The sequence below is a fragment of the Hordeum vulgare genome, chromosome 7H, assembly GCF_904849725.1.
Source record: "Hordeum vulgare subsp. vulgare chromosome 7H, MorexV3_pseudomolecules_assembly, whole genome shotgun sequence".
NCBI lineage: Eukaryota > Viridiplantae > Streptophyta > Magnoliopsida > Poales > Poaceae > Hordeum > Hordeum vulgare.
This window is the reverse complement of record NC_058524.1, coordinates 577,614,342-577,758,520: the sequence shown is the minus strand read 5'-3', so window position 1 is coordinate 577,758,520 and position 144,179 is coordinate 577,614,342. Positions and strand designations below refer to the sequence as shown.

The following is a 144,179-nucleotide window of genomic DNA, read 5'->3' as shown; positions in this document are numbered from 1 at the left end:
TTGGCGATACGATCACAACGCCAACGCCGGAGCCATTCAACATCTTGGACCCATCAAAGAACATTGTCCAATGAGCCGAGTAGATGTGGGTCGGTTGCTGTTGCTCTACCCATTCTGCTATGAAGTCAGCCAGGGCTTGAGACTTTATAGCTTTCTTGGCCTCGAACTTGATATCGCAGTACAACATCTCCATTGCCCACTTTGCCACTCGGCCTGATGCGTCCTGATTGTGGAGGATTTCCGACAATGGGGCATCGGAAACAACAGACACCGAGTGGTCTTGGAAATAATGTGGTACCTTCTTTGCAGTCATGTAAATCCCGTAGATAAGTTTTTGATAGTGGGGATACCTTTGCTTGGAAGGAGTCAGGACTTCGGAGACGTAATACACTGGCCGCTGAACTTTGTATGCTTTGCCTTCTTCTTCTCGTTCGACTGTAAGAACAGTGCTGACGACTTGATTGATAGCCACGATATACAGAAGAAGGGGCTCTTTACTGAGCGGAGCAGTAAGAACCGGCTGGGTGGAAAGTAGGACTTTGAGGTCGTCGAATGCGACTTGGGCTTCGTCTGTCCACTCGAAAGTATCTGATTTCTTCATGAGTCGGTACAGAGGAAGTGCTTTCTCGCCGAGTCGACTGATGAACCTGCTCAAAGCCGCTAGGCAACCTGTGAGCCGTTGAACATCGTGTATTCTGACCGGCCTCTCCATTCGGACGATGGTCTCGATCTTTTCGGGGTTGACATCGATCCCTCGTTCGGAAACAAAGAAACCGAGTAACTTTCCGCTGGGAACGCCGAATGAACATTTGGCGGGGTTGAGCTTGATATCGTACCTACGAAGCTTGGCGAATGTTTCTGCCAAGTCAGTCAGCAGGTCGGAACCTTTGCGTGACTTGACTATGATATCATCCATATACGCCTCCACATTCCGACCGATCTGGTCGAGGAGGCATTTTTGGATCATGCGCATAAAGATAGCTCCTGCATTCTTCAGACGAAAGGCATAGTGATTTAGCAGAAGCACCCGAATGGGGTGATGAAGGCTGTTTTTAACTCATCGGGACCATACAGACGGATCTGATGATAGCCTGAGTAGGCATCAAGAAATGATAAACGCTCGCATCCCACAGTCGAATCGACAATTTGATCTATGCGGGGGAGCGGAAAATGGTCTTTCGGGCAGACCTTATTGAGATGCTTGAAGTCGATGCACATTCGGAGCGACTTGTCCTTCTTTGGCACCATGACAACATTGGCGAGCCACTCGGAGTGGTGAACCTCGCGAATGAAGTTGGCGGCCAGCAGCTTGGCCACCTCTTCCCCGATTGCCTTCCTCTTGTGCGCGGCAGACCGGCGCAGGCGCTCTCGGACGGGCCGAGCGGCGGGATCCACATGCAGTCGGTGCTCAGCCAACTCCCTGGGTACACCTGGCATGTTAGAGGGTTTCCATGCGAAGATGTCCCAGTTCTCACGGAGGAATTGGGTGAGCTCGGCTTCTTATTTAGGATCGAGGGTGGTGGAGATATTCATCGGGGCAGCAGAGTCGTCCGTCGGGTGGATGCTGACCTTCTTCGTCTCTCCCGCCGACTGGAATGCGGACTCAGAAGCTGGTTTCTTTGAGCGCATCATGTCGGCAGGGTCAACTGTCTTCTTGGACTCGTCGAGCTCGAGAACAGCCATCTGCTGGTCGGCGATTCTTGATCCCTGCTGCAGACACTCTTCGGCTCGCTGACGATTTCCCGTGATGGTGATCACGCCTTTCGGGCCTGGCATCTTCAACTTCAAGTATACATAGCATGGACGGGCCATGAAGCTCACATATGCTGGGCGGCCCAGAATCGCGTGGTAAGCGCTCTGGAAATCCACTACCTCAAATGTGAGTTTCTCCTTGCGAAAGTTCTTGTCGGAGCCGAAAACGACGTCCAACGCGATCTGGCCGAGTGACTTGGCCTTCCGTCCAGGGACGACTCTGTGGAACTCCATACTGCTCTCGCTGAGTTTGGACATCGGAATGCCCATTCCCTTGAGAGTGTCGGCGTACATGATGTTCAACCCGCTGCCGCCGTCCATGAGGACTTTGCGCAGTCGGACTCCTTCCACCACCGGGTCGACGACCAGAGCCTGTCTTCCTGGGGTGGGGACATGCGCTGGATGATCCGACTGGTCAAAGGTGGTCGCAGCCTGAGACCATTTAAGGAACTTGGGGCTGGTCGGAACGGCCATGTTGACCTCCCTATTCACCAGCTTCAGCCGACTCTTGCTTTCGACGTCAGCAAAAATCATGAGTGTCACATGGACTTGGGGGAACGGATCCTCCTTATCCTCCTCATCCTGTTCGCTGACATTCTCACTCGGTTGTCCTTCGCCGAATCCCTGGATCAGTAGTCGGCACTGCCGAGTGGTATGCTTGGGATATATGGGGTTGCCCTCTTCGTCCATCTTCGTATGAACCGGGCAAGGTTGGTCCAGGATGGGATTATTGAACGGCTTCTTCTTGGGGGTATACTACGCCTTCCCTTTGCCTTTGAACTTGGCATTGGTCACGACTGCAGCTTCCGCCCGCGGAGTGGATGGAGCTTTTTGTTTTTTCTTCCGAGTGTTGCTTCCTTCTCCGTCGCCGACTGTCTTGTGCTTGCCGCTCCGGATACGGTCCTCTTCTTCACCATTTGCGTAGCGAGCTGCTATCTCCATCATCTTGCTCATGGAGATGTCGCCTGTTCGGCCAAACTTCAGGTACAGCTCTCTGTACCTCACACCTGCCTTGAAGGCGCAGACTGCTTGATGTTCGGTGACGTTCTCCACCCTGTGGTAGAGAGTCGTCCAGCGCTGGATGAAGTCGCGCAGGGGCTCATTCGGCTTCTGGACGCAGTGTTGGAGCTCCACGAGGCCTGTAGGGCGCTTGCATGTCCCTTCGAAGGTCCGGATGAACACTCGGGCCAGATCCGCCCAACTGTACATGCTCGAGGGGGCTAATTGATTCAGCCACGCTCGTGCCGAGCCGTCGAGCATCAGAGGGAGGTGCTTCATGGCGACGTGGTCGTCCCCTCCTCCGATCTGGACTGCCACTCGGTAGTCGTCTAGCCACGTTTCTGGCTTGGACTCTCCCGTAAATTTACCGATTCCCGCTGCCAATCGGAAGTTGGGCGGGATGTCAGCCGAGCGGATGGCTCGACTAAAACACTCGGGACCGGACACGATGGTCCTGCTCCCACTTGGACGATCCATATCGTGACCACCGTGGTGGGCTCGACCCCTGTCGACTCTTCGCTGGGCGATACCTCCCCTTGCGTCGGGTCTTGGGTCGTAAGTGTCGCCGACTGAACGCCGATCATCATGATGTCGGGACCCATAGGGCTCACCCCGCGGAGGGGTGCGTGAGCGGCGGCGATCTTCATGAATCATGGAACGGCTGCCTCCCCTGTGGCGCTGATGGGAACCAGGGCTGTGAACCGACCGATGCGTATTCGCGTGGACGGAACTATTATAGATCCGGTTGTGTGACTGGGAGACCGCCGAATTCTGCTGCTGCGCCGTGTGCAACAGGGCTCGGATCTGCTCGATCCCCCTTCCTGCCTCTGAATCAGTCGGCTGGAGGGAATCGGCAATCTTGGCACCCGCAGCCAAGTTGAGGAGAGGTGTGCGGAACAACTCCACGTTGCTCCGCCGAGTGTGCCGACTGGCAGAAAGGCGAGGTGGACGGCGCGCACCGGATGCTTCACCGACTTCGCGCTCGCTTCGGCCAGCTTGACGGGGATCTTCATGGGAATTGGCCATGTGTACTTCTACTGCAGGCCCGTGACCCGCATACTCGGAAGGAAACTCAGTCGGAACCGAGTCCGAGTGCTGGGACGGCGGGGCAACCACAACGGACTCAAGAACTGCCACTTGCGAAGACGCGTTCTGGCGCGCTTGGGCATGCTGCACCCAACGCTGGAGCCGCGGACGGCAGGACCGCTTGCTGCGGCGCATGGCGGCGGTGCAGGTCGACACCGGAGTCGACTGTTGGAGAAGAAGGATGCCGCGAGCGCCGACACGGAAGTGCGTAGCCCCGCGACTGGGAAGCGCCTCGACGTTGAGAGGGGCATCCCGAAGCCACGCCGAATCGTCGACAACGAAGGAGAGAGCTCCGAAGAAGATCTGGTGACCCATGCTCGAACCTCCATCGGACGACATGACGAAAGGAAGTAGTCGCAAACTCGCCGGAAGTCGCTTAGACGCCTGCCCCACGGTGGGCGCCAACTGTCGTGGGTATAAGCCTGACAGTAGATGTGTAGGGTACGAAAAGGACGGGCAGAGTCCTAGCTACGGCGAGGATGTATGAGTTCAGGCCCCTCTGCAGTGGAGGTAACAGCCCTACGTCTCAGTGCTCAGGGAGCTTTGTTGTCAAGTGGAATAGAGAATACAATGAATTGCTAACCCCTTTACCAGTGGGGGAGGGTGGCTTATATAGAGTACGCTGCCCTCCACAACGGTTCCGGTACAGGGGTGGAGTAGTGGCGATTGAATGCGTACGTTACAGGTAACGTACGCCCTTAATGATAATAAATGCACCTGGAAACGTACGACCGTTTCCCTCCACGGGGGTTACGATGTACCGAGTGGTATACAGTCGGTTGACTCGATGTCCTCCGAATGCTAGTCGCCGACTGGAGGACCGAAGGCATGTTACCGACTGGAAGACAGGGATTCCTTAATTCAGTCGGAGTTGACTAAGGGTCTTGTCCTCTGTGAGGGGTAGTCCCTGGGTAGGACCTATAGGGCAGGCCTATGACCCTACCCTAGGACTATAACCCCATCACCTTGCCTTGTTGTGTAGGACAGTCCCATTCTCATCTTCCTTGTTCTTGAAAATCCATTTAGTTCCAATGACATTATGTTCCTCAGTTGGTCGTTCTACCAATGACCATACTTCGTTGTGTGTAAAACTGTTTAACTCCTCTTGCATAGCAAGGAGCCCGTCATTGTCACACAATGCATCCTGAACCCTGTGTGGCACGGTACTAGAGACAAACGAAAAGTGAGCACAAAAGTTTGTTAATTGTTTACGAGTCACTCTACCTTCCGACACGCCGGTGAGGATTTGATCAATATCAACACGACCGGCCACACGTGGCATGATGGAGGTCAGGGTTTCACGAGGTTCGACTTTGTTTCCATCATCAACGTCCTCAACATATGGATCATTTATGTGCGGAGGAAGATATTCCTCTTCGTGTTGCACCTGTTGAGGTTCATCATCAAACATACCCATACTTTGGTCTAGCTCTTGAAGATCAACTTGTTCTTGAGTGTGATCAGAGTGAGAGACATGTTCTCCCACTTGATCCTCAACAACTGGCATGATATGTGTGCTAGTATCTTGTGGAGGTACGGGCAGTGAACTGTCTTGAGGATGAGAAATACTTTCATCATCTTCATCATCATCATGGGGTCTTTGTTCCATGGGAAGAAGTGCACCTACACCCATGTCTAAGATATCTTGTGAGGAGTCTTCTTCACCTGCATCATTTAGATCAACTTGCTCCCCATGGGAGCGATTAAATTCATCAAACGTCACGTCACAGGTTTCTATAACACATCCAGTGGATTTGTTGTAGACTCTGTAGGCATGAGAGTTTGATCCATAGCCAACAAAAATCCCTTCAGTTGTTTTGGATTGAAATTTTCCTAACCGTTCCCGTTTGTTGAGGATGAAACACTTGCATCCAAACACACGAAAGTACTTAACATTGGGCTTGTTCCCAGTTAGGAGCTCATATGGAGTCTTCTCCAATATTGATCGAAGGAAGAGCCGGTTTGATGCATGACATGCTGTGTTGACGGCCTCAGCCCAAAAACTATGTGGTGACTTGTATTCGTCTAACATGGACCTTGCCATTTCCACAAGTGTCCGGTTCTTCCTCTCTGCCACACCATTTTGCTGAGGGGTGTAAGGTGCGGAGTACTGATGTTCAATTCCCTCATCACTAAGAAATTCTTCTAGGGTGTAGTTCTTGAACTCAGATCCATTATCACTTCTTATTGCCTTGATGTCCTTGTCAAACTTCCGCTGGGCTTGTTTGGCAAAATCAATGAAGGTGATCTTCGTCTCGTCCTTGGACTTGAGAAAGAACACCCATGTATATCTTGAGTAATCATCAACAATGACTAGGCCATAATTTTTCCCTCCAAGACTTGCCCGTGAAGGAGGCCCAAACAGATCCACATGAAGGAGCTCTAACGGCCTCGAAGTGGATACAATGTTCTTGGGTGGATGTTTTGATTGATGTTGTTTCCCAGCTATGCATGCACCGCACACACGATCTTTCTTAAAAGACACATTTGTTAGTCCAAGGATGTGATTTCCGTTTAAGAGATTTTGAAGATTTCTCATGCCGACATGGGCGAGCCGGCGATGCCACAACCATCCCATGTCGGCCTTGGCCATTAGACAAGTTGTATGGAAGGTGCTCTCTTTCGAGAAATCAACCGTGTAAACGTTGCCATCCAACTCTCCAACAAAGGCCACTTCGAGAGTGTCTCTCTTAAAGACTTTCACATCCGTTAGTCCGAATAATGTTTCATAACCAACGGAAGCCAATTGGCGAACTGAAAGTAAATGATATTGAAGAGATTGGACAAGCATGACATTTGCAATAGACATGTCATTAGTGATTGCCACCTTGCCCAACCCAATTACCTGCCCTTTCGACCCTCCACCAAATACAATGCTCATGTATGGTCGAATGGCTTGCATGAAGTCATAGAGCAAGTTACTATCTCCGGTCATATGATTGGTGCATCCACTGTCGATCACCCATTTGGCTCCTCCGGAGAAAACAGCCTGTAACGAATTAAGACTTGGTTTGAGGTACCCATTTCGTCATGAGGCCTTTCACATTAGTTACAAGAGTCTTAGGGACCCAAATAGCATAAAATCGGAATGCATTACGGGGACCAACGAATTTAGCATAAACCTCTCCTTCCTTTGATTTGTGTAGTACATAGGATGGAGGCATGAATTCAGTTGTCTTGTTGTGAGTAGGCGAACCCCTAGTGGCCGACCCACTCACAACCTTACCTTTCTCCTTGTGTCCCCCTCGTACAAATATTTCTTTAAGCGGAGTGGTACACTTGAGAGGAGATGCACTTTTCTTGGCGGTGCTTGGGTTGAACCCAAGCCCTTCCTTGGCAAGGCCTCCATTGTGTCGACTTAAGATCTCATTGAGAGTCTTTTGTCCTTGTGCACATGTCATGAGACCTCTGTCTAGCTGTGCCTTTAGCAAACAGTTTTCCTCAAGGATCGATGTCAGTTCACTACTAGAGTTAGTAGTGCAGGTATCAACATTAATAATAGGTGAGGAGTAAGCCTTAGCTAAAGTGTCAAGATAAGTAGCCTTGAGTGCCTCAAAGCTCTTTGTAGGAACAGTGAGTTTCTCTTCCTTGTCTTTGAGAGACAAGGATAGACGCTCACAGTCCTTAGAAAGGGAAGCATGAGAGTTCACTAGTCGGTTTTTATCATCTAGTAATTCTTTGCACACATATTCAGCCTTTTTCAAGGAGGCAAGATCATTAGCATGTTTATCAAGGTTTTCACCTACTTTTGAGCATAATGCATCATTTTGTGCTTCCTCATACAGGACTTTCTGCTCAAGGATTTCATTTCTTTCCTTCTCCTCAGTGACGAGGGTTTCAAGTTCCTTGATGGTATTGGTGTGCTTACTCACCATTTCCATAAGTATGCGAAACATAGTGAGCTTCTTTCCTTTAAGAGAGCAATAAATTTGTTTATTTTAGCAAACATGGGATGATCTAAGTCATTATCCTCATAGTGATCTTCCGCATCAAGATACTCATCAGATGGGGTAGAAGCTAGACTGAAAGAGTTTAACTCTGGAGTTACCTTAACCTTATCATGGGAGCTTTGGTCTCCCTCATCTCCCATGGCAGTATTTGCCATCAAACACTTGTGAGTGTTGCCCTTGTAGTCTTTCATATAGTTGTAGTGAACAACATCACCACTTTTGTTGACTAGCCTCAAGGTGTTTTGTGTATCCTGAGCTACTCCGGCAACCCCACCAATGTCTTCTGGATCTGATTCTTCTTGTGCAACCATTGCTCTTCCATCTGTCCACTTGAGCTTGGAGTTCATAGGGTTTGGCAACTTTTTCTTTACAAAGGTCTTTGGAAACCTTGGTTTGTCTTCTCTCTTCTCATAAGGGCAGTCATTGGAGAAGTGGCTGGTTTCCTCACAGTTGTAGCATTTCCTTACCTTCTTCTTTGGGAATCTTCCCTTGAATTTTCCTGCACTGAACTTCTTTACAAAGAGAGCAATGTCCTCATAAGATGGGCTTTCATCAGAGTCAACATCATCACCATCTTCGCAGTCATCATCACCCTCTTCTTCTTCACTTTCTTCTTCGCCACATTCATGCTTGGCTTTCAAAGCAAGATTGATCTTTGATGTTGAAGTGCCATGCATGGCAAGGTGCTTTGTTGCATTTGCCTTTGACTCTTCAAATAATTGGAAAGTGGATATGATGTCATCTGGAGTCATTTCTTTGAAACCATGGTGCTGCCTCATGTTCCATACCATTTGATGGTGATACGGAGCAAGAGCATGAAGTAACTTGTCCACGAGAAATCTCTTGGTCAGATTGAAGCCATCTTGCGTCTTGTCACAGTCACATGACTCAATGTCTACGGCGAGAGTCACGAGCCGTTCTAGCAGTTGCTTGGGAGATTCACCCTTTTCCATACAAAAATTCTGTAATTGCCCCTTGGCAATTTCATATTGAGCAAGCCGAAGAGTGGAGGTACCGGTCTTGGTCCTTCTAATGCTATCCCACGGTTCCTTGGCACTTGTGATGTGAATGTAAGGTCTCCGTTGCTTGTCATTCATTCCTTTTCTTATGCACATGATCGCAGTGTCATTGAGATGCTTGTCATAAGTTTCTCCGGGAGTGGGGCACCTTGGATCTACAGGATTGTACCCATGCTCGAGGATGTCCAACATCTCATCATTGGCGTACCTAAGATGATCCTGCATACCAACTTTCCACAAAGCAAAATCGGAATTGTCATCAAGAAAGGGAGGTTTTCCTCCAGGATTGTACTTAGGTTTCTCAATTTGAGATCTAGCATAAAGCCATGGGACACTGGTTTGGTTCCTTTCCGGAGGTTGTTGGCCAAATGAAGAACCGTGCACGTGTGGCCCTGAGGCCCTCGGGGACGTGGCTGTCCCCGTGGTTAATGATGCCAGTCTTATTTGGACCAAGGCCTCAAGAGAAGCATCATGCTCCTCTTTTTGCTTGGCAAGGGCCCGTTCCAGGTCCTCAGAGGTGAAAGACTTGACTTTCGTGGAAGTCCCGTCCCTCTCCACTGGAGCTACCGTAGCTGGAATCCCGTCCATCTCGCTCTAGGGCGGTTAAGCCACAAGAATAGAGCACGAGGCTCTGATACCAATTGAAAAGGATCGAGATGGACCTAGAGGGGGGTGAATAGGTACAGTTCCAAATTTTAATAATTACTTAGCAATTTTAGGCAAAAGTGCGGAATATGAGTGTAGGCCTAATAATTGCTACGACAAGGAGTAAGCTATTTAGAGTGAAGTAAGGCAAGCGGTAAACAATAATCAAATACAAGTACGTAATAAGGATTAACACAAGTAGAGAGTTAGGGTTAGGAATAACCGAAACTCCAAGAGAGACAAGGATGTATCCCGATGTTCACTTCCTTGGAGAGAAGCTACGTCATCGTTAGAGGGGCGGATGTTACCACGAAGGCACACCAATGCCACGAAGGCTCACCCTATTCTCCCTTTGAGATAACTCCATGAAGGCGTTTCTCAACCACTAGTGGTAAGCCTTGAGGTGGCTTCCAAACCTTCACAAACTTTTCGGGGGAAATCACAATGGTTTGATTCCTCTCCGAAGACTCCTACCGCCTAGGAGTCTCCAACCTCCAAGAGTAACAAGATCACGGGGATTGCTCAAAACTTGCTCAAATCACAAATCACTTTGATGGGAAGGAGGAGAAGGAGACGATCTATCTTTTGATTGGAACAACACTCAAAGGGACTCACAAATGCTCTTGGGATCTAAGATTTGGTGTAGACAAGAGTGAGTGAGAAGAAAGGTGTTCTTGGATGTGTTCTAGCTGTGTTGGACACCCTCTCACGAAGTCGGAGGGGGTATATATAGTGGGGAGTGTAAAACAGCCGTTTGGGACACTTTAAGTCACACATGGCTCGGATGTCCGGCAGTTTACGGAAGTACGGGCGTCCGCAAGGGGTCGGACGTCCGACAGGGGTCGGTCGTCCGAGAGCTGTAGATATGTCTGGAAACACTGTGGGTTGAACAGGGACCGGACGTCCGGAGAAGGCCGGAAATCCGAGTTATTTGACTCAACTACTTCTGGTGCAAGGTTCCGGATTTCCGAAGGGGTCGGACGTCCGGCCCTCGGACGTCCGGAGGGAGCCGGAAATCCGAGTTATAGAGCTCACGTTCTTCTGGTGCAGGGCTCCGGATTTCCGAAGGGGTCGGACGTCCGGCCCTCGGACGTCCGGAGGGAGCCGGAAATCCGAGTTATAGAGCTCACGTTCTTCTGGTGCAGGGCTCCGGATTTCTGAAGCTGGTCGGTCGACCGACCCTCGGATGTCCGGAGGGAGCCGGAAATCCGAGGCATTAGACCTGTTTTGAGATAGGAGCAGAGTAGAGAATATGTGGTATTGAGCAGAATAGTGAAGATGTGGTATGAGCAAGTTCATCGCAAAACCTGTGATCCCCTCTTAATAGTGCGGGATCCCTATACTCAAGAATAGTAAATTCAAAAGGATAGTCTACATCATCTTTTCTCCATCCCGAGCCTTCTTGACATATAAATCCCGATCTTCTCAGACCACCTTTGGCACATAATTCTCAATCTACTAAAGTACTTGCCATCCTGAGATACACTCAACAAATAGGATTAGTTTCCTATGTATGTGTTGTCATTAGCACCAAAAGTTGATTAGGGGCATAGCATGCACTTTCATTAGTCACATTGGTTGCAAGCTCATTGTGATGTTGTATTACCGAGTGGGCCCTAGGATACCTCTCTATCGTACGGAGTGACAAATCCCATTCTCGATTCACGCCAACCCAATAGACTCCTTTGGAGATACTTGTAGAGCACCTTTATAGTCACCAGTTACGTTGTGACGTTTGATACACACAAGGCATTCCTCCGGTACCCGGGGGTTGCATGATCTCATGATCATAGAAATAGATACTTGACATGCAGAAAACAATAGCTATAAACAAACACGATCACATGCTACATTCATAGTTTGGGTCTTGTCCATCACATCATTCTCCTAGTGACGTGATCACGTTATCAAATGACAACTCATGTATATGGCCAAGAAACCTTAACCATCTTTGATCAACGAGCTAGTCCTTAGAGGCCCACTAGGGACAGTGTGTTGTCTATGTACCCACACATGTATTTCAGTTTTCAATCAATACAATTATAGCATGGATAATAAACGATTATCATGAACAAGGAAATATAATAATAACTTATTTATTATTGCCTCTAGGGCATATTTCCAACAACGAGAACACATATTTCTCTCTCACACATCCTCATACACCAAATATAAGATCCTAAAGGCATTTAAGAGTATTTGCGAGAAGTTCTCCATTCAAGTGATAGATCCACTTCTTACCCTTCTCTTGACCAAAGAATTTATGATTTGAGCAAGTCTTGAGTTTTTCCCCATCGTTCTTGTTACTCTTGGAGGTTGGAGACTCCTTGGCGGTAGTAGTTCTTCGGTGAGGAATCAACGAGTGTGATTATCCCCATAAAGTTTATGAGGGTTTGGTGACCACCCCAAGGACTACCACTGGTGGTTGAGAAACGCCTTTATGGTGTTGTCTTAAGGAGAGAATAGGGTGAGCCTTTGTGGTAACATCCACCTCTCAAAACGATGACGTAGCTTCCCTCCAAGGAAGTGAACATTGACATACATCCTCGTCTCTCGGAGTTGCGGTTATTCCTAACCGTAACTCCCTACTTGTGGTTACTTGTCTCTTGCACTTACTTGTATTACATTGTGCATTCCTATCTTACTACTCGTTGCTTTGGTATTCTACTATCCACCGTTATCACCTTAGTAATTGTTAGGATTACTTTCATATTCCGCAATATTGCCAAAAATTGCTAAGTAACAGTTAAAATTTGGAATTGTACCTATTCACCCCCCCCCCTCTAGGTCCATCTCGATCCTTTCACTCGGCCCGACCCCATGACTGGTAGTCTGACTTCATGAGTAGCCCCTAATCCAGGACATCGTCACCATAGGCAAGCATCATCAAATGCATATGTGTACTTTTGCTATCCAGGGACCCGTTGTTATCAAAGATATACTTCTTCAATATGAAGTAGTCATCATAGACTCATACACCAACATAGAGGTAACCGATTGAACACAGTTTGGCTGATCTGAAATGGATGATGGAAAAAGGACTCAGATAGTGCATCGGGGACAATGTAGTCATCCATCAGCATCATATGCCCGTGTGCCCTCTTCCAGTTTAACACTCGATGATCCTTGGCCGATCCTTTTAAATTGAGAACATGCTCCTCCGCATGTCGGGCATCTTCGAGAACCATATGTGCCGGGGATATACCCCACGGTGTAACCCGGCTTCAAGTTTGACCCGCCAAAGACGTGGCGACTCACCGGCGACTCAGCAATGGCCTGGTGGGCGACTCATATTTGACCCCATAAGGCGACTCAGATGAATGACGAAGGCCCAAGGCCCGACATACACCGTGACATAAGGCGACTCATAGAGAGGCCAGGAGGGCCGACTGACAAGAGAAGTCCCAAGAAGAGGAAAGACTCTCACAAGAAGGAAATAAGACCCGGATTAGGATTCAAGAGAGATTAGTCCTATTCCTACTCCTAGTAGGACTCTACATGTAAACCTACTCTTTCCACCTATACAAGGATGGGTAAGGCGTCCCAAGAGGGAGAAGATTCACAACTTAGATCTAGACAAGACAAATCATGAGATAGACAGATTAGACACCCACAAGATTAGAGGTGGCGAGTCTGCACCCTTGTAATCAAGATCATCGTCTTCATCAATGAAACACAAGCAGGATGTAGGCTTTTACCTCCATCAAAGGGCCGGACCTGGGTAAACTCGCGTCTCTCGATTCCGACCAACCCCTCTCAAGCCGCCACATGGTTGCAATGGCCTCACACCTAAGTTCTCTCACGAGAACATCTGCCGTGACAAAACTACGACAGTTGACGCCCACCTTGGGGCTGATCGTATGGTGGAATTGTGTTTTTGGAGGGAAATTTTTAAGGATCAAGTTGCTCGTGATTTATCAGATGAAGAAGAAACAGGTGAAAGGATCTACGTCACGGATAAACAGTCGGAAACTGTGAGTATGAGTTTGAGATGAGAAGATTAGGGTTGCGAGCACCGCCGCATGCGTCGCTCAGCGGCCAGTCGATTCTGACTTTCCGTTGTTTTGCTACCGCGCGCGATCGGACGATCCGTTCAAATCAATCTTTTCTGCGGTGCCCTACCAAGAAACTGAGTCGTGGTTGTCGACTGGCTTTTCCATTGCACATAAATTTGAGTCAATCGATATCAAGTTGCCAGCTCCTGTGTCGTGTACTATTCTGCTGGTTTATGTCCAAAGGCGACAACAACACACTATTTTGCGGGTGGCCTAGACCTGTCCAATGTGGCTGCACAACACCAGTATTAAACTGGTTCAAGTCCTAAACAAAGAACAACGCAACATCCCACTATGGATTTTGATAGATCATAGTTGTTACTATTTTCCCGAGTGAACCAGAAATGGTTGTTGCTACTCCAAAGCTACAATTATGTGCTGATCCACCGAGTTGGAGACGATAATTTATTTATTTATTTATTTATTGTGAGGACCGCCTTTCAGTCCAAGGTTGCACCGAGACAAATAAGTACGAAATTTCCACTGCAGCCGTTCTTTCCAATCCGATGAGTTGCAGCTATTGTTTTACGCCTCCAAGTCTGATTCGAAGTCCATAGGTGATCTGCTAAATGCTTCTTCGTCCCGATTGAAGGCCAAATCAATCAAGATCTAACGAGCTTGCTCCAAGGCAACATGCGTCTTCGAGGATAGGGCGTCGTTCCCGGCAGTACTGCGAGCCGCCGCATCATCGGCCTTCACTTGCCACGATTCAAGCCGCCGCGCCTTCACTTCGAGCTGGCCTCATCTCTGCCGCCGCACTCGGAACTGAGCGGTCCAAGCTATGCTGCACGCGTCGTTGCTGATTCAAGAAATCTATCCACTCACGTGGGGATCAAGGAAGAAACAAAAAAAATGGCATGGACAAAAATCAGTCAACACGTACCCTATCTATTTTTTGTCCAAGAATTATTCAGTGCCACCTACCCTATCTATTTTTTGTCCAAGAATTATTCAGTGCCAGCGTCCCATTCATACAACAAAAATCTCAGGTGTTATACGTCATATCTATTTTTTAATACATACTAGCACAAATGCCCGTGCGTTGCAACGGTGGAAAGAGAAAAAAAATCATATCAATGACCTACTCCGGTAATCGTGAAAAAACAGAAGATGGCATTTTTTAGGGAAGGCCTATATGACCTGGTTTATTGATAACTAACAGTGATTACATCTTCCACAAGATAAGCAGTTAGGGCGGTCATCGTCCCAAGTACAACAAACATTATTAAGATAATTATACTTACAGCTAGTTCATGAGCCACAACATTGGCCTCACGTAGACAATGCATGAATTTGACCTTCCCTTTTAAAGACACACAATCCATGATTTCTATGTATATTGCAGCAGCTGAAAACACCGTTTGTCTCGCCCGAGCACAAATTAACAACGTCGAGGCGATCAGATTCCGCCATCACATTATGAATACCCCGAGAAAAAAATAAGCGATAGTATTTGTTGCATCGGCAGCATGTGAAGTTTGTCTATGAAGACACCGTAAATACCAAGCGTCGACACAGATGACCATTTGTATGGTAACTGACGGCATACACTGGCTGTGAAGGGATACAAATAAAGTGCTCCAAAATTGCAGATCCTGAGCGATTCAAGGCAGTTGCGTCCGAAATCACATGAGCTAGTCCCAGCGGATTCCAAAGGGCAGTGGCTCGGCTGCAGGTAAACAAGAGATACTTGACATCTTCGACACCCTCATTGCATATATGACAATGACCCATTCTACCTACTTGGCGGTTAGTAAGAATTGATTTCTCCAGCAGAAGATCTGAACTTTGAGAGGTATGGATAGTTTCCAAAGACAATGCCAAACTGCGATAGTAGCTGATGGACCTGAAGATGAAACATTGGAATCCCGCCTATATCGACGAGTCCATTCAACATAGTAAGCAGTGCGAACCAAGAAAATACCAATCCTTCTATGCAACAATAACATAAGCAAGGAGGAAGGTAGCTAAGTTTATCATGACACTCAACAATATTTCTTAACTGAAGACGAGCAAACGCATAAGGAAAGAGCAGTTACCACTGTGATCTCTTCTGAAGGTTCATCCTCATCAACAAAATCTGAATTATGCGCTTTCCCATTTGCAAAGGCCAGATCATCAGATGAAGCTGAGTGTACTAGTATTCCCGGGTTCTGTGAACCTTTATTGCCGTATTCAAGTGGGGCGGCATCATGTTCATTCTTGGAGCACTTCTCCTCTAGAACTGATGGGCTGGCAACATAGGACGTGTTAATGCGGGACAAAATTTTATTCATAAGAATTGGCATAAAGATAAATAGTTGCGAAGAATAAAGCATACCGGTTGTTCAAAGTAATTTCCCCTCCAATTACTGTCTGAATAGTGCTCCTTTGGTACTTCCGTCTTGGCTCTACAAAAACTTCACTTGGATCATATGAGAACGAATAATTCCTTTTCTTACTAACTTTTGCACCACCAACTTGAGGTATTTCTCCAGCTTGCTCACCTAGCTCATCAACAAGTGATCCATTGATGTCAGCAGTTTTCCGAAGGTTTTTTGGTACACAGTTCTGAAGAAGTTTACCATTATCATGACCATAACTCTTCTCAGGAGAGCGTTTGAATATCACCTGAACGCATTTTCGAACCCAAGATACTGGTGTTGAGACTGAAGGCCATCAGACTCTCACATACTTCTATGCAATGTTGCTCCTCCTCTCATGGCTGGTGGGGAGGGGAAGAAGACGGAGAGACTGAAATCAGTGGGCTCGAGAAAACACATACATGTAATTTGTCCAACAAATTGACTGAAACATGCAGCAAAATACACCGTCAATGGTTTTTTCCTTGCTTCACCTTAACCAACACGCAACACAATACATCGTCACTGAAATGAGATTTCAACAAAGGAAGAACGCTACTTAGTAAGTTTAGGGGGTTTGAGCCCAACATTGACTAAAACTGTTTTCGAGAAACCGGACGGTTGGACCTACACCGAGATAGAACAATATACAGAGTATTCCCTCGAGTAAACGTTGGCTCTAAAAATTGTCCAAACGAAGCCGACATGTCAAAGCCGTGAGATAAACATATCCAATAAAAAAACTCCATGCATGAACAACTGTATGATCTAGCTGGGTGCGCAAATAGGTGTTAAAAAAACTCACAGGAATAATCTTGGAGAGCATAAGTACATATTTAGTCAAATTAAAAGGCAAAGTCAGAGCAGGGAATAGTTGATCCGAAAGACCTGCCATATGAATGCACAACCATTCATATGAGTGTTCAGGAAGAAGAAGAAAAGCACAAAGATGCCATCTCCTATAGCTAGCTAATGTACCATGATAAACATTATACATACTTTGGGGGAGAGAGTGGTGCCTCCGATGACGAGGAAAGCAGCAGGGCAAGACCAACTGTCCCGGCAAGTCGAGTCAGGCAACCCGTCAAACGGCTAGGACGTGGTCCTGACGGTCGTGGACTCGGATGAGGGCAGCTGAAACCTGAAATACACATCCGGCCACCGCAGGGGGTGGGGATTGGGCAGGTGGCGACCTGATCGTGCATGGAGTAGCGAACGCCGCACTCGGTCCTCCCGCAATCCCCGTCGACGGCCGTGTCGACGCACGTGCAGCCGCAACCGCAGTGGTACTGAGGCTTGCCAATCTTGCGGTTGATGAGGCGCTGCATCACCACCACGGGCACATAGAGGAGAGTAGGGCATGGCCGGCACGGCCTCCTTGCGTCGCTCCTCGCTGCCCGCCCGACCCTGGGGTTCCACGATGGTGGCGGCGCACAAGAGACGGGCGGGGGCGGCAGATCTAAGATATGGCCGGAGTGGCACAGCTTGGTGATGGGAGGGGCGCAGTCCACCACTGCGCACTCAGCCAGGATGGCCCGACCAACTGCCACGCAGGCCGCAGGCGACAGCGAGGGAAGGAGGATAGGGGGGGAGGTCGTTGCGCACGCGAGATGCGCCGTCGCCCGAGTCGCCCTAGGGGTGACGACCTGGGGGCATGTGGTTTCGACTCCCGCTGGTTCAATATTAAAAAGTGCAGGGTCCTTTTTGTAAGAACGAAACGTTTTCTCAGTTCAGCCACTTAAATTAGGACTGCGGGTTGAATACCCAAAACAACAGGGACTTTTTCGCAAAAATATCACGACGGACGACCAGAAATCCTATTTGCTTTATTATTAGGGAGAGATTATTTGTTCAAAGAACAATTACTCCGTCTTGTAATATTTTTACAGGACTATTATTCATTACAAAGGTTGCGTCATATTATGCACACGAAGCCCACACAATGTCGATAGTGCCGCAGCCGCCTCACCGGCGTACGATACCGAGGTCGACTCTTCATCCGCATCGGTTTTCAATGTTGTAACTACAAAGGTGATATAATATTGCGGATATGGAGATCATGCCAATATTATTAGTGTTGCCATCTTCCACGCCTCGTCTTCCAACGAACGCGTGCAAGCCCCCACCCCCGCAGTACGACCTTCATCAACTCGTCGCGGCTGGCTCACCGTCCAAGGCGACTTACAATGACGCGGCCAACTCTCACGTCTGCGTAACCAAGACGGCTTACAATGACGCGGCCAACTCTCACGTTCGCGCAGCTAAGACGGTTTTGTTGGAAATATGCCCTAGAGGCAATAATAATTAGTTATTATTATATTTCTTTGTCCATGATAATCGTTTATTATCCATGCTATAATTGTATTGATTGGAAACATAATACTTGTGTGGATACATAGATAAAACACTGTCCCTAGTAAGCCTCTAGTTGACTAGCTCGTTGATCAAATATGGTCAAGGTTTCCTGGCCATAGGCAAGTGTTGTTACTTGATAACGGGACCACATCATTAGGAGAATCATGTGATGGACTAGACCCAAACTAATAGACATAGCATGTTGATCGTGTCATTTTGTTGCTACTGTTTTCTGTGTGTCAAGTATTTGTTCCTATGACCATGAGATCATATAACTCACTGACACCGGAGGAATGCTTTGTGTGTATCAAACATCGCAACGTAACTGGGTGACTATAAAGATGCTCTACAGGTATCTCCGAAGGTGTTCGTTGAGTTAGTATGGATCAAGACTGGGATTTGTCACTCCGTATGACGGAGAGGTATCTCGGGGCCAACTCGGTAATACAACATCACACACAAGCCTTGCAAGCAATGTGACTTAGTGTAAGTTGCGGGATCTTGTATTACGGAACGAGTAAAGAGACTTGCCGGTAAACGAGATTGAAATAGGTATGCGGATACTGATGATCGAATCTCGGGCAAGTAACATACCGAAGGACAAAGGGAATGACATACGGTATTATATGAATCCTTGGCACTGAGGTTCAAACGATAAGATCTTCGTAGAATATGTAGGATCCAATATGGGCATCCAGGTCCCGCTATTGGATATTGACCGAGGAGTCTCTCGGGTCATGTCTACATAGTTCTCGAACCCGCAGGGTCTGCACACTTAAGGTTCGACGTTGTTTTATGCGTATTTGAGTTATATGGTTGGTTACCGAATGTTGTTCGGAGTCCCGGATGAGATCACGGACGTCACGAGGGTTTCCGGAATGGTCCGAAAACGAAGATTGATATATAGGATGACCTCATTTGGTTACCGGAAGGTTTTCGTGCATTACCGGAAAAGTTTCGGGCTCATCGGTAGTGTACTGGGAGTGCCGGGAGGGGTGCCGGGGACCATCAGGAGGGGTGTCACGCCCCAAGGGGTCTCATGGGCTATGGGAAGAGATAAACCAGCCCCTAGTGGGCTGGAATAAGTTCCCACTGAGGCCCATAAGGTTTGAGAAGGAAAAAACACAAGGTGGAAAGAGTTTCCAAGTGGGAAGGTGGAATCCTACTCCAAGTAGGATTGGAGTAGGACCCCTCCACCTCCAACTTCGGCCAAACCTTTAGGTTTTGAGGCTGCCTCCTCCCCTCCCTCCCTCCTATATATAGTGGGGTTTTAGGGCTGATTTGAGACAACTTTGCCACGGCAGCCCGACCACATACCTCCACGGTTTTTTCCTCTAGATCGCGTTTCTGCGGAGCTCGGGCGGAGCCCTGCTGAGATTAGATCACCACCAACCTCCGGAGCGCCGTCACGCTGCCGGAGAACTCATCTACCTCTCAGTCTCTCTTGCTGGATCAAGAAGGCCGAGATCATCGTCGAGCTGTACGTGTGTTGAACGCGGAGGTGCCGTCCGTTCGGCACTAGATCGGAGCGGATCGTGGGACGGATCGCGGGACGGTTCGTGGGACGGTTCGCGGGGCAGATCGAGGGACGTGAGGATGTTCCACTACATCAACCGCGGTTCTTAACGCTTCTGCTGTGCGGTCTACAAGGGTACGTAGATCGGAAATCCCCTCTCATAGATGGACATCACCATGATAGGACTTCGTGCGCGTAGGAAAATTTTGTTTCCCATGCGACGTTCCCCAACAGTGGTATCAGAGCTAGGTTCATGCGTAGATGTAATCTCGAGTAGAACACAAAAGTTTTTGTGGGCAGTGATCTGCGTTTTGCTGCCCTCCTTAGTCTTTTCTTGATTCCGCGGTATTGTTGGATCGAAGCGGCTCGGACCGACATTACTCGTACGCTTACGAGAGACTGGTTTCATCGCTACGAGTAACTCCGTTGCTCAAAGATGACCGGTGAGTGTCGGTTTCTCCAACTTTAGTTGAATCGGATTTGACCGAGAAGGTCCTTGGATGAGGTTAAATAGCAATTCATATATCTCCATTGTGGTGTTTGCGTAAGTAAGATGCGATCCTACTAGATACCCATGGTCACCACGTAAAACATGCAACAACAATTAGAGGACATCTAACTTGTTTTTGCAGGGTATACTTGTGATGTGATATGGCCAACGATGTGATGTGATATATTGGATGTATGAGATGATCATGTTGTAATAGGTAATATCGACTTGCACGTCGATGGTACGGCAACCGACAAGAGCCATAGGGTTGCCTTTAAACTAACGTTTGTGCTTGCAGATGTGTTTACTATATTGCTAGGACGTAGCTTTAGTAGTAATAGCATGAGTAGCACGACAACCCCGATGGCGACACGTTGATGGAGATCATGATGATGGAGATCATGGTGTGACGCCGGTGACAAGAAGATCGTGTCGGTGCTTTGGTGATGGAGATCAAGAAGCACATGATGATGGACATATCATGTCACTTATGAATTGCATGTGATGTTAATCCTTTATGCACCTTATCTTGCTTAGAACGACGGTAGCATTATGAGGTGATCTCTCACTAAAATTTCAAGACGAAATTGTGTTCTCCCCGACTGTGCACCGTTGCGACAGTTCTTCGTTTCGAGACACCACATGATGATCGGGTGTGATAGACTCAACGTTCACATACAACGGGTGCAAAACAGTTGCACACGCGGAACACTCGGGTTAAGCTTGACGAGCCTAGCATGTGCGGACATGGCCTCGGAACACATGAGACCGAAAGGTCGAGCATGAATCGTATAGTTGATATGATTAGCATAGAGATGCTTACCACTGAAACTATTCTCGACTCACGTGATGATCGGACTTGAGATAGTGGATTTGGATCATGTACCACTCAAATGACTAGAGAGATGTACTTTTTGAGTGGGAGTTCTTAAGTAATATGATTAATTGAACTAATTGTCATGAACATAGTCTAATGGTCTTTGCGAATTACGATGTAGCTTGCGCTATAGCTCTACTGTTTTATATGTTCCTAGAGAAAATTTAGTTGAAAGTTGATAGTAGCAAACTTTGCAGTCTGAGTCTGTAAAACCGAGGACTGTCCTCGTTGCTGCGCAGAAGGCTTATGTCCTTAATGCACCACTCGGTGTGCTGCACCTCGAGCGTCGTTTGTAGATGTTGTGAACATCGGACATACACGTTTCTGATGACTACACGATAGTTCAGTACAAAATACTTAATGACTTAGAAGCAAGGCACCGAAGACGTTTTGAAACGTCACGGAACATAAGAGATGTTCTAAAGAGATGAAATTGTGATTTCATGCTTGTGCCCTTGTTAAGAGGTATGAGACCTCCGACAAGATTCTTTGTCCACGAAGTAAAGGAGAAAAGCTCAATCGTTGAGCGTGTGCTCAGATTATCTGAGTACGACAATCGCTTGAATCAAGTGGGAGTTGATCTTCCAGATAAGATAGTGATGGTTCTCCAAAGTCACTGCCACCAAGCAGTGAGAGCTTCGTGATGAACTATAACATATCAAGGATAGATACAATGATCCTTGAACGATTCGCGATGTTTGAAACTGCGAAAGTAGAAATCAAGAAGGAGCATCAATAGTTGATGGTTAGTAAAACCACTAAGTTTCGAGAAAGACAAGGGCTAGAAGGGATACTTCGTGAAACGGCAAAACAGTTGCTGCATTAATGGAGAGACCCCAGATTAAACCCAAGCCCGGGACTAAGTGCTTCTGTTATGAGGGGAACGGTCACTGAGGCGGAGCAACTCTAGATACTTGGTAGGTAAGAAGGCTGGCAAAAGTCGAAAGAAGTATATTTGATATACATGATGTTGATGTGTACTTTACTAGTACTCCTAGTAGCACGAGGGTATTGGATACCGGTTCGGTTGCTAACTGATTAGTAACATGAAATGAAAGCTACGGAATAAACGAAGACTAGCTAAAGGCGAGGTGATGATACGTGTTGGAAGTGTTTCCAAGGTTGATATGACAAACATCGCACGCTCCCTCTATCATCGGGATTGGTGGTGAAACCCAAATAATTTTTATTTGGTGTTTGCGTTGAGCATGAACATGATTGGATCGTGTTTGTTGCAATACGATTATTCATTTAAAAGAATAATAGTTATTCTATTTGCTTGAATAATTACCCTCAATGGTTTATTGAATCTCGATCGTAGTGTTACACATGTTCATAATATTAGTGCCAAAAGATAAAAAGTAATAATGGTAGTACCACTTAGTTGTGGCTCTGCCACTTGAGTCATGTTGGTGTAAAATGCATGAAGAAGCTCCATGTTGATGGATCGTTTGGACTCACTTGATTTTGAATCACTTGAGACATGCAAAACATGCCACATGAAACAAGTAGAGTAACTTGTTGGGAGTAATGCATTTTTGATGTGTGCAGTCCAATAAGTGCTAAGGCACGCAGTGGATATCATTATGTTCTTACTTCACTGACGATTTAAGTAGATACAGGAGTATTTACTTGATGAATCACAAGTCTGAAATGTTGAAAAGTTCAAAGCTATTTTAGAGTGAAGATCGCCGTGACAAGAGGATAAACAGACTATGATATGATCATAGAGATGAATATCTGAGTTACGAATTTTGGTACGCAGTTAAGGCAATGTGGAAATTGTTTCGTAGTTCATGCCACCTGGAACATCATAGTGTGATGATGTGTCTGAACGTCATAGCCACCCACTATTTGGTATGGTGCATGCTATGATGTCTCTTATCGAATTACCACTATCATTTATGGGTTATGCATTAGAGACAACCACATTCACTTTAAATAGGGCACCGCGTATTTTCCGTTGAGATGACACGGTATAGACTGAGGTTTAGAGAAATCTAAACTGTAGTTTCTTGAAAGTGGCTTCGACACTTATGTGAAAAAGTTTCAGTCTGATAAGCTCGAACCCAAAGCGAATAAATGCATCTTCATAGGATATCCAAAACAGTTGGGTACATCTCCTATCTCAGATCCGAAAGCAAAGTGTTTGTTTCTAGAAATGGATCCTTTCTTGAGGAAAGGTTTCTCTCGAAAGAATTGAGTGGGAAGGTGGTAGAACTTGATGAGGTTATTGAACCATCACTTCAACCAGTGTGTAGCAGGGCGCAGGAAGTTGTTCCTGTGGCGCCTACACCAATTGAAGTGAAAGCTGATGATGGTGATCATCGAGCATCGGATCAAGTTACTACAAACCTCGTAGGTTGACAAGGTCGCGTACTACTGCAGAGTGGTATGGTAACCCTGTCTTGGAGGTCATGTTGTTGAGCAACAGTGAACCTACGAGTTATGAAGAAAGCAATGGTGGGCCCGGATTCTGACAAATGGCTGGAGGCCATGAAATCCGAGAGAGGATCCATGTATGAAAACAAAGTGTAGACTTTGGAAGAACTACTTGATAGTCATAGGACTATTGAGTAAAGATGGATCTTTAAAAGGAAGACAGACGACGATGGTGATAAGTCACTATTAAGAAAAGCTCGACTTGTCGCAAAGATGTTTCCGACATGATCAAACAGTTGACTATGGTGAGACTTTCTCACTCGTAGCGATGCTAAAAGTCTGTTAGAATTATGTTAGTAGTTGTTGCATTATTTTTGAAATATTGCACATAGGATGTCAAAACATTGTTTCCTCGACGGATTCCTTGAGCAAACATTGTATGTGATACAACCAGAAGGTTTTGTCGATCCTAAATATACTAACAAGTATGCAAGCTCCAGCGATCCTTCAATGGACTCGTGCAAGCATCTCGGAGTTGGAATATACACTTTGATGAGATGATCAAAGATTTTGGGTTTGTACAAGGTTTATGAGAAACTTTTATTTCCAAAGAAGTGAGTGGGAGCACTATAGAATTTCTGATAAGTATATGTGGTTGACATATTGTGGATCAGAAGTAATGTAGAATTTCTGTAAAGTATACAAGGTTGTTTGAAAGGAGTTTTTCAAAGGAATACCTGGATTGCGCTACTTGAATGTTGAGCATCAAAGATCTATGGAGATAGATCAAAAGCGCTTAATGGAAGTTTCAACAAGATGCATGCCTTGACAAGTTTTTGAAGGAGTTCAAAATAGATCATCAAAGAAGGAGTTCTTGGTTGCGTTGTAAGGTGTGAATTTGAGTAAGACTCAAAACCCGACCCCGGCAGAATAAAGAGAATAGACGAAGGTCGTCTTCTATGCCTTAGCCGTAGACTCTAAAGTATGCCATGCTGAGTACCGCACCTGATGTGTGCCTTGCAGCAAGTCTGTTAAGAGGTACACAGAGTGATCCAGGATTGAATCACTCATCAGCGGTCAAAGTTATCCTTAGTAACTAAATAGACTAAGGAATTTTTCTCGATTATGGAGGTGGTTAAAGAGTTCATCGTAAAGGGTTACGTTGATGCAAGCTTTGACACTAATCCGAATAACTATGAGTAGTGAAACGGATTCGTATAGTAGAGTAGATATTTGGAGCATTTCCGAATAGCACGTAGTAGCAGCATCTATAAGATGACATAAAGATTTGTAAAGAAAGCACGGATCTGAAAGTTTCAGAACCGTTGACTAAAACCTCTCTCACGAATAAGACGTGGTCAGACCCCAGAACTATATGGGTGTTGGATTCGTTGAAATCACATGGTGATATGAACTAGATTATTGACTCTAGTGCAAGTGGGAGACTGTTGGAAATATGCCCTAGAGGCAATAATAATTAGTTATTATTATATTTCTTTGTTCATGATAATCGTTTATTATCCATGCTATAATTGTATTGATTGGAAACACAATACTTGTGTGGATACATAGACAAAACACTGTCTCTAGTAAGCCTCTAGTTGACTAGCTCGTTGATCAAAGATGGTCAAGGTTTCCTGGCCATAGGCAAGTGTTGTTACTTGATAACGGGATCACATCATTAGGAGAATCATGTGATGGACTAGACCCAAACTAATAGACGTAGCATGTTGATCGTGTCATTTTGTTGCTATTGTTTTCTGCGTGTCAAGTATTTGTTCCTATGACCATGAGATCATATAACTCACTGACACCGGAGGAATGCTTTGTGTGCATCAAACGTCGCAACGTAACTGGGTGACTATAAAGATGCTCTACAGGTATCTCCGAGGTGTTCTTTGAGTTAGTATGGATCAAGACTGGGATTTGTCACTCCGTATGACGGAGAGGTATCTCGGGGCCCACTCGGTAATACAACATCACACACAAGCCTTGCAAGCAATGTGACTTAGTGTAAGTTGCGGGATCTTGTATTACGGAACGAGTAAAGAGACTTGCCGGTAAAGGAGATTTAAATGGGTATGCGGATACTGACGATCGAATCTCGGGCAAGTAACATACCGAAGGACAAAGGGAATGACATACGGGATTATATGAATCCTTGGCACTGAGGTTCAAACGATAAGATCTTCGTAGAATATGTAGGATCCAATATGGGCATCCAGGTCCCGCTATTGGATATTGACCGAGGAGTCTCTCGGGTCAAGTCTACATAGTTCTCGAACCCGCAGGGTCTGCACACTTAAGGTTCGACGTTGTTTTATGCGTATTTGAGTTATATGGTTGGTTACCGAATGTTGTTCGGAGTCCTGGATGAGATCACGGACGTCACGAGGGTTTCCGGAATGGTCCGGAAACGAAGATTGATATATAGGATGACCTCATTTGGTTACCGGAAGGTTTTCGTGCATTACCGGAAAAGTTTCGGGCTCATCGGTAGTGTACTGGGAGTGTCGGGAGGGGTGCCGGGGACCATCAGGAGGGGTTTCACGCCCCAAGGGGTCTCATGGGCTATGGGAAGAGATAAACCAGCCCCTAGTGGGCTGTAATAAGTTCCCACTAAGGCCCATAAGGTTTGAGAAGGAAAAAAACACAAGGTGGAAAGAGTTTCCAAGTGGGAAGGTGGAATCCTACTCCAAGTAGGATTGGAGTAGGACCCCTGCACCTCTAACTTTGGCCAAACCTTTAGGTTTTGAGGCTGCCTCCTCTTCTCCCTCCCTCCTATATATAGTGGGGTTTTAGGGCTGATTTGAGACAACTTTGCCACGGCAGCCCGACCACATACCTCCACGGTTTTTCCTCTAGATCGCGTTTCTGCGGAGCTCGGGCGGAGCCCTGCTGAGATTAGATCACCACCAACCTCCGGAGCACTGTCACGCTGCCGGAGAACTCATCTACCTCTCCGTCTCTCTTGCTGGATCAAGAAGGCCGAGATCATCGTCGAGCTGTACGTGTGCTGAACGCGGAGGTGCCGTCCGTTCGGCACTAGATCGGAGTGGATCGTGGGACGGATCGCGGGATGGTTCGTGGGACGGTTCGCGGGGCGGATCGAGGGACGTGAGGACGTTCCACTACATCAACCGCGTTTCTTAACGCTTTTGTTGTGCGATCTACAAGGGTACGTAGATCGGAAATCCCCTCTCGTAGATGGACATCACCATGATAGGACTTCGTGCGCGTAGGAAAATTTTGTTTCCCATGCGACGTTCCCCAACAGGTTTACAACGACGCGGCCAACTCTCACGTCTGCGTAACCAAGATGGCTTACAATGACGCGGCCAACTCTCACGTTCGCGCAACTAAGACGGTTTACAATGACGCGGTCAACGCTAACGTCCGCCGACTGCACCGGTTTACAAGGCTTTAATCAACTCACCGATCATACCGGTTTACAACGCCTCGACTGAGTCACCGCCCGTGTTGGCTTACAACGCTACCAACTCGCCGTCCGTGCAATTTTCAAATAATGCGGCTGACCCGCCGTCGGTGTCGGCTTACAACGCGATGGCCAACTTGCTATCCACACTGGTTTCAAACGCCACGACGACATAAACCCATTAGTGGAGTGCTCACTTATACGAGCCGCCCAATATACGGATACAGGACGCCGCCCTCACGGTCCGGACGCCATCAACATATCGGTACAAGGCTCATCTTTTATGAACCGCTCAACAGACGTGCTCAACCATCAACATTATAATGGCTTATTCCAGAGTCAAATATGGAGGCTCTCAGGCCGCCTTCCTGAGTCAACTTAAGACTTGGGGGCTACACATACATGGCTCGCCAGATCCAACCAGGCTGAATAATTCAAGAACCCCGGGTCGTTACAGAAAAATTAAGCCGGTCTCGGGGGCTGATGCTTCATTGACGAGGAGATTTAAAGATCGCCTAAGAAGACAAGTCGCCATGATGCGACCGCCCAAACATGGGTGCCCGACCTTATTGGCAGATGATTCATAAAGTCATCCAAGCATGGATGCTATCAGTATCAAAGAGCATAAGTCGCCATGCTGCACTTATTTCAAACTGGATATTGGTAAGCCAAAGAGGACCAAAGTTGCCACGTTGCACGGTTAAAACATGGGCACCTTATATGATTCTGAGAATTAAGCCGACTTACTTGGGGGCTACTAGCTCCCAAGTCGTTTTGCAGTAAGAGTGTATACGCTTCTGCAATCCTATGTCTGGTTTTTCCCCTAATCATAGGTCACTTGGGGGCTTCCTCTCACTGATGTCAGCCTGAATACCCTCTTGGCTAGCGAAAAATTAACACATTACAAATGGTTATAATGGACTGTGTGTTGGACAAATCGCCCCATGGTCCCATGTACTCTTGGCGAGTTATTCCGTTTCTGGACCCTGAACTTGCCTTGGTTAAAACATGAAAGGTACCGGCAAGAGCCAACACATGGAAAATAGACAAACCATTGGTTCACTAAACCTGCTTCACTGAAGTTTGACTCGCGCTTGATCACCCGGTCTAAATAATTCAGGCTGTTGCAAAATCCTTCTTGGGGGTAACACTAGAGTTTTGCAACCCCGTCTTGTCCTGTCGTGACTCATCGAGCCGACGAATTTTATGATTATCATTGTGGCACTGCCATAAAATTTTCATAAAAAGTTTTGCAACTCATCGCGACTCACTAAGCCGTCCGCCGTGACTCACTGAGATGGATTAACTTCTTTTGGGTACCACTAGAGCCTTGAGAGCTCGTCTTACCCGCCGAGACTCACTAAGCCGGCTATGGTGTAACCAACACTATTCAATCATATACATGCATCATCTTGCATTGCATCATGTATCATACATGCATATCATGCCGGTCTTCAAACCGGATCAAAGCATAAATTCTTGCAGGTGCAAATTGATATTTGAATAGCCAATTTAGCTGGATTTTCATCATGGTTTATCATAACCAATGTTAAATGATTGGGGGGTTTTTAAGCCAGCTCGGAAGAATTGATTAATATCAAAGAGTCGTCCTATCACATATAATGTCGAGTCATCCAATTGACCGGCCCTTGGATCTCTTCAACATTGTGCTCTGTAGTAAACTACAACACTTATGGATTTCTCAAAAATATGGATTTCTCAAGGATATATTTGCCGGGTTACATTGCAAACCACAGTCAAGGATTTCTTTTATCACAAAGGCATCATCAGCTCACAGAGTGGATATGATTTTATTCTGCAATGGAAGGAATAGTCCTGAGTCGCTGCAGCCACACCCCGGCACTTGGGGGCTACATTATTCAAATCAAGATTACATCAAGGTATGGAAGTCCCATGTCGCTGCAAGCATGCACCATGACACTTGGGGGCTAATGCAAACTGCTCTTTCAAATCATCATATCATCATCAGACCCGGCTACCTCAAGTAGGTAAGCCGGCTCGACATTATTCAAGCATGGATTCAAGGAAGAACCGACTCATCATTTTTATAATGACCCGGCCCTTGGGGGCTACACATTGCCGCTCAAGTTTACATAGTCAGATTTACAAAGTCCCTGCTCATTTTTGCATAATGACCCGACCCTTGGGGGCTACATCATATGAATTTTTATTTTCAAAGGAGAAGAACGTGGAAGTCCCGAGTCGCCGCAAGCAATCAACTCGTCACTTGGGGCTACACTATTCAGATCAAAATTTCTAAAGTCCCAGGTTGCTGCAGGCAAGACAACCCGACACTTGGGGGCTACAACACTGAGTTGTTTCACAGACCATGAGGTCCAAATTGAAGACCCGACTCATCACACGCTAATGAGCCGGCCCTTGGGGGCTACACCAGCTGAAGCTTTATAAGTATAAGATGATTACAAGTCCCAGGCTGCTGCAGGCAAGACAACCCGGTACTTGGGGGCTACATGGTCAAAGATATTATTGCAAATCTCCAAGTCATCATGAGTTGCTAAACTTGGAGCTTGGGGGCTACAGGTAATATGGATATATCAAAAAAATGAAGAGCACATTTCATTTTGTCATGGAGGTGAAGTATTGAGAGACCGGCTCAACATCACACGGATTTCTTTATCCCCAATAATTCGATATAGTCAATTGGAGTCCAGTTGTTTGACGGGTCACTACCAATAATCATGACCCGCCATTAGCAATCATGACCCGCCATTGTCAATCATGACCCGCAGAAGCAAGAGAAGCTGGTTCAACATTGTGTGGATTTCTTATTCCCCAAATTTCCATCAAGCCAAAGCATTGGAGGCCGACTCAATGGCATATGTATTTATTGCAAAGGACACGTATCAACAACATGATTGTGAACACGGATCGTTAATATGCAGAAGAAACCCGGATTTTCAAAGGAGCCACTTCAGTAAATCAAGCCGGCCAGTGGAGAAAGTTGTCCCCTTCACATATTTATTATTATTATTTCAGGAGCTTACCATGAATAAATTCAAGCTAACCTGGGGGCTAATATTGGGGATATACCCCACGGTGTAACCCGGCTTGAAGTTTGACCCGCCAAAGATGTGGCAACTCACCGGCGACTCAGCAATGACCTGGTGGGTGACTCATATTTGACCCCATAAGGCGACTCAGATGAATGACGAAGGCCCAAGGCCCGACGTACACCGTGGTATAAGGCGACTCATAGAGAGGCCGGGAGGGCCGGCTGACAAGAGTAAGGCCCAAGAAGAGGAAAGACTCCCACAAGAAGGAAACAAGACCCGGATTAGGATTCAAGAGAGACTAGTCCTATTCCTACTCCTAGTAGGACTCTACATGTAAACCTACCATTTCCACCTATATAAGGAGGGGTAAGGCGCCCCAAGAGGGAGAAGATTCACAACTTAGATCTAGACAAGACAAATCATGAGATAGAAATATTAGACACCCACGAGATTAGAGGTGGCGAGTCTGCACCCTTGTGATCGAGATCATCGTCTTCATCAATGAAACACAAGTAGGACGTAGGCTTCTACCTCCATCGGAGGGGCCGAACCTGGGTAAACTTGTTGGAAATATGCCCTAGAGGCAATAATAAAATGGTTATTATCATATTTCCTTGTTCATGATAATCATCTATTGTTCATGCTATAATTGTATTAACAGGAAACAGTAATACATGTGTGAATAAATAGATCACAATGTGTCCCTAGCAAGCCTCTAGTTGGCTAGCTCGTTAGTCAATAGATGATCATGGTTTCCAGGTCATGGGCATTAGATGTCATTGATAACGAGATCACATCATTGGGAGAATGATGTGATGGACAAGACTCAATCCTAAGCATAACACTAAATCGTATTGTTCGTATGCTAAAGCTTTTCCAATGCCAAGTATCTTTTCCTTCGACCGTGAGATTGTGCAACTCCCGGATACCGTAGGAGTGCTTTGGGTGTATCAAACGTCACAACGTAACTGGGTGACTATAAAGGTGCACTACGGGTACCTCTGAAAGTGTCTGTTGGGTTGGTACGAATCGAGATCGGGATTTGTCACTCCGCGTGACGGAGAAGTATCTATGGGCCCACTCGGTAGAACATCATCATGAGCTCAATGTGACTAAGGAGTTAGTCACACGATGATGTCCTACGGAACGAGAAAAGAGACTTACCAGTAACGAGATTGAACAAGGTATAGGTATACCGACGATCGAATCTCGGGCAAGTTCTATACCGACAGACAAAGGGAATTGTATATGGGATTGATTGAATCCTTGACATCGTGGTTCATCCGATGAGATCATCGTGGAGCAAGTGGGAGCCACCATGGGTATCCATACCCCGCTGATGGTTATTGGCCGGAGAGGTGTCTCGGTCATGTCTAACTGTCTCACGAACCCGTAGGGTCTACACACTTAAGGTTCGATGACGCTAGGGTTATAGGGAATTGTTATACGAGGTTATCAAAAGTTGTTTGGAGTCCCGGATGAGACCCCGGACGTCACGAGGAGCTCCGGAATGGTTCGGAGGTAAAGATTGATATATAGGACGGATGGTTTCGGACACCAGAAGTGTTTCGGGCGTCACCGGTAGCGTATCGGGACCACCGGAAAGGGTTCCGGAGGTCCACCGGAAGGGGCCACCAGCCCCAAAAGGTGACATGGGCCAGAAGGTGGAAGGGAACCAGCCCAGAGTGGGCCAGTGCGCCTCCCACCAGGGACCCAAGGCGCAGGGGAGAGGGAAGGGGGGGGCAAACCCTAAGCCAGGTGGGCCTAAGGCCCACGAGGGGTGCGCCACACCCCTCCTCCCCTTCTGGCCGCCACCTCCTAGCGCAGATGGGGGCTGCCGCACCCCTTGGGGTGGGAACCCTAAGGGCTGCACCCCCTCCCTCTCCCCCTATATATAGTTGAGGTTTGGGGCTGTTTTGATATACAGTTTTCCATCTCCCTCGGCGCAGCCCTGCCTCTCTTTCTCCTCCTCTCTACCGGTGCTTGGCGAAGCCCTTTCGGGAGACCTCGTCTCTCCATCGACACCACGCCGTCGTGCTGCTGGAGTTCTTCCCCAACCTCTCCCTCCTCCTTGCTAGATCAAGGTGCGGGAGACGTCACCGGGCTGCACGTGTGTTGAACGCGGAGGTGTCGTAGTTCGGCACTAGATCGGAATCACACCGCGATCTGAATTGCCGCGAGTACGACTCCATCAACCGCGTTCTAGTAACGCTTCCGCTTAGCGATCTTCAAAGGTATGAAGATGCACTCACCCCTCTCTCGTTGTTGGTCTCTCCATAGGAAGATCTGAATATGCATAGGAAAATTTTGAATTTATGCTACATTTCCCAACAGTGGTATAAGAGCCAGGTTTTCTATGCGTAGATTCTATGCACGAGTAGAACACAAAAGGTTGTGGGCGATGATTTTTCAATTGCTTGCCGCTACTAGTCTTATTCTTTTCCGGCGGTATTGTGGGATGAAGCGGCTCAGACCGACATTACACGTACGCTTACGTGAGACTGGTTCCACCGACAAACATGCACACCATGCATAAAGGTGGCTAGCGGGTGTCTGTCTCTCCTACTCTATTCGGATTGGATTTGATGAAAAAGATCCTTATGAAGGGTAAATAGCTTTGGCATATCATCGTTGTGGCTGTCACGTAGGTAAGAAAGCATTCTTGCTAGAAACTCAAATCAGCCACGTAAAACTTGCAACAACAATTAGAGGACGTCTAACTTGTTTTTGCAGGGTTTGACATGTGATGTGATATGGCCAAAGTTGTGATGTTGCATGTATGATGTATGAGATGATCATGTTATTGTAATAGGTTTCACGACTTGCATGTCGATGAGTGTGACAACCGACAGGAGCCATAGGAGTTGTCTTAATTTATTGTATGAGATGCAACGCCATGTGCTTACTACTTTTACTTCATTGCTAATGGTTAGCTATAGTAGTAGTGATAGTAGTAGTTGGCGTGACGACTTCACGGGGACACGATGATGGAGACCATGGTGTCACGCCGGTGATGATGATGATCATGCGATGCTTGAAGATGGAGATCGAAAGAGCAAAGATGATAATGGCCATATCATGTCACTATATGATTGCATTGTGATGTTTATCATGTTTTTCATATTATTGCTTAGAACGACGGTAGCATAATAAGATGATCCCTCTTAAAATTTCGAGAACGTCTTCCCCTAAGTGTGCACCGTTACGAAGGATCGTTGTCTCGAAGCACCACGTGATGATCGGGTGTGATAGATTCTAACATTCGCATACAACGGGTGTAAGCCAGATTTACACACGCGAAACACCTAGGTTGACTCGACGAGCTTAGCATGTACAGACATGACCTCGAATACAAGAGACCGAAAGGTCAAACATGAGTCGTATGGTTGAATACGATCAGCATGAAGTTGCTCACCATGGTGACTAGTCCGTCTCACGTGATGATCGGACACGGGTTAGTCAACATGGATCATGTATCACTTAGATGACTAGAGGGATGTCGGTTTAAGTGGGAGTTCATACTTAATTTGATTATATGAACTTAATTGTCATGAACTTAGTCTAAAAGTTGTCTTTATAAATATTGTAGATGGCCAACGTCAACCTCAATTTCAACGCATTCCTAGAGAAAAACAACCTGAAAGATGATGGTAGCAACTATGCGGACTGGGTTCGCAACTTGAAGCTCATCCTTGAAGCAGCTAAAAAGGCTTATGTCCTTGATGCGCCGCTAGGTGACCCTCCCGCTCTCACAGCAGCCCAGGACGTTCTGAACATCTGGCAAACGCGGAGTGATGACTACTCTCTGGTTAGGTGTGGCATGTTATACAGTTTAGAAACGGGGCTCCAAAGGCGTTTTGAGCAACACGGTGCATATGAGATGTTCCAAGAGCTGAAGCTAGTTTTTCAAGCTCATGCCCGTGTCGAGAGATATGAAGTCTCTGACAAGTTCTTTAGCGTTAAGATGGAGGAGAACAGTTCTATCATTGAGCACATACTCAAAATGTCTGGGTTACACGGTCCTCTGACTTCACTTGGAGTCGAACTTCCGGATGATGCTATAATTGACAGAATCCTCTAGTCTCTCCCACCAAGCTACAAAGGTTTTGTGCTGAACTACAACATGCAAAGGATGGAGAAGACCATTCCCGAGTTGTACTCGATGCTCAAGTCTGCAGAAGTAGAAATCAAGAAAGAGCATCAAGTGTTGATGGTCAACAAGACCACTAGTTTCAAGAAGGGCAAGGGTAAGAAGAACTTCAAGAAAGACGGCAAAGTCATTGCGGCGCCCGGTAAGCCAGATGCCGGGAAGAATAAAAAGAATGGACCCAAGCCTGAGACTGAGTGCTTCTATTGCAAGGGAAAGGGTCAGTGGAAGCGAAACTGCCCCAAATACTTAGGGACAAGAAGGCCGGCAACGTTAAAGGTATATGTGATATACACGTTATTGATGTGTACCTTACCAGCGCTCGTAGTAGCTCCTAGGTATTTGATACCGGTGTTGTTGCTCACATTTGCAACTCAAAGCAGGAACTGCGGAATAAGCGGAGACTGGCCAAGGATGAGGTGACGATGCGCGTCGGGAATGGCTCCAAGGTCGATGTGATCGCCGTCGGCACGCTACCTCTACATATACCATCGGGATTAGTTTTAAACCTTAATAATTGTTATTTAGTACCAGCTCTGAGCATGAATATTGTATCAGGGTCTTGCTTAATGCGAGACGGCTACTCATTTTGTTGGAGAACGTCGCATGGGAAACAAAAAATTTCCTACGCGCACGAAGACCTATCATGGTGATGTCCATCTACGAGAGGGGATGAGTGATCTACGTACCCTTGTAGATCGTACAGCAGAAGCGTTAGGGAACGCGGTTGATGTAGTGGAACGTCCTCACGTCCCTCGATCCGCCCCGCGAACAATCCCGCGATCAGTCCCACGATCTAGTACCGAACGGACGGCACCTCCGCGTTCAGCACACGTACAGCTCGACGATGATCTCGGCCTTCTTGATCCAGCAAGAGAGACGGAGAGGTAGAAGAGTTCTCCGGCAGCGTGACGGCGCTCCGGAGGTTGGTGATGACCTCGTCTCAGCAGGGCTCCGCCCGAGCTCCGCAGAAACGCGATCTAGAGGAAAAACGGTGGAGGTATGTGGTCGGGCTGCCGTGGGAAAGTCGTCTCAAATCAGCCCTAAAACCTCCGTATATATAGGTGGGAGGGAGGGGACCTTACCTTGGGGCTCAAGGAGCCCCAAAGGGGTCGGCCGAGCCAAGGGGAGAAGGCTCCCCCCCCCCAAACCGAGTTGGACTTGGTTTGGTGGGTGGGAGTCCTTCCCTTCCTTCCCACCTCCCTTTTTTTTCTTTCTCTTTGATTTTTATCTCTATGGCGCATAGGGCCCTTTTGGGCTGTCCCACCAGCCCACTAAGGGCTGGTGCGCCACCCTTATGGCCTATGGGCTTCCCCGGGGTGGGTTGCCCCCCCCCCCGGTGAACTCCCGGAACCCATTCGTCATTCCCGGTACATTCCCGGTAACTCCGAAAACCTTCCGGCAATCAAATGAGGTCATCCTATATATCAATCTTCGTTTCCGGACTATTCCGGAAACCCTCGTGACGTCCGTGATCTCATCCGGGACTCCGAACAACATTCGGTAACCAACCATATAACTCAAATACGCATAAAACAACGTCGAACCTTAAGTGTGCAGACCCTGCGGGTTCGAGAACTATGTAGACATGACCCGAGAGACTCCTCGGTCAATATCCAATAACGGGACCTGGATGCCCATATTGGATCCTACATATTCTACGAAGATCTTATCGTTTGAACCTCAGTGCCAAGGATTCATATAATCCCGTATGTCATTCCCTTTGTCCTTCGGTATGTTACTTGCCCGAGATTCGATCGTCAGTATCCGTATACCTATTTCAATCTCGTTTACCGGCAAGTCTCTTTACTCGTTCCGTAATACAAGATCTCGCAACTTACACTAAGTTACATTGCTTGCAAGGCTTGTGTGTGATGTTGTATTACCAAGTGGGCCCCGAGATACCTCTCCGTCACACGGAGTGACAAATTCCAGTCTTGATCCATACTAACTCAACTAACACCTTCGGAGATACCTGTAGAGCATCTTTATAGTCACCCAGTTACGTTGCGACGTTTGATACACACAAAGCATTCCTCTGGTGTCAGTGAGTTATATGATCTCATGGTCATAGGAATAAATACTTGACACGCAGAAAACAGTAGCAACAAAATGACACGATCAACATGCTACGTCTATTAGTTTGGGTCTAGTCCATCACGTGATTCTCCTAATGACGTGATCCAGTTATCAAGCAACAACACCTTGTTCATAATCAGAAGACACTGACTATCTTTGATCAACTGGCTAGCCAACTAGAGGCTTGCTAGGGACGGTGTTTTGTCTATGTATCCACACATGTAAATGAGTCTTCATTCAATACAATTATAGCATGGATAATAAACGATTATCTTGATACAGGAATTATAATAATAACTATATTTATTATTGCCTCTAGGGCATAATTCCAACAGTCTCCCACTTGCACTAGAGTCAATAATCTAGCCCTCACATCATCATGTGAATTACATTGTAATAAATCTAACACCCATACAGTTCTGGTGTTGATCATGCTTTGGCCGTGGAAGAGGTTTAGTCAGCGGGTCTGCTACATTCAGATCCGTGTGCACTTTGCATATATTTACGTCCTCTCCCTCGACGTAGTCGCGGATGAGGTTGAAGCGTCGTTTGATGTGTCTGGTCTTCTTGTGAAACCGTGGTTCCTTTGCTAAGGCAATGGCACCCGTGTTATCACAGAACAAGGTTATTGGATTCAGTGCGCCTGGCACCACTCCAAGATCCGTCATGAACTGCTTCATCCAGACACCCTCCTTAGCCGCCTCCGAGGCAGCCATGTACTCCGCTTCACATGTAGAATCTGCTACGACGCTTTGCTTGGAACTGCACCAGCTTACCGCACCCCCATTAAGAATAAATACGTATCCGGTTTGCGACTTAGAGTCGTCTGGATCTGTGTTAAAGCTTGCATCGACGTAACCTTTTACGGCGAGCTCTTCGTCACCTCCATACTCGAGAAACATCTCCTTAGTCCTTTTCAGGTACTTCAGGATATTCTTGACCGCTGTCCAGTGATCCACTCCTGGATTACTCTGGAACCTACCTGCCATACTTATGGCCAGGCTAACATCCGGTCTAGTGCACAACATCGCATACATGATAGAACCTATGGCTGAAGCATAGGGGACGGAGCGCATATGCTCTCTATCTTCATCAGTTGCTGGGCACTGAGTCTTACTCAATCTCGTACCTTGTAGAACTGGCAAGAACCCTTTCTTGGACTGTTCCATTTTGAACCTCTTCAAAACTTTATCAAGGTATGTGCTTTGTGAAAGTCCTATCAGGCGTTTTGATCTATCCCTATAGATCTTAATGCCTAGAATGTAAGCAGCTTCTCCTAGGTCCTTCATAGAGAAACTTTTATTCAAGTAACCTTTTATGCTCTCCAAAAACTCTACGTTGTTTCCAATCAGTAATATGTCATCCACATATAATATTAGAAACGCCACAGAGCTCCCACTCACTTTCTTGTAAATACAAGATTCTCCAACCACTTGTACAAACCCAAATGCTTTGATCACCTCATCAAAGCGTTTGTTCCAACTCCGAGATGCTTGCACCAGTCCATAAATGGATCGCTGGAGCTTGCACACCTTGTTAGCATTCTTAGGATCGACAAAACCTTCGGGTTGTATCATATACAATTCTTCCTTAAGGAAACTGTTAAGGAACGCCGTTTTGACATCCATCTGCCAGATTTCATAATCGAAAAATGCAGCTATTGCTAACATGATTCTAACGGACTTAAGCATCGCTACGGATGAGAAAGTCTCATCGTAGTCAACTCCTTGAACTTGTGAAAAACCCTTTGCCACAAGTCGAGCTTTATAAACGGTCACATTACCGTCAGCGTCCGTCTTCCTCTTAAAGATCCATTTGTTCTGAATGGCCTTGCGGCCCTCAGGTAGTACCTCCAAAGTCCACACTTTGTTCTCATACATGGATCCTATCTCGGACTTCATGGCTTCCAGCCATTTGTTGGAATCTGGGCCCACCATTGCTTCTTCATAATTCGCAGGTTCATTGTTGTCTAACAACATGATTGATAAGACGGGATTACCGTACCACTCTGGAGCAGCACGTGGTCTCGTCGACCTACGTGGTTCGACAGAAACTTGAACTGGAGTTTCATGATCATCATCATTAACTTCCTCCTCAACCGGTGTCGCAACGACAGAGGTTTCCCCTTGCCCTGCGCCACCATCCAGAGGGATGAGAGGTTCGACAACCTCGTCAAGTTCTATCTTCCTCCCACTCAATTCTCTCGAGAGAAACTCCTTCTCGAGAAAAGCTCTGTTTTTAGCAACAAACACTTTGCCCTCGGATTTGAGATAGAAGGTGTACCCAACTGTCTCTTTTGGGTAACCTATGAAGACACACTTTTCCGCTTTGGGTTCCAGCTTTTCAGGCTGAAGCTTTTTGACATAAGCATCACATCCCCAAACTTTAAGAAACGACAACTTTGGCCTTTTGTCATACCACAGTTCATATGGTGTCGTCTCAACGAATTTTGATGGTGCCCTATTTAAAGTGAATGCAGCTGTTTCTAATGCATAACCCCAAAATGATAACGGCAAATCAGTAAGAGACATCATAGATCGCACCATCTCTAATAGAGTATGATTACGACGTTCGGACACACCATTACGCTGTGGTGTTCCAGGCGGTGTTAACTGCGAAACAATTCCACATTGTCTTAAGTGAGTACCAAACTCGAAACTCAGATATTCACCCCACGATCAGACCATAGGAACTTGATCTTCTTGTTATGATGATTTTCCACTTCACTCTGAAATTGCTTGAACTTTTCAAATGTTTCAGACTTGTGCTTCATCAAGTAGACATAACCATATCTACTTAAATCGTCAGTGAAGGTGAGAAAATAACGATATCCGTCGCGTGCCTCCACGCTCATCAGACCACACACATCGGTATGTATGATTTCCAACAAGTCACTTGCACGCTCCATTGTTCCGGAGAACGGAGTCTTAGTCATCTTGCCCATGAGGCATGGTTCGCACGTGTCAAGTGAATCAAAGTCAAGTGACTCCAAAAGTCCATCAGCATGGAGTTTCTTCATGCGCTTTACACCAATATGACCTAAGCGGCAGTGCCACAAAAATATGGCGCTATCATTGTTAACTCTAACTCTTTTGCTCTCAATGTTATGTATATGCGTATCGCTATCAAGATTCAATATGAACAATCCTCTCACATTCGGTGCATGACCATAAAATATGTTACTCATAGAAATAGAACAACCATTATTCTCTGACTTAAAAGAGTAACCGTCTCGCAATAAACAAGATCCAGATATAATGTTCATGCTCAACGCAGGCACTAAATAACGATGATTTAAGTTCATCACTAATCCTGACGGTAACTGAAGTGACACTGTGCCGACGGCGATTGCATCAACCTTGGAACCATTTCCTACGCGCATCGTCACTTCATCTTTCGCCAGCCTTCGCCTATTCCGCAGTTCCTGTTTCGAGTTGCAAATATGAGCAACAGAACCGGTATCGAATACCCAGGCACTACTACGAGAGCCGGTTAAGTACACATCAATAACATGTATATCAAATATACCTGATTTTTCTGTTGGGGAACGTCGCATGGGAAACAAAAATTTTCCTACGCGCACGAAGACCTATCATGGTGATGTCCATCTACGAGAGGGGATGAGTGATCTACGTACCCTTGTAGATCGTACAGCAGAAGCGTTAGAGAACGCGGTTGATGTAGTGGAACGTCCTCACGTCCATCGATCCGCCCCGCGAACAATCCCGCGATCAGTCCCACGATCTAGTACCGAACGGACGGCACCTCCGCGTTCAGCACACGTACAACTCGACGATGATCTCGGCCTTCTTGATCCAGCAAGAGAGACGGAGAGGTAGAAGAGTTCTCCGGCAGCGTGACGGCGCTCCGGAGGTTGGTGATGATCTTGTCTCAGCAGGGCTCCGCCCGAGCTCCGCAGAAACGCGATCTAGAGGAAAAACTATGGAGGTATGTGGTCGGGCAGCCGTGAGAAAGTCGTCTCAAATCAGCCCTAAAACCTCCGTATATATAGGTGGGAGGGAGGGGAGGAGGCAGCCTCAAAACCTAAAGGTTTGGCCGAAATTGGAGGTGGAGGAGTCCTACTCCAATCCTACTTGGAGTAGGATTCCACCTTCCCACTTGGAAACTCTTTCCACCTTGTGTTTTTTCCTTCTCAAACCTTATGGGCCTTAGTGGGAACTTATTCCAGCCCACTAGGGGCTGGTTTATCTCTTCCCATAGCCCATGAGACCCCTTGGGGCGTGACACCCCTCCCGATGGTCCCCGGCACCCCTCCCGGCACTCCCGGTACACTACCGATGAGCCCGAAACTTTTCCGGTAATGCACGAAAACCTTCCGGTAACCAAATGAGGTCATCCTATATATCAATCTTCGTTTCCGGACCATTCCGGAAACCCTCGTGACGTCCGTGATCTCATCCGGGACTCCGAACAACATTCGGTAACCAACCATATAACTCAAATACGCATAAAACAACGTCGAACCTTAAGTGTGCAGACCCTGCGGGTTCGAGAACTATGTAGACATGACCCGAGAGACTCCTCGGTCAATATCCAATAGCGGGACCTGGATGCCCATATTGGATCCTACATATTCTACGAAGATCTTATCGTTTGAACCTCAGTGCCAAGGATTCATATAATCCCGTATGTCATTCCCTTTGTTCTTCGGTATGTTACTTGCCCGAGATTCGATCGTCAGTATCCGTATACCTATTTCAATCTCGTTTACTGGCAAGTCTCTTTACTCGTTCCGTAATACAAGATCCCGCAACTTACACTAAGTTACATTGCTTGCAAGGCTTGTGTGTGATGTTGTATTACCGAGTGGGCCCCGAGATACCTCTTCGTTCACACGGAGTGACAAATCCCAGTCTTGATCCATACTAACTCAACTAACACCTTCGGAGATACCTGTAGAGCATCTTTATAGTCACCCAGTTACGTTGCGACGTTTGATACACACAAAGCATTCCTCCGGTGTGAGTGAGTTATATGATCTCATGGTCATAGGAATAAATACTTGACACGCAGAAAACAGTAGCAACAAAATGACACGATCAACATGCTACGTCTATTAGTTTGGGTCTAGTCCATCACATGATTCTCCTAATGATGTGATCCCGTTATCAAGTGACAACACTTGCCTATGGCCAGGAAACCTTGACCATCTTTGATCAACGAGCTAGTCAACTAGAGGCTTACTAGGGACAGTGTTTTGTCTATGTATCCACACAAGTATTGTGTTTCCAATCAATACAATTATAGCATGGATAATAAACGATTATCGTGAACTAAGAAATATAATAATAACTAATTTATTATTGCCTCTAGGGCATATTTCCAACAGTCTCCCACTTGCACTAGAGTCAATAATCTAGTTCACATCACCATGTGATTCCAACGAATCCAACACCCATATAGTTATGGGGTCTGATCATGTCTTGCTTGTGAGAGAGGTTTTAGTCAACGGTTCTGAAACTTTCAGATCCGTGCGTTCTTTACAAATCTTTATGTCATCTTATAGATGCTGCTACTACGTGCTATTCGGAAATGCTCCAAATATCCACTCTACTATATGAATCCGTTTCACTACTCATAGTTATTCAGATTAGTGTCAAAGCTTGCATCGACGTTACCCTTTACGACGAACTCTTTAACCACCTCCATAATCGAGAAAAATTCCTTAGTCCATTTGTTACTAAGGATAAATTTTGACCGCTGCTAGTGATTCAAACATGGATCACTCTCTGTACCTCTCAACATACTTTGAGTCAAGGCACACTTCAGGTGCGGTACACAGCATGGCATACTTTAGATTCTACGGCTAAGGCATAGAAGACGACCTTCATCTATTCTCTTTATTCTGCCGTGGTCGGGTTTTGAGTCTTACTCAAATTCACACCTCACAATGCAACCAAGAACTCCTTCTTTGCTGGTCTATTTTGAACTCTTTCAAAAACTTGTCAAGGCATGCATCTTGTTGAAACTTCTATTAAGCGCTTTCGATCTATCTCCATAGATCTTTGATGCTCAACCTTCAAGTAGCATAATCCAGGTACTCCTTTGAAAACTTCTTTCAAACAACCTTGTATGCTTTACAGAAATTCTACATTACTTCTGATCCACAATATGTCAACCACATATACCTATCAGAAATTCTATAGTGCTCCCACTCACTTCTTTGGAAATACAAGTTTCTCATAAACCTTGTACACACCCAAAATCTTTGATCATCTCATCAAAGTGCTTATTCCAACTCCGAGATGCTTGCACCAGTCCATTGGAGGATCACTGGAGCTTGCATACTTGCTAGTATCTTTAGGATCGACAAAACCTTCTGGTTGTATCACATACAATGTTTGCTCAAGGAAACCGTCGAGGAAACAATGTTTTGACATCCTACGTGCAATATTTCATAAATAATGCAACAACTACTAACATAATTCTAACAGACCTTTAGCATCGCTACGAGTGAGAAAGACTCATCATAGTCAACTGTTTGATCTTGTCGAAAACATCTTTGCGACAAGTCGAGCTTTTCTTAATAGTGACTTATCACCATCATCGTCTGTCTTCTTTTAAAGATCCATTTTACCCAATAGTCCCATGACCATCAAGTAGTTCTACCAAAGTCTACACTTTGTTTTCACACATGGATCCTCTCTCGGATTTTATGGCTTCCAGCCATTTGTCGGAATCTGGGCCCACCATCGCTTTCTCCATAACTCGTGGGTTCACTGTTGCTCAACAACATGACCTCCAAGACTGGGTTACCGTACTACTCTGCAGTAGTACGCGACCTTGTCGACCTACGAGGTTTGTAGTAACTTGATTCGAAGCTTAATGATCACCATCATCAGCTTCCACTTCAATTGGTGTAGGCGCCACAGGAACAACTTCCTACGCCCTGCTACACACTGGTTGAAGTGATGGTTCAATAACCTCATCAAGTTCTACTACCCTCCCACTCAATTCTTTCGAGAGAAACCTTTTCTCGAGAAAGGATCCGTTTCTAGAAACAAACACTTTGCTTTCGGATCTGAGATAGGAGATGTACCCAACTGTTTTGGATATCCTGTGAAGATGCATTTATCCGCTTTGGGTTCGAGCTTATCAGACTGAAACTTTTTCACATAAGTTTCGAAGCCCCAAACTTTCAAGAAACGACAGTTTAGATTTCTCTAAACCTCAGTCTATACTGTGTCATCTCAACGGAAATACGCGGTGCCCCATTTAAAGTGAATGTGGTTGTCTCTAATGCATAACCCATAAACGATAGTGGTAATTCGATAAGAGACATCCCAGCATGCACCATACTAAATAGTGCGTGGCTATGACGTTCAGACACATCATCACACCATGATGTTCCAGGTGGCATGAACTGTGAAACAATTTCCACATTGTCTTAACTGTGTACAAAAAACTCGTAACTCAGATATTCATTTGTATGATCATATCGTAGACAGTTCATCCTCTTGTTACGACGAACTTCACTCTGAAACAGAATTGAACTTTTCAATATTTCAGACTTGTGATTCATTAAGTAAATACTCCTGTATCTACTCAAGTCGTCAGTGAAGTAAGAACATAATGATATCCACTGCGTGCCTCAACACTCACTGGACTGCATACATCAAAATGTATCACTTCCAACAAGTTACTATCTTGTTTCATCTCAATGAAAACAAGGCCTTGCTCATGTGGTATGATTTGCATGTCACTAGTGATTCGAAATCAGGTGAGTAAAGATCCATCAGCATGGAGCCTCTTCATGCAATTTATACTAACATGACTCAAGCGGCAGTGCCACAAGTAAGTGGTACTATCATCATTTAACTCGTATCTTTTGGCACCAATGTGTAACACTACAATCGAGATTCAATAAACCATTGAAGGTGATTATTCAAGCAAACAGAGTAACCATTATTCCTTTTGAATGAATAATCGTATTGCAATAAACACGATCCAATCATGTTCATGCTTAACGCAAGCACCAAATAACAATTATTTAGGTTCAACACCAATCCCGATGGTAAAGGGGGCGTGTGACGTTTGATCATATCAACCTTGGAAACACTTCCAACACGTATCGTCACCTCGCCTTTAGCTAGTCTCCGTTTATGCCGTAGCTTTCATTTCGCGTTACTAATCACTTAGCAACCGAACCAGTATCCAATACCCTCGTGCTACTAGGAGTACTAGTAAAGTACACATCAACATCATGTATATCAAATACACTTCTTTCGACTTTTGCCAGCCTTCTTATCTACCAAGTATCTTGAGTTGCTCCGCCTCAGTGATTGTTCCCCTCATTACAGAAGCACTTAGTCTCGGGTTTGGGTTTAATCTTGGGTCTCTTCATTAGTGCAGCAACTGTTTTGCCGTTTCACGAAGTATCCCTTCTAGCCCTCGCCTTTCTTGAAACTTAGTGGTTTTTCAAACCATCAACTATTGATGCTCCTTCTTGATTTCTACTTTCGCAGTGTCAAACGTCGCGAATCTCTCAAAGATCATTGTATCTATCCTTGATATGTTATAGTTCATCACGAAGCTCTCAAAGCTTGGTGGCAGTGACTTTTGGAGAACCATCACTATCTCATCTGGAAGATTAGCTCCCACTTGATTCAAGTGATTGTCGTACTCAGACAATCTGAGCACACGCTCAACGATTGAGCTTTTCTCCTTTACTTTGTGGTCAAATAATTTTGTTGGAGGTCTCATACCTCTTAACAAGGGCACAAGCATGAAATCACAATTTCATCTCTTTAGAACATCACTTATGTTCCGTGACGTTTTACAACGTTTTCGGCGCCTTGCTTCTAAGCCATCAAGTATCTTGCACTGAACTATCGTGTTAGTCATCAGTAATGTGTATGTCGGATGTTCATAGCATCCACAGACGACGCTCGAGGTGCAGCACACCGAGTGGTGCATTAAGGACATAAGCCTTCTGCGTAGCAACGAGGACAATCCTCGGTTTTACAGACTCAGTCTGCAAAGGTTGCTACTATCAATTTTCAACTAAATTTTCTCTAGGAACATATAAAAACAGTAGAGCTATAGCGCAAGTTACATCGTAATTCGCAAAGACCATTAGACTATGTTCATGACAATTAGTTCAATTAATCATATTACTTAAGAACTCCCACTCAAAAAGTACATCTCTCTAGTCATTTGAGTGGTACATGATCCAAATCCGCTATCTCAAGTCCGATCATCACGTGAGTCGAGAATAGTTTCAGTGGTAAGCATCCCTATGCTAATCGTATCAACTATACGATTCATGCTCGACCTTTCGGTCTCATGTGTTCCGAGGCCATGTCTGCACATGCTAGGCTCGTCAAGCTTAACCCGAGTGTTCCGCGTGTGCAACTGTTTTGCACCCGTTGTATGTGAACGTTGAGTCTATCACACCCGATCATCACGTGGTGTCTCGAAACGAAGAACTGTCGCAACGGTGCACAGTCGGGGAGAACACAATTTCGTCTTGAAATTTTAGTGAGAGATCACCTCATAATGCTACCGTCGTTCTAAGCAAAATAAGGTGCATAAAAGGATTAACATCACATGCAATTCATAAGTGACATGATATGGCCATCATCACGTGCTTCTTGATCTCCATCACCAAAGCACCGGCACGATCTTCTTGTCACCGGCGCCACACCATGATCATCCATCAACGTGTTGCCATCGTGGTTGTCGTGCTACTTATGCTATCACTACTAAAGCTACAGCCTAGCAAAATAGTAAACGCATCTGCAAGCACATATGTTAGTATAAAGACAACCCTATGGCTCCTGCCGGTTGCCGTACCATCGACGTGCAAGTCGATATTTCTATTACAACATGATCATCTCATACATCCAATATATCACATCACATCGTTGGCCACATCATATCACAATCATACCCTGCAAAAACAAGTTAGACGTCCTCTAATTTTGTTGTTGCATGTTTTTACGTGGTGACCAAGGGTATCTAGTAGGATCGCATCTTACTTACGCAAACACCACAACGGAGATATATGAGTTGCCATTTAACCTCATCCAAGGACCTCCTCGGTCAAATCCGATTCAACTAAAGTTGGAGAAACCGACACTTGCCAGTCATCTTTGAGCAAAGGGGGTTACTCGTAACGATGAAACCAGTCTCTCGTAAGCGTACGAGTAATGTCGGTCCAAGCCGCTTCAATCCAACAATACCGCGGAATCAAGAAAAGACTAAGGAGGGCAGCAAAACGCACATCACCGCCCACAAAACCTTTTGTGTTCTACTCGAGAAGACATCTACGCATGAACCTAGCTCTGATACCACTGTTGGGGAACGTCGCATGGGAAACAAAAATTTTCCTACGCGCACGAAGACCTATCATGGTGATGTCCATCTACGAGAGGGGATGAGTGATCTACGTACCCTTGTAGATCGTACAGCAGAAGCGTTAGAGAACGCGGTTGATGTAGTGGAACGTCCTCACGTCCCTCGATCCGCCCCGCGAACAATCCCGCGATCAGTCCCACGATCTAGTACCGAACGGACGGCACCTCCGCGTTCAGCACACGTACAACTCGACGATGATCTCGGCCTTCTTGATCCAGCAAGAGAGACGGAGAGGTAGAAGAGTTCTCCGGCAGCGTGACGGCGCTCCGGAGGTTGGTGATGATCTTGTCTCAGCAGGGCTCCGCCCGAGCTCCGCAGAAACGCGATCTAGAGGAAAAACTATGGAGGTATGTGGTCGGGCAGCCGTGAGAAAGTCGTCTCAAATCAGCCCTAAAACCTCCGTATATATAGGTGGGAGGGAGGGGAGGAGGCAGCCTCAAAACCTAAAGGTTTGGCCGAAATTGGAGGTGGAGGAGTCCTACTCCAATCCTACTTGGAGTAGGATTCCACCTTCCCACTTGGAAACTCTTTCCACCTTGTGTTTTTTCCTTCTCAAACCTTATGGGCCTTAGTGGGAACTTATTCCAGCCCACTAGGGGCTGGTTTATCTCTTCCCATAGCCCATGAGACCCCTTGGGGCGTGACACCCCTCCCGATGGTCCCCGGCACCCCTCCCGGCACTCCCGGTACACTACCGATGAGCCCGAAACTTTTCCGGTAATGCACGAAAACCTTCCGGTAACCAAATGAGGTCATCCTATATATCAATCTTCGTTTCCGGACCATTCCGGAAACCCTCGTGACGTCCGTGATCTCATCCGGGACTCCGAACAACATTCGGTAACCAACCATATAACTCAAATACGCATAAAACAACGTCGAACCTTAAGTGTGCAGACCCTGCGGGTTCGAGAACTATGTAGACATGACCCGAGAGACTCCTCGGTCAATATCCAATAGCGGGACCTGGATGCCCATATTGGATCCTACATATTCTACGAAGATCTTATCGTTTGAACCTCAGTGCCAAGGATTCATATAATCCCGTATGTCATTCCCTTTGTTCTTCGGTATGTTACTTGCCCGAGATTCGATCGTCAGTATCCGTATACCTATTTCAATCTCGTTTACTGGCAAGTCTCTTTACTCGTTCCGTAATACAAGATCCCGCAACTTACACTAAGTTACATTGCTTGCAAGGCTTGTGTGTGATGTTGTATTACCGAGTGGGCCCCGAGATACCTCTCCGTTCACACGGAGTGACAAATCCCAGTCTTGATCCATACTAACTCAACTAACACCTTCGGAGATACCTGTAGAGCATCTTTATAGTCACCCAGTTACGTTGCGACGTTTGATACACACAAAGCATTCCTCCGGTGTGAGTGAGTTATATGATCTCATGGTCATAGGAATAAATACTTGACACGCAGAAAACAGTAGCAACAAAATGACACGATCAACATGCTACGTCTATTAGTTTGGGTCTAGTCCATCACATGATTCTCCTAATGATGTGATCCCGTTATCAAGTGACAACACTTGCCTATGGCCAGGAAACCTTGACCATCTTTGATCAACGAGCTAGTCAACTAGAGGCTTACTAGGGACAGTGTTTTGTCTATGTATCCACACAAGTATTGTGTTTCCAATCAATACAATTATAGCATGGATAATAAACGATTATCGTGAACTAAGAAATATAATAATAACTAATTTATTATTGCCTCTAGGGCATATTTCCAACATTTTCTTTGCCCGCCTTCTTATCTGCCAGATACTTGGGGCAATTGCGCTTCCAGTGACCCATACCCTTGCAATAGTAACACTCCGTTTCCGGCTTAGGTCCAGCTTTGGGTTTCTTCGTCGGATTGGCAACAGGCTTGCCGCTCTTCTTCGAATTGCCCTTCTTGCCTTTGCCGTTTCTCTTGAAACTAGTGGTCTTATTCACCATCAACACTTGATGCTCTTTACGGAGTTCAGACTCTGCGACTTTCAGCATCGCAAACAACTCGCCGGGAGACTTGTTCATCCCTTGCATGTTGTAGTTCAACACAAAGCCTTTATAGCTTGGCGGCAGTGATTGAAGGATTCTGTCAGTGATAGCTTCTTGCGGGAGTTCAATCCCCAGCTCAGCTAGACGGTTTGAGTACCCAGACATTTTGAGCACATGTTCACTGACAGATGAGTTTTCCTCCATCTTGCAAGCATAGAATTTATCGGAGGTCTCATACCTCTCGATCCGGGCGTTCTTATGAAAGATAAACTTCAACTCCTGGAACATCTCAAATGCTCCATGACGCTCAAAGCGACGTTGAAGTCCCGGTTCTAAGCCATACAAGACTGCACATTGAACTATTGAGTAGTCCTCCTTACGTGCTAACCAAGCGTTCTTAACATCCTGATCAGCCGTAGCGGGTGGTTCATCTCCTAACGCAGCATTAAGGACATAATCCTTCTTCCCAGCTTGTAAGATTAGCTTAAGATTACGAGCCCAGTCTACAAAGTTGCTTCCATCATCTTTCAACTTAGCTTTCTCTAGGAACGTATTAAAATTCAGGATGACTGTCGCGTGAGCCATGATCTACAACACAAATATATTCAAAGTGGACTTAGACTATGTTCAAGATAATTAGAGTTTAACTTAATCAAATTACTCGCTAAACTCCCACTCAAAAAGTACATCTCTCTAGTCATTTGAGTGGTTCATGATCCACTTACACTAGCTCAAGTCCCATCATCACGTGAGTTGAGTATAGTTTCAGTGGTAAGCATCCCTATGCTAATCATATCATCTATATGATTCAGGATCGACCTTTCGGTCTCATGTGTTCCGAGGCCATGTCTGCACATGCTAGGCTCGTCAAGCTTAACCCGAGTGTTCCGCTCGCGCAACTGTTTTGCACCCGTTGTATGTGAACGTTGAGTCTATCACACCCGATCATCACGTGGTGTCTTGAAACGATGAACTGTAGCAACGGTGCACAGTCGGGGAGAACACAATTTCGTCTTGAAATTTTAGTGAGAGATCACCTCATAATGCTACCGCCGTTCTAAGCAAAATAAGGTGCATAAAAGGATTAACATCACATGCAATTCATAAGTGACATGATATGGCCATCATCACGTGCTTCTTGATCTTCATCACCAAAGCACCGGCACGACCTTCTTGTCACCGGCGCCACGCCATGATCTCCATCAACGTGTTGCCATCGGGGTTGTCGTGCTACTCATGCTATTACTACTAAAGCTACATCCTAGCAAAATAGTAAACGCATCTGCAAGCACAAACTTTAGTATAAAGACAACCCTATGGCTCCTGCCGGTTGCCGTACCATCGACGTGCAAGTCGATATTTCTATTACAACATGATCATCTCATACATCCAATATATCACATCACATCGTTGGCCATATCACATCACAAGCATACCCTGCAAAAACAAGTTAGACGTCCTCTAATTTTGTTGTTGCATGTTTTACGTGGTGACCAAGGGTATCTAGTAGGATCTCATCTTACTTACGCAAACACCACAACGGAGATATATGAGTTGCTATTTAACCTCATCCAAGGACCTCCTCGGTCAAATCCGATTCAACTAAAGTTGGAGAAACCGACACTTGCCAGTCATCTTTGAGCAACGGAGTTACTCGTAACGATGAAACCAGTCTCTCGTAAGCGTACGAGTAATGTCGGTCCAAGCCGCTTCAATCCAACAATACCGCGGAATCAATAAAAGACTAAGGAGGGCAGCAAAACGCACATCACCGCCCACAAAAACTTTTGTGTTCTACTCGAGAAGACAACTACGCATGAACCTAGCTCATGATGCCACTGTTGGAGAACGTCGCATGGGAAACAAAAATTTTCCTACGCGCACGAAGACCTATCATGGTGATGTCCATCTACGAGAGGGGATGAGTGATCTACGTACCCTTGTAGATCGTACAGCAGAAGCGCTAGTGAACGCGGTTGATGTAGTGGAACGTCCTCACGTCCCTCGATCCGCCCCGCGAACAATCCTGAGATCAATCCCACGATCTAGTACCGAACGGACGGCACCTCCGCGTTCAGCACACGTACAGCTCGACGATGATCTCGGCCTTCTTGATCCAGCAAAAGAGATGGAGAGGTAGAAGAGTTCTCCGGCAGCGTGACGACGCTCCGGAGGTTGGTGATGACCTTTGTCTCAGCAGGGCTCCGCCCAAGCTCCGCAGAAACGCGATCTAGAGGAAAAACCATGGAGGTATGTGGTCGGGCTGCCGTGGGAAAGTCGTCTCAAATCAGCCCTAAAACCTCCGTATATATAGGTGGGAGGGAGGGGACCTTGCCTTGGGGCTCAAGGAGCCCCAAGGGGGTCGGCCGAGCCAAGGGGGGAAGGCTCCCCCCCCCAAACCGAGTTGGACTTGGTTTGGTGGGTGGGAGTCCTTCCCTTCCTTCCCACCTCCCTTTTTTTTCTTTCTCTTTGATTTTTATCTCTATGGCGCATAGGGCCCTTTTGGGCTGTCCCACCAGCCTGTTGGAAATATGCCCTAGAGGCAATAATAAATTAGTTATTATTATATTTCTTAGTTCATGATAATCGTTTATTATCCATGCTATAATTGTATTGATTGGAAACACAATACTTGTGTGGATACATAGACAAAACACTGTCCCTAGTAAGCCTCTAGTTGACTAGCTCGTTGATCAAAGATGGTAAAGGTTTCCTGGCCATAGGCAAGTGTTGTCACTTGATAACGGGATCACATCATTAGGAGAATCATGTGATGGACTAGACCCAAACTAATAGACTTAGCATGTTGATCGTGTCATTTTGTTGCTACTGTTTTCTGCGTGTCAAGTATTTGTTCCTATGACCATGAGATCATATAACTCACGGACACCGGAGGAATGCTTTGTGTGTATCAAACGTCGCAACGTAACTGGGTGACTATAAAGATGCTCTACAGGTATCTCCGAAGGTGTTCGTTGAGTTAGTATGGATCGAGACTGGGATTTGTCACTCCGTGTGACGGAGAGGTATCTCGGGGCCCACTCGGTAATACAACATCACACACAAGCCTTGCAAGCAATGTAACTTAATGTAAGTTCCGGGATCTTGTATTACGTAACGAGTAAAGAGACTTGCCGGTAAACGAGATTGAAATAGGTATGCGGATGCTAACGATCGAATCTCGGGCAAGTAACATACCGAAGGACAAAGGGAATGACATACGGGATTATATGAATCCTTGGCACTGAGGTTCAAACGATAAGATCTTCGTAGAATATGTAGGATCCAATATGGGCATCCAGGTCCCGCTATCGGATATTGACCGAGGAGTCTCTCGGGTCATGTCTACATAGTTCTCGAACCCGCAGGGTCTGCACACTTAAGGTTCGACGTTGTGTTATGCGTATTTGAGTTATATGGTTGGTTACCGAATGTTGTTCGGAGTCCCGGATGAGATCATGGACGTCACGAGGGTTTCCGGAATGGTCCAGAAACGAAGATTGATATATAGGATGACCTCATTTGGTTACCGGAAGGTTTTCGTGCATTACCGGAAAAGTTTCGGGCTCATCGGTAGTGTACCGGGAGTGCCGGGAGGGGTGCCAGGGACCATCGGGAGGGGTGTCACGCCCCAAGGGGTCTCATGGGCTATGGGAAGAGATAAACCAGCCCCTAGTGGGCTGGAATAAGTTCCCACTAAGGCCCATAAGGTTTGAGAAGGAAAAAACACAAGGTGGAAAGAGTTTCCAAGTGGGAAGGTGGAATCCTACTCCAAGTAGGATTGGAATAGGACTCCTCCACCTCCAATTTCGGCCAAACCTTTAGGTTTTGAGGCTGCCTCCTCCCCTCCCTCCCACCTATATATACGGAGGTTTTAGGGCTGATTTGAGACGACTTTCTCACGGCTGCCCGACCACATACCTCCATAGTTTTTCCTCTAGATCGTGTTTCTGCGGAGCTCGGGCGGAGCCCTGCTGAGACAAGATCATCACCAACCTCCGGAGCGCCGTCACGTTGCCGGAGAACTTTTCTACCTCTCTGTCTCTCTTGCTGGATCAAGAAGGCCGAGATCATCGTCGAGCTGTACGTGTGCTGAACGCGGAGGTGCCGTCCGTTCGGTACTAGATCGTGGGACTGATCGCGGGATTGTTCTGGGGCGGATCGAGGGACGTGAGGACGTTCCACTACATCAACCGCGTTCTCTAACGCTTCTGCTGTACGATCTACAAGGGTACGTAGATCACTCATCCCCTCTCGTAGATGGACATCACCATGATAGGTCTTCGTGCGCGTAGGAAAATTTTTGTTTCCCATGCGACGTTCCCCAACAGTGGTATCAGAGCTAGGTTCATGCGTAGATGTCTTCTCGAGTAGAACACAAAAGGTTTTGTGGGCGGTGATGTGCGTTTTGCTGCCCTCCTTAGTCTTTTCTTGATTCCGCGGTATTGTTGGATTGAAGCGGCTTGGATCGACATTACTCGTACGCTTACGAGAGACTGGTTTCATCGTCACGAGTAACCCCCTTTGCTCAAAGATGACTGGCAAGTGACGGTTTCTCCAACTTTAGTTGAATCGGATTTGACCGAGGAGGTCCTTGGATGAGGTTAAATAGCAACTCATATATCTCCGTTGTGGTGTTTGCGTAAGTAAGATGCGATCCTACTAGATACCCATGGTCACCACGTAAAACATGCAACAACAAAATTAGAGGACGTCTAACTTGTTTTTGCAGGGTATGCTTGTGATGTGATATGGCCAACGATGTGATGTGATATATTGGATGTATGAGATGATCATGTTGTAATAGATAATATCGACTTGCACGTCGATGGTACGGCAACCGGCAGGAGCCATAGGGTTGTCTTTATAACTAACGTTTGTGCTTGCAGATGCGTTTACTATTTTGCTAGGACGTAGCTTTAGTAGTAATAGCATGAGTAGCACGACAACCCCGATGGCGACACGTTGATGGAGATCATGATGATGGATATCATGGTGTGACGCCGGTGACAAGAAGATCGTGCCGGTGCTTTGGTGATGGAGATCAAGAAGCACGTGATGATGGCCATATCATGTCACTTATAAATTGCATGTGATGTTAATCCTTTTATGCACCTTATTTTGCTTAGAACGACGGTAGCATTATGAGGTGATCTCTCACTAAAATTTCAAGACGAAATTGTGTTCTCCCCGACTGTGCACCGTTGCTACAGTTCGTTGTTTCGAGACACCACGTGATGATCGGGTGTGATAGACTCAACGTTCACATACAACGGGTGCAAAACAGTTGCGCACGCGGAACACTCGGGTTAAGCTTGACGAGCCTAGCATGTGCAGACATGGCCTCGGAACACATGAGACTGAAAGGTCGAGCATGAATCGTATAGTTGATATGATTAGCATAGAGATGCTTACCACTGAAACTATTCTCGACTCACGTGATGATCGGACTTGAGATAGTGGATTTGGATCATGTACCACTCAAATGACTAGAGAGATGTACTTTTTGAGTGGGAGTTCTTAAGTAATATGATTAATTGAACTAATTGTCATGAACATAGTCTAATGGTCTTTGCGAATTACGATGTAGCTTGCGCTATAGCTCTACTATTTTATATGTTCCTAGAGAAAATTTAGTTGAAAGTTGATAGTAGCAAACTTTGCAGACTGAGTCTGTAAAACCGAGGATTGTCCTCGTTGCTGCACAGAAGGCTTATGTCCTTAATGCACCACTCGGTGTGCTGCACCTCGAGCGTCGTCTGTGGATGCTGTGAACATCCGACATACACGTTTCTGATGACTACACGATAGTTCAGTACAAAAATACTTAATGGCTTAGAAGCAAGGCGCCGAAAACGTTGTAAAACGTCACGGAACATAAGTGATGTTCTAAAGAGATGAAATTGTGATTTCATGCTTGTGCCCTTGTTAAGAGGTACAAGACCTCCAACAAGATTCTTTGTCCACAAAGTAAAGGAGAAAGGCTCAATCGTTGAGTGTGTGCTCAGATTGTCTGAGTACGACAATCACTTGAATCAAGTGGGAGTTAATCTTCCAGATGAGATAGTGATGGTTCTCCAAAGTCACTGCCACCAAGCTGTGAGAGCTTCGTGATGAACTATAACATATCAAGGATAGATACAATGATCCTTGAGCGATTCACAATGTTTGACACTGCGAAAGTAGAAATCAAGAAGGAGCATCAATAGTTGATGGTTAGTAAAACCACTAAGTTTTAAGAAAGGCGAGGGCTAGGAGGGATACTTCGTGAAACGGCAAAACAGTTGCTGCGCTAATGAAGAGACCCAAGATTAAACCCAAACCCAAGACTAAGTGCTTCTGTAATGAGGGGAACAGTCACTAAGGCGGAGCAACTCTAGATACTTGGTAGATAAGTGGGCTGGCAAAAGTCGAAAGAAGTATATTTGATATACATGATATTGATGTGTACTTTACTAGTACTCCTAGTAGCATAAGGGTATTGGATACCGGTTCGGTTGCTAAGTGATTAGTAACACGAAATGAAAGCTACGGCATAAATGGAGACTAGCTAAAGGCGAGGTGACGATACGTGTTGGAAGTGTTTCCAAGGTTGATATGATCAAACATCGCACGCTCCCTCTACCATCGGGATTGGTGTTAAACCTAAATAATCGTTATTTGGTGCTTGCGTTAAGCATGAACATGATTGGATCGTGTTTATTGCAATACGATTATTCATTTAAAGAGAATAATGGTTACTCTATTTGCTTGAATAATCACCTTCAATGGTTTATTGAATCTCGATCGTAGTGTTACACATGTTCATGATATTGGTGCCAAAAGATACGAGTTAATGATGATAGTACCACTTACTTGTGGCACTGCCGCTTGAGTCATGTTAGTATAAATTGCATGAAGAGGCTCCATGCTGATGGATCTTTGTACTCACCTGATTTCGAATCACTAGTGACATGCAAATCATACCACATGAGCAAGGCCTTGTTTTCATTGAGATGAAACAAGATAGTAACTTGTTGGAAGTGATACATTTTGATGTATGCAGTCCAATGGGTGCTGAGGCACGCAGTGGATATCATTATGTTCTTACTTCAATGATGATTTGAGTAGATACTAGAGTATTTACTTAATGAATCACAAGTCTGAAATATTGAAAAGTTCAATTCTGTTTCGGAGTGAAGTTCGTCGTAACAAGAGGATAAACTGTCTACGATATGATCATAGAAATGAATATCTGAGTTACGAGTTTTGGTACGCAGTTAAGACAATGTGGAAATTGTTTCGCAGTTCATGCCACCTGGAACATCATAGTGTGATGATGTGTCTGAACGTCATAGCCACGCACTATTTGGTATGGTGCATACTATGATGTCTCTTATCAAATTACCACTATCGTTTATGGGTTATGCATTAGAGACAACCGCATTCACTTTAAATAGGGCACCACGTATTTCCGTTGAGATGACACAGGATAGACTGAGGTTTAGAGAAATCTAAACTGTCGTTTCTTGAAAGTTTGGGGCTTCGACACTTATATGAAAAAGTTTCAGTCTGATAAGCTCGAACCCAAAGCGGATAAATGCATCTTCATAGGATATCCAAAACAGTTGGGTACATCTCCTATCTCAGATCCGAAAGCAAAGTGTTTGTTTCTAGAAACGGATCCTTTCTCGAGGAAAGGTTTCTCTCGAAAGAATTGAGTGGGAGGGTAGTAGAACTTGATGAGGTTATTGAACCATCACTTCAACCAGTGTGTAGCAGGGTGCAGGAAGTTGTTCCTGTGGCGCCTACACCAATTGAAGTGGAAGCTGATGATGGTGATCATCGAGCATCGGATCAAGTTACTACAAGTCTCGTAGGTTGACAAGGTCGCGTACTACTACAGAGTGGTACGGTAACCCTGTCTTGGAGGTCATGTTGTCGAGCAACAGTGAACCTACGAGTTATGGAGATAGCGATGGTGGGCCCGGATTCCGACAAATGGCTGGAAGCCATGAAATCCGAGAGAGGATCCATGTATGAAAACAAAGTGTAGACTTTGGAAGAACTACTTGATGGTCGGAGGACTATTGAGTAAAGATGGATTTTTAAAGGAAAACAGACGATGATGGTGATAAGTCACTATTAAGAAAAGCTCGACTTGTCGCAAAGATGTTTTCGATAAGATCAAACAGTTGACTATGATGAGACTTTCTCACTCGTAGCGATGCTAAAAGTCTGTTAGAATTATGTTAGTTGTTGATGCATTATTTATGAAATATTGCACGTTGGATGTCAAAACATTGTTTTCTCGACGGTTTCCTTGAGCAAACATTGTATGTGATACAACCAGAAGGTTTTGTCGATCCTAAAGGTACTAGCAAGTATGCAAGCTCCAGTGATCCTTCAATGGACTGGTGCAAGCATCTCGGAGTTGGAATATACACTTTGATGAGATGATCAAAGATTTTGGGTTTGTACAAGGTTTATGAGAAACTTGTATTTCCAAAGAAGTGAGTGGGAGCACTATAGAATTTCTGATAAGTTTATGTGGTTGACATATTGTGGATCAGAAGTGATGTAGAATCTCTGTAAAGCATATAAGGTTGTTTGAAAGGAGTTTTCAAAGGAATACCTGGATTGCGCTACTTGAACATTGAGCATCAAAGATCTATGGAGATAGATCAAAAGCACTTAATGAAAGTTTCAATAAAATGCATGCCTTGACAAGTTTCTGAAGGAGTTCAAAATAGATCAGCGAAGAAAGAGTTCTTGGTTGCGTTGTGAGGTATGAATTTGAGTAAGACTCAAAACCCGACCACGGCAGAATAAAGAGAATAGACGAAGGTCGTCTTCTATGCCTTAGCCGTAGAATCCAAAGTATGCCATGCTGTGTACCGCACCTGATGTGTGCCTTGACTCAAAGTATGTTGAGAGGTACAGAGAGTGATCCATGATTGAATCACTAGAAGCGGTCAAAATTTATCCTTAGTAACTAATGGACTAAGGAATTTTTCTCGATTATGGAGGTGGTTAAAGAGTTCGTCGTAAAGGGTTACGTCGATGCAAGCTTTGACACTAATCCGAATAACTATGAGTAGTGAAACGGATTTGTATAGTAGAGTAGATATTTGGAGCATTTCCGAATAGCACGTAGTAGCAGCATCTATAAGATGACATAAAGATTTGTAAAGAACGCACGGATCTGAAAGTTTCAGAACCGTTGACTAAAACCTCTCTCACGAGCAAGAGGTGATCAGACCCCATATGGGTGTTGGATTCGTTGGAATCACATGGTGATGTGAACTAGATTATTGACTCTAGTGCAAGTGGGAGACTGTTGGAAATATGCCCTAGAGGCAATAATAAATTAGTTATTATTATATTTCTTAGTTCATGATAATCGTTTATTATCCATGCTATAATTGTATTGATTGGAAACACAATACTTGTGTGGATACATAGACAAAACACTGTCCCTAGTAAGCCTCTAGTTGACTAGCTCGTTGATCAAAGATGGTAAAGGTTTCCTGGCCATAGGCAAGTGTTGTCACTTGATAACGGGATCACATCATTAGGAGAATCATGTGATGGACTAGACCCAAACTAATAGACTTAGCATGTTGATCGTGTCATTTTGTTGCTACTGTTTTCTGCGTGTCAAGTATTTGTTCCTATGACCATGAGATCATATAACTCACGGACACCGGAGGAATGCTTTGTGTGTATCAAACGTCGCAACGTAACTGGGTGACTATAAAGATGCTCTACAGGTATCTCCGAAGGTGTTCGTTGAGTTAGTATGGATCGAGACTGGGATTTGTCACTCCGTGTGACGGAGAGGTATCTCGGGGCCCACTCGGTAATACAACATCACACACAAGCCTTGCAAGCAATGTAACTTAATGTAAGTTGCGGGATCTTGTATTACGGAACGAGTAAAGAGACTTGCCGGTAAACGAGATTGAAATAGGTATGCGGATGCTAACGATCGAATCTCGGGCGAGTAACATACCGAAGGACAAAGGGAATGACATACGGGATTATATGAATCCTTGGCACTGAGGTTCAAACGATAAGATCTTCGTAGAATATGTAGGATCCAATATGGGCATCCAGGTCCCGCTATCGGATATTGACCGAGGAGTCTCTCGGGTCATGTCTACATAGTTCTCGAACCCGCAGGGTCTGCACACTTAAGGTTCGACGTTGTGTTATGCGTATTTGAGTTATATGGTTGGTTACCAAATGTTGTTCGGAGTCCCGGATGAGATCACGGACGTCACGAGGGTTTCCGGAATGGTCCGGAAACGAAGATTGATATATAGGATGACCTCATTTGGTTACCGGAAGGTTTTCGTGCATTACCGGAAAAATTTCGGGCTCATCGGTAGTGTACCGGGAGTGTCGGGAGGGGTGCCAGGGACCATCGGGAGGGGTGTCACGCCCCAAGGGGTATCATGGGCTATGGGAAGAGATAAACCAGCCCCTAGTGGGCTGGAATAAGTTCCCACTAAGGCCCATAAGGTTTGAGAAGGAAAAAACACAAGGTGGAAAGAGTTTCCAAGTGGGAAGGTGGAATCCTACTCCAAGTAGGATTGGAGTAGGACTCCTCCACCTCCAATTTCGGCCAAACCTTTAGGTTTTGAGGCTGCCTCCTCCCCTCCCTCCCACCTATATATACGGAGGTTTTAGGGCTGATTTGAGACGACTTTCTCACGGCTGCCCGACCACATACCTCCATAGTTTTTCCTCTAGATCGTGTTTCTGCGGAGCTCGGGCGGAGCCCTGCTGAGACAAGATCATCACCAACCTCCGGAGCGCCGTCACGTTGCCGGAGAACTCTTCTACCTCTCCGTCTCTCTTGCTGGATCAAGAAGGCCGAGATCATCGTCGAGCTGTACGTGTGCTGAACGCGGAGGTGCCGTCCGTTCGGTACTAGATCGTGGGACTGATCGCGGGATTGTTCGCGGGGCGGATCGAGGGACGTGAGGACGTTCCACTACATCAACCGCGTTCTCTAACGCTTCTGCTGTACGATCTACAAGGGTACGTAGATCACTCATCCCCTCTCGTATATGGACATCACCATGATAGGTCTTCGTGCGCGTAGGAAAATTTTTGTTTCCCATGCGACGTTCCCCAACACAGCCCACTAAGGGCTGGTGCGCCACCCTTATGGCCTATGGGCTTCCCCGGGGTGGGTTGCCCCCCGGGTGAACTCCCGGAACCCATTCGTCATTCCCGGTACATTCCCGGTAACTCCGAAAACCTTCCGGTAATCAAATGAGGTCATCCTATATATCAATCTTCGTTTCCGGACTATTCCGGAAACCCTCGTGACGTCCGTGATCTCATCCGGGACTCCGAACAACATTCGGTAACCAACCATATAACTCAAATACGCATAAAACAACGTCGAACCTTAAGTGTGCAGACCCTGCGGGTTCGAGAACTATGTAGACATGACCCGAGAGACTCCTCGGTCAATATCCAATAGCGGGACCTGGATGCCCATATTGGATCCTACATATTCTACGAAGATCTTGTCGTTTGAACCTCAGTGCCAAGGATTCATATAATCTCGTATGTCATTCCCTTTGTCCTTCGGTATGTTACTTGCCCGAGATTCGATCGTCAGTATCCGTATACCTATTTCAATCTCGTTTACCGGCAAGTCTCTTTACTCGTTCCGTAATACAAGATCCCGCAACTTACACTAAGTTACATTGCTTGCAAGGCTTGTGTGTGATGTTGTATTATCGAGTGGGCCCCGAGATACCTCTCCGTCACACGGAGTGACAAATTCCAGTCTTGATCCATGCTAACTCAACTAACACCTTCGGAGATACCTGTAGAGCATCTTTATAGTCACCCAGTTACGTTGCGACGGTTGATACACACAAAGCATTCCTCTGGTGTCAGTGAGTTATATGATCTCATGGTCATAGGAATAAATACTTGACACGCAGAAAACAGTAGCAACAAAATGACACGATCAACATGCTACGTCTATTAGTTTGGGTCTAGTCCATCACGTGATTCTCCTAATGACGTGATCCAGTTATCAAGCAACAACACCTTGTTCATAATCAGAAGACACTGACTATCTTTGATCAACTGGCTAGCCAACTAGAGGCTTGCTAGGGACGGTGTTTTGTCTATGTATCCACACATGCAAATGAGTCTTCATTCAATACAGTTATAGCATGGATAATAAACGATTATCTTGATACAGGAATTATAATAATAACTATATTTATTATTGCCTCTAGGGAATAATTCCAACACATTTAAGTCAGAGAATAATGGTTGTTCTATTTATATGAGTGATATGTTTTATGGTCATGCTCCACTGGTGAATGGTTTATTCTCGATGAATCTCGATCGTGATGTTACGCATATCCATAGTGTGAGTACCAAAAGATGTAAAGTTGATAAGCGCATGAAGAAGCTCCATATCGGCGTTAAGCGCATGAAGAAGCTCCATACTGATAGACTATTAGAGTCTCTTGACTTTGAATCATTTGACACATGCGAACCGTGCCTCATGGGCAAGATGACTAAGACTCCATTCTCAGGAATAATGGAGAGAGCAACCGACTTATTGGAAATAATACATACTGATGTGTGTGGTCCAATGAACGTTGAAGCTCGCGGTAGCTATCGTTATGTTCTCACTCTCACCGATGATTTGAGTAGGTATGGGTATATCTATTTGATGAAGCACAAATCTGAGACGTTTGAAAAGTTCAAGGAATTTCAGAGTGAGATCGAGAATCAACGTGACAGAAAAATTAAGTGTCTACGATCTGATCGTGGAGGAGAATATTTGAGTCACGAGTTTGGCACACACCTAAGGAAGTGTGGAATCGTTTCACAACTAACGCTGCCTGGCACACCGCAACGCAATGGAGTGTCTGAACGTCGTAATCGCACTTTATTAGATATGGTACGATCTATGATGTCTCTTACCGACTTACCGCTATCATTTTGGGGATACGCATTAGAAACTGCAACATTCACTTTAAATAGGGGACCGTCTAAATCCGTTGAGACGACACCGTATGAATTATGGTTTGGCAAGAAACCTAAGTTGTCGCTTCTTAAAGTTTGGGGCTGCGATGCTTATGTGAAGAAACTTCAACCAGAAAAGCTCGAACCCAAAGCGGAGAAATGCGTATTCATAGGATACCCTAAGGAAACTATTGGGTATACCTTCTATCTTAGATCCAAAGGTAAAACCTTTGTTGCCAAGAACGGATCCTTTCTAGAGAAAGAGTTTCTCTCGAAAGAAGTAAGTGGGAGGAAGGTAGAACTTGATGAGGTAACTACACCCCCTCTCAAACAGGATAGTAGCGCAGCGCGGGAAGTTGTTCCTGTGGCGCCTGCACCAACTGAAGAGGAAGTTAATGATAATGATCATGAAGCTTCGGATCATGTTACTACTGAACCACGAAGGTCCACGAGGGCACGCTCCACACCAGAGTGGTACGGCAACCCTGTGATGGAAATCATGTTGTTAGACAACGGTGAACCTTCGAACTATGAAGAAGCGATGGCGGGCCCGTATTCCAACAAATGGCTTGAAGCTATGAAATCCGAGATAGGATCCATGTATAAGAACAAAGTATGGACTTTGGTGGACTCGCCCGATGACCGGCGAGCCATAGAAATTAAATGGATCTTCAAGAAGAAGACTGATGCAAACGGTAATGTAACCGTTTATAAAGCTCGACTTGTCGCAAAGGGTTTTCGACAAATTCAAGGAATTGACTACGAAGAGACTTTCTCTCCCGTAGCGAAGCTGAAATCAGTCCAAATCATGTTAGCAATTGCCGCCTTTTATGATTATGAAATATGGAAAATGGACGTCAAAATAGCGTTCCTTAAATGGAACATTAAGGAAGAGTTGTATATGATGCAACCAGAAGGTTTTGTCGACCCTAAGGGCGCTAACAAAGTGTGCAAGCTCCAGCGCTCCATCTATGGGCTGGTGCAAGCATCTCGGAGTTAGAACACTCGCTTTAATGAGGTGATTAAAGCGTTTGGGTTCATACAGGTTTACGGAGAAGCCTGTCTGTACAAGAAAGTGAGTGGGAGCTCTGTAGCTTTCCTCATACTGTATGTGGATGACATATTATTGATGGGGAATAATATAGAGATGTTGGAGAGCATAAAGGCCTATTTGAACAAGAGTTTTCAATGAAGGACCTTGGAGAAGTTGCATACATATTAGGCATCAAGATCTATAGAGATAGATCGAGACGCCTCATAGGTCTTTCGCAAAGTACATACCTTGACAAGATATTGAAGAAGTTCAATATGGAAAACTCAAAGAAAGGGTTCTTGCCAGTTTTGCAAGGTATGAGATTGAGTAAGACTCAGTCGCCGACCACGGCAGCAGATAAAGAGAAGATGAGTTCTTCCCCTACGCTTCGGTCGTAGGTTCTCTTATGTATGCCATGCTGTGTACAAGACCTGATATAAACCTTGCCATAAGTTTGGTAGGGAGGTACCAAAGTGATCCCGGTATGGAACACTGGACAGCGGTCAAGAATATCCTTAAGTACCTGAAAAGGACTAAGGAAATGTTTCTCGTTTATGAAGGTGACGAAGAGCTCGCCGTAAAGGGTTACGTCGACGCTAGCTTCGACACAGATCCGGATGACTCTAAGTCACAGACCGGATACATATATGTTTTGAATGGTGGAGCGGTGAGCTGGTGCAGCAGCAAGCAAGAAGTCGTGGCAGCATCTACATGTGAAGCGGAGTACATAGCTGCTTTAGAAGCAGCTCATGAAGGAATTTGGATGAAGGAGCTCATCACCGACCTTGGAGTGGTTCCAAGCGCGTCGGGTCCGATGACACTCTTCTGTGATAACACTGGGGCCATTGCCATAGCCAAGGAGCCCAGGTTTCACCAGAAGACGAAGCACATCAAACGCCGCTACAACTCCATCCAGGACCATGTCGAGAGTGGAGTAATAGAGATTTGTAAAGTACACACAGATCTGAATGTCGCTGACCCGTTGACTAAACCTCTTCCACGAGCAAAACATGATCAATACCATAATGCTATGGGTGTTCGATACATCACAATGTAACTAGATTATTGATTCTAGTGCAAGTGGGAGACTGTTGGAAATATGCCCTAGAGGCAATAATAAAATGGTTATTATCATATTTCCTTGTTCATGATAATTGTCCATTATTCATGATATAATTGTATTAACAGGAAACAGTAATACATGTGTGAATAAATATATCACAATGTGTCCCTAGCAAGCCTCTAGTTGGCTAGCTCGTTAGTCAATAGATGATCGTGGTTTCCTGGTCATGGGCATTAGATGTCATTGATAACGAGATCACATCATCGGGAGAATGATGTGATGGACAAGACCCAATCCTAAGAATATCACTAGATCGTATTGTTCATATGCTAAAGCTTTTCCAATATCACGTATCTTTTCCTTCGACCGTGAGATTGTGCAACTCCCGGATACCGTAGGAGTGCTTTGGGTGTATCAAACGTCACAACTTAACTGGGTGACTATAAAGGTACACTACGGGTACCTCTGAAAGTGTCTGTTGGGTTGGTACGAATCGAGATCGGGATTTGTCACTCCGCATGACGGAGAGGTATCTCTGGGCCCACTCAGTAGAACATCATCATGAGCTCAATGTGACTAAGAAGTTAGTCACACGATGACGTGCTACGGAACGAGAAAAGAGACTTACCAGTAACGAGATTGAACAAGGTATAGATATACCGACGATCGAATCTCGGGCAAGTTCTATACCGACAAACAAAGGGAATTGTATACGGGATTGATTGAATCCTTGACATCGTGGTTCATCCGATGAGATCATCGTGGAGCAAGTGGGAGCCACCATGGGTATCCAGACCCCGCTGATGGTTATTGGCCGGAGAGGTGTCTCGGTCATGTCTACCTTTCTCCCGAACCCGTAGGGTCTACACACTTAAGGTTCGATGACGCTAGGGTTATAGGGAATTGTTATACGAGGTTATCGAAAGTTGTTCGGAGTCCCGGATGAGATCTCGATCATCACGAGGAGCTCCGGAATGGTCCGGAGGTAAAGATTGATATATAGGACAGATGGTTTCGGACACCGGAAGTGTTTCAAGAGTCACCGGTAGCTTATCGGGACCACCGGAAAGGGTTCCGGAGGTCCACCGGAAGGGGCCACCAGCCCCAAAAGGTGACATGGGCCAGAAGGTGGAAGGGAACCAGCCCAGAGTGGGCCGGTGCGCCTCCCACCAGGGACCCAAGGCGCAGGGGAGAGGGAAGGGGGGGGGGGCAAACCCTAAGCCAGGTGGGCCTAAGGCCCACGAGGGGTGCGCCACACCCCTCCTCCCCTTCTGGCCGCCACCTCCTAGCGCAGATGGGGGCTGCCGCACCCCTTGGGGTGGGAACCCTAAGGGTTGCGCCCCCTCCCTCTCCCCTTATATATAGTTGAGGTTTGGGGCTGTTTTGATATACAGTTTTCCATCTCCCTCGGCGCAGCCCTGCCTCTCTTTCTCCTCCTCTCTACCGGTGCTTGGCGAAGCCCTGCCGGGAGACCTCGTCTCTCCATCGACACCACGTCGTCGTGCTGCTAGAGTTCTTCCCCAACCTCTCCCTCCTCCTTGCTAGATCAAGGTGCGGGAGACGTCACCGGGCTGCACGTGTGTTGAACGCGGAGGTGTCGTAGTTCGGCACTAGATCGGAATCACACCGCGATCTGAATCGCCGCGAGTACGATTCCATCAAACGCGTTCTAGTAACGCTTCTGCTTAGCGATCTTCAAAGGTATGAAGATGCACTCACCCCTCTCTCGTTGCTGGTCTCTCCATAGGAAGATCTGAATATGCGTAGGAAAAATTTGAATTTATGCTACATTTCCCAACAAAACTCGCGTCTCTCGATTCCGACCAACCCCACTCAAGCCGCCACATGGTTGCGATGGCCTCACACCTAAGTTCTCTCACGAGAACATCTGCCGTGACAAAACCACGACAATATGCATCATCGCCATTTAATCCTCAAATACATCGTGTTTGGTTCAAACTAAACAACAAGAGCGTCAATAATTTTGGCTATGGCATTTGACTGAACACTTGTCGGGCATGGCGTCTGCCATGAGCAATAATGAGCAGGGGCGAAGAGTATCTGGGCGACGACTAGACCAAAGGTGGAAGGGAGGCGTTGGCAAGTAGGATGGCGCCCGAGTGGCTTGGAGGAGCTCTGGCAAGGCTTGAGCAACGGAGTGGGTTGTACAGTGGCATCAGGGGCATGAGACTACATGGATACATTACAAGAACGAAGGGACGGAGTGAGAAAAACGGGGCTTCGTGTTTTTTTTATAGGCCGGAGGTGTCCATGTCCGACATGATGGTTATATGAACGTCCACAAACCTCCTTCAGGTTTGCTTATGGTTTGCAGGAACTCAAACGAGTGGACCAGTCCGCACACGTTCGATGGATGATGTTGAAGCCATGAAGGGCACAAAGTCTTCACACAACACAATCTAGACCTTTTACACGTAGTTTGATGCACGGCGTCGGAGATGCGCCAACAATGCAAGAACGCAACAAAAGTGATTTTCATCATCGAGACCGAAGTATTCTGATTTATGCAGATTATATATGAAAACAAGCCATCTATGATTTAAACCAGCAACAAACACAACAAACACAACACCATACCTTTACCCCACAGGACATCGCAGCCGTTCGTTTCCCTCACGATCCGACCGTCGAATACCCGTGCACGCGGATCGGCGGGCCCACCATCGTCCCCTCACCGCCCCGGTTAAATACTCAGCCTCTTCTCCTCTCTTCCCCAGCAGTCCAGCGACGAACACCCTCCGCAATCCCCACTCGCCCACCAAATCCCTCCGCTCCCGCGTCCCGACGAGCACCAGCCACCAGAGATGGACGCCTCAGCCACCGGAGCCGGAGCGAAGGGGAAGAAGGGCGCGGCGGGGCGCAAGGCCGGCGGGCCGAGGAAGAAGTCGGTGACGCGGTCGGTCAAGGCCGGGCTCCAGTTCCCCGTCGGCCGCATCGGGCGGTACCTCAAGAAGGGCCGGTACGCGAAGCGCGTCGGCACGGGCGCCCCCGTCTACCTCGCCGCCGTCCTCGAGTACCTGGCCGCGGAGCTTCTGGAGCTCGCCGGGAACGCCGCCAAGGACAACAAGAAGTCCCGCATCGTGCCCAGGCACCTGCTCCTCGCCGTGAGGAACGACCAGGAGCTCGGGAGGCTGCTGGCCGGCGTCACCATCGCGCACGGCGGCGTGCTGCCCAACATCAACCCGGTGCTGCTCCCCAAGAGGACCGCGGAGAAGGAGCCCAAGGAGGGCAAGTCGCCCAAGAAGGCCGCCAAGTCCCCCAAGAAGGCCGACAAGAAGGCCTAGAGAGATTTGCTTAGCCCCTTGTAGTGCTCTGTGGTAACATTGCTTGCTGTTTCGCTAATGGTGTCGGTGTAGATCTGTGCTGCGAATGTTAGAAATCTCTCTGATTTGAGCGAATTGTTGACAAATTCTTCTCTTGTTGGTATTGCAATGTTAGCATAGGTGCGGTGGAAAAGCTCAGATCTGTTCGAATTTGTCAACATTTCTCTCTCGTGGTACTGAGCGGAGTTCTTGGAAGGTTTCAGCGATTGCCAAGATGAATGAAGTAAACCGAAATCGATTGAGATCTACGCGAGATCCCCACGCAGAGTAATTTTGCAGGAGCAGCGTATGTAATCTGTGGGAGAAGCCAACCACGAGTCCCTGTAACGAAAAGCGGAAATGAAGATCTAGCCACCTCCAGAAATCACCAAATAAACAGAGCTATTTACTGTTCTCCCATGCTTTCTAGCTTTAAGGTCATCTCCGACCCATGCTCGTGATTGGAACCAAACATCCGTGGACGTGTCCGGACTGAATTCAGATTGTCAGATCTCACCCTAATAAATTTTTAATCGAATTGGAAGGAATCATTGTTTGCACTGTTTGTTCCCAATTGATGTTGGGCACATTCCTATGGTGTCTTATTGTGTTTTGTTTTGGCAGGGTGATGCTGATGGCTCTCTGGACAGTCTGTGGCAGGAGAGGAAGGCAGAGACGAAGCAGCTCTAGATCTCTGCTGATGGCTCTCTGGACGGACAGGCTGTGGCAGGAGAGGAAGGCAGAGACGAAGCAGCTCTAGATCTCTGCTAGTTGTTTTACCTGGAACTTGTTTCACTGTCATGTCTACCTAGCTCTTGGGTGTCTGGTTTCAGTTGGTACTACGGAAGAAGCTAAGATTTGATGTCACTTGGCGTGATTTCTTCTCAACATGATTTGAGTTTAATCTGTTTTGAATGGTTGATATACTCCCCAAATTCTCTAGATTCATCTCGTTACTTAATATTATACTGAATTGCTGATGATGGACCCGTACTTTTACTACAGAGTATAAGTATAATATATCGGTACAACATACAAGCTTTTCATGAGTATCAACTGTCGATTCTCGTTGGCGTTTGTCTGGCATCGGTCGGCGCAGGCCTCGGCATTTGCTTGCGGTGAGGGCTACATCAATGATGGAGTCGGAGTCGCCCTTGTGGAGGTGTGAAGCCTATGGAACTGAGTTGCAACCTCGACTGTGTTCTCTCCTCGACAACGTGTGTGTTCTTATGTGGGTGGCCAGGTGTTGTAATGGTTTTCTGTCAATCAACTGAGCAATTCCCTTCTTATTTATTAATGAGATGAGGCAATGCTTTTGCCTCCGTTTAAAAAAAAACTGTCGATTAAACTCTCCAGACTTCCTAATCTTGCTATTCTTAGTTTGCAAAGCATGTACTCAAGTAAAATCCGTAGCATATAAATGTAGTACGTTCTTTGGCAAATTCATAGAAGTTCAACTCAATTTCTTACACCGCAACTACTGTTTTGCCGTTCAATTCCATACAAACATTGTGCCGCGTGCGCAATGTTTCAATCGTCCATCTTATTATTCCATCCAGCATCCACACACTATTTACATTATTCAGGCCGATGATTGATTTGACGCTAGTGCAATCATCCACACGGGCTTACTTAATTTGCTGGCGCCTTGTTACCCCCAGCTGCAAACGGCTTGCGAAGAAACTCCCGTGCTATCTTCCCGTTTGCGCCCTCCGGGAAGAAGCCACCGGGCACGTGCTCGTCGCCGGTGAGGTACAGGATGCTGAGCAGCTGCGCCGGCGTGCGGGCGTAGGAGAGCGAGTCCCTGTCGGCGGAGAGCACGTTGGTGCAGATCCTCCCCTCCGCGCCAAGCTCGGGCGGCACGGTCAGCCCCTCGTCCTTCACCCCGCACTTGCCCAGCTGGTTTCTCGCCGTGGAGATGCGGTCGGTGAACTCTGCCACCGTGATCCCCTTGTAGGGCGGCACCGTCTCGCTCCTCCGCTCGAAGAGCAGCGCGCGGAAGACGGCGTCCTGCGCCGCCTCCACGCCAAGCAACCCTGCAAGAAGCTGCAACAAACACAATGGCCTCAGCTTAACTTGTGTGTAACTTGCAGGTTTCAAACTTCCAATGTGCATGGACAACGATGCTGGATGATGGATTTGATTACCTTTTTAGTTGCGTAGCCGTCGATGATGGGGTTGGTGCCGGTGTAGCCGTTGATGCCCAGGTAGGGGATCACGTAGGACGCCAGCAGGAAGTTGAGGCTGTCGACGTAGGGGTCGAAAGGAGGGTTCAACTGGTACCCAAACGCTTGGTCCATCACCCTTGCAAAGTTCTTGGCACTCAGGTCTATCTTTGGCCTAGGAATCCCACCAACTGTGTTCTGGATAGCCCTACAATGAAAACAAACCGCAAGACATGGATTTTCAGTACCAACTTGCTTCTATCCAAGTGTATCAATTGCAATTCGAAATGGTGACGAGGAGCAATCGTTGAATGACATCTTTTACACACCTCACGTGGCCGACTTCTTGAAGGCCAAACTCCGCGGCGATGCGCCATGTCACCTCATCGAGGTTGGCTTTCATGGCGCCCACCGGAGGCGGACCCCCCAACGTCAGGTTTGGCGCGATCTGGTCGAGGCCTTTACCGAACGCTGCGTGGAGGAAGAACTCGGCCTCCGTGTACTCCAGGTTCAGAGCGAACTGCATCGGGTCGACGTCGTACGAGAACACCGGGACCGGAACGTGCGGAGCCGGTGGCTGGCACCGAGGTCCACTGCAGTCGGAGGTTTCCACCGCCACCGCTGACGCCTTGGCCGGAGGGCAGGTAGGGTCGACCGCATGGCCGGATGATGCCCTGCATGAACAGGCTAGGAGGAACAAGAGCAGGAGAGGAGCGTAGGTGTGAGTGTGAGTGTGAGATGATGCCATGGCCATCTTAACTGAAGGTTTACGCATCCGAGGATGCTGGACAGAAGATACATGGTCATCTTTGCTGAATTTATATCGAATCAGCATAGCATATCCAACAATCTGGAGGCTGCCCTTCTGGAGCAATCAGATAACTACCGTTCTTTGACGGTGATTGTTGCCGAGTTTACCTCCTTCTGCAAGATGACTTTGTGTGCGAGAAATATAGATAGCTGACGCTTGGAGGTATCTGGAAATAGATTACTTGTTGAAGCCAAGAAGCGAGACTCACAGACAGATCACTTTCTTCCGAGTTCAGGTGCTTCACTTCAAATTGGATTGCCATGGTGCATCGTCTCAATTTTCTTCAGCCTATATCTGTATCACCAATGGAAATCTGCTAAGTGGTACCTTCCAAATTCAGAGAAACCCTGGAATATGCAGGCCGCAGATGCTATTTCTACGTGAGAGGTCAGTTTCTGCTGATCATTTCGTCAAAAATTCCTTCACTGATGATGTGTTTATAGACGACAGTTAATGCTGTTGTTGTCAGGGTGTACGGAGAATTCAACTCTTTCCTTGTTTGTAGTTTCCCATGAGGAACGCCTTCCCTTTGCTGGAAACCTGCAGCCACATGCACCAGCTACCTTCTTGACTGGAATGAATCACACAACACAATACTGACCAGCTGATTTTATGTTGTGGTTAAGCTTCGAGCTTAGGCGGTGATTAAACTGTCACCTTTCTTTTTTCCCATTGGGGAAAAGCAAATGCTTATACGGTTCATCTTGCTTTCCAATGGTCTTGCGAGGTAGCAGAAGAAAGCGGTTAGCGAAAGCGAGCTTAATTATCTCACACCTCCAAATTTAAATTAATCACCGCCAGTCAAACTGCAGGCATGCTTAAAATAGGCTCAAAGCCCCTAGAACCATGATGGCCGGCTTGGATGACAGGGGATGAAGAAATGAAAAAGATGGGGTGCTCCAGGTGATCATCTCTTAGCATGCAACATCCTATCCAATATCAGACCTAATGAATTTCTACTCATTGCCATGAAGATCTTTTACAAATAAGTCCTCTGCGGGAGGTTGCATAGTAAAATTCTACCAAAAAAAAGGTTATAGGCAAGTTAGAAGAAGAGTTGATGATTCGCTTCACTCCATGAAACCAAGTAAATTCAAAATTCAAGCTGGAAAGTGTAGAGAAGTAGCACAGACCAGTGGAGGGAACACTCTCAGCTGCTCGATGGGGAAGAGAGAATCACCACGTGTGCTTGTGTCATTTGCAGTTAATGTTTTGCAAAAATAATTCATTCGCTGTTTGTTTGTAGATACGGATCCTTAAACAGTAGTTGAGCTCTTGCTGAAAAGAGAAGCAATCTAAAGTTACTCTCTTGGATGCCGAGTTAAACAAAACTTGCACATGGTAAATATGAATTACCGGGTTAAGTGGTTGCAGGGTCATCTGCACATAGACACACATGGTTGTTTCCTGGAACCGAGAAAATATGCACTAAAGCTTTTCCTGTTTTCTATACACATATAAGGATATACTTTCACTCTATGACTCTTTCTTTCCTACTAGATTATAAACTAATTGTGTATACTGCAATCTCAATTCTGAAATATATGTTACTGCTGATGCCTGATGGTGAAGCGTGTCTAGTCGTCTACCCATCTAGTCATGAAGGAATGGCTGGGTGAGACGGGACGGTCAAGGGAAAGGTCGCCTGATGGTTCAGCGGTTTTCTATCTGATTGTTTTAGCATTGGTGAGCCGACGCTGAGAGCTCAGACCTTTCGCACCACTTAAAATTGAAGGGAGAGGAAATGCAACAACAAGAAAGCCTTTCTATCCCAAGCAAATTGGGTAGGTTGTGTCCTCCTGTTATGCATTCGTCTGCATTTGATTGGTTTGAATGGTAGCAGGTGATCACTACCAGCCCCTCTTTGATTTAACATGATCAGTTTAGAACTATTTGAACGATGCGCAAACCACAAAAAGGAAATGTAAAAGTTACAGGACATCGTCCAGAATTTTCATGCTAACTCATATTTACACTTCTCAAATTTTGACAGAGAATCAGCCAAAAATAATTGTTACAAACAAGAAGAAAAAAAAGGTAAGCACACCATAAATGTCGACAGTCATATTTGATCTGAACAGAAGACTGAGATAGAAAATTCAAGCAACACATGGGGAAAGGCCTCCCTATCAACTAGATTACTTAGTACAAAGTGTGTGTGTTTGAGCTAGCTATGGGTGTATTACCTTAAATTTAAACAAAATATCCAACAATTAAGTTGCTCCTTTGCACTTCCAGAGTTCCAGCTACTTCACGGCCTCCATAGTACTCCAATGATGCGCTTTTCTCCTTCACGGTTCAGCTCTACTGGATTTTCTCCCTTTACATCAGCAGTCACTAACATAAAGAGTCGGCATATACATTCCAGGTTCCAAATTCAGCAATCCTTTCATGAGACTCTTTCGATTTAGTTTCACCATCCCTTGGTTCTTGTAACCATGTAGAGATCAACCGATTTTTATTTTATTTTACCATGCCATGGAAAAGTAATCACATGTTCAGTGTCTAGTAACATCGTGTCAAAGCAAATATCAGGAGATCCATTTATAAACCTTCAATCTGTGACAAAACATGAAGCTGGATTGGTAGAGCTAAGGAAATCCCAAGTATAGAACATCACCCAAGAAACAATCTTCTAATCATGAAATCCACAAAATAAATGGTCACATAAGCTATCTTCAGGGGAATGCTTGTCACGGTACTGACGATGCCATTGCATCTCCATTCTTTCTCTTCGGTAACGGTCAGAGTCCTGTTTCCACCCAGCCTTTTGTAAGCCATATATCAGAACTTCATATGTACCCGCAGAAGGAGATATCTCATTAGTTATCATTTGTGTGAATAGTTCAAGAGCCTTATCAACTTCGCCAGCTTGAAAATAGGCATTCATAAGGGCAGTGTAGGTAATCACATTCTGGTCTGCAGGTGATAACCCAAAGATATGCGCCGCGTATGAAGAATGCCCAGCAGCACCCAATCTGAGTATTAAGACAGATAACAGATATGCTCCAAGATTGCAGCCATGTTTAATCAATCTTTCAACAATCTTAGATACCAAATCAAACGAACCATTTCTGATGTATTGACCAAGAAGGCAACTATATGCAGATCTGTCAAGTTCACTGCCTACTCTTAGGCTATAATGCAGAACAGCGAGTCCACATGATGGTCTGCAGTTTGCGCAGCTGGCCTGAATAATATCAGATAGTATATGCGATTCAAACTTCACATTCCTCGTGGTCAATTCGTTTACCATTTGTTCCATAGCAGACCAGTTTCTAGAAGCCAAAAGGTATATAATCGTACTTCTGTCAGTAATGTAGCTTAGATGAGAAAATGTTGGGTCATATTCCATTCCTTCGGATGCAAGATGAGGATTCACTTCCAAAAGAAGATTAGCATTCTCACCACTAGCTTTTAGAGCCTCTAGTGCTTCCAGAAAGACAGGCCTGCGGAGAACGATGCGTTTCTCCTTCATGTACTGAAGAATGAGGGTCATCACTGACGTCTCACCAGCCCTGGCACACTTCTTGACTAGAACATTGCAGAGTGGCTTGTCAGGTTCTACGCCTGCATCTTCCATGTCACTCATAATTCGTAGAGCAGCTTGGAATTTTCCTGATGACAACCAGATTCATGTCAGTATGTGATGGTCCGAGGATTACATCTTGCAGCACAAATGAACATGAAAATCGTATTACAAAAGTTGAAAAAACCGGACAATAATGTCCAAGGCGGACAACTATAACTTATGCCAGTGTACATGAACATGAAAAATCATATTGGTGGACGAGCCGTCCGTTCAAGCATTCCATCGAACGAACAGCAAGCCGCGCAGTGAGTTCACAGCACAGGAAAGCAAGAAAACGCCTAATGGGCATTTCGTCGAGCACCTCACCTGCGTCAGCGAGGTGCTCGATGAGCACGGTGTAGGTGGTGCAGCTGGGGCGCAGCCCCTCGGCCACCATCTCCTCGAACACCCTCCTGCCCTCGGCGGCCCTCCCGGCGTCGAACAGGATCTTGAGGCACGCCGTGTAGCTGACGAGCGTGGGGCGGCACCGGCCCCTGCGGGAGCGCATCTCCTCCCACACCCGCATGGCGGCGTCCACGTCCCCGGCGCGCGCGAGCCAGTGCATGACGGTGGTGAACGTGGCGGCGTCGGGGTCCACCCCGGCGCGGAGCATCTCGGCGAGGAGGCGGAGCATGGCGGGGACCCGGCCAGCCTCGCCGAGGAGGTGGAGCATGGATGTGTAGGTGTAGCGGTCGTGGCGGAAGGCGGCCCTGGGGTCGGCGGCCGGGGAGGCCGCGAGGCGGAAGAAGAGGAAGGCCTTCTGGAGGGGCGGGTGGGTCTTGAGGACGCGCGCCACGACGTGCGAGTCCCAGACGAGGCCCGGCAGGGAGAGCAGGAGCGGGCGCGCCGCCGACCAGGGGTGGTCGCGGAGTATGTTGGTCACGCGCCGGACGACGTCGCGGGTGTACGTCGGGGCGGAGGGCTCGGCGGCGGGTTTGGGCTGGGGCTTCGGGCGGCGCCGGGGCTTGGCGGGGAGGAAGTGGCGTTGGCGGCGGAGCATCTTCGGCGGCGACGGGGCTGCTGAGAATGCGACGGGGAACTGCTATGAATTTCCTTCTCTGTGTTTCAGGTCTAGGATTTTCTTTTTGAACACTCAGGTTGGGGCGCCCCTATGTCTCGCCTGACGCGAGATAGAAGCAGACGCCCAAATGGGCAGGCCCAGCACAGCCAGGCCTTCAGCGCAATTTTTAGTTCCGTTTCCTTTTATATTTTTTGCATTCTGTTTTTTTTTGCTTGTATTTAGAAATATTCCGAATATGTCTATTGTAAAAAAATACTCCCTCCGTCCAGAAATATTTGTCCAAAAAATAAATATAATGAATGTATCTATAACTAAAATAATTCTAGGTACATTCATCCCTAGGACAAGTATTTCCGGACGGAGGAAGTAATTGTTAACAAAAGGTGAAAAATGTTAATTGTATATTAAAAAAATGTTAAACGTGTGTAGAAAGATGTTTCTAATGTGTATGAAAAACATAGACATAAAACAAATATGAAAATAATGTTAGTCATGTACTCAAAAAATATTAAACATGTATATAATGTTCTGGTGCATACAAAATAAAATAAAACGTGTATGTAAATAAGTAAAATAAAATGTAAATAAGTAAAATAAAAATACGATTTTTACAAAATGTTATTCATATATTTGGAAAACGTTAAATGTCTATATAAAAATGTTCCTGTTGTATAAAAAAATGTAAAATATGTATGGAACAAGTAGACATAAAAACATGTACATTTTCAAAAATGTTAATCGTGTATTTAAATAATGTTAAAGTGGTATATAAAAATGTTCCTGATGTATACAAAAACTATTGAATCTGTATGTGGAAGGTTGATATCAAAATATATGTTTGAAAAAAATGTTAATGATATATTTGAAAAATGTCAACATGTATAGGAAATAATTTCATGTAACTGGAAAAAATGATAAATGGTTATAAAAATATATTCTTGCTTTATGCAGAAAGTTAAAGAAAAGGCCAATGAAAATTGGCAAACGAAGGGAAAATCAATTAAAACCAGTGCGAAAGAATGCAAACAATAAAAACCCAGAAAGAAACAAAGAAAAAATAGATAAAAAAGCATATAAAAAGCAATAAAGAAAACATAAGAAAATTAAGAAATATGAAACAAAAAAAGGAAAAAAGAAAACCAAAAAACAAAATTTGAAGAAAAAGAGAAAAATCTAGTTAAAACTGAGAAAGAAACCAAATAACCCAATGAAAATGAAAGAAAAAACCAAAAACCCCGGTGAAGAAATGAAAAATAAATAAGGAAAAACGAAATGAAAAGAAAACAAGACAAAGGAAACTAAAGCAGCAACGAACCAGAGCTAGTGGCGAAGGTATGCACATATATGGGTTGGCCCAATACTATAGCTACAAGGAAATCATTCACACGCGGGACTTTTTCCCATCCTGCCTTGAGCGAGATATAACGCCATGCTCAAGTTGATCTGGTTCAAGGGTAGTAGGGTCACATTGGATTATATGGTTTGACGCCCAAGAGCACATTCACCTAAAACAAAAACTACGAGACTACTAGCAAACTCCAAAGCATGAGACCAGCCTATATTATATAGAATAAACTTTAGGATAAACGACTACACTTGGAGCATCTCTAAGGGGACACTTTAACCAGACTAATAATCCAAACAAAAAGACACAAGTCTCCCCAAACTGATCCCATTTGTTGAGACTGTTCGAAGCCAAATCCATGTGAATGGATCGATATGATTGACTAGAGGGGGTGGGGGTTGAATAGGCAACTACCTATTTTTAGCTTTTCTTAACAAGTTAGGATTAACAACATAAAGGTTCTCTAAAATAACACTAGGTGAGCAACCTATATGATGCTACTTACTAAGAGTAAAGAAGCAAGTAAGAGATACTCTCCAACAAAAGCAATTACAAAGTAAAGGTAAGAGATAACCACAAGTGGAACCGATGAAGACGAGGATGTGTTACCGAAGTTCCTTCCCTTTGACAGTAAGTACGTCTCCGTTGGAGCGGTGTCGAGGCACAATGCTCCCCAATAAGCCGCTAGGGCCACAGTATTCTCCTCACGCCCTCGCACAATGCAAGGTGCCGTGATTCCACTATAGGTGCCCTTGAAGGCGGCGACCGAACCTTTACAAACAAGGTTGGGCAATCTCCACACAATGCTTGGAGGATCCCAACAAGACCACGGAGCTTCACCATAATGGAATGTGGCTCCGAGGTGACCTCAACCGTCTAGGGTGCTCAAACACCCAAGAGTAACAAGATCCGCAGGGAATTAGTGGGGGGAATCAATTTTCTCTTGGTGGAAGTGTAGACCTAGGCCTTCTCAACCAATCCCTAGGAAATCAACAAGTTTGATTGGCTAGGGAGAGAGATCGGGCACATATGAGCTTAGGGAGCAACAATGGAGGCTGGGAGGTTGAAAGGTAGGGTTCTTGAGCAAGAAGAACCCTTTATATAGTGGGGGGAAAATCCAACCGTTTACCCACTCATAGCACCAGCCCAGCGGTACTACCGCTGGCTGCAGCGGCACTACCGCCGGCCCTCCAGCGATAGTACCGCCGGCTGCAGCGGCACTACCGCTGGCCCTCCAGCGGTACTACCGCCGGCTGCAGCGGCACTACCGCTGAGCCCAAGGTAGTGCAACGATATTACCGGGCTAACCACCGCCAAGAAAGTCTTCGCAAAAAGTCCGACGTAGTACAGCCGCAAGGACGACGGTACTAAAGTCCTGGAGCGGTACTACCGCTGACCAGAGGCGATATTACCGCTGGGCCAGCGGTACTACCACCAGCTCCAGCGGTACTACCGCTAGGGCCAACAGTACTACCGCCAGCTCCAGCGGTACTATCGCTAGGGGACCTTTTTGCAAGAATAGAAAGACCAGAGAGGGGAAAAGCTCCATAGTTGCAGGGGAAAGGGGATGGAGAAAAAATGTGTGCGTGCAAGATTGATTCAACCCAAACCTTCCCAATACGGAACCCCTCTTAATAGTACGGCGTTCCTACGACTCAAAAACTACCAAAGAGAATCATAGAAGACACCGTGCTTCTATTCCACCGAGGGTGCCGAATCATCTTGTGCCTTTGTCATGTATAAAATGAAATGCTCATTGCACACGATTAGTCCATAAAGGTACTGTCATCAATCACCAAAATTACTTAGGCATAAATATGCCAAATAATCTCCCCCTTTTTGGTGGATTGATGACAATACCGGATTTGCACAGTGAAAAGCATGTGATCATAAAGATAATTTAATAGAGATAATTGAAGAGCATATGACTCACATCATATGATTAAAATAGATCTCACAATAAACACAAGTCTCACAACACACCTATTAAAGATAGCAAATACGATCAAACCAAGTTCAAAAGCAAACATGATAAGGATAAAGCAAGCAAATCCAACTCCTAGACTCTCTCCCCCTTTGGCACCAAGACACCAAAAAGGGGGCACACCTAAGACACAGGTGGTCACTCGGCATCCTCAGACTCATCCGTGGCATCTGGATCCAGCTCGTCCTGGTCCTCCTCAATATCCTCGTTAGAAACCTCCTCCTCAGCATCAGATCCATTCCACTTGTAACCTTGAGCCCTCATCCAGGCAGACTCTAGAGTGATGCTATCCTCTTAACCGCTCGAGATGTGCACATCAACTGCCCTGAGGACACGTTTGTGCCTCTGACGGTTCTCCTTCTCGACCAGATGAGAGCGATACTGGCCCTTGGCGTGCATGCAAAAGAGAGTCTTCAACTGATCCTTCAACTTCACAACCCAAGATGGCATAGCAGAAGAGCGGGTATGCGAAGCAGGTCCTCCTCCAGCAACATTCTCTGTGTCCGTGTGTGACAGCCCGAGACCGACGTTCCAGAAGATTCCCCTTTCCTTTCCGTTTCCGTCGTGTGGGTATTTTTATTTGTTGCATCATCATCGCATCATTCACATCATCTGCATTGCATCGGCATCTCCGTTGCCGCCAGTTTTCAAAATTTGCATTCGTTGTTAGTTGCCGGTTCGCTTCGTTGTCCGTTCTAAGCCCGACCGCACCCACACGCGTTCGCGGCATCGTCAAAACCCTGTTTTAAAAGTGTGCGTAAAACTTTCTCTGATTCGAGTGAGATTTGACGTGTGGTGTTATTTTATTATAGGTAGGTCGCCTGTCGAATTTCGTCGCGATCGGAGTCCGTCTGGTACCCGAACGGTCGACCGTAGCGGCACCGTCTTCGGTTATTCGTCGGACGTGTGTCGGTGTTTTAAAACTCGTTGCCGTGCCGCCCGTTTTCCCTCTCGTCTCCGGTAAACCACTCTACTCAGCTAATCCTAACCCGCCTCTCCGATCGAACCGCACGATCGCGATCAGAGGGTCGAAAACCCCCCAGATACCCTCTAACCTAGCCCCTCTTCCCTATTTAGACACCCCTAGACTGCCCCTTAGGGAAACCCTAGCCACTGCATAGTTTTCTGTGCCCACCAACCGAACCAGCCGCCCCAGCGATCTGCCTCTCTCCTCCCCACCGCCAGGGCCCGCCAGGCCCACGGCTGGCCCACCGGGCCCGGAACCGCCGCCGCCTCCCGTGCTCCTGTACCCCTCGCATCGAGCAGCGCCTCCCATGGCAGCCGCCTCCTCTTGCCGGAGCACCACCGGCCCGTTCCCAGCCGCTCACCGGTCGCGCCCCGTTGTCGGTGCCCCGCCGACACACCTCGCTGGAGCCCGCAGCCGCGCCGCCCTTGACTGCAGCACCGGCCACCTCCGCGCCATGTGTTGCCGCCCGATCCGCGTCCCGCCGGCGACCGCCGCCGCAACCCCCCCGATCCGGCCCCGTCCGGCCACAGCCCCATGCCAGCTCCGTCGTTCCGCGCCTTCCTCATCGCCGCACAGCGCCGTAGCAGCCTGATCCCGCCGCCAGCGCGAGCTCGAACCTCCCCTCGTCCCGATCAGATCTGGGGAGAGGCCAGCTCGCTCGCCCCCGCTGTGGGCCGGCCCAACCGGCTCAGGCCTCCCGCGGCAGTCGAGGCCCAGCTGGTGAGCAGCTCCCCCGACCCATCCGCTCCTCCCTCCAACCGGCCCAAGGCCTACCCCAAGGTAGCCCCTATTCCCTTGCCCTGAGCGCATTCTTGCTATGTAGCGCCACTATTCGGCCCATTAGTGCTTTAGGTTGTTTTAGGAATTATCTAAATTATAGAAATATACGTATATATAAACGCCCGTATCTTTTAAACCGTTTGTCGGACCGCGACGTATTAAATATACTTTTCATGTAGTTTTGCGAGTAGAACATGATTCCACAACTTGCATATTTTTTTGACGTAATTTGAGCCGCCATATGCCTAGGTTTACGTGCTGTCTAGATAGGATAATGCCCGTATTTAATTTTCGCGCAAGACCGGGTTGCTCGTATGCCATCGATAAAATGTTCATGTTTTAGGAACCATTTTTCCATGTATTTTAGAGCAGTCATTTGTATTTTTACGTGTAGGGAATTGCCTCTAGTTTATTTTTCCGTGTATAGGTAATTTTCTCGCATTTACGTGTGGCAATATTTTTGTGTTGCAACCCCACATATTTTATATGTTTTCGGGGTAGAAAAATCCATGCTGATATTAGTTTTAGCTTTTGAGTAAGTTAGTTCGCGCGATATTTTGCCATGTTGCCCTCTTGTTTAGTTCGTAGAATTTATTCCGTGCTTCGTTTGAAGGAGTTGTCAACTAGAGAGTTGATCTTGGATGTTTTGTCTAGCCCCTGGTATTTTTAGTTGCAATAGAAATGCATGTTTAGGTGTGGTTTGCTTGCTCTCAAGTTGCTAGAAATAGTGCTGATTTGGAGGTGCTGAAATATTTCTAAGTCTGAGATATGTTATATTTTGTTGCTGTCTTGTCTTGCTTGTATCTTGTGATATTTAGCTCTTTTGAGGTTGGTCCAATGGAGTTAATTGTAGCCCTTGTGTTTCTCTAGCATGCTGTGAATTTTCATGCCATTTGGAGTCCTGTAGCTATAGGTTTTGCTGCTGTCAATATGGCTTCATATCGAAAACTGCACTTTCATGAAGTGTAATTTTCACTAAATCTGAAATAGTGTGTGGGAAGCCATTTTGTGACTTCTTTTCCTAGTGTTCCTTGCTGCCATGCTAGTTGTTGTTAGTTGTTTGTAGTAGTGCTCTTGCCCTCTTTCGTTTCATGCCTTGCTTGAGTTTATTTGAGTTGAGTAGCTCGTAGTTGTGGGGTGTAGAAAATGTTATGTGGCTGATTTTAACAGATTGTAGTGATTTCTTGTTTTGCTCGTAGCTTTTGATCCGTAGCTCTGATTTGATCGTGTCCTACATGAAACTTGCTTAGAATCTCGTGTAGTTTCATTTTCTCTTGCTGGTTGTATGTTTTGAAGAGCTCGTGACCGTCGTTGCACATATATTGCATTCATGCCATCATATCTTGCGGTGTCCGTATCTTTTGATCCGTAGCTCCGTTGGAGATGATCTCTATGTGTAAATTGCTTGTATTGACGCGTAGAATCACGTGAACCTATTTGTTTTGCTGTTTAACAACTAATCAATTGTGTTAGTTTAGATCTGGACAGAATTGTAAATTAACATGTGAGGTCGTCTCGGAGGTGCTATAAGCCATTTCCGACCTCATTTAAAATGCCTAGATAGGTAGTTTAATTACGCTTCACCTCTTGCCATGTTTAACCACATTTAATAATGCTATGAATCTAACCGGGATAGAACTAAATAATTAACGTGGAGTTTCGTCAATATGCAACTCGTTGCATATTGAACTTCACTTAATGTGTAGTGTTTGAGTGTTGTGAATTGTCATGCCGTGTCTTGCATGTAATCAGCTGCTCATGCATCATTTGTGTTGTGCATCGTGTGGTGAATTCCGTGTGTTGATTTGTGTTTCCGGTTTGCTTCGTCTCGATAGAGTTCCGCAGCGTGCCGGATTGTGAGGACCCGTTCGACTACGTCGGTTTGTCTGCTTCACGGAGGCATTCTTCTTCCAAGCGGGATCTCAGGCAAGATGACCATTTCCCCAGATACCATTACTATCATTGCCATGCTAGTTTTATCGTTTCTATCGATTATGTCTCGTTGCCTACCACATGTTAAATATCAGCCTCTCAACAATGCCATGAAACCTTCAACCTGTTCAACCTAGCAACCACTGTTTGGCTATGTTACTGCTTGCTTAACCATGTTGTTAGAGTTGCTAGTTGCAGGTGTAGTTGCTTCCATGTGAAAACATGGGTTCCTTGTCATATCACCATATTAATGCTAGTTAATTTAATGCACCTATATACTTGGTAAAAGGTGGAAGGCTCGGCCTTTCTAGCCTGGTGTTTTGTTCCACCTTTGCCCCCTTAGTTTCGGCTACCGGTGTTATGTTCCATAATTGAGCGCTCCTAACAGGACCGGGGTTGTTATGGGGGCCCCCTTGATAATTCGTTTTAGATTAAAGCTGGTCTGGCAAGGCCCAACTTTGGTTCTACATTTTCCCAACATAATAATTTTGTTAACACTGAAATGCATAGGGAGTTAGCGCTACCCGAGGAGTATTTTTACATAAACAGGGGGGGCCAGTGCTGATGGTGTTGGTCCCAAAAGGACAAACTGCGGGGCCACCATGGGGCAACTCGAGGTTTGGTACCTGTAGGCTTTTCCATCCGTCGTGTCCTGAGAACGAGATACGCGGCTCCTATCGGGTTCGTCGACACGTCGGGCGGCCTTGCTGGATTAGTTTTACCTTTGACGAGATATCTTGTGCATCGGGATTCCGGTGATGCTTTGGGTAATCTCAGAGTTGAGGTTTTCCACTACGGAATCCGACGAGATCGCGAGCTTTGTGATTGAGGATTTCTATGCGGATTGTGGTAATTTGTGATGGACTAGTTGGAGCACCCCTGCAGGGTTAAATCTTTCGGAAAGTCGTGCCCGCGGTTATGTGGCAACGTGGAAACTTTGTTTAACACCGGTTCTAGATAACTTGAAGTTAACGTAATTAAAATATGCCAAATGTATGCGTAACCATGACTGTCTCTTTCGTGAGTTCCTTCTCCGATCGAGGACACGGTGGGGTTATGTCTGACGTAGGTAGGTGTTTCGGATCATCCATTTGATCAACAGTAGTTCACGTCCGTTATGCGTAGATCTTCCCCCTCTTATTTCTTGTACTCGTAAGTTTAGCCACCAAATATATGCTTAGCCGCTGCTGCAACCTCACCACTTAACCATGCCTCACCCATTAAGCTTTGCTAGTCTTGATACCTTTGGAAATGAGATTGCTGAGTCCCCTGTGGCTCACAGATTACTACAACACCAGTTGCAGGTACAGGTAAAGGTTACTTGACGCGAGCGCGTTGATTGTTCATTTGGAGTTGCTTCTTCTTCTTCTTCTTCTTCATTGATCTAGGATGGGTTCCAGGCTGGCAGCCTGGGATAGCAAGGATGGACGTCGTTCTTCTTTTGTCGTTTGTTTTCGTCCGTAGTCGGACCCTGCTCTTACTCTTGATGTTTATGTAAGGTACTGATGTGACTCTGATGTAGCTTGTGGCGAGTGTAAGCCAATTCTATCTACATATCTCTTCTTTTCAGTACATGTACTTGTAACGATATCCATTCTTGTGACACAACGAGATGCGCTTCTATCCCTGACGAGGCCTTCGTGCCAAATTGAGGATAGGGTCGCATCTTGGGCGTGACACCGTGTCCATGGGCTGAGAAGAAGTGGAGGGGTTGGCCCATTTGTCCTTTAGACACAGCTTGATAGGATCATGCACAAAATAGTCAGATTCAACAGGAAGGGGCTCGTCCGGATAGGAATCAGTCCACGTCTTCAGAATGAAGGCAAACAGGTAAGGCCCGTAGATGGGAACCTTACGGTTCATGATGCAATTCGAGAGCTCATTGAACATCACATCAGAGATGTCGAGAGGCGCAGTGTCCTTATTCCTTGCCTCCTCACACAGCAGGAGCATCTCAGCCAGATATCCATGCACCTCGTCCTTGTTGCCAATACGAGGGAACAGGGTGTTACGGAAGATCCGATGCATGATATCCAGATGCGTGGCTTTTTTGATGTAAAGATGTTGCAGCCTGTCCTTGGGGGTGAAAGTAGACGAAGATGGAGCATGAGGACGCAGCCCAAGAACAGTTTCTTGCCCCTGGAAGTTGACATTGAGGAGCTGCATGAAGTCCGCCCAAGTACCAGTCAACCTCTGCGTACCTGTCATCCAGGTCATGGTGCGCGGGTCATCAGGTTGAAAGAGAACGGTGACATAAAACTAGGCCACAATATGTGGATCGAAGTCCTTTCTGAAGGTGATGATCTCCGTAATGCCAAGCTTGTCAACCAAGGAGAGAGCCTCGCCAAAGTAGTCAGGATGCCGCTGAAGGTGAGCGAGGTCGATCCACTGCACTTGGACATAGACCTTCTTGAAGGGCACAATGATGTCACGAAAGATCATTGCCTGTTCCCCTGACCACACATGATCGGCGCCCCTGAGTTGAGCCTTTTCATTTTCATAGGGATTACTGGTATGGAGTTCCAAAAAGTCCTTGGGAGGCAAAGTGCGGACGTTGAGCCCTTTGGGCTTGGTGGCAACCTTCTTGAAAGACTTCTCTTTTAGGATTCAGACTGGAAGTTACGGAACCTTCTGGAGCCTCTTGATTGTGGTACTACTTGGATTGGGTGTTACGTGTGGGATTCGAGCGACGAGAACCACCTGTGACACACGAGACACACACACAAAAAGAGCGACAAAAGGAGTCAAGGCAATGTTCAAAAATCATAAGAAGAAACACACATTGCCAAGGGAAATAAAAAAAATGCCCTCCTGGCGGTAGTACCGCTGGGGTCATAGCGGTAGTACTGCTGGCCCTAGCGGCAGTACCGCTGGGGTCATAGCGGTAGTACCGCTGCATCCAGCGGTGGTACCGCTGGCCCTCAGCGGTAGTACCACCAGGCTGCCGGTAGTACCGCTACCTCCTTAGCGGTAGTACCGCCTGAGTGGAGCGGTAGTACCGCTAGGGGTTGACTTTCAGATCTGGACATATTAGAACCAACAAAAATTACTAGAATCATGTCAAGAGCTCCACGGCTAACAAATAAACTTATCACAAGAACACCATAGCCCGAACACAGGTGGAACTCTAGATCATCTAGATGGAGACAAGCCTAGTCAATGGGATCCAAGTTTTAGATCAAATCCATGAGATGTATGATAATAGCTACTAGATCTAAAACATTGATAACTAGGGCAATGTCAAAATATGAGCAATGAAGGACATTAGACCTAAAATCCCCTAAAATTTCTCCCTCGTTCCATCCAAAAACTAAGCACAAAGCATATACATGGATCCAAATCAACAAGCTCCTAGCCCTAGAAACAAACACACCAGCCAAGAGAGGAAGGGGAGGAGCTTTACCGGGTTCCATGGCACTTGACGGAGGAAGGAGGAGGGGAGCAAATCCTCCAACTGAAAAGAGAGGAGAGGCTCCGCGGAGAGAGATCCAAACTGGGGGGATTCGGTGTAGAGGGAGAGAGAGCCACGAAGAAGAAGTGGGGCAAGAAAAACGTCTCCCCCTCCCTTTATATAGCCCAAGGGGTAAGGGCGCAGCGGTAGTACCGCTGTGTCATAGCAGTAGTACCGCTACCCTGGCGGTAGTACCGCTCCCCCTGGCGGTAGTACCGTTGGGGTCCTGGCGGTAGTACCGCTCCCCCTTGAGATAGCCTTAAAAAGCCCTAGTCAAGCCACGATAGGCTGGGGTCCTCGCGGTAGTACCACTCCCCCTCGCGGTAGTACCGCTGGGGTCCTCGCGGTAGTACTGCTACCCCTGGCGGTAGTACCACTTCAGAAAGCACAAAGAGACTTAGGACTTTGTGGAATTTATGTGGGCAACGACTAGTCAGTGTAGGGAAAAAGATAACACCAGCAAGATATACTGACTAGTCATTTTGTATCCTTTCTTCAACATGAGAGAAAGGTGGGGGCGGTGGCCGAAGCCACCTATGTTTGAGACAAAGGTATGATACCACGAAGAATTATCCTTGGGTTCATGACCAACGCTCATCTTTGAAGCACAAGTGCCATTTAATAATGTCCAAAGTGAAAGACTTGATCGATTTATGCATAATGGGGGGAGGGAAAGTTCATTGAGAGAACAACAGTCCCCCTATGTCCATGCCTACATCTAGAGACAAATATAATGATGAGTGAGGTTGGGTGTGCTTGAATTCAATCTACATTACTGGAATCAATGATATTTAGCTCATGTATTAACTCGCAAAATCTTGCTTCATCTAGAGGTTTGGTGAAGATATCTGCAAGTTGCTCTTGAGTGTTGATGAAGAGGACCTCAATATCTCCTTGCTTGATATGATATCGAATAAAATGATGACGTATATCAATATGCTTGGTCTTGCTATGTTGCACCAGATTAAGAGAGATCTTGATGGCACTCTCATTGTCACACAGGAGAGGCACTTTGTCACAAATGACACCGTAATCCTTTAAAGTTTGCCTCATCCATAATATTTGTGCACAACAACTTACAGCAGCTACATACTCAGCTTCAGTGGCTGAAAGTGACACGCAGTTTTGCTTCTTCAAAGACCAACTTACGAAGGACCGACCAAGGAATTGGCAGCCACCAGAAGTTGACTTCCTTCCAACACGGTCTCCAGCCCAATCTGAGTCAGAGTAACCCACTAGACGGAAGCTTGCTCCTTTGGGGTACCATAAGCCAAAGTTTGGGGTATGAGCTAAATATCAAAAGATTCGTTTGACCGCCACAAGGTGGCTTTCCTTTGGTGCGGATTGAAATCGTGCACAGATCCCCACACTCAGCATGATATCCGGCCTAGATGCACAAAGGTAAAGCAGGGATCCAATCATAGAGCGATATACCTTTTGATCCACATTTTTACCATTGGGATCACTGTCGAGCTTGCATTTGGTGGGCATGGGAAATTTGACTGGCTTAACGTCCTCGAGCTCGAACCTCTTCTTTTTGGTATTTTAGACTAAATTCTTTTGTTCCTCGATGCTCAATCAAACCCTCTTTTTTTAAGATGGAATCTTCCTCTGGGCTCTCGAGCATGTCTTGTGTATATTTGGCTTGTTTGATGAAAGTTCCTTCTCGTCCTTGCTTGATTTCAAACCCGAGAAAGAACTTCAACTCCCCCATCATTGACATCTCGAACTTTTCGGTCATTAGTGCAGCAAATTCTTCATTGAAAGAAATGTTAGGAGAGCCAAAAATAATATCATCAACATATAGTTGGCATATGAATAGCTTCCCTTTGACCTTCTTGGTAAAAAGAATGGGATCAATTTTACCAATCTCAAACCCACGATCTTGCAACAACTCAGTAAGGTACTCATACCACGCACGTGGGGCTTGTTTAAGGCCGTAGAGTGCCTTTCTGATCTTGTATACATGATTGGAGAATTTGGGGTCCTCGAATCCTGGGGGTTGTTTAACATATACCAACTCATTTAAAGGACCATTCAGAAAAGCACTCTTCACATCCATTTGTTGTAATTTAAAATCATGATGTGAAGCAAAGGCTAAAAGCATGCGAATGGATTCAAGACGAGCGACAGGAGCAAATGTTTCACCGTAGTCGATACCCTCGACTTGGGAGTAGCCTTGTGCCACCAGTCTTGCTTTGTTCCGAACGACCACACCATTTGCATACTGCTTGTTCTTGAAGATCCACTTGGTCCCAATGACATTATGTTCCTCTGTTGGTCTTGGCACTAATTACCAAACTTGATTGCGCTCGAAGTTGTTAAGTTCATCATGCATAGCTTCAAGCCAATCCTCATCATCAGGTGCATCAACTACCTTTAGGGGTTCAACACACAAAACAAATGCGTGATGCATACAAAAGTTTGATAATTGTTTATGAGTGGTTACCCCCTTGTCGAAGCTACTAAGCACATTCTTGAGGATATGTTGTCGAATACGGAGTTTGTTGGCATTCTTGGCAGCACGACGCTCCATAATTTCCTTACTCGATGAGGTAGGAAATTCTTCGTGAATGCTTTGAGCACTGTCTTTAGCTTGCTCACCAGATAGCTCTTGATCTTGTGGATGCACTTGCTCTAGAGCAGCCTCAGAATCTGGAGCAAGATCTTGTACATCATTTGGTATGGTACCATCTTCATGAGGTTGATCTTGTCCTTGAGAAGATTCATCGGGTTGAGGGTCTTCATTTTCTCCTTCGGAAGCAGATGGGTCACGTGAGGGTGATGGTTCTACTTGGGTAGAACATTGTCCTTCTTCTTCAGCCACAAGGGGTTCCTCAATGGGGAGGATTTGACCAATCCCCATTCTTCTTATGGCTTGGGAGCCGTTATTCTCATCAAACTCCAAGTTACGTGTCTCCTCAATGAGTTCGGTGGACTTGTTGAGGACACGGTAAGCATGGGAGTTTGTAGCATAACCAACAAATATGCCCTCCTGAGCTCTAGCTTTGAATTTAGACAAACGAACATTTTTCTGGAGTATGAAACACTTACAACCGAACACCCGGAAGTACTTGAGGTTGGGATTGTTCCCTGTAAGGATCTCATACGGAGTCTTGTTGAAACCTTTGCGGAGATAGAGCCGATTGGATGCATGACAAGCGGTACTAATGGCTTCAGCCCAGAAGTTATATGGAGATTTGAATTCTGCCATCATGGTTCTTGCCGCGTCCATCAAGGTCCGGTTCTTCCTTTCCGCAACACCATTCTGTTGAGGGGTATAGGGTGCTGAGTATTGATGTTTGATCCCCTCATCCCTAAGAAACTCATTTAGGGTGTAATTCTTGAACTCGGTGCCGTTGTCACTCCTAATCATCAAAGTCTTTGCTTCATGTTGACGTTGAGCTTCATTAGCAAAGTCGATGACAGTTTGCTGAGTCTCACTCTTCTTTTTGAAGAAATACACCCAAGTTTATCTTGAGTAGTCATCCACAATCACCAAGCAGTATTTTTCCCCCAAGACTGTCAAAGGAGGGAGGCCCAAAGAGATCCATGTGAAGGAGCTCCAAAGGCCTCTTTGAATATATGACAGTTGTGGGACGGTGAGCTGTTTCGTGAAGCTTTCCCTCAATACAAGCACTGCAAGCACGATCTTTGGCAAAACTCACATTTGTTAGACCACGAACGTGGTCCCCTTTTAGGAGACTTTGCAAAGATCTCATATTGACATGGGCTAGTCGGCGATGCCATAGCCAACCCACATCAACTTTAGCCATTAGACAAGTCGCGGTCTTAGTAGGTCGCTCCGAGAAGTTCACTACATAGAGACCATTCTCGACATATCCAACAAAGGCTACTTTAAGAGTCTTGCTCCACAAAAGAGCCACGGTATCAAGATTAAAGAATGTGGCAAAGCCCATAATAGCGAGTTGTCGAACAGAAAGCAAATTGTATGCAAGGGACTCAACAAGCATGACCTTCTCTATAGATAAATCTTGAGAGATGACCACCTTACCAAACCCCATTACCTTAGACGTTGAGGCATCATCATATTGGTCATGGGTGGGCATATATGGGATTGGATGCACACCCACCACCAATTCTTTGCTCCCGGTCATATGATTTGTCGCTCCACTATCGGGCAACCATGACACCCCACTGGAAGCAAACTCCTGCACGAGATCAATGTTTGGATTTAGGTACCCATTTTTGGATGGGTCCTTTCATGTTAGAAACAAGGGTCTTAGGAACCCAAATGGCCCACTCAATGTACTCATAGTAAGAACCAACAAATTTGTCATAAACATGCCCATCACTAGCACGACATAATATGTAGGAGGGGTTGAAATCGCCAGCTGTGTTGGTGGGAGTTTTGCCCTTCTTCACATTGTCATCTCCTTCCTTGTTCTTCATCTTCTTATGAGTACTCTCACCCTCTTGGACAAAGATGTCCTTGAGTGAGGGTGAAGTCTTGGTCTTGTTTTTCTTTTTCTTCTTAGACTTGGTTGCAAACCCAAGTCCTTTAGTTCCCGCAACTTCCTTTTGATTGCTCAAAAGATCATTTAGATTCTTCTCACCTTGGATGCACGTAACAAGGCCCCTTTTGAGTTGTTCTTTCAACTTTGCATTTTCCTCCATAAGATGCTCATGCTCACAACAAGAGTTAGTGGCACAGGCATTATCAATTAAAACAAAAGGAGGACAAGTTGAAATCTCCTTGGTTAGTTTTGTTTGGAGTTGATCGTGAGACTCCTTAAGGAAGAAATGAGCACTTTTCAAGGCCTTGTGAGCCTCGTCAAGTATGTCAAAATCTTTCTTGAGTCTATCATGGTCAACCCCAAGAGCAGTTTTTTCATTATTAAGCACACGAGTAAGAACACTAGCATGATCAAGATTCTTTTGCAGGTTAGCATGGTCACGTTGAGTGACTCCTCAAGAGCCAAATGAAGACCACACTCTTCTTCTAGGGCAATGGATAGTTCTGCTATCTCATCTGCATAATCACGACTATGTTCTTGCATCTTAGAGATAGTATCCTCACGAGTCTCAATCTGATCATTGGCTTCACCAAGTTGTTCCAAAAGAGCAACAAACTGTCTTTTGGTTTCACCCTTGATCTTACATAGGAATTTGTCAAACTCATTCTCATCAAGCTCTACTACTTCACTCGTATCAACACAATCTAACAATGAGGGAGAAGTAGTGGTAGTAGTCTTGATGTTGGGGATTACCTTATTGATACCTTTGGCCATGAGGCACTTGGCAATATGGTTCTCGTTGGTGGCACCGACGAGGGATACCCTTGGGGAGGAGGAGGCAATAGCAACAGTGGCCGTTGCCATTCCCTCACGACCTATATCATCTTCATCTTCATCGGAGGGATACTCTTCATGGGCCACTTATAACCCACAAGTATAGGGGATCAATTATAGCCTTTCTCGATAAGTAAGAGTGTCGAACCCAACGAGGAGCTAAAGGTAGGACAAATATTCCCTCAAGTTCTATCGACCACCGATACAACTCTACGCACACTTTACGTTCGCTTTACCTAGAACAAGTATGAAACTAGAAGTACTTTGTAGGAGTGATAGGATAGGCTTGCAAGAAAGTAAAGAACACGTAAATAAAACTAGGGGCTGGTTAGATAAAGAAACAACTACGAGTGTCTAACGAGTGTGGAAAAGTGGGGGTAGGAGTTGCGGAATTGTCCCTAAGCAATTGACTACGTTACTAGATCGATAGCAAGTATCATGTGGGAGAGGCCTCTGGTAGCATGTCATCCCTTACTTGGAATTATATGCACTTATGATTGGAACTATTAGCAAGCGTCCGTAACTACTAACGTTCATTAAGGTAAAACCCAACCATAGCAATAAGATATATTGGTCCCCCTTCAATCCCATATGCATCAATTTTTATGCTAGGTTTGAAGCTTCTGTCACTCTAGCCTGCCAATACATAGTCCTATCAACATACAACTAACCCTATGGTGTGATCCACGCGCACGATCATATGATGGGCACCAAAGGACAGCAACATAACCACAAGCAAATTAAACCAATCATAGCAATTCATCAATCACCGATAGGACAACGATAATCTACTCAGACATCATAGGATAGCAACACATCATTGGATAATAATATGTAGCATAAAGCACCGCGTTCAAGTAAAGGGTACAGCGGGTTGCGGGAGAGTGAACCCCTGAATATAGATGGGGGAAGATGATGGAGATGTTGGTGAAGATGACGGAGGTGTTGGTGTATATCGCCGTCACACGATGATGTCCCGGGCGGCGTTCCGGCACCGCCGGGAGAGAGGGGGAGAGAGCCCCCCTCCTTCTTCTTCTTCCTTGACCTCCTCCCTAGATGGGAGAAGGGTTTCCCCTCTGGTCCATGGTCTCCATGGCGGCAGAGGGGCGAGAGCCCCTCCGAGATTGGATCTCTCTCTCTGTGTCCTTCTGTTTCTGCGCTCCTAGATTCTGCGTTTCACCGTTTCTTAAATTCCCGGAGATCCATAACTCCGATTGGGCTGAAACTTTAACACGATTTTTTTCCGGGTAATATATTTTTTGCGGCGAAAGAAGGGCACCAACCGCCTTAAGGAATGGCCACAAGCCTGCCAGCCGCCGCCGTACCTCCTGGTGGCGGCTACAGGGCTTGTGGGCCCTCCGTGCATCGCCTCGCGTTGATTCTTATTCACAAAAATCATAAATATTCCAAAAAAAATCCTCGTAAGTTTTTATTACGTTTGGACTTCGTTTGGTATGGATATTCTGCGAAACAAAAAACATGCAACAAACAGGAACTGGCACCGGGCACTGGATCAATATGTTAGTCCCAAAAATAGTATGAAAAGTTGCCAAAAGTATATGAAAGTTGTAGAATATTGGCATGAAACAATCAAAAATTATAGATACGACGGAGACGTATCAGCCACCAAGCCCCTTGGGTGAGTCTTCTTGGTGAAGGTATTCTTGCTAGGGAAGGACTTGGGCCTGTCCTTGTGGATGAGCTTGCCCCCATTATCCTCTCTCTTCTCATAAGGACACTGTGCAAAAAAGTGACTTACATTGCCACAGTTGTAGCATGTCTGTACCCGTTGTTTGTTCTTGAATCCATTTGAGCTGTCCTTAGATAAATTGGGTCTTGAGTTCCTCTTGTTTCCCCAAAACCGCCTTGAAGCAAGGGCCATGTGCTCATGATATGCGTACTTTGTATCTTCGGGGCAGCCATCTTCTTCTTCCTCATCTTCATCAACAATAGCCTTGGACTTTAAGGCAAGGTTGGGTGAAGCTGTTTTTGGCCGAACACGAGCAAGAGCATCGGCGGTCTTGTTCATAATATCCATAGCGATGAACTCATCCAACACTTCGCCTGAGGACAAGGAGTGAAAATATGGTCTTTGTCGAATAACAGAAGACATGGCTTTGTTGAAAGGCATGATGCCTTAAGAAACTTGCGCTTGATCCAGGTGTCATCTATATCTTTGCTCCCATGGTCCTGGAGAGCAACAACGAGTGCAGTCACCCTTCGATAGAGATCACGGGGATCCTCATCTTCAAGCATCACAAACTCATCAGTCTGATCAAGGACCACTTCAAAGTTAGACTGTTGAATGCTTGAGCTTCCCTTGTATAGAACCATGATGTGCTCCCAACACTCCTTTGCACGAGTGAAGGGACGCAAGTGTGGAAGATCTTCTGGTGGGACAGCAGATTGAAGGATGAACAAAGCCGAATGATTGTATTGGTTTTCCGTCTCTTCTCTTGGGGTATGGTTCATTGGGTCATGAGGGTAATATCCTTGCTCGATGATTCTCCAAAGATTTGTTGAGTTGTCATTCAAATGAGACTTAATGGATAAAACCCAGTTAGCAAAATCACCTTTAACAAGTTTAGGAGGAGGACCTAAGTTATTAATATGCGGGGTAGGAACCGGTTCTCCATAGACCGGAGGAGGAGGAACCGAAGCAAAAGTTCCCGTTCCACTCTTACCATGAGGGGAGGAGGTTTGAGGGCCTTTAGCCGTTTCCTTGTCGAATTGGCCTCCGACGTCGATGAGGTGGGTTTGACCACAAGCACTGGGTCGGGAGAATTCCTCATCCCCTCAAGTAATTCGTTAAGCATGGATTTGACTTCGGTTGTCACGGATGTTTTGAGTAAGGCCATGGCCTCATTCAAATCATCACGTGTGACCGAAGCCACCTCCACACCCTCGGACCCTTCGGCCCCAACCTCGCCATCGTCAACCATACTATTCGGGTGGTGAAACCCTTATTAAAGAGATGTGGCTCTAATACCAATTGAAAGGATCGATATGGTTGACTAGAGGGGGGTGAATAGGCAACTACCAATTTTTAGCTTTTCTTAACAAGTTAGGATTAGCAACATAAAGGTTCTCTAAAATAACACTAGGTGAGCAACCTATATGATGCTACTTACTAAGAGTAAAGAAGCAAGTAAGATATACTCTCCAACAAAAGCAATTAAAAAGTAAAGGTAAGAGATAACCACAAGTGGAACCGATGAAGACGAGGATGTGTTATCGAAGTTCCTTCCCTTTGACAGGAAGTACGTCTCCGTTGGAGCGGTGTGGAGGCACAATGCTCCCCAATAAGCCGCTAGGGCCACCGTATTCTCCTCACGCCCTCGCACAATGCAAGGTGTCGTGATTCCACTATAGGTGCCCTTGAAGGCGGTGATCGGATCTTTACAAACAAGGTTGGGGCAATCTCCACACAATGCTTGGAGGCTCCCAACAAGACCGCGGAGCTTCACCACAATGGAATGTGGCTCCGAGGTGACCTCAACTGTCTAGGGTGCTCAAACACCCAAGAGTAACAAGATCCGCAGGGGATTAGCGGGGGAATCATATTTCTCTTGGTGGAAGTGTAGATCTAGGCCTTCTCAACCAATCCCTAGGAAATCAACAAGTTTGATTTGCTAGGCAGAGAGATCGGGCACATATGAGCTTAGGGAGCAACAATGGAGGCTGGGGGGTTGAAAGGTAGGATTCTTGAGCAATAAGAACCCTTTATATAGTGGGGGGGAATCCAACCGTTTTTCCACTCACAGCACGAGCCTAGCGGTATTACCGCTGGCTGCAGCGGTACTACCGCTGGCCCTGCAGCGGTACTACCATTGGCTGCAGCGGTACTACGCTCAACCCAAGGTAGTGCAACGATACTAACGGGCTACCCACCGCCAAGAAAGTCTTCCCAAAAAGTCCAACGTAGTACAACCGCAAGGACGACGGTACTAAAGTCCTGGAGCGGTACTACCGCTGACCAGAGGCGGTACTACCGTTGGGCCAGCGGTACTACCGCTAGGGCCAGCGGTACTACCGCTAGGGCCAGCGGTACTACCGCCAGCTCTAGCGGTACTACCGCCAAGCCTAGCGGTACTACCGCTAGGGGACCTTTTTGCAAGAAGAGAAAGACCAGAGAGGGGAAAAGCTCCATAGTTGCAGGGGAAAGGGGATGGAGAAAAAATGTGTGCGTGCAAGATTGATTCCACCCAAACCTTCCCAATACGGAACCCCTCTTAATAGTACGGCGTTCCTACAACTCAAAAACCACCAAAGAGAATCGTAGAAGACACCGTGCTTCTATTCCACGGAGGGTGCCGAATCGTCTTGTGCCTTTGTCATGTATAATCTGAAATGCTCATTGCACACGATTTGTCCATAAAGGTATTGTTATCAATCACCAAAATTACTTAGGCATAAATATGCCCTAACACCATGCGCTTGAGAGAGTTATGTGCTATTTGAAAGGCACTGCAAGCTATGTTATTCACTACATGAGGTGCCCAAGGGTACTGGAGGGTTAAACTGGATATCTGATGCTGTTGAGATTAAGGCCACAAGTGGTTAGGTTTTTACACTTGGTCGTGGCACTGTTATCTCGGAATCTTGCAAGCAGACCATCTTAACGAGGTTAACTATGGAAGCAAAACTCACAGCATTAGTCACAACCACCGTTGAAGAAGAGTCGCTTCATCGGCTCTTTATGGACTTGCCTTTCGTTGAAAAACAAATACCTGCTATCCTAACAAAATGTGATAATTAAATTATGATCATAAAGATAAACAATTCTAAGGATAATATGAAGTCCTCAAGGCATGTGAAGAGGAGATTGACATATCTCAGATAATTAAAGAACTCCGGAGTTATTGTGTTGGATTATATCCAAACGTCTAAAAACTTGGCAAATCCCTTCACAAAGGGTTTATCACGTAATGTGATAGAAAATGCATCCATGGATATGGGTTTGAGACGCACCATATTAGTTGTCCATAGTGATAACCCACTCTATGTGAAATAGAAGTGGGAGACAAGCTCTAGGACAGCTCGAAAGAGAGTGTCCCTATGTTTGTTATCCTACCCTATGAAGATGCAATACTCTCATAATATGTATGGCAGGTTGATACTTATCTAAAATGTGTTCCAAGTGGTTTATTTATGTAAGCAGAAATGTTGTACTGCAGAGCATCTCGTGAGGAACATGCCTATATGAGTTTGATTGTTAAATGCCGCATTATGTGAGAATTGGGTGTTTTATAATAAATTCATGAAAGGCCCTAGAGTATGACGTATATGCTTCACCCGCGGGGAAGCCTTGTTGCAGCCTAGTATCAGTCAAGAACTTGTGTGAAACTAGTCTCACATAAAGCTTGTAGTTCAAGACATAGTCCATTATTCAAGTTGTGATCTAGTGTAGCATAAAATTTTAAATGGAAATTCAACTTAACAGTCTTCATTAAGCATTGGTATATAAACAATGTTTTGGAACTAAATGATGAGATGTGACAATGAGACTTTGTGGGGTTGTTGGAATTTGCTAGTAGGCTTTTGGCCCAAAGCCCAACAAATTTCTAAAATTCTCATGACCCTTTCATGCGTGGTTGTATGTGGTGTGACTGAAACTAATGTTTAATACCATACTGCTAGTTGGGAGAGAGTTGCACCACCTTATAAGGTGAGCTCTTCTTGCACTTGTATGAGAATGAGAAGAGGAGACCTATATGCGTGCTCCTCCTTTTTGCTCACCTCGTCACGCCATGCCTCGTCACAACTCGTCGCGTTTTGGGAATGAGCCGAGCCAAGAAAAATTAATGAGTCATTAATTGATAATAAATGAACGTGTTGATTACTTACTCCCTCCGGTCTGGTTTGTAGGGCTTGCTTGACCTCGCAGCACGACCAAAGTGGAAAACTATTGGCTATGACCGTTTCTCTCGTGTGACTAGTTCGTCCTATCAGGGCTTCATTTAGTTAATGCAAGCAATTAAAAGTGCAATTGAAGTAACGAATTAGAGGAGCCGAGCCCTGCATGCATTGGAGCTGAACGCTGCATGCTGTAGTACTCAACAATTATGAGTTAATTTCGTGGGAGAGAGAAGGCGTACTTATTAACTAGTACTCCCTCCGTCATGATTTAAAAGACATGTTTAGAAAAAATTTAAGACCAAGCTAATCATCGATTGATTGTGAGATGTAGCAGGTGTAGATGCTAATGCGCCTAATCAACTGAGAAAATAATACTCCCTCCGTTTCAGTTTATAAGTCATCTTATGAAAACCAAACAATCCCAAAACACTTAGGCACGGTGCATTAACTTTCATCTCGTTTTTTGTTTTTTGACATGAATAAAGGAATCAACCAACAAGAGACGTGGGACGTATATGTTTTTAATGACTTGAGACTAACTAGCACAACATGCAATGGTCAGTTCATTGCATGTAATGGTATTAATTAGCAAAATTATATTAATTTATTAATTTTTTTGTTTTTCTCTCCGTCTTGGTCACGGTGCATAACCTAAGATGACTTATACATCGAGACGGAGGAAGTAGTACTAATGCGTAAGCAGCAAATTGGGAGGGCGCATGCATGAGTAGTACCAGTACTAATTAATAAGAGTAATTGCTTTCGCGCCTTAAACTTTATCTATTTTCAAAACGCATGCTAGTTTAACTGTGTCTTCTAAACCGTGACGGAGGGAGTATCATTTATCTCTAGCAGGCTTTATTCTTGAAGCAAAGTGGAACAAATAGTTTTTGCAAGTAAGCCCTATACACCGGACCGGAGGGAGTAGCAATTTTTGATTCTTTTGGATTATGGGCTGTTACCAATTTGGACATGGGTTTACTCCCATAACCTGCCCGATCCACACTATATAAACAGGCAGACATCTATCCTAGCCGTCGCCACAACATATAGTTTCACAGTGTTTTAGAATATTACGCTTCCACACAAGTCTTCTTCATCCCTCCTTTCGACGTGCATTGCGAGAAGGGACAACAGGCCTCCGGAACCCCGTCTCTCGTGATCCTGTAAGGGAGAGGGCAATCGGATTTTTGGGGAGTGCATTCGCGCGACTGCTCGCAGCAACTACTTCCCAGACGACGACTTCTTCCTCGATTTCGGGAACCTCTTCATCAACGACATGGACAACAACACCAACGCCGGTGATCCTTCTCCCACTGCACTATATGCAATTCTGTCTTAGATTCGATCGTGCTAGAATTTATGTTTGTAGTTTGTGCCTTAGATTGGATCTATTCATTTACTATACTAGTCTGCATGATTAGTTTAGTCTATGTTTGTTGGTCATAATTTATTTACTGTTTATGTAAATTAAAACTCGTAGTAATTTGCTCATATATCAACACCTATAATCTAACCTCACAAGCTGGAAAAGAACTGTCTGCAATTGATTTTACGAGTAGAGATTGGTGAGGAACAAGCGGGGAACTCAAAGTACCACGTACAGGGAAGGAAAGATAGGAGATACACATGCATGCACATATCACTATCCATTGGACTCAACACTCAATTAATTACGTACGCTTAACCCACAAACGAACAAGTCCAAATTCTTCCAGATACCGCCGACCAATGGACCAAATTAAGTCTGCCTCATGCATGTCTTCGAAGCAAAGCAAGAAATTCCTGTTATAAGAAAGAAAGAAAGAAAAAAAGCAAAGCAAGGAGAAACTAAATCTTCGCCACCCCGGCGATCCAGCCCGTCCCTTTGAGCTTCGCATGCCAAACATGTCCAGCGGGCAACGCAAAAACGCTGTCTATCCATCGATCCATCCATATCTTATCAGCAGCATAACATCCAGGAGTGCAAGCAAACCAACGCCCCGAAAGAAATCCTTCCAAGCAACCGCTTCAATTACTCCGTCGCGTCCACCCGTCCACAAGATTGCCATGCGGCAAGCAATCTAGCAAGCCGCAACCTTGTCCGCCTATAAATAAATCGTCACTGATCGCAGCTCATTCCACTCGCACCAAGATCGAGCAGCTAGCAGCAAAGACAAGCAAGCGGTAGTGCAATCTAGAGCGCGGGACGCAACGGTGCGATCACCTAAGATAGGGAGCCACGAGGACGCGACGAGGCGGCCACTGATGGCGGCACCGGCGGCGAGGAGCGTGGGCGTGGCGGAGCGCGCGCTGCGCGGGGTGGCGGACCTGATCAAGCTGCTGCCGAGCGGCACGGTGTTCATGTTCCAGTTCCTCAGCCCGCTCGTCACCAACAACGGCCACTGCGCCGCCTACAACAAGGTGCTCTCCGGCGCGCTCCTGGCGCTCTGCGGCGCCTTCTGCGCCTTCTCCTCCTTCACCGACAGCTACGTCGGATCCGACGGCAGGGTCTACTACGGCGTCGTCACGCGCCGCGGGATGCGCACCTTCTCCGCCGACCCGGACGCCGGCGCCGCCAGGGACCTGTCCGGGTACCGCCTCCGCGCCGGCGACTTCGTGCACGCCGCGCTCTCGCTCATGGTGTTCGCCACCCTCGCGCTGCTCGACAGGGACACGGTCTCCTGCCTCTACCCGGCGATGGAGGCCAGCGAGAGGACCATGATGGCCGTGCTGCCGCCGGTCGTCGGCGGCGTTGCCAGCTACGCCTTCATGATGTTCCCCAACAATCGCCACGGCATCGGCTACCAGCCCACCCGCGCAACCGAGGACTTCCAGCACAAGCACTAGAGTGTTCATGGCGTCCATCGGCGTGGCCTGAATTGATCAATTCCTGTCAATTTCTTCGCAGTGTTTGCATGCATGATCAACTTGGTCATCATCTGGCTGCAAAGACAAAACTCAAAGTGTGGTGGTGTGATCTGATCTGTGATGTTTGAGTGACGTGTCGTCACCTTGTCGTTCTTGATTTGTCAAAGCTTGTACTGATACTGTGGTGCATATGCCTGAGTAACTGGATCATGATTAATTTGTCAAAAATATTTATGCCATCGTCAAGACTCAAGACTCAAGGGCCGTATGCTGTTATTTTTATTTTTATTTTGTCCTTTTTATGTGCCGAAACCAACAACCAGGGTAAAAACTCTGCGATCGTCAACGGGCTGCTCCTCTTTGAAGACACCTACTTCTCCGTCTCCCATTTTTAAGCCAGCGAGCCATTCTGGGAACACTAAGAGCAAGTATAACAAAATGACGTAAACCGAAAATGTCTAATGACGTTCCAGCTCCATGAAGCTCTTTATTTAAAAACTTTAAAATTTAACATTTAAAGTTTTTAAGAAACTTGAAAAAATATACATATACATATACATAAGGATGCAAACTACTCCCTCTCTTCCAAAATAACTGTCACAAATTTAATACTAAACTAGTACAATTTTTATACTACATCAACGACACTTATTTTAAAAGAAAGGGAGTACTTGTCTGCGAAGTTTGATGATAAAATGCCTTTTTATGCAAGCTACACAAAAATGATGAAATAACATTATGTGCCTGTACGATTCACTAAATATAAAATCACGTGATTTTCTTTTTGGACAGGCCACGCAAAAACATATTTCGTGATGAAATTTCACACACACATCTAGTATACATCTATATGACATGTGTATTTTTTTCAGAAACTTTTGAAAATTTGAAAAGTTGATTTTTTGAATGTTTGAAAATATAGATGGGTTATAAAAGTTTGAAAATCATATTATTGATATACTATCTAAAAGAGTTTGTATTGGTGTGTTCTGTGAGAGAAAAAGTATAGTTCTATATTCATGGGGTAAGCACATGCTAAGGGACGGTAGAGGTAACAACATGCGAGTGCAAACTGAATTTGGTACTTCCATCTAAGATCAACTCTAGCACACCCCGCATCCCGCCCTGAGCCGGAAAATAACCGTTAAAATGCGGGTTAGAGCGGGAAACCTGCCCGCTCAGACCCCGCATTCCGCCCCGGTCCGTAAATATTTTTGCGGGGCACGGCAAAATCTCGACCCCAACCAGCGTATTCGCGGGTTTTCACCTCGTCGTTGCGGTGCCCCGCATATAAGCGAAAGCGATTGATGGAGGACATTTCAACCCGCGCTATCCCCATCAAAGCATATTCCGCGAATATGCTCTTTTACGGGTCCGTTTAAAGGGTCTGCATCTGTGTCAGCCTGCAAAAGTTGTTTTACGCGAACTGCAAACACGTTTTGCGGACCGGACGAATGCGGGGTCTGCTAGAGTTGCTCTAATGAGATTCTTCGTGCTTTAGCTAGGCTATGCATGGTCCTTATTGTCTCCTCTATTAGTAATTGTTCATGCATGGTTAATAGCTTTACTGAAAATTAACTTTGTTTAGCATATATGTAAGCTATAGATTGTGCTTGTACTTTCATTTGGTTCCACAAAACATTGAACAAATACAAAGCTTGCGCTAGAAACATCCAGTTGTACGCGGATTAAAAGAAATACTAGAGCTCATCGGAAGGTCCATGCACTCGTCATGATGGCTGGTGAAAAATTCTGAACATTTTTGTAAAAACACAAACAGTTTCTGAAATACCAAACATTTTTTGAAAAAATCTGAATGTCTTTTTGAAAACGGAAACATATTTTGAGTTTATGTTCGATTTTCAATTCGGGGACATTTTTAAAGTGGGAAGAATTTTTTAAATGTCAACATTTTCTTAAAACTCTCAAACATTTTTAAATTCATGATTTTGTTTGAAAAGATGAAGTTATGAAAAATCTGAATAAATATTTGAAAAGGCGTATATTTTTTTATCTTTATCTTTACTTAATAATAAAACAAATATTGCTTCTGGTCGAACGTCAATAAAATTGTCCCCAATTTTATCCTAAATTACCCATTATGCCAACCATAAATGAAAACAATTATTTGAATTTGTTTCTCTTAAAGGCATCGCCAGTTCGTTCCTTTTAAGGTGTGACACTAGGAAAAATAGTTAGAGCCTGTGCGGCGTAGTGGCTCTAGCACTCGTCCTACATACAGGAGACCGAGGTTCGACACTTCGAAAATAGCTAATTTCTTCTAAATATTACATTTTATTTATTCTTTCTGAAAAATATTGCATAAAATTAAGAATTTTCAAAAATAGTACAGCCTCGGTTTAGGCATGGCCGATTGAAACCTATCGGCCTAGTCAAGACCAATAAGTCTTAATCGGCCTTGATTAGGCCGATAGGCCTGTCAGCCTGGCTTCCGGGAGCTTACCGCCTTGGCGAAGCCAATAAGCTCCTGTCGGCCTTGGCTAGGCCAATAAATCCCTATCAACCTTGGATTAGGCCAATAAGGACTAATTGGTGTTGGCTAGGCCAATAGGTGCATGGGATTTATTTTTTTGCATGTTAGCTATTTTTCAGGCTCCATTTCTCGTCCCATTTCCCGCCAATTTTTAGTAAAAACTTTTAAAAGACTTATACTTAGCAACAAAGAGAATAGTATACAGTACAGGCTAGGACACGAAATTTCCAGCAACTTTTACTTTTATACTTACGTTTGTACAGCCGTTTTAGCACCAACTCTAGTTTTTTTTTTACTTTGTAACCTTGAGCTACACCATTATAAATTGGGTTAGAAATTGATCGGCTCCAGCTCCGGTGCGCCTTGCATGCTCTTACAACAACGGTCGTCGTGGAAACTGCAAGAGAAAGACAAATATGCGGCGCTGGCCTCTCGAGATGTTGCAACAAGGCTGCATGGACAGCTGCTGCAGACTACAGGCCAGTTGCATGTCAACTTTTTAGAGGTCTTTTTTATTTTCATATAGTATATAGGAAGAGCGAACCGTTTGACCAAAGCTCTTGCTTGTCTCTCCCTATGCATGGCTAGGCCATAGACGTGAAACAAATCAAACGCTGGAAACACGAGAGACAAATGACAAGATGCAGCACGTTGCATGCATGCGCGTCAACCTCCTTTGATGGCTACCACAAACATGGAGCTCGGGCTAGCTATTGCTTGGTGATACATACTCGTGGGCTGGTGGCACCTGACCCAAGTCTTTTCTCTACTTCCGATCCATGGACCTGCCTCGGGGGCTAGAGCTCAGCAAGACGACATCGTCTTCTTTAACGAAAACCACAAACACAACAAGACACGTTATATTGTACGAATACATCACTGATTTTGTAAGGTAGCTGGAGAGCTAGAATAGATAAAGCATGGAAATTGCAAGAAGAGAGAGAGAGGGAGAGACAGAAGAGAGAAGAGAGAATATAGAGAGAGAGAGAGGGAGAAAGAGAGACTAGAGAAAGTTGTCGTAGTAGAGGGGTAGCGATCTATTCTTCGTTTTTTCCAAATTGGCCAAGTTTATCAACCATAGACTTGTATTGGTGCCTTGGCTCATGGCACCAACCAAATGAAGAAAGGAAAAGAGAAGGCATGGCAAGAGCAAGTTTCGTCTGATAGTGCAACGCTGCCACGATCATGATCATGCACGTTTAACTACTTTTGCTACCTAACCAAGACACAGTGATTCAACATAACTACATTCCGACTGCCTCTCCCACTGACACTGACTCGCTGCCGCCGCACCTCCTGGTAACCGTACCGCCCGCCGGCATCGCCGCTACCTCATTGCCTTCCTTGGTCATCGCCGCCCTTCTGCCCGACGCCGAGCTTGTTCGCCCCCCGTCGCCGTCGTGAGAAACAAGGTGAAACGTCGTCGCCATAGCCGATTCATCGGATTGCTTCGAATCTTCTTCTTTTTCCGTCGCCATTTCCCGCCAATTTTGGCGGGAAAGTATGGGGGGATAAATTAGCGGCAAAGTATGGGGGTAAATTGGCGGGAAACGGGGCAGGAAATGGAGCGTGGAAAATAGCTAACATGCAAAAAAAAAATACCATGCAGCTATTGGCCTAGCCAACACCAATTAGTCCCTATTGGCCTAAGCCAAGGCTGATAGGAACTTATTGGCCTAGCCAAGGCCGACAGGAGCTTATTGGCTTCGCCAAGGCCGATAAGCTTGTTGGGGAATGTCGCATGGGAAACAAAAAAATTCCTACGCGCACGAAGAACTATCATGGTGATGTCCATCTACGAGAGGGGATTTCCGATCTACGTACCCTTGTAGATCGCACAGTAGAAGCGTTAGTGAACGCGGTTGATGTAGTGGAACGTCCTCACGTCCCTCGATCCGCCCCGCGAACCGTCCCATGAACCATCCCGCGATCCGTCCCATGATCTAGTGCCGAACGGATGGCACCTCCGCGTTCAGCACACGTACAGCTCGACGATGATCTCGGCCTTCTTGATCTAGCAAGAGAGACGGAGAGGTAGATGAGTTCTCCGGCAGCGTGACGGCGCTCCGGAGGTTGGTGGTGATCTAATCTCAGCAGGGCTCCGCCCGAGCTCCGCAGAAACGCGATCTAGAGGAAAAACCGTGGAGATATGTGGTCGGGCTGCCGTGGCAAAGTTGTCGCAAATCAGCCCTAAAACCTCCGTATATATAGGTGGGAGAGGGGGGGCCTTGCCTTGAGGCTCAAGGATCCCCAAGGGGGTCGGCCGAGCCAAGGGGGGAAGTCCTCCCCTTACAAACCGAATCCAACTAGGTTTGGAAGGTGGAGTCCTTCTCTCCTTTCCCACCTCCCCTTTTTTTTCTCTTTTCTCTTTGATTTTCTTCCTATGGCCCATAGGGCCTTCTTGGGTTGTCCCACCAGCCCACCAAGGGCTGGTGCGCCACCCCCAAGGCCTATGGGCTTCCTCGGGGTGGGTTGCCCCCCCCCCCGGTGAACTACCGGAACCCATTCGTCATTCCCGGTAACTCCGAAAACCTTCCGGCAATCAAATGAGGTCATCCTATATATCAATCTTCGTTTCCGGACCATTCCGGAAACCCTCGTGACGTCCGTGATCTCATCCGGGACTCCGAACAACATTCGGTAACCAACCATATAACTCAAATACGCATAAAACAACGTCGAACCTTAAGTGTGCAGACCCTGCGGGTTCGAGAACTATGCAGACATGACCCGAGTGACTCCTCGGTCAATATCCAATAGCGGGACCTGGATGCCAATATTGGATCCCACATATTCTACAAATATCTTATCGTTTGAACCTCAGTGCCAAGGATTCATATAATCCCGTATGTCATTCCCTTTGTCCTTTGGTATGTTACTTGCCCGAGATTCGGTCGTCAGTATCCGCATACCTATTTCAATCTCGTTTACCGGCAAGTCTCTTTACTCGTTCCGTAATACAAGATCCCGCAACTTACACTAAGTCACATTGCTTGCAAGGCTTGTGTGTGATGTTGTATTACCGAGTGGGCCCCGAGATACCTCTCCGTCACACGGAGTGACAAATCCCAGTCTTGATCCATACTAACTCAACGAACACCTTCGGATATACCTGTAGAGCATCTTTCTAGTCACTCTGTTACGTTGCGACGTTTGATACACACAAAGCATTCCTCTGGTGTCAGTGAGTTATATGATCTCATGGTCATAGGAACAAATACTTGACACGCAGAAAACAGTAGCAACAAAATGACACGATCAACATGCTACGTCTATTAGTTTGGGTCTAGTCCATCACATGATTCTCCTAATGATGTGATCCCGTTATCAAGTGACAACACTTGCCTATGGTCAGGAAACCTTGACCATCTTTGATCAACGAGCTAGTCAACTAGAGGCTTACTAGGGACAGTGTTTTGTCTATGTATCCACACATGCACTGTGTTTCCAATCAATACAATTATAGCATGGATAATAAACGATTATCATGAACAAAGAAATATAATAATAACTAATTTATTATTGCCTCTAGGGCATATTTCCAACAGTCTCCCACTTGCACTAGAGCCAATAATCTAGTTCACATCACCATGTGATTCCAACAAATCCAACACCCATATAGTTATGGGGTCTGATCACGTCTTGCTCGTGAGAGAGGTTTTAGTCAACGGTTCTGAAACTTTCAGATCCGTGTGTTCTTTACAAATCTTTATGTCATCCTATAGGTGTTTCTACTATGTGCTATTCGGAAATACTCCAAATATCTACTCTACTATACGAATCCGTTTCACTACTCATAGTTATTCGGATTAGTGTCAAAGCTTGCATCGACGTAACCCTTTACGACGAACTCTTTAACCACCTCCATAATCGAGAAAAATTCCTTAGTCTATTTAGTTACTAAGGATAACGTTGACCGCTGATCAGTGATTCAATCCTGGATCACTCAGTGTACCTCTTAACAGACTTGCTGTAAGGCACACATCAGGTGTGGTACTCAGCATGGCATAATTTAGAGTCTACGGCTAAGGCATAGAATATGACCTTCGTCTATTCTCTTTATTCTGCCGTGGTCGGGTTTTGAGTCTTACTCAAATTCACACCTTACAACGCAACCAAGAACTCCTTCTTTGCTGATCTATTTTGAACTCTTTCAAAAACTTGTCAAGGCATGCATCTTGTTGAAACTTCCATTAAGCGCTTTTAATCTATCTCCATAGATCTTTGATGCTCAACGTTCAAGTAGCGCAATCCAGGTATTCCTTTGAAAACTCCTTTCAAACAACCTTGTATGCTTTACAGAAATTCTACATTACTTCTGATCCACAATATGTCAACCACATATACTTATCAGAAATTCTATAGTGCTCCCACTCACTTCTTTGGAAATACAAGTTTCTCATAAACCTTGTACAAACCCAAAATCTTTGATCATCTCATCAAAGTGTATATTCCAACTCCGAGATGCTTGCACCAGTCCATTGAAGGATTACTGGAGCTTGCATACTTGCTAGTATCTTTAGGATCGACAAAACCTCCTGGTTGTATAACATACAATGTTTGCTCAAGGAAACCATCGAGGAAACAATTTTTGACATCCTACGTGCAATATTTCATAAATAATGCAGCAACTACTAACATAATTCTAAAAGACTTTTGGCATCGCTACGAGTGAGAAAGTCTCATCATAGTCAACTGTTTGCTCTTGTCGGAAACATCTTTGCGACAAGTCGAGCTTTTCTTAATAGTGACTTATCACCATCATCGTATGTCTTCCTTTTAAAGATCCATCTTTACTCAATAGTCCTATGACCATGAAGTAGTTCTTCCAAAGTCTACACTTTGCTTTCATACATGGATCCTCTTTCGGATTTCATGGCTTTCAGCCATTTGTCGGAATCCGGGCCCACCATTGCTTTCTCCATAACTCGTAGGTTCACTGTTGCTGAACAACATGACCTCCAAGACAGGGTTACCGTACCACTCTGCAGTAGTACGCGACCTTGTCAACCTACGAGGTTTGTAGTAACTTGATGCTCGAGGATCACCATCATCAGCTTTCACTTCAATTGGTGTAGGCGCCACAGGAACAACTTCCTGCGCCCTGCTACACACTGGTTGAAGTGATGGTTCAATAACCTCATCAAGTTCTACCACCCTCCCACTCAATTCTTTCGAGAGAAACCTTTCCTCGAGAAAGGATCCGTTTCTAGAAACAAACACTTTGCTTTCGGATCTGAGATAGGAGATGTACCCAACCGTTTTGGATATCCTATGAAGATGCATTTATCCGCTTTGGGTTCGAGCTTATCAGAGTGAAACTTTTTCACATAAGTGTCGAAGCCCCAAACTTTCAAGAAACGACAGTTTAGATTTCTCTAAACCTCGGCCTATATTGTGTCATCTCAACGGAAATACGCGGTGCCCTATTTAAAGTGAATGCGGTTGTCTCTAATGCATAACTCATAAACGATAGTGGTAATTCGATAAGAGACATCATAGCATGCACCATACCAAATAGTGCGTGGCTATGACGTTCAGACACATCATCACACTATGATGTTCCACGTGCCATGGACTGCGAAACAATTTCCACATTGTCTTAACTGCGTACCAATACTCCTAACTCAGATATTCATTTCTATGATCATATCGTAGACAGTTTATCCTCTTGTTACGACGAACTTCACTCCTGAAACAGAATTGAACTTTTCAATATTTCAGACTTGTGATTCATTAAGTAAATACTCTTGTATCTACTCAAATCGTCATTGAAGTAAGAACATAATGATATCCACTGCGTGCCTCAGCACCCATTGGACTGCATACATCAAAATGTATCACTTCCAACAAGTTACTATCTTGTTTCATCTCAATGAAAACAAGGCCTTGCTCATGTGGTATGATTTGCATGTCACTAGTGATTCAAAATCAAGTGAGTATAAAGATCCATCAGCATGGAGCCTCTTCATGCAATTTATACCAACATGACTCAAGCGGCAGTGCCACAAGTAAGTGGTACTATCATCATTACCTCGTATCTTTTGGCACCAATATCATGAACATGTGTAACACTACGATCGAGATTCAATAAACCATTGAAGGTGATTATTCAAGCAAATAGAGTAACCATTATTCTCTTCAAATGAATAATCGTATCGCAATAAACACGATCCAATCATGTTCATGCTTAACGCAAGCACCAAATAACAATTATTTAGGTTTAACACCAATCCCGATGGTAGAGGGAGCGTGCGACGTTTCGATTATATCAATCTTGGAAACACTTCCAACACGTATCGTCACCTCGCCTTCAGCTAGTCTCCGTTTATGCCGTAGCTTTCATTTCGTGTTACTAATCACTTAGCAACCGAACCGGTATCCAATACCCTCGTGCTACTAGGAGTACTAGTAAAGTACACATCAAAATCATGTATATCAAATATACTTCTTTCGACTTTTGCCAGCCTTCTTATCTACCAAGTATCTAGAGTTGCTCCGCCTCAGTGACTGTTCCCCTCATTACAGAAGCACTTAGTCTCAGGTTTGGGTTTAATCTTGGGTCTCTTCATTAGTGCAGCAACTGTTTTGCCGTTTCACGAAGTATCCCTTCTAGCCCTTGCCTTTCTTGAAACTTAGTGGTTTCACAAACCATCAACTATTGATGCTCCTTCTTGATTTCTACTTTCGCAGTGTCAAACATCGCGAATCGCTCAAGGATCATTGTATCTATCCTTGATATGTTATAGTTCATCACGAAGCTCTCACAGCTTGGTGGCAGTGACTTTGGAGAACCATCACTATCTTATCTGGAAGATCAACTCCCACTTGATTCAAGCGATTGTCGTACTCAGATAATCTGAGCACACGCTCAATGATTGAGCTTTTCTCCTTTACTTCATGGACAAAGAATCTTGTCGGAGGTCTCATACCTCTTAACAAGGGCACAAGCATGAAATCACAATTTCATCTCTTTAGAACATCACTTATGTTCCGTGACGTTTTAAAATGTCTTCGGCGCCTTGCTTCTAAGCCATTAAGTATTTTGCACTGAACTATCGTGTAGTCATCAGAAACGTGTATGTCGGATGTTCACAGCATCCACAGACGACGCTCGAGGTGCAGCACACCGAGTGGTGCATTAAGGACATAAGCCTTCTGTGCAGCAACGAGGACAATCCTCTGCAAAGTTTGCTACTATCAACTTTCAACTAACTTTTCTCTAGGAACATATAAAAACAGTAGAGCTATAGCGCAAGCTACATCGTAATTCGCAAAGACCATTAGACTATGTTCATGACAATTAGTTCAATTAATCATATTACTTAAGAACTCCCACTCAAAAAGTACATCTCTCTAGTCATTTGAGTGGTACATGATCCAAATCCACTATCTCAAGTTCGATCATCACGTGAGTCGAGAATAGTTTCAGTGGTAAGCATCTCTATGCTAATCATATCAACTATACGATTCATGCTCGACCTTTCGGTCTCATGTGTTCCGAGGCCATGTCTGCACATGCTAGACTCGTCAAGCTTAACCCGAGCGTTCCGCGTGTGCAACTGTTTTGCACCCGTTGTATGTGAACGTTGAGTCTATCACACCCGATTGTCACGTGGTGTCTCGAAACGAAGAACTGTCGCAACGGTGCACAATCAGGGAGAACACAATTTCGTCTTGAAATTTTAGTGAGAGATCACCTCATAATGCTACCGTCGTTCTAAGAAAGATAAGGTGCATAAAGGATTAACATCACATGCAATTCATAAGTGACATGATATGGCCATCATCATGCGCTTCTTGATCTCCATCACCAAAGCACCGGCACGATCTTCTTGTCACCGGTGTCACACCATGATCTCCATCATCATGATCTCCATCAACGTGTCGCCATCGGGGTTGTCGTGCTACTCATGCTATTACTACTAAAGCTACGTCCTAGCAATATAGTAAACGCATCTGCAAGCACAAACGTTAGTTTAAAGACAACCCTATGGCTCCTGCCGGTTGCCGTACCATCGACGTGCAAGTCGATATTATCTATTACAACATGATCATCTCATACATCCAATATATCACATCACATCGTTGGCCATATCACATCACAAGCATACCCTCCAAAAACAAGTTAGACGTCCTCTAATTGTTGTTGCATGTTTTACGTGGTGACCATGGGTATCTAGTAGGATCGCATCTTACTTACGCAAACACCACAACGGAGATATATGAATTGCTATTTAACCTTATACAAGGACCTCCTCGGTCAAATCCGATTCAAGTAAAGTTGGAGAAATCGACACCCGCCAGTCATCTTTGAGCAACGGAGTTACTCGTAGCGATGAAACCAGTCTCTCGTAAGCGTGCGAGTAATGTCGGTCCGAGCCGCTTGGATCCAACAATACCGCGGAATCAAGAAAACACTAAGGAGGGCAGCAAAACGCACATCACCGCCCACAAAAAACTTTTGTGTTCTACTCGAGATTACATCTACGCATGAACCTAGCTCATGATGCCACTCTTGGGGAACGTCGCATGGGAAACAAAAAATTTCCTACGCGCACGAAGACCTATCATGGTGATGTCCATCTACGAGAGGGGATTTTCGATCTACGTACCCTTGTAGATCACACAGCAGAAGCGTTAGTGAACGCGGTTGATGTAGTGGAATGTCCTCACGTCCCTCGATCCGCCCCGCGAATCGTCCCACGAACCGTCCCGCGATCCGTCCCACGATCTAGTGTCGAACGGACGGCACCTCCGCGTTCAGCACACGTACAGCTCGACGATGATCTCGGCCTTCTTGATCCAGCAAAAGAGACGGAGAGGTAGATGAGTTCTCCGGCAGCGTGACGGCGCTCCGGAGGTTGGTGGTGATCTAATCTCAGCAGGGCTCCGCCCGAGCTCCGCAGAAACGCGATCTAGAGGAAAAACCGTGGAGATATGTGGTCGGGCTGCCGTGGCAAAGTTGTCGCAAATCAGCCCTAAAACCTCCGTATATATAGGTGGGAGAGGGGGGCCTTGCCTTGAGGATCAAGGAGCCCCAAGGGGGTCGACCGAGCCAAGGGGGGAAGTCCTCCCCTTCCAAACCGAATCCAACTAGGTTTGGAAGGTGGAGTCCTTCTCTCCTTTCCCACCTCCCCTTTTTTTTCTCTTTTCTCTTTGATTTTCTTCCTATGGCGCATAGGGCCTTCTTGGGCTATCCCACCAGCCCACCAAGGGCTGGTGCGCCACCCCCAAGGCCTATGGGCTTCCCCGGGGTGGGTTGCCCCCCCCCCCCCGGTGAACTCCCGGAACCCATTCGTCATTCCCGGTACATTCCCGGTAACTCCGAAAACCTTCCGGTAATCAAATGAGGTCATCCTATATATCAATATTCGTTTCCGGACCATTCCGGAAACCCTCGTGACGTCCGTGATCTCATCCGGGACTCCAAACAACATTCGGTAACCAACCATATAACTCAAATACGCATAAAACAACGTCGAACCTTAAGTGTGCAGACCCTGCAGGGTCGAGAACTATGCAGACATGACCCGAGTGACTCCTCGGTCAATATCCAATAGCGGGACCTGGATGCCAATATTGGATCCCACATATTCTACAAAGATCTTATCATTTGAACCTCAGTGCCAAGGATTCATATAATCCCGTATGTCATTCCCTTTGTCCTTTGGTATGTTACTTGCCCGAGATTCGATCGTCAGTATCCGCATACCTATTTCAATCTCGTTTACCGGCAAGTCTCTTTACTCGTTCCGTAATACAAGATCCCGCAACTTACACTAAGTCACACTGCTTGCAAGGCTTGTGTGTGATGTTGTATTACCGAGTGGGCCCCGAGATACCTCTCCGTCACACGGAGTGACAAATCCCAGTCTCGATCCATACTAACTCAACGAACACCTTTGGATATACCTGTAGAGCATCTTTCTAGTCACTCAGTTACGTTGCGACGTTTGATACACACAAAGCATTCCTCTGGTGTCAGTGAGTTATATGATCTCATGGTCATAGGAACAAATACTTGACACGCAGAAAACAGTAGTAACAAAATGACACGATCAACATGCTACGTCTATTAGTTTGGGTCTAGTCCATCACATGATTCTCCTAATGATGTGATCCCGTTATCAAGTGACAACACTTGCCTATGGTCAGGAAACCTTGACCATCTTTGATCAACGAGCTAGTCAACTAGAGGCTTACTAGGGACAGTGTTTTGTCTATGTATCCACACATGCACTGTGTTTCCAATCAATACAATTATAGCATGGATAATAAACGATTATCATGAACAAAGAAATATAATAATAACTAATTTATTATTGCCTCTAGGGCATATTTCCAACAAAGCTCCCGGAAGCCACGCTGACAGGCCTATGTGCCTAACCAAGGCCGATTGGGACTTATTGGTCTTGGCTAGACCGATAGGTTCCAATCGGCCACACCTAAGCCGAGGCCGTATTATTTTTGAAAAATCTGAATTTTGTGCAATATTTTTCAAAAAGAAATAAAAAATGCATATTTAAAAAAAGTTTGCTGGAACATACTCCCTCCATCTCAAAATAAGTGACTCAAAATAAATCTACTTTGTACTAACATCTTTTTCATCCCATTTTCTGTTTTATCATTGCAATTAGTTTTTTAACTTCTTTTAATTATTTGTAATTTTCAAAATTTAAAAAGGTTCGAGTTTTGAGACAAATGTTTGTAAAATCATAAAATGCTTGGGAATTCATTTTTTTACTAAATCATAAGTCCACGGATTCAAAAAATATTGATGATTTTAAAGAGCTTTCGTGTTTTGAAAAAATCCTCATGAAATCACAAAATGTCATGGAATTCAAAAAGAAATATTCGGGAAATTAAAAAATGTTCATGGATTAAAAAATGTTGATGATTTTAAAAAACTGTTCCCATATTATAAAAGAATTCACAATTTCCAAACGTATATTCAGAAAATATAAAACGTTCATGATTTGAAAATGATGATGTATTCAACACATAGAAAAAATGTTCACGAAATAATCAAATATCAAGGGATTCGAATAAAGGGTCAGGAAATCATAAAATGTTCGTGGATTCAAACATGTTAATGATTTTCAAAACAATGTTTGCATACTATAAAAGAATTCACAATTTCAAAAAATATATTCTAAAAAATATACAACGTTTCTTATTTGAATTTGTTTTATTCTTTGAAGTAATTCGGGAATTCTAAAAAATCTAAATTTTAAAGGTTTCGAGTTTTGGAAAAAATCATGAAATATTTGATAATTCAAAAAATGGTTGAGGAAATCATAAAATGTTCACGGACTCAAAAAATGTTGATGATTTTTAAAAACGTACCGTAAAATAATTCGGAATTACGAAAATATATTAAGCAAATATAAAACATTCATGAATTTGAAAATGATCATATAATCAAAATTTGTACAAAATGTTCACAAAATCAGAAAAAATGCAAAGTTTAGAATTTGTACTCCATTTTCAAAAAAGTTCATTGGTTCAAGAAATGTTCACTGTGTAAAAAACCGTCCATGCATTTCACAAGAAAGATAAGTGGGCATCAATTGACAAAATTTAATCACATGGACACCGCGGCCATCATCAACGAGGGTGGCAAAAAAGATAAGTGGCAACATAATGAGCCACAGTGTTAAAATAAAAAATAGAAAACATGTATATGTCAGGGTATTGAACCATACTTATTTGGCTACGGCGCAATATTGTTGTTTCCCGTTGCAACGCATGGGCATATTTGCTAGTAAATTCAAAACAATTCTAAAAAATTTACAAAGAAAACCCGAATAAGAACAAGACAGAAAATAAAGGACGCTACTCCCTCCGTCACAGTTTATAAGGCATGCACGTGTACCGAGATCGTTAATTTAACTTATATAAAATGTATTATTTAACCTAAAAATTATATCATTAAAAAATAAAACATCTAAAGTTTCAATGATATATTTTTTATAATATATGCCTCTTATTAAATTGGTTAAATTGACGACCTAAATACACGTGCCGGACTTATAAACTGAAACGAAGTACTATGTACCGGCACAGTACGCATGCCTTCCGGTGCGGTGGCTGTCAACTACGTACGGTAATCATGCTTCAGCGTGCGTCCACGATCAGAATCATTCGACGCTATTAGGGGCCAATAAGATGGATTTTAATTGGGCACGTACGTTAAGGCTGTAGGAGAGCATACAACGTACAAAAATACCCTCCGGTCCAAAGGCCTCCTCTGGCTCTCTTTCTGCATGTCGCCTTCATCCCTGAAAATCATCTCATGCTCTTTTTGACCTTTTGACTTTTCCTTACAGATCTACATGTGAAGCTTGCAAGCATCAATCAAGTGTCCAGTTAAAAAAATGCTTAATTGCCAGATTACAAACACTTAATTGTTAGATTTATAATTGTTTACTTATCAGATTACAAACACTTAGTTGCTAGGTTTTAAACAATCTTGGTTGTCATATTATTAACCACTTACTTATCTGAAAAAAATAACTTGATTGACACTTTTTAATGTTGTTTCATACAAAGCCTTGTACCAGTTTTCATTATACATGATATAAAAACATGTCATAGATTGTGTTTGCCAATTTGAAAATATGGCAACTTGTCATATTTACATATAACTTTGCGAGAAAATTATTTTGTGTGCTTGTTAGTTTAACTATGCCGAATTGTCATATTTACAAAGGATGATCAAAAAAGATTTTTTGTGGTCACCAGTTTTATATATGTTGAGTTGTCATATTTTTGCGGGTAATCGTCTAAAAAAATTGTTTGTACTTGTCAGTTTGATTATGTCAAGAAATCATATTTATATGTAATTTTTAAAAATACGGCGATTAAGTTATTTTTTATCAGATAAGTAAGTACTTACTAATACGACAAGTGCAACAAATGTGGTGAGTACGAACAAAAAAAATTGTCAAAACATGTCGACATGGGATTTAGTTTTGAAGATTTCATCGAAACAAAGTCAACTACGAAAACGGATCATCGATCGAGTTAACAGTTTAAGAGATAAAAGTTTTTAAATTCTGATCATAGGAACGGAACCCAGCGTGAACCCATCGCACGGGAGCGCTTATGTTCGCATGCTTCTCTTTATATTTTTCTCAAAAATAAAACCTTAAACCTTTCCAAAGCCGGACGAAAGGTTCGTAAAAACGCTCGCTGTGTCCAATAGAGCTAATGCGCCGGCCCAGTAAACGTCTCACGTTAGTGAGAGTGAGTATTGCGCATAACGAGCGATAGATAGCAAAAAAAAAATTTGAAACGCGATGGATAGCATTTGGTCGCGCGACGTGGCTCACGTAAAAAAGAAACAAAAAACGGCGACAAGTAACACCAGCCATGCCATGCGGCATCGTTTCGACCTCATTGCTCTTGTCGAGCATTCCATCGAGCAAGTCGGGTGCAGCAAAAGTCAGGAATAACTCGTGCGGGAAGCGCATGCTGCATAGAAGTCATGCTCTGCTTCCGTTGAAACCACCCACTCACGGTGGCTAAAGGCCCAACTGAGAGACGACTTTGGAGGAGACTAGCGAGAGGGGACCTGTAGCCAGCAACGAGGATGCGATGCTGCTATGGCGGACTTCCCTTCATCCCATCCCCGGCGTTGTCGAGTTCCAGCTTCCGGAGGTCGGATCTCGGCGGGCACTGCTGAAAATTCTAAGAAAACTTCGCTCAAACAAATCACAAGATTTGTTACCAGCCTTTCCAGTGCCAGAAATGATGACAAATTCGAACAGATCTGAGTTTTTCCACCACGAGAAGAGAAGAATTTGTCAACAATTTGCTCAAATCAGAGAGATTTCTGACATTCGCAGCACAGATCTACACCGACACCATTAGCGAAACAGCAAGCAATGTTACAACAGAGCACTACAGGGGGCTAAGCAAATCTCTCTAGGCCTTCTTGTCGGCCTTCTTGGGGGACTTGGCGGCCTTCTTGGGCGACTTGCCCTCCTTGGGCTCCTTCTCCGCCGTCCTCTTGGGGAGCAGCACCGGGTTGATGTTAGGCAGCACGCCGCCGTGCGCGATGGTGACGCCGGCCAGCAGCCTCCCGAGCTCCTGGTCGTTCCTCACGGCGAGGAGCAGGTGCCTGGGCACGATGCGGGACTTCTTGTTGTCCTTGGCGGCGTTCCCGGCGAGCTCCAACAGCTCGGCGGCCAGGTACTCGAGGACGGCGGCGAGGTAGACGGGGGCGCCCGTGCCGACGCGCTTCGCGTACCGGCCCTTCTTGAGGTACCGCCCGATGCGGCCGACGGGGAACTGGAGCCCGGCCTTGACCGACCGCGTCACCGACTTCTTCCTCGGCCCGCCGGCCTTGCGGCCCGCCGCGCCCTTCTTCCCCTTCGCTCCGGCTCCGGTGCCCGAGGCGTCCATCTCTGGTGGCTGGTGCTCGTCGGGACGCGGGAGCGGAGGGATTTGGTGGGCGAGTGGGGATTGCGGAGGGTGTTCGTCGCTTGACTGCTGGGGAAGAGAGGGGGCTGGCTGGGTATATATATACGCGGAGGGGGACGGTGGTGGGCCCGTCGATCCGCGTGCACTGTCATTGGACGGTTTGATCGGGACGGCAGTGGACGGCTGAGATGTCCAGTACGCTCAAGACATGGATTTGTTCTCTCTCTAATATCTATTGCTATTTTTTTGGCGGGTGAATATCTGTTGCTGTTTAATTAGATCAGCTGCCCATAAAAAATGATTTGAAGTAAAATTTGGGATACTGAAAAGAGATACGTACACCACTGGTGCTTAAACTTGCCAGGAATATACACTTTAGCGCGTGAACTTGTAAAATGCATCTAACTGGTTTCATAACTTTATAAATATGGTTTAAATCTCGTTTGTATATGTCTGCGATGCTGATGAGGCATGTCAACATGGCATGTGACCCGCTGTCAATGACTTAATTGCGAAGACAAAGCGTGTTGCCTGGTTTTATGCGGAAACCCCCCTAAAATTATTATTTTTTACACAAAGACCATCAAAGAGAAACTGATAAATTATTTAAAAAAACTATTAATAATGAAAAACGGTCTGGGGTTTTAACCAGCAAACATGGGCACATGAGTGCATGTAGCATATAAATGTGTTCATGCTTTAAGAAAAAAATGTGTTGATTTACAAAGTTTATATAGTACTTTGTACATAAAAGTTTGTGTGTTTTTAAAAAAAGATACAAGCCTAGTGCGCCCTTAGATTGCGGATCCTCTCATGAATAATACTTAAATCATATAAAAAGGATGGCTATATCGTGTAGTTTGGTAAGATGCGCTACGACCGTCTCAGACTTATAACCGTGGAAAGGATCAGATTCGAATAGAGAGATTATCTCAGGATCGACAGAGAATTCATAATCCTTCTCGGTGATAAAGATAGGCGAAGTGGCAAACTTCGGGTCGTATTTCATCCTAGTTTTCAGAGATTTTTGCTTCCACTTGAGAAGTAATTTCTCAGCGTCATAGGCATCCTTACACGTAAGAAAATACTCAGCTATCTCTCCCTCCATAACGTAACCCTTAGGTATACCTATCAGACAATTCATATCTAGGAGAGCTAGATCTAGCAGGAGCAAAAGCAGGTTCTATCTCAATAGTATCGGCAGTTTCAGAAGCATCAGGAGCATTGGCAGTAACTCTAGCAATATGAGCATCAAGGAATACCCCTAGTGGCACATCAGGCAAAGTAGTATCTCTAGCAGTATCAAACATAGCATCATCAAGCAAAATAGCATCTCTAGCATCATGAGGCAAAGCAGTATCAGGCATAGCATCTCTAGCAGTATCAGGCATAGCATCTCTAGCAGTATCAGGCATAGCATCTCTAGCAGTATCAGGCATAGTAGCATCATAAGCATCATCAAGCACAGGTGACATATCAAGATTTCTAGCAGGAGGTGATGTCGCAAACTTACTCATAACTGAAGGTGAATCAAGTGCACAGCTAGATGGTAGTTCCTTACCTCCTGTTAGAGCATATATCTCCATATGTGGTTTTGGTAATTGATGACAATTCCTATGGACTAATGGTTGCCTTAAGTTACATTTATAGGATTTGTCCATAGGCACTTCTTGAAGTCCATCTGTTGGGTTCAAGGAGTTTATATGATGACCAAGATGGTATTCAAGGTATTATTCAAAGAATGGTCATAGAGACACATGGTTGATCAAGATCTGAGACAAAGAGCAAATCAAGATGATCAACACACAAAGCGTACAAGATGTACCGAGAGGGATCAAGTGATCCCATGGTATGGTAAGCATTGTCCATTACGTATTTGTGTACTAACCCATGGTCTTCGTGAGAGTTCTATGTGGGGGTTAGGTGTGTTTCCATGGGCTTGCGTCAAAGGGAAGATCTCATACAACCCATGAAGTATGACGTCAAGTTGTGATAGTCATCAAGATTGCGATGTGCAAGTTCAAGTGGATCAGCACGAAGATATCATGCTTGAAGCTTGCCGTCCATTGTGGTGGCAATGGACTTGTGAAGATATGCTGAAGAGTGGCTCACCCATAGTGAGTACGGGGGAGCAATCAACTAGTCTTCATCAAGCCAACACAATCAAGAAAGGTGGTCCATCTTGAGGAAGCCAAGATCATCATCATCTAGCTCAAGAGGACGAGGTGCAAGGTATAGGTTTGCCCTTGATAGGTTTTCTGTTTAGGATAGATTGATGTACTATCAAAGGGGCTCTCAAGTGAGTAGCTTGATCGTATCATTCGTTGAGAGCTCAAACCATTTGCATCCTTGCATCATACTTCTTGGTTCTTGTTTGATGTTTCTCTTTGTGAGTTTTAGAGCTTATGGTCATCTTCGTGACAAGCTCGAGTTCATAAAAAACGGAGTCCATATGCATCTACTATGATGTTTTCGATGTTGGAGTTTTTGCCGGTTCTTCGTTCATAGAGGACTCACGTCTCTATATCTTTGACATTTTCATAACTGCATGGTCTTAAGATTTCCAGTCGCTGTTTGGATAGCCCTTGTCGTCCTGAATCCAACAAGCTTGGGTTTGCTCGATTCGGAGCTCGTATGCGAAGTTATGTCTGTTTCAGTGGCGAGCGGTAGTACCGCTGGACCTAGCGGTAGTACCGCTAGAGTTGGCGGTAGTACCGCGGGCCCTAGCGGTAGTACCGCTGGCTGGCGGTAGTACCGCCCCTGGTCAGCGGTAGTACCACTCCAGGAGCTTAGTACCGCCTGCCTAGCGGTTGTTCGTGGACGGACCTTTTTGCGAAGACTTTCTTGGCGGTGGTAGTGCCTTTGCACTACCAGGGGGCCAGCGGTAGTACCGTTGGAGTGCAGAGAGTGGGGGTAACGGTCTGATTCCTTCCCCCACTATATAAAGGGGGTCTTCTTCTCCCTTGGCCTTATCCATCCGTTGAGCTCTTGTTCTACCTCCATTGTTGACATTCTTAGAGCTTGATTACTCTCTATCCCTCCAATGATTCTTGCTTGTTCTTGAGGGAAAAGAGAGAGGAGATCTAGATCCACATCATCGTCTCCCCGTGCCTCGGTTATCTCTTACCCGAACCCTTTACTTATGCACTTTACTTTGTGATAGACATATTGTTTATTGTAATATATCTTGCTATCACTTAGTTGTTTGTCTTGCTTAGCATAAGTTGTTGGTGCACATAGGTGAGCCTAGTTGTTTGTAGGTTTTGTGCTTGACATATTAAACGTTAGTTTTATTCCGCATTTGTTCAAGCCTAAACCTTAACTATTTTAAAGCGCCTATTCACCCCCCCCCCTCTAGGCGACATCCACGTCCTTTTCACCTCCCCTCGTAGTTGAGGGCAAGACTTTGGTTTTTGGATCTTTCAGATTCTTCATAGTGATCTGCAGATATAAATCCCAAGTGACTCACAGAATATAACAATCCCTTCCCCGGCAACGGCGCTAGAAAAATGCTGCTAACGGCAGTCCCCGGCAACGACACTAGAAGAATGTTGTTGACGTGTCCCTCACTTGATGCCTCCGCGGCAACAGAGCCAGAACTGCTCCCAGTTGCTCAACAATTAGCAATTGTCTTGCAATCGCCCACCAGCGCGTGGGTTCGCGACAGTTTTCGAGGGTAGAGTATTCAACCCAAATTTGTTGGTTCGCCAGGCACGAAGTGAGAGGATACTCTCGAGTATTAGCAGCTGAATGTGTCAGATTCAACCACACCTGAAAGATTAGTATCTGCAAGCAAAGTATCAGCAGCAAAGTAGTGTGATAACAACGGTGTCATAAACGATTTGTTGACGAGGCAGACTATTTCTAACTGTCGTATCAATGGCGCCAGAAGTTTCCCGTGGACGGGAAATATTCTTTCCCGTCAACGTCGAGCGAAAAAGTATTGTAGCAGGTAGCAGCAACGTAACGAGTAACAGCAGTGGCAAGGAACAACAGTAGTGACAACAGTAGCAAGTAGCAACAGTAGCAAGTAGCAGCAGTAGCAAGCAACAGTAGTAACAACCAAACAAGTAATAGCAGCAGAGCAAAACAAGTAATAGCAGCGGAGCAAAACAAGTAACAACAGAGTGGGACAAACTCGTAGGCAATGGGTCGGTGATTCGTTTGGATGACATTCATCATGCAACAGTTATAATACGGAGAGATATGTGGCTAGCTACCGTTCATCAATGTGATGTAGGCATGCATTCCGTGTGTAGTCATACATGCTTAGGGAAAAGAACTTGCATGACATCTATTGTCCATCCCTCCCGTGAGAGCGCGGTTCAAAAGGATACTACGGGATATTAAGGTTCTCCTTTTAATAAAGAACCAGAACAATGCATTAGCACTTGGTGAACACATGAACTCCTCAAACTATGGTCATCACCGGGAGTGGTTCCGGTTATTGTCACTCCGGGGTTGCCGGGTCATAACACATAGTAGGTAACTACAACTTGCAAGATCGGATCTAAAACACACTTATATTGGTGACAACATAATAATTTCAAATCTGAAATCATGGCATTCGGGCCCTAGTGACAAGCATTAAGCATGGCAAAGTAGTAGCAACATCAATCACAGAACATAGTCGATACTAGGGATCAATCCCAGTCAAAACTAACTCGATTACATGATTGATCTCATCCTACTCATCACCACCCAGCGAGCCTACGAATAGATTACTCACGAACGATGAAGAGCTTCATGGAATTGGAGAGGGAAGAAGGTTGATGATGACGATGGCGACTATTTCCCCTTTCCAGAGCCCAAAACGGACTCTAGATCTGTCCTCCAGATGAAGAACAGGATGTGGCGGCGCCTCCGTATTGCAAACGCGACGAAATCTTCTCTTCTGATTTTTTCGGGACAAAAGTGAATTTATAGAGCTGGAGTTGGGGGCAGCAGACCCACGTGGGCCCCACAATCTTGGTTGCCGCGGCAGGGGGGAGGCCGCGCCAACAGGGCTTGTGGCCCACTGGCCCATCCCCTCCGGTGGATCTTTGCGCAGGTATTTTTCATATTTTCCAGAAAAATTCTCCATAAATTTTTAGGACATTCCGAGAACTTCCATTTCTATAGAAAAACAACACCATGGCAATTCTACTGAAAACATCGTCAGTCCGGGTTAGTTCCATTCAAATCATGCAAATTAGGGTCCAAAACAAGGGCAAAAGAGTTTGGAAAAGTAGATACGATGGAGACGTACCATCCTCATTTGGCTCTTGAGGAGTCACATAACGTTGACCTTGCTAAGATAAATAAAGATTATGATCATGCCCAAGTTCCTGCTCGTGTGCTTAAGATGGAGAAGGTTAGACTTGCGGTTGGCCATGAGAAACTCAAAAAGGAGTTTTAGGTACTTGACAAGGCTCATAAGGCCTTGAAAAGTGCTCATGCCACCCTCAAAGTTTCTTATGATCAACTCCAAGAGAAACATACCGAGGAAATATCAACTTGTCCACCTTTTGTGTTAATTGATAATGTTCATGCATCTAACCCTTATTGTGAGCATGTGCAACTTGTGGAGAAAAATGCCAAGTTGAAAGAGCAACTTGAGAAGGGCCTTGTGATTTGTATACAAGGCAAGGATTACCTCAATGACCTTTTGAGCAATCAAAAGGAAGTTGTGCCTAAGGAGGGACTTCGGTTTGTACCCAAGTCAAAGAAGACGAAAGACAAGACCAAGCAAGCTCTTCCTCTCAAATAAACATTTGTCAAAGAGGGAGAGGGTGCTCCTAAGGAGAAGAAGAACAAGGTGATGGGTGGTAATGCCAAGAGGGGCAATGCCACTCATCCCAGCAAAGCCGGCTACTTTAACCCTTCTTATGTTTTATGTCGTGCTAGTGATGGGTGATGACCCACAAGTATTGGGGATCAATCATAGTCCTTTCGGTAAGTAAGAGTGTCGAACCCAACGAGGAACAGAAGGAAACGACAAGCGCTTTTCAACAAGATATTCTCTGCAAGTGCTGTAAGTAACAATGATATATAGTTTTATGGCAAGATAATTCATAACAAGTGACAAGTAACAGCAGTAGAAAATGTACAGAAAGGTGTCCCGGTCCCTTTTATAGCAAAGGACAAGCCTGGAAGTTATTTTATATAAAGTAAAGCGCTCTCAAGAACACATGTGAATTGTTGTCCGGTCATGTTCATCATGTTGAGTTGATTCACGTTCGGTACTTTGATAATTTGATATGTGGATGGACCGGTGCTTAGGTGATGTTTTTTACTTGAACAAGCAACCTAATTATGATTACCCCCTCTCGCAAGCATCCACAACTATGAAACAAGAATAAAATAATCATAGCATGAAACATATGGATCCAAACCAGCACCTTGCGGAATAACTCATAAACTAGGGTTTAACCTTCTGTCACTCTAGCAACCCATCATCTACTTTCTACTCCACGGTGCCTTCTCTTAGGCCCAAGTATGGTGAAGTCTCATGTAGTCAATGTTCACATGACACCACTAAAGGAAGCAACAACATACATATAATCAAAATATCAAACAAATACCAACTTCACATGATTACTTATAACAAGACATCTCACCTGTCCTCGAGAACAAAAGAAACTACTCACAAATCATCACCATGATCAAGATCATAGTTATAATGAACATGATAAATGATCTAAACATATTATCTTCCACCAAGTAAACCAAGAGCATGAACTACAAGATGTAATCAACACTACTAGCACACCCCAGGTACCAATCTTAGATTTTAAGACAAAGATTGCATACAAAAGATGAACTAGGATTTGAGATGAGATGGTGCTGGTGAAGATGCAATCATTTATTAAACTAATTATGCCAAAGGTGTTGACAAAGATGTATATATTCACATTCTAAATGAGTTAAAATAAGTTATCTTCTTCAAGAAATTTCAGATTCTATTTACTTTTTGTGAAGCAAATTTGGTGTCGCATTTTTTCGCAAAGGAACTCTCAGTATTAACATTAGTTTTTGCTTTGATGTAATATGTGTTTTCCTGACCGCATCTTTACACTCTGATTGTAATTCAGACATCTCATAATAATAAGGCTTGAACTAATATAGAATAACTAGACAAGGTAGTTTTTGCAGTACGGTTCATGAGCACGTTGATTTTTGGCAATCGCCATAACATAACCAAATAAAAAATGTCAGGTTGCACCACTACTAGAAAAAAGCCTGTAGCTAATATGGACATTAATGGTGCACCATGCATGTGGTGCGCCACTGCTATATAGCAGTGGCGCACCACATATTGGTGCATCATTAGTGTCCATATTACTAATGGCGCACCATGTGTCTGGTGCACCATTACTATCTTTGTCCTAGCCCCACACCCTTTCATACACTTACCAGTGGCGCACCATGGGAAGTGCGCCATTACTAGTTTTAACTAGTAATGGCGCACCACGTCCACGGTGCGCCACTACTAATATAGTTTTTTTAGAAAAAATTTAAACTACCAATGGCGCATTGTTACCAGGTGCGCCATTAGTAACCCTGGTTACTAATGGCGCATTCTTCCTGGGTGCGCCATTGGTAACCTGGGAGGAGTAGATATTTTTGACAGCCCACTTCACACTCACTCCCCCCCACTTCATTCTCTCCACCACTTCACACTCACTAGTCTGGGCTGACTCCTCCTCCTCACCTCATTTGCACCATATATCCACCCAAATTAAGTGGTTAAATTTCCTTTTTTTGATAGGTAAGTAAGGGGAAAACCTTTCTTTATGTTCTAGATCTACCTTTTTCTCCCTCCAACACGTGTACACACTTTTTATGGCCTAGATCTACGTATGTTTGTGGTGTTGCATATGTTTGTGTTTGCAGGTACCGGTATTTGAAATGCGATAGTTGCCAATATTTTGTCGGAATGTTGATTCATTTCCGTTTCGGCGAGAATTTGGCACTATGCATTCTTTTTGGTCTTATTTTTAGGCAAAGTCATGCCAATTTTTTTTGGTTCTAACATGTCGTTTTGCTCTACCCCGCAGGCGACCATGGTCCGCACGATGACCGAAGGCATTGTGAATAGGTTTTTGAGCTCCGCGAAGGCCGAGATGCTTCAAAAGAACGAGAAGGAGATAAGATGTCCGTGTCGAAGATGCAAGCATAAGAGCCTTATGGACCCGGATTCCAGACAGGTGCGGGACTACCTACTCGTGCGTGGTTTCATGGATGGCTATCGGTGGCAAGGTGATGAAGATGATTATGAAGTCGTCCATGGGGGACGGGCAAGAAAAAAGGAAGGGTTGCAAGACAATAGCGGCGAGGGCGGGCGAGAAGTTGAAGAATCTCCAGGACATGATCACGAAGTAGATGCAGGACACATTCATCATGTAGAAGATGTCGGAGATGATGATGAGGAAGATCAAGACAAAGGGCATGATCATGAAGATGAAGGTGCCGGAGCAGACGACGATGGACAATCGATGGGCCGGGTGCAGGACCCTCATATTCAAGAGCTGCTTCTCAAGCAGACGGGTAACGCAAGAGCTGCCGCCCGAGAGAAAGCCAAACTGGATCAACTGGAGATAGACGCGGTTACTCCATTGTATGAAGGATGCAGGCCCAAGGATACCCGCCTGAAAGTAACGCTCATGGCTCTGGAGATGAAGGTAAAACACAAAATGACCGACACATGCTTCGACCAGAACATGTCATTCTGGCACGAACGTCTTCCCATGGGGAACAAGTGCCCGAACAGTTTCGAGGAGGCGAATAAAATTGTGTGTCCTCTGGATTTACCGCACATGAAATACCATGTGTGCATGAACGATTGTATCATTTATCGGGACGAGCACGCGGAGTCTACCATATGTCCGGTGTGCGGCGTCACTCGATACAAGAATAGGAAGAAAGCTCCTCGAAAAGTGGTGTGGTACTTTCCGATCAATCCTCGTCTGCAGCGGTATTTCGCGGACCCTAAGCAAGCAGAGCTCCTGCATTGGCACGCGGATAGGGAGGATAAGAAGCGAGAAGATGACGGAAATGATCCAAAGGTAAATAAAAAAGACAAGATGCTGAGTCACCCTAAGGATGCGAGCCAGTGGCAAGCGTTGAACTTCAAACACCCAGAATTTGGGGATGATCCAAGGAACATCATGTTGGGCGCGAGCACCGATGGAGTCTGCCCGTTTGGCAGCCAGAGAAGCACACATAGCACCTGGCATGTGTTTGTGTGGATGTACAACCTTCCCCCTTGGATGTGCATGAAGAGGAAGTACATTCACATGAGTATGCTAATTGAAGGGCCGAAACAACCAGGGAACGACATCAATCTGTATCTGGGGCTGTTGAAAGAGGAGCTAGACACGCTGTGGAAAACGCCAGCCAATACGTGGGATGCCGCCGCGAAACAATATTCCCTATGAGAGTCACACTGCTCACGACGGTGCACGACTATCTCTATTACAGATATGTCGCGGGGTAGGTGGTTCACGGATTTTGTGCATGCGTCAGGTGCATGGATGACACAACGTATCGCCAGCTAGATAGAGATCCCGGGTCTTCGAAAACCGTGTTCATGGGACATCAAAGGTGGCTTCGCGACGATGACGCATGGAGAAAACGCAAGGATTTGTTCAATGGTGAAACCGAACCCCGAAGACCCCCACATACGAGGAGCGGCGAGGAAATAGACGAGTTGTTGAAAAATTGGAAAGAGTGTCCACCGCCAGGAAAGAAGCGAAAGGCGATAGAGCCGCTTCTGAAGGTATGGAAAACAAGGTCTGTTTTCTAGGACTTGCCGTACTGGAAGATCCTTCGTGTGCCTCACAACCTTGATGTCATGCATATCACGAAGAACGTGTGCGAGAGTCTGCTTGGTACCCTGATACGTATCCATCGTATCTACTTTTCCAAACTCTTTTGTCCTTGTTTTGGACTCTAATTTGCATGATTTGAATGGAACTAACCTAGACTGACGCTGTTTTCAGCACAATTGCCTTGGTGTTATTTTTGTGCAAAAATCAAAGTTCTCAGAACGTCCTGAAAATTTACGGGGAACATTTTTGGAAAATATGAAAAATACCTGCGCAAAGATCCACCTAAGGGGTGGGCCAGTGGGCCACAAGCCCTGCCACCGCCACCCCCCTGGTGGCGGTGGGCAAGCTTGTGGGGCCCACGTGGCTCTGCCGCCCCCAATCTCAGCTCTATAAGTTCACTTTCGTCTCAGGAAAAATAAAAAGAGAAGATTTCGTCGCGTTTGCGATACGGAGGCGCCACCACATCGTGTTCTTCATCTGGAGGGCAGATCTGGAGTCCGTTTTGGGCTCCGGAGAGGGGAAATCGTCGCCATCGTCATCATCAACCTTCTTCCCTCTCCAATTCCATGAAGCTCTTCGTCGTTCGTGAGTAATCTATTCGTAGGCTCGCTGGGCGGTGATGAGTAGGATGAGATCTATCATGTAATTGAGTTAGTTTTGATGGGGATTGATCCCTAGTATCCACTATGTTCTGAGATTGATGTTGCTACTACTTTGCCATGCTTAATGCTTGTCACTAGGGCCCGAGTGCCATGATTTCAGATCTGAAATTATTATGTTGTCACCAATATAAGTGTGTTTTAGATCCGATCTTGCAAGTTGTAGTTACCTACTATGTGTTATGATCCGGGAACCCCGGAGTGACAATAACCGGAACCACTCCCGGTGAAGACCATAGTTTGAGGAGTTCATGTGTTCACCAAGTGCTAATGCGTTGGTCCGATTCTTTATTAAAAGGAGAACCTTAATATCCCGTAGTTTCCTTTTGGACCCCGCTGCCACGGGAGGGATGGACAATAGATGTCATGCAAGTTCTTTTCCCTAAGCACGTATGACGACACACGGAATGCATGCCTACATCACATTGACGAACGGAAGCTAGCCACATATCTCTCCGTGTTATAACTGTTGCATGATGAATATCATCCAAACAAATCACCGACCCATTGCCTACGAGTTTGTCCTACTGCTGCTGTTACTTGTCTTGCTCTGCTGTTGTTACTTGTCTTGCTCTGCTGCTACTGCTGTTACTACTGTCGCTTGCTCTATTGCTACTGCTGTCACTACTGCTGTTCCTTGCCACTGCCGTTACTCGCTACTTTGCTGTTACTACTTTGCTTGCAGATACTAATCTTTCAGGTGTGGTTGAATCTGACACATTTAGCTGCTAATACTTGAGAGTATTCTCTCACCTCGTGTTTGGCGGTCAACAAATTTGGGTCGAATACTCTACCCTCGAAAACTGTTGCGAACTCACGCGTTGGTGGGCCATCAACAACATTCTTCTAGTTTCGTTGCCGGGGAGTGCTAGGAGCATTCTTCTGGTGCCGTTGCAGGGGAATGTTTGTTGTCACATAATCATCATTCGTCTAGCTATTGCCAGAGAGTGCCACTCAACATTTTTCTGGCGCCGTTGCTGGGGAGGTATTGCTATATTCTTTGAGTCACTTGGGATTTATATCTGCTGATCACTATGAAGAATCTGAAGGATCCAAAAACCAAAGTCTTGCCCTCAACTACGAGGGGAGGTAAGTAATTGCCATCTAGCTCTGCACTTGATTCACCTTCAGTTATGAGTAAGTTTGCGACATCACCTCCTGCTAGAAATCTTGATATGTCGTCTGTGCTTGATGATGCTTATGATGCTACTGCTAGAGATACTATGCTTGATACTATGCTTAATACTATGCGTGATGATACTATGCCTGATACTGCTAGAGATGCTATGCTTGATACTGCTAGAGACACTAGTTTGCCTGATGTTCCACTAGGGGTATTCCTTGATGCTCATATTGCTAGAGTTACTGCCAATGCTCGTGATGCTTCTGAAACTGCCGATACTATTGAGATAGAACCTGCTTTTGCTCCTGTTAGATCTAGCTCTCCTAGATATGAATTGCTTGATATACCTGAGGGTTACGTTATGGAGGGAGAGATAGCTGAGGATTTTCTTGCGTGTAAGGATGCCTATGACGCTGAGAAATTACTTCTCAAGTGGAAGGAAAAATCTCTGAAAGCTAGGATGAAATACGACCCGAAGTTCGCCACTTCACCTATCTTTATCACCGATAAGGATTATGAATTCTCTGTCGATCCTGAGATAATCTCTCTAGTCAAATCTGATCCTTTCCACGGCTATGAGTCTGAGACGATCGTATCCCATCTTGCCAAACTACATGATATAGCCACCCTTTTCACTAATGAGGACAAGATCCGCCACTACTATATCCTTAAGCCGTTTCCTTTCTCTCTAAAGGATGACGCTAAAGCCTGGTTCACCTCTCTTGCTCCTGGATGTGTGAGTAGTCCCGAGGATATGGTCTATTACTTCTGTGAGAAATATTTCCCTGTCCATAAGAAGCAAGCTGTCTAGCAGGAAATATACAACTTTGCTCAACTCCAAGAAGAGAGTCTCCCACAAGCTTGGGGGAGGCTCGTCCAGCTACAGAATGCTTTGCCTGATCACCCTCTTAAGAAGAATGAGATACTTGATATCCTCTATAACGGACTTACCGATGCCTCTAGAGACCACCTAGATAGTTGTGGCGGTTGTGTTTTTAGGGAACGAACTGTAGAACAAGCTGAGACCCTACTGAATAACATCTTGATCAACGATAATGCTTGGACTATTTCCGAACCACCTCCTAAGCCAACTCCTAATAAAAGAGGTATTCTGTTCCCCAGTCCCGAAGATATGCAAGAAGCCAAGAAATCTATGCAAGAGAAAGGCATTAAATCTGAAGATGTCAAAAATCTACCACCTATCGAAGAGATCCATGGTCTCGATAACCCAATACAGGTAGTAGAAGTGAATTCTATGCATAGGTTTGATGAGAGTGATATTCCTTTTGACAAACCTGCTAGCCTATGCTTTGATGAATTTGACAACTTTGTTGCCAAACAAGAGAGTTTCAATGATTATGTTAGCAGACATTTGGAACAAAGTACTCGTATGCTTAGTCATTTAAGTGCTTGTGTAGATAGAAATGTCAATGATCTGAAGCTTCTGAGTAAACATGCCTCTATGATTACTACTCAGGTAGAACAAGTACTTAAAGCTCAGAATGACCTGCTCAATGAATTAAATGACAACTCTGTCAGAGTCATTACTAGAGGAGGCAAAATGACTCAAGAACCTTTGTATCCCGAAGGTCATCCTAAGAGAATTGATCAAGATTCTCAAGGAATCAATGCTGATACACCCAGTCATCCTAAGGAGAAGAAGAAGGATGATAGAAACCTACATGCCAGTTCACCAAATACTGTCACACGTGAAGAACCTAATGATATTTCTGCGTCTGATGCAGAAACCCAATCTGGTGATGAACATGAACTTGGTGAAAAAATGGACGGTGATGTTCATAATGATGCTCAACCTAGCAATGATGAGGATGTGGAGACTGAACCTACGGTAAATCCTGATAACCCACAACCTAAGAGATACGATAAGAATGATTTTACTGCTAGGAAGCATGGTAAAGAAAGGGAGCCATGGGTTCAGAGATCTATGCCCTTTCCTCCTAAGCCATCCAAGAAAAAGGATGATGAAGATTTTGAGCGCTTCGTTGAGATGATAAGACCCATCTTTCTGCAGATGCGGTTAACTGATATGCTCAAGATGTCTCCGTATGCCAAGTACATGAAAGATATCATGACTAATAAACGGAAGATACCAGATCTTGAGATCTCCACCATGCTTGCCAATTACACTTTCAAAGGTGGAACTCCTAAGAAACTTGGTGATCCCGGAGTGCCCACTATACCTTGTTCCATTAAAGGAAACTACGTAAGAACTGCCTTATGTGACCTTGGAGCCGATGTTACTGTTATGCCGCTCTCTCTTTATCGTAGACTTGAGTTGGATAAGTTGACACCCACTGAAATTTCTCTGCAAATGGCCGACAAATCAACTGCTTTCCCTATCGGCATTTGCGAGGATGTGCGTGTTGTGGTTGCTAACACCACTATCTTAATAGACTTTGTTATCTTGGATATTCCCGAGGACGATGCCATGGATGTCATCCTTGGAAGACCCTTTTTAAACACTGCAGGGGCTGTTATAGATTGCAACAAAGGCAATGTCACTTTCCATGTCAACGGTAATGAGCACACAGTGCACTTTTCGAAGAAACGATATCAAGTACATTGCATCAATGCTATCGAAAAGACTTCATCGATTCTTATTGGGAGCTTTGAATGCCCTATTCCTCGTGTCAAGATGAAGTATGATTTGCTTGTTGGGGAGATACATATCCCCATTGAGGTGACTTAGTGGCTATTTGAAAATTCTCCGTTCTCTCTTGCGATTCGAGAAGGTTTTGTCATGAGGACTTGATCAACCCCATTGACGGATTTCTTTCGATGACCATGAAATGGATGAATCAAAGAGTCACATACCTCTGTTTTGAGCTTTCATTTTCTGTTTCTTAGAAGAAAAATGATGGAATTAATTTAGCTTTTCCTGTTTTCTGTTTTAGTGTCCCGGAGAAAAATACCTCGAAAATAAAAGTTCTCCGATGGTCCTGAAAATTTAGTATGATTTTTTCTGGAATATTTGAAAAAAATTGGGCCTGAGAGCTGGCCTGGGGGCCAGACCAGTGGGCCACAAGCCCTGCCACCGCCACCCCTGGTGCCGGAGAGCAAGTTTGTGGGGCCCACAGGGACCCCCTCCACTCATTCCAGCTCCCAGCCTCTTCTTCCACCCCCAGAAAAAATTGTTTCGCAGCTCAAACCCGTGTTCTTGCTCATTTGGCTGTGATTTTCAATCTCCTTACTCAAAGCACCATTCTCCGAACCATTTTGGGGAAATTACTCCTTGGTAAGTGACTCCTCCATTGGTCCAATTAGTTTTTGCTCTACTGCTTTATCTTTCGCGTATTCTTGCTACCTTGGTGACCCTGTTCTTGAGCTAGAAAGGTTGATTTTAGCTGGTCCCAAGTAGTTTTAGCGTGTGATACGGTCTCTAGGCACTATTAGGAGTAGTTGCTACAAGGTATGGATGGTCTTCATTCACTTTTCTCTTGAACTTCAAAAATTTCAGCAAAAGGAAATTATCTTCAGGAGGAAGTTTCATGGTGGTTCCTCAAGTAAGAAGGGTCCCCGTCTTTCTTTTCGGGAGCCCGAACCTTTTCAACTAAGGGATGCACCGGTGCAACCGTGTGAATGGCCTTCCGATGAGTTTATGATCGAAGCAGGTTTCAAGGATGAGTTTGATACACTTGTCTGCAATGCCGGGTTAGAAGAATTCCTCTCAGATAAATGTGAACAGTATGCTATGCTCACTGCCTCTTTCGTGCATAGATTTAAATTTTCAGTTGGTCGTGACTCATCCATCTGTTTGATCTGTACGATAAATCCTATGCCATGGATTTGGAGGATTTCAATAGGATTTGCAAGATACCCGATGGGGGGTAGTATTAATGATCCTTCTAAGTCTTCGGCCAGAGACTTTGTCTGCAGTATAACTGTTGGAGAAACCAGAGATATCACGCAAGCCACCATAGGAAGCATCCATTTCCCTGCCTTGCACTACTTTGCCCTCTTCATAGGTAGGTGCACCTAATAGCAAGGAGGCTGAATAAAAATGCCAGTGAGGGGATTTCTTTGGTGGAGTTTATGCTACACGCTTAGCAGATTTTCTTGGAATATCCATCCTTTCAGAAGACCCTCCTCTCTGTACAGCCTACCTTGATCGTGTCGCTCTAACATGCTACCAGTTCCTTGAGAGAGATCATGGATCCCTCCTATACCACTTGATATTTAACCGGAGCGTGTTTTCCATATTACCCTTCCCGCTCTTGCTTTCTTTGACTTTCAGGTAAAACGAAGATACTACATAACCATAGGAGAAGTAGAGGAGTATGAGAGGGAGGCGACGGCTGCTCGACTTCGCGATGCAGCTATTCAGGCAGTGGCTGCAGCACTCCCGTATAACACCCATTATGATTTTGGGTTTCGCCAGGACCATCCATGGGAGTAGACCAAGCTAGGCCAAAAGCCTAAGCTTGGGGGAGTACGTGTTCTCACCGACTTTACATTCATGCTTATGCTTTCACTTTGTTAGCCGGTGTTTACACTTTGCCACTGTATTATCCATGCTAGTTTATTTTTGTTTTATTGTTTTCTTGTTTTATGTCCTTTTGAGAAAACCCAAAAAGATTTTTCTTTCTTCTTTTACTTGTTGGGAGCTTTCCCATGTAAATAGTTTTCTTTTTCTTTGGGTCAAGGTAGAAGATATTGGTTACAATGTTTAGTGGCTCTTGCATGCATACGTGTTTAGCTTTCAAAGAGCCATATTACTTTGTCTTCTCCTTTGTGTTTGCCTGCAGATTCAGCTTAGTCCAATGCACGAGCACTCGTATTATTGTTCACATCGTTCGGTCGAGCAAATGAAAGGCAATAATGATGATATATGATGAAGTGACTGAGACTGGAAAAGCTGGTATGAACTCTATCTATTTTGTTTTTGTAAATATGACTAGCTTGTCATCTCAGATTCAGCTTTGTTGTGAGAGAACCATGTTTGCAATGACAACTTAGAGATCATAGTTTCTGATGCCATGCTTATTTAGCTAGGAGCTTATAATGGTTTGTCTTGAATGCCAACATAGATTTTGAGATGACTATGATGTAGTATGATAGGATGGTATTCTCCTTTGAATGATTCAAGTGGCTTGACTTGGCGCATGTTCATGCATGTAGTTGAAACAAAATCAACATAGCCTCTATGATGTTCGTGTTCATGGTGATTTATATCATGTTCATGCTTGCATTCCATGTTAGTCAAACTCATTGCATCCTCATGACTGTTGTCGCTCTCTAGTTGGTTGCTTCCCAGTCTTTTGCTAGCCTCCACTTGTACTAAGCGGAATACTGCTTGTGCATCCACTTCCATAAACCAAAAAGTTTTTCCATGAGAGTCCACCATACCTACCTATGTGCAGTATTTACCTGCCGTTCCAAGTAAATTTGCATGTGCCATTCTCTAAACCTTCAAGAAATAATCTGTTTTGCATGCCCGGACCGCTCATGTGGTGACAGAGGGCTATTGGTATCTTCCATGCTAGGAGTGTTATCCTTGACATGTGTTTATTCACTGTCATTCACGAGAAAGGGGCCGGTAATTGGAATGCCCAGTTCCACGCTTAAATCGAAAACATAACTGTAAAACAAGACTCCCCCCGGATTGATGTGAGTATGGACGGTACCCGAGGATTCGACTAGCCGTGGAGTGTGATTGATTTGTGGTGGGGGAGTTAAAACTTTACTTTTCTGTTTGGGAACCGCCTATAACATGAGTATCATGGAAGATATTGAGAACTCTTGGTCATTGCGTTGACAATGAAAGCATGCCACCCAAAATTATTATCTCTGTTTTCAAAGCTTGAGATCTAGCACGTGTGCAAATCAATGCTTCCCTCTGCGAAGGGCCTATCTATGTATTTTCCTGTCGAGTCATCCTCCTCTTCTATAAGCACCAATTAGAGAGCACTTCTGTCATTTTTATGCTTTGCTTTTGATTGATACTGAGTATGACTATGACTGGATCTTAGTTGCTATGAATTACAATGTTTAGTCAGCCCTTGATCTTTGAAAGTGCTCTGCATTTATGTTTTGCGGTCTCAGAAAGAGCTAGCGAGATACCACCTATTCATATTGCTTCATGCTTGTTTTGATTGAAGTGTTGGTATTTGAAACTCATTATTATTTGCGCATTAGCTGATTATGCCATTGATATTAGTTTACCGTGAGACCTTTGTGTCACTTGCTTATGTGGTTAACTTGTGATCTTGCTGAAATTTTTGGTTATGAGTTAGACATAGTTGCAACAACAAGATCAAACAGAGTTTGTCAAAGTTTTTCTTTCTCTCTCAGTTTGTCAACTGAGTTGCTTGAGGACAAGCAAGGTTTTAAGCTTGGGGGAGTTGATACGTCTCCATCGTATCTACTTTTCCAAACTCTTTTGCCCTTGTTTTGGACTCTAATTTGCATGATTTGAATGGAACTAACCTGAACTGACGTTGTTTTCAGCAGAATTGCCTTGGTGTTATTTTTGTGCAGAAATCAAAGTTGTCAGAACGTCCTGAAAATTTACCGGGAACATTTTTGGAAAATATGAAAAATACCTGCGCAAAGATCCACCTGAGGGGGTGGGCCAGTGGGCCACAAGCCCTGCCACCGCCACCCCCCGGTGGCGGTGGGCAAGCTTGTGGGGCCCACGTGGCTCTGCCGCCCCCAATCTCAGCTCTATAAGTTCACTTTCGTCCCAGAAAAAATAAAAAGAGAAGATTTCGTCGCGTTTGCGATACGGAGGCGCCGCCACATCCTGTTCTTCATCTGGAGGGTAGATCTGGAGTCTGTTTTGGGCCCCGAAGAGGGGAAATCGTCGCCATCGTCATCATCAACCTTCTTCCCTCTCCAATTCCATGAATCTCTTCGTCGTTCGTGAGTAATCTATTCATAGGCTCACTGGGCGGTGATGAGTAGGATGAGATCTATCATGTAATCGAGTTAGTTTTGATGGGGATTGATCCCTAGTATCCACTATGTTCTGAGATTGATGTTGCTACTACTTTGCCATGCTTAATGCTTGTCACTAGGGCCCGAGTGCCATGATTTCAGATCTGAAATTATTATGTTGTCACCAATATATGTGTGATCTTGCAAGTTATAGTTACCTACTATGTGTTATGATCCGGCAACCCCGGAGTGACAATAACGGGAACCACTCTCGGTGATGACCATAGTTTGAGGAGTTCATGTGTTCACCAAGTGCTAATGCGTTGGTCCGGTTCTTTATTAAAAGGAGAACCTTAATACCCCGTAGTTTTCTTTTGGACCCCGCTGCCACGGGAGGGATGGACAATAGATGTCTTGCAAGTTCTTTTCCCTAAGCACGTATGACGACACACGGAATGCGTGCCGACATCACATTGACGAACGGGAGCTAGCCACATATCTCTCCGTGTTATAACCGTTGCATGATGAATATCATCCAAAGAAATCACTGACCCATTGCCTACGAGTTTGTCTTACTGCTGCTGTTACTTGTCTTGCTCTGCTGCTGTTACTTGTCTTGCTTTGCTGCTACTGCTGTTACTACTGTCGCTTGCTCTGTTGCTACTTGCTATTGCTGTCACTACTGCTGTTCCTTGCCACTACCATTACTCGCTACTTTGCTGTTACTACTTTGCTTGCAGATACTAATCTTTCAGGTGTGGTTGAATCTGACACATTCAGCTTCTAATACTTGAGAGTATTCTCTCACCTCGTGTTTGGCGATCAACAAATTTGGGTCGAATACTCTACCCTCGAAAACTGCTGCGAACCCACGCGCTGGTGGGCCATCAACAACATTCTTCTAGTTTCGTTGCCGAGGAGTGCTAGCAGCATTCTTCTGGTGCCGTTGCAGGGGAAGGTTTGTTGTCACAGAATCAACATTCATCTAGCTATTGCCAGAGAGTGCCATACCCTTCTCAACATGCGAGAGAGGACCAAAGATGGGCCGAAAGCAAGGGCAGACTTGCAATCAATGGGCATCAGGGAGGAGCTTCACGCAAAACGCCCTAATGATGATGATGATGAGACGAAGGACACGGAAAGTCGTCGCAAAGGCAAAAAGGCCAAGAAGATCGAATATGATTGCCCTCCCGCGTGCTTCACTCTAAGTCAGAAGGAGATCGATCAGTTTTTCACCTGCCTCGTAGGAGTAAAACTTCCTTACGATTACGCGGGGAAGACAAGCAGATACCTAGACTCAGCGAAGCAGAAGTTTAGCGGGATGAAGTCTCACGACTGTCACTTGCTGATGACACAGATACTTCCAGTTGCAATCCGTGGGATCATGGACGCGCACGTCTGTGAAACACTATTTGGCCTATGCAACTTTTTCGATGTCATCTCTCGGAAGTCGGTTGGCGTGAGGCAACTCAGAAGGCTACAGGAAGAGATCGTGGTGATACTATGCGAGCTTGAGATGTACTCCCCGCCCGCATCCTTCGACGTTATGGTGCATCTGCTGGTCCATATCATGGAGGATATCATCCAACTCGGGCCGACGTTCCTGCACAGCATGACGCCATTCAAAAGGATGAATGGTGTCATCAAAGGATATGTTCGCAACAGGGCACGTCTAGATGGAAGCATAGCCCAGGGCTTTCTGACCGAAGAGTGCATCTCCTTCTGCATGAATTATCTAGGAATCGAGAACCCCGTTGGTCTTCCCGTCAACAGGCACCTCGGTAGGCTCGCTGGATGGGGTCACCGCGAGGGTCGCCGTGAAATGCATGTCGACTTCAAGGGTCGACTCGCTGACTTTGAAAGAGCAACCCTAGTCGCGCTACAACACATAACCGTGGTCGATCCATGGGTGGTAGAGCATAAAACCTTTATTGAGAAGATGTACAATGACCGAGGCCAACAGAGGACGGACGGAGATATAAAAGAGCACAACTCATATTTCACGCGTTGGTTCAAGGACAAGCTTCTGTCGTACCCTTTACACGAGGATTCTTCCACGGAAGAAAAACTCATATTCACCTTGTCACAGGGCGCCGAGCACAACCTGATGACCTATGAGGCGTACGATATCAACGGGTACACATTGTACATCGAGGAAAAGGACATGAAGAGCGATTATCAGAACTCCGGGGTAACGATGGAATCCTACGCCGGTAACGACAAGGACAAATACTACGGAAGGATCGAGGAGATCTGGGAGCTAAGCTACACTGGAGAGAAGGTTCCGATGTTCCGTGTCAGATGGGACAAGAGCGTCCTAAAAGAAGACTGGTATTTCACCACCATGGTTATACACGAAGCCAAATCGAAGACCGCGGGCACAAACGTCACCGCGAAAAATGAGCCATGGGTACTGGCTTGCCAAGTGGACCAATGCTTCTTCATTACTGACCCGTCAAAGCCTAGTCGTGTTGTCGCGAGGAGAGGCAAAAGGAACATCATCGGAATGGATGGAGTCGCCAATGAGCAAGACTTCGACAAGTACGACGACCCAAAGATGGAAGATGACAATGACGATGAAGTACCACACAACACAAGAAGAAGCAGGACCACCCTACCTAAAGGACGTCCTCTAATTTTGTTGTTGCATGTTTTACGTGGTGACCATGAGTATCTAGTAGGATCACATCTTACTTACGCAAACACCACAACGGAGATATATGAATTGCTATTTAACCTCATCCAAGGACCTCCTCGGTCAAATCCGATTCTACTAAAGTTGGAGAAACTGACACTTGCCAGTCATCTTTGAGCAACGGGGTTACTCGTAGCGATGAAACCAGTCTCTCGTAAGCGTACGAGTAATGTCGGTCCAAGCCGCTTCAATCCAACAATACCGTGGAATCAAGAAAAGACTAAGTAGGGCAGCAAAATGCACATCACCGCCCACAAAAACTTTTGTGTTCTACTCGAGAAGACATCTACGCATGAACCTAGCTCATGATGCCACTATTGGGGAACGTCGCATGGGAAACGAAAAATTTCCTACGCGCACGAAGACCTATCATGGTGATGTCCATCTACGAGAGGGGATGTGTCATATACGTACCCTTGTAGACCGTACAGCAGAAGCGTTAGTGAACGCGGTTGATGTAGTGGAACGTCCTCACGTCCCTCGATCCGCCCCGCGAACCGTCCCGCGATCAGTCCCACGATCTAGTGCCGAACGGACGACACCTCCGCGTTCAGCACACGTACAGCTCGACGATGATCTCGGCCTTCTTGATCCAGCAAGAGAGACGGAGAGGTAGTAGAGTTCTCCGGCAGCGTGACGGCGCTCCGGAGGTTGGTGATGATCTTGTCTCGGCAGGGCTCCGCCCGAGCTCCGCAGAAATGCGATCTAGAGGTAAAACCGTGGAGATATGTGGTCGGGCTGCCGTGGCAAAGTTGTCTCAAATCAGCCCTAATACCTCAGTATATATAGGAGGGAGGGAGGGGAGTAGGCAGCCTCAAACCCTCAAGGTTTGGCCGAAATTTGAGGTGGAGGAGTCCTACTCCAATCCTACTTGGAGTAGGATTCCACCTTCCCACTTGGAAACTCTTTCCACCTTGTGTTTTTCCCTTCTCAAACCTTATGCGCCTTAGTGGGAACTTATTCCAGCCCACTAGGGGCTGGTTTATCTCTTCCCATAGCCCATGAGACCCCTTGGGGCGTGACACCCCTCTCGATGGTCCCCGTCACCCCTCCCGGCACTCCCGGTACACTACCGATGAGTCCGAAATTTTTCCGGTAATGCCCGAAAACTTTCCGGTAACCAAATGAGGTCATCCTATATATCAATCTTCGTCTCCGGACCATTCCGGAAACCCTCGTGACGTCCGTGATCCCATCCTGGACTCCGAACAAAATTCGGTAACCAACCATATAACTCAAATACGCATAAAACATCGTCAAACCTTAAGTGTGCAGACCCTGCGGGTTCGAGAACTATGTAGACATGACCCGAGAGACTCCTCGGTCAATATCCAATAGTGGGACCTGGATGCCCATATTGGATCCTACATATTCTACGAAGATCTTATCGTTTGAACCTCAGTGCCAAGGATTCATATAATCCCGTATGTTATTCCCTTTGTCCTTCGGTATGTTACTTGCCCGAGATTCGATCGTCAGTATCCGCATACCTATTTCAATCTCGTTTACCGGCAAGTCTCTTTACTCGTTCCGTAATACAAGATCCCGCAACTTACACTAAGTCACATTGCTTGCAAGGCTTGAGTGTGATGTTGTATTACCGAGTGGGCCCCGAGATACCTCTCCGTCACACGGAGTGACAAATCCCAGTCTCGATCCATACTAACTCAACTAACACCTTCGGAGATACCTGTAGAGCATCTTTATAGTCACCCAGTTACGTTGCGACGTTTGATACACACAAAGCATTCCTCCGGTGTCAGTGAGTTATATGATCTCATGGTCATAGGAACAAATACTTGACACGCAGAAAACAGTAGCAACAAAATGACACGATCAACATGCTACGTCTATTAGTTTGGGTCTAGTCCATGACATGATTCTCCTAATGATGTGATCCCGTTATCAAGTAACAACACTTGCCTATGGCCAGGAAACCTTGGCCATCTTTGATCAACGAGCTAGTCAACTAGAGGCTTACTAGGGACAGTGTTTTGTCTATGTATCCACACAAGTATTGTGTTTCCAATCAATACAATTATAGCATGGATAATAAACGATTATCATGAACAAAGAAATATATTAATAACTAATTTATTATTGCCTCTAGGGCATATTTCCAACAGTCTCCCACTTGCACCAGAGTCAATAATCTAGTTCACATCACCATGTGATTCCAACGAATCCAACACCCATATAGTTATGGGGTCTGATCACGTCTTGCTCATGAGAGAGGTTTTAGTCAACGGTTCTGAAATTTTCAGATCCGTGTGTTCTTTACGAATCTTTATGTCATCTTATAGATGCTGCTACTATGTGCTATTCGGAAATATTCCAAATATCTACTCTACTATACGAATCCGTTTCACTACTCATAGTTATTCGGATTAGTGTCAAAGTTTGCATCGACGTAACCCTTTACGACGAACTCTTTAACCACCTCCATAATCGAGAAAAATTCCTTAGTCCATCAGTTACTAAGGATAAATTTTGACCGCTGCTAGTGATTCAATCATGGATCACTCTCTGTACCTCTCAACAGACTTGCTGCAAGGCACACATCAGGTGCGGTACTCAGCATGGCATACTTTAGAGTCTACGACTAAGGTATAGAAGACGACCTTCGTCTATTCTCTTTATTCTGCCGTGGTCGGGTTTTGAGTCTTACTCAAATTCACACCTCACAACACAACCAAGAACTCCTTCTTTGCTGATCTATTTTGAACTCCTTCAAAACTTGTCAAGGCATGCATTTTGTTGAAACTTCTATTAAGCGTTTTGATCTATCTCCATAGATCTTGATGCTCAATGTTCAAGTAGCTCAATCCAGGTATTCCTTTGAAAACTCCTTCCAAACAACCATGTATGCTTTACAGAAATTCTACATTACTTCTGATCCACAATATGTCAACCACATATACTTATCAGAAATTCTATAGTGCTCCCACTCACTTCTTTGGAAATACAAGTTTCTCATAAACCTTGTACAAACCCAAAATCTTTGATCACCTCATCAAAGTGTATATTCCAACTCCGAGATGCTTGCACCAGTCCATTGAAGGATCACTGGAGCTTGCATACTTGTTAGTATCTTTAGGATCGACAAAACCTTCTGGTTGTATCACATACAATGTTTTCTCAAGGAAACCGTTGAGGAAACAATGTTTTGACATCCTATGTGCAATATTTCACAAATAATGCAGCAACTACTAACATAATTCTAACAGACTTTTAGCATCGCTACGAGTGAGAAAGTCTCATCTTTGCGACAAGTCGAGCTTTTCTTAATAGTGACTTATCACCATCATCGTCTGTCTTCCTTTTAAAGATCCATCTTTACTCAATAGTCCTATGACCATCAAGTAGTTCTTCCAAAGTCTACACTTTGTTTTCATACATGGATCCTCTCTCGGATTTCATGGCCTCCAGCCATTTGTCGGAATCCGAGCCCACCATTGCTTTCTCCATAACTCGTAGGTTCACTGTTGCTCAACAACATGACCTCCAAGACAGGGTTACCGTACCACTCTGCAGTAGTACGCGACCTTGTCAACCTACAAGGCTTGTAGTAACTTGATCCGATGCTCGATGATCACCATCATCAGCTTTAACTTCAATTGGTGTAGGCACCACAGGAACAACTTCCTGCGCCCTGCTACACACTGGTTGAAGTGATGGTTCAATAACCTCATCAAGTTCTAGCACCCTCCCACTCAATTCTTTCGAGAGAAACCTTTCCTCGAGAAAGGATCCGTTTCTAGAAACAAACACTTTGCTTTCGGATCTGAGATAGGAGATGTACCCAACTGTTTTGGATATCCTATGAAGATGCATTTATCCGCTTTGGGTTCGAGCTTATCAGACTGAAACTTTTTCACATAAGTGTCGAAGCCCCAAACTTTCAAGAAACGACAGTTTAGATTTCTCTAAACCTCAGTCTATACTGTGTCATCTCAATGGAAATACGCGATGCCCTATTTAAAGTGAATGCGGTTGTCTCTAATGCATAACCCATAAACGATAGTGGTAATTCGATAAGAGACATCATAGCATGCACCATACCAAATAGTGTGTGGCTATGACGTTCAGACACATCATCACCCTATGATGTTCCAGGTGGCATGAACTGCGAAACAATTTCCACATTGTCTTAACTGCGTACCAAAACTCGTAACTCAGATATTCATTTCTATCATCATATCGTAGACAGTTTATCCTGTTGTTACGACGAACTTCACTCTGAAACAGAATTGAAATTTTCAGTATTTCAGACTTGTGATTCATTAAGTAAATACTCTTGTATCTACTCAAATCGTCATTGAAGTAAGAACATAATGATATCCACTGCGTGCCTCAGCACCCATTGGATTGCATACATCAAAATGTATCACTTCCAACAAGTTACTATCTTGTTTCATCTCAATGAAAACAAGGCATTGCTCATGTGGTATGATTTGCATGTCACTAGTGATTCAAAATCAAGTGAGTATAAAGATCCATCAGCATGGAGCCTCTTCATGCAATTTATACCAACATGACTCAAGCGGTAGTGCCACAAGTAAGTTGTACTATCATCATTACCTCGTATCTTTTGGCACCAATATCATGAACATGTGTAACACTACGATCGAGATTCAATAAACCATTGAAGGTGATTATTCAAGAAAATAGAGCAACCATTATTCTCTTTAAATGAATAATCGTATTGCAATAAACACGATCCAATCATGTTCATGCTTAACGCAAGCACCAAATAACAATTATTTAGGTTTAACACCAATCCCGATGGTAGAGGGAGCGTGCGACGTTTTGATCATATCAACCTTGGAAACACTTCCAACACGTATCGTCACCTCGCCTTTAGCTAGTCTTCGTTTATGCCGTAGCTTTCATTTCGTGTTACCAATCACTTAGCAACCGAACCGGTATCCAATACCCTCATGCTACTAGGAGTACTAGTAAAGTACACATCAACATCATGTATATCAAATATACTTCTTTCGACTTTTGCCAGCTTTCTTATCTACCAAGTATCTAGAGTTGCTCCGCCTCAGTGACTGTTCCCCTCATTACAGAAGCACTTAGTCTCGGGTTTGGGTTTAATCTTGGGTCTCTTCATTAGTGCAGCAACTGTTTTGCCGTTTCACGAAGTATCCCTTCTAGCCCTTGCCTTTCTTGAAACTTAGTGGTTTTACAAACCATCAACTCTTGATGCTCCTTCTTGATTTCTACTTTCGCAGTGTCAAACATCGCGAATCGCTCAAGGATCATTGTATCTATCCTTGATATGTTATAGTTCATCACGAAGCTCTCACAGCTTGGTGGCAGTGACTTTGGAGAACCATCACTATCTCATCTGGAAGATTAACTCCCACTTGATTCAAGTGATTGTCGTACTCAGACAATCTGAGCAGACGCTCAACAATTGAGCTTTTCTCCTTTACTTTGTGGACAAAGAATCTTGTCGGAGGTCTCGTACCTCTCAACAAGGGCACGAGCATGAAATCACAATTTCATCTCTTTAGAACATCACTTATGTTCCGTGACGTTTCAAAAACGTCTTCGGTGCCTTGCTTCTAAGCGATTAAGTATTTTGCACTGAACTATCGTGTAGTCATCAGAAACGTGTATGTCGGATGTTCATAGCATCCACAGACGACGCTCGAGGTGCAGCACTCCGAGTGGTGCATTAAGGACATAAGCCTTCTACGCAGCAACGAGGACAATCCTCGGTTTTACAGACTCAGTCTGCAAAGTTTGCTACCACCAACTTTCAACTAAATTTTCTCTAGGAACATATAAAAAACAGTAGAGCTATAGCGCAAGCTACATCGTAATTCGCAAAGACCATTAGACTATGTTCATGACAATTAGTTCAATTAATCATATTACTTAAGAACTCCCACTCAAAAAGTACATCTCTCTAGTCATTTGAGTGGTACATGATCCAAATCCACTATCTCAAGTCCGATCATCATGTGAGTCGAGAATAGTTTCAGTGGTAAGCATCTCTATGCTAATCATATCAACTATACGATTCATGCTCGACCTTTCGGTCTCATGTGTTCTGAGGCCATGTCTGCACATGCTAGGCTCGTCAAGCTTAACCCGAGTGTTCTGCGTGCGCAACTGTTTTGCACCCGTTGTATGTGAACGTTGAGTCTATCACACCCGATCATCACGTGGTGTCTCGAAACGAAGAACTGTCGCAACGGTGCACAGTCGGGGAGAACACAATTTCGTCTTGAAATTTTAGTGAGAGAACACCTCACAATGCTACCGTCGTTCTAAGCAAGATAAGGTGCAAAAAGGGTTAACATCACATGCAATTCATAAGTGACATGATATGGCCATCATCATGCGCTTCTTGATCTCCATCACCAAAGCACCGGCACGATCTTCTTGTCACCAGCGTCACACCATGATCTCCATCATCATGATCTCCATCAACGTGTCGCCATCGGGGTTGTCGTGCTACTCATGCTATTACTACTAAAGCTACATCCTAGCAAAGTAGTAAACGCATCTGCAAGCACAAACGTTAGTTTAAAGACAACCCTATGGCTCCTGCCGGTTGCCGTACCATCGACGTGCAAGTTGATATTATCTATTACAACATGATCATCTCATACATCCAATATATCACATCACATCGTTGGCCATATCACATCACAAGCATACCCTGCAAAAACAAGTTAGACGTCCTCTAATTTTGTTGTTGCATGTTTTACGTGGTGACCATGAGTATCTAGTAGGATCACATCTTACTTACGCAAACACCACAACGGAGATATATGAATTGCTATTTAACCTCATCCAAGGACCTCCTCGGTCAAATCCGATTCTACTAAAGTTGGAGAAACTGACACTTGCCAGTCATCTTTGAGCAACGGGGTTACTCGTAGCGATGAAACCAGTCTCTCGTAAGCGTACGAGTAATGTCGGTCCAAGCCGCTTCAATCCAACAATACCGCGGAATCAAGAAAAGACTAAGTAGGGCAGCAAAATGCACATCACCGCCCACAAAAACTTTTGTGTTCTACTCGAGAAGACATCTACGCATGA

The 144,179-nt window shown here is 45.3% G+C and overlaps 5 protein-coding genes across 7 annotated transcripts; 2 read left to right on the top strand and 3 right to left on the bottom strand.

Annotated features, from left to right (window-relative positions):
- Nucleotides 1-66,359: 66,359 nt before the first annotated feature.
- Nucleotides 66,360-67,132, top strand: LOC123413589 (histone H2A-like). Of its 2 annotated transcripts, XM_045106527.1 has the most exons (2): nucleotides 66,360-66,899; nucleotides 66,933-67,132. In XM_045106527.1, exons 1-2 carry the CDS (start codon nucleotides 66,459-66,461, stop codon nucleotides 66,936-66,938), a joined length of 447 nt encoding a protein of 148 aa, XP_044962462.1. In that variant the 5' UTR covers nucleotides 66,360-66,458; the 3' UTR covers nucleotides 66,939-67,132. The 2 variants fall into 2 exon arrangements, with proteins under 2 accessions (XP_044962462.1, XP_044962461.1); XM_045106526.1 differs by having other exon boundaries at nucleotides 66,362-67,132.
- Nucleotides 67,133-68,373: 1,241 nt separating this feature from the next.
- On the bottom strand, nucleotides 68,374-70,714 carry LOC123413588 (desiccation-related protein PCC13-62-like). Its single transcript, XM_045106525.1, has 3 exons — nucleotides 69,451-70,714; nucleotides 69,104-69,329; nucleotides 68,374-69,002 (listed from the first exon to the last, which is right to left on the bottom strand). The coding sequence occupies exons 1-3, from the start codon at nucleotides 69,954-69,956 to the stop codon at nucleotides 68,589-68,591; spliced, it is 1,146 nt and encodes a 381-aa protein (XP_044962460.1). The 5' UTR covers nucleotides 69,957-70,714; the 3' UTR covers nucleotides 68,374-68,588.
- A 1,159-nt stretch (nucleotides 70,715-71,873) lies between these two features.
- Nucleotides 71,874-74,545, bottom strand: LOC123413586 (pentatricopeptide repeat-containing protein At2g01390-like). Its single transcript, XM_045106524.1, has 2 exons — nucleotides 73,831-74,545; nucleotides 71,874-73,550 (listed from the first exon to the last, which is right to left on the bottom strand). The coding sequence occupies exons 1-2, from the start codon at nucleotides 74,501-74,503 to the stop codon at nucleotides 72,568-72,570; spliced, it is 1,656 nt and encodes a 551-aa protein (XP_044962459.1). The 5' UTR covers nucleotides 74,504-74,545; the 3' UTR covers nucleotides 71,874-72,567.
- Nucleotides 74,546-98,225: 23,680 nt separating this feature from the next.
- Nucleotides 98,226-99,250, top strand: LOC123408947 (protein DMP2). Its single transcript, XM_045101972.1, has one exon. It carries the CDS (start codon nucleotides 98,402-98,404, stop codon nucleotides 98,981-98,983), a length of 582 nt encoding a protein of 193 aa, XP_044957907.1. The 5' UTR covers nucleotides 98,226-98,401; the 3' UTR covers nucleotides 98,984-99,250.
- A 15,958-nt stretch (nucleotides 99,251-115,208) lies between these two features.
- On the bottom strand, nucleotides 115,209-116,010 carry LOC123411387 (histone H2A-like). 2 transcript variants are annotated; one of them, XM_045104325.1, is made up of 2 exons: nucleotides 115,470-116,010; nucleotides 115,209-115,436 (listed from the first exon to the last, which is right to left on the bottom strand). In XM_045104325.1, exons 1-2 carry the CDS (start codon nucleotides 115,908-115,910, stop codon nucleotides 115,431-115,433), a joined length of 447 nt encoding a protein of 148 aa, XP_044960260.1. In that variant the 5' UTR covers nucleotides 115,911-116,010; the 3' UTR covers nucleotides 115,209-115,430. The 2 variants fall into 2 exon arrangements, with proteins under 2 accessions (XP_044960260.1, XP_044960259.1); XM_045104324.1 differs by having other exon boundaries at nucleotides 115,209-116,010.
- Nucleotides 116,011-144,179: the final 28,169 nt, after the last annotated feature.

What these genes read in the sequence shown, in the direction of transcription:
- LOC123413589 (XM_045106526.1), top strand. Translation starts at nt 66,459, where the DNA reads ATGGACGCCTCAGCCACCGGAGCCGGAGCGAAGGGGAAGAAGGGCGCG.
- LOC123413588 (XM_045106525.1), bottom strand. Translation starts at nt 69,956, where the DNA reads ATGCTGATTCGATATAAATTCAGCAAAGATGACCATGTATCTTCTGTC. An exon ending in CAAGAAGTCGGCCACGTGAG is followed by an intron (nt 69,330 to 69,450) that starts GTGTGTAAAAGA and finishes TTTTCATTGTAG; the next exon opens with GGCTATCCAGAACACAGTTG. An exon ending in ACGGCTACGCAACTAAAAAG is followed by an intron (nt 69,003 to 69,103) that starts GTAATCAAATCC and finishes TGTTTGTTGCAG; the next exon opens with CTTCTTGCAGGGTTGCTTGG.
- LOC123413586 (XM_045106524.1), bottom strand. Translation starts at nt 74,503, where the DNA reads ATGCTCCGCCGCCAACGCCACTTCCTCCCCGCCAAGCCCCGGCGCCGC. An exon ending in CGAGCACCTCGCTGACGCAG is followed by an intron (nt 73,551 to 73,830) that starts GTGAGGTGCTCG and finishes GGTTGTCATCAG; the next exon opens with GAAAATTCCAAGCTGCTCTA.
- LOC123408947 (XM_045101972.1), top strand. Translation starts at nt 98,402, where the DNA reads ATGGCGGCACCGGCGGCGAGGAGCGTGGGCGTGGCGGAGCGCGCGCTG.
- LOC123411387 (XM_045104324.1), bottom strand. Translation starts at nt 115,910, where the DNA reads ATGGACGCCTCGGGCACCGGAGCCGGAGCGAAGGGGAAGAAGGGCGCG.